Here is a 141,209-nt window from a genome sequence, read left to right on the forward strand (position 1 = left end):
GTCTCAGTCTTAGCTGAGGATTTTGCTTTCTATTTCACAGGGGAAATTCTATTAATCAGAAAATATTCCACAAGCTTCCATTTATAAATACTCTGCCCTGAGCCATGGTCCCATCATGTGTATAGTTCCCATCATACTCTGTCTTCTCCTTCTGGCATCATCATTATTTCCAATCTACTGAATCATTCTCATCAACATAAAAATATGATAATATGTCTGCATTTAAGTAACTTCTCTTAACCCCACTCTGCTCTCCACCTACCACCCCATCATCAGTCCTAAAGCAAAACCCCTCAAAAAGTTGTCTGTACCCACTATCAGTGACTCTATTTGCTCTCTTCCATTACAGAAAAGGTACAAAAATAGTACAAAAAATACCCAAATATCAATCAAACAGATTTTACCATCTTTGCTTTATCATTCTCTTTCTCTCCTCCTGAACTCCTACAGAGTAAGTTGCAGACGTGAGTCCCTATATCCCTAAAAACCAATATGTATTTCCTAAAAGCAAGGATATTTTCTTGCAATAACCAAGATCGGGAATTTTTACACTGATACAATATTATAATCTGATATAGAGACCTTACTCAAATTTCACCGATTGTTCTACTACTATCCTTTAAAGGCAGTGAAGACCAATTTTTCCTGGTCCAGGATCTCACACTGTATTTATTCAGTTCTTATGTCTCTTTGGTCTTCTTCTTCTTTTAAAAAAATATATATTTTATTGATTTTTTTTAGAGAGAGAAAAGGAGAGGGATAGAGAGTTAGAAACATCAATGAGAGAGAAACATCAATCAGCTGCCCCCTGCACACCACTCACTGGGGATGTACCTGCAACCAAAGTACATGCCCTTGACTGGAATCGAACCTGGGACCCTTTAGTTGGAAGGCCGACGCTCTACCCTCGGAGCCAACAGGTTACAGCCTCTTTGGTCTCCTTAATCTAGACCAGCGTTTTTCAACCGCTGTTCCGCGGCACACACAGATGTTGCCTGGTGTGCCGTAGGTGCAGACAAGACAAGAATTTTATAATTTTTCACTATTTTGTTTACTTAATATTTCATAATAAAGTAATTATAAAATACTTTCTTTGTGTTTATTTGATTCCTATTCAAGAGAATTACTTTATATATAGTCAATATAGGCACAGAGTTAAATTTTTTAACATTTTCTAATGGTGGTGTGCCTCGTGATTTTTTTCATGAAACAAGTGTGCCTTTGCCCAAAAAAGGTTGAAAAACACTGATCTAGACTGCTCCTCCGTCATTCTTTGTCTTCCATGATCTCGACATTTTTGAAGAGTATAAGCTGGTTATTTTGTTAAATACCCTTCAATTTGGGTTCATGAATCAATTAAGCGTATCTGGCAGAAATACCACTGAAGGGATGCTGTGTCCTTCTCAGGAGGAACATGACGTCAATTTGCCCCATTAATGGTGATGCTCCCTTTGGCCAGTTGGTTGATGTATCTGTTGGGTTTCTTCACTATAAAGTTACCATTTTCCCTTTTATAATTAATAACTATCTTGTGATACCCTCTTTCTTCTCAAAGTTTAATCTTCTATTGATTGAAGTATCTATGAATGAGTCTCTTCTGAAACAATTATTACTATGGTGGCTGCCAAATGGTGATTTTCTAATTCTTACTCTTCTAGATTTATTAGATTACTTTCTGCTCTTAAAAAGAGATTTCCTTTTTCCTTTCCATCTTTCTGTATTCAAATCCTCTACTCTCTCTTAACCCCACTCCAATCAGGCTTTTGCTCTCACCATTCTCCTTAAACTCTTTCCTATCAAAGCAACAATGCTTTCCACTTTGATAATTCAGACTTTGATTCTCATCTTCTTTTTTATTTTTAATCCTCATCCGAGAATATTTTTCTATTGATTTTTAGAAAAAGTGGAAGAGAGAGGGAAAGACAGAGAGAAACACAGATTGATTGCTTCCTGCATGCACTCTATGGCCTGGGCTGTGGAGAAGCCTGCAACTGAGGTATGTGCCCTTGACTGGAATCAAACTTGGGATCCTTCCACCCGCAGGTCAATGCTCTACCCACTGAGTCAAACTAGCTGGGGCAAGATTCTCACATTCTTGACCTCTCAGCAGCATTTGACACAGATCACCACTTTGAGCTGTTTTCCTTACTGGTCCCTAGGACACACCTCTAGCTGCTCTTCCTTGGATTCCTTTGTTTCTTATCTCTTAATGATGGAGTCTCAGTCCTTGGTTCGATTCTCTTCTCTGTCTATGCTTACTCCCTTGGAGATCTTACCCAGTTGCATGGCTTTAAAACCATTTCTACAACGAGGACTCCTGTGTTAATCTACTTGGGCTGCCAGAGCAAGATATCACAGACTGGATGGCTTAAAAACAGAAATTTAGCCCGAGCCGGGTTGTTCAGAGATTAGGGCATCAGCCCAAGGACCGAAGGGTCACGGGTTTGATTCCTGTTCAAGGGCACGTACCTGTGTTGTAGGTTTGATCCCCATCCCCAATTGGATGGGGGGAGGACGGTGGGAGGCAACCAATTGATGTGTCTCACATTGATGTTTCTCTCTGTCTCCTCTCTCCCTTCCTCCACTTTCTCTGGGGGGGGGGGGATCAATAAAAATAATATCCTCACTCCTTGAGTGAAGAATAAAAATAGTAATAATAATAATAATAATAATAAAACAAAACGAAAAATAATACATTTTTTTAAATGCAGTAAAATTAGTCCAATGGCACTTCTGAGCCTCAGCCTCAAGAGAAGCCTTCAGCTTTTCTTCCCTTCCTTTGGAGGTCATCCTGTAAGGACGCCTGAGCTAGCTGCTGGAGAAGCCACATGAAGAACCAAGGCACTCCAGCCACAGACCAGTCAGTGGCCAGATCTCTGGATGAGGCCACAGAGGACCAGCCAGCCTGTCAACTTGCTGACCGAAAGGGCAGGAGTAAGCCCAGACAAGACCATGTGCAGCAGCAAAGAGCTATCCTAGTTGAGACATGTCCAAACTGCCAACCCATACAAATAAGCAAATAATGATTGTTGGCTTAAGCCACTCTCTTTTGGGATGACTTGTTAAGCAGATACATCTAGGTTCTCAGTGCAGTGACCCAGGTTGAAATGCAAGTTCCATCTCTGGCATGTGATCTTGGGCACGTCCTATAATCTCACCGAATCTGTTTCCTCATCTGTACAATGGGATACTTTTAGTTTCTACCTCCTCCAGCTGATGTGAGGATTAAATTTGGTGTATGGCATAGGGCAAGCACTGTCAACATCTTAACTGTGGTTGTTGCTATAGTTTGAAGGAAGTCTAGCTTGAGACTTGCTATGTAGGGGGTCAGAAAGAGTAAACGTGTAGGATAACTGAGCTTGTCTTTGGAGGCTCCATAACTAGTGGATATTGGAGATTGGGAGCTTCTTAGGACCAGAGACCTATATCAGGCTAGCCTGGGGGATGGCAGGGGTTGGGTCTCAACTGTGTCCTACACAGTACAAAGGGGCTGTGGTATGTGCCTGGTGAGCCCTATGCATGAGGTCACGGATGGAGGCTGGAATTGGGTGAAAGAATGAATAATGCTGTAGGAGGGGCTGAGATCATAGGAAAGGTGTGAGGGCTAAGTCTTATGAAATACCCGCACTCTGAGAAATTACTTTTTAAAAAAATATATATATACATTTTTATTGATTTCAGAGAGGAAGTGAGAGAGATAGAAATATCAATGATGAGAGAGAATCATTGATCAGCTGCCTCCTGTACAGCTCCCACTGGGGATCAAGCCTACAACACCGGCATGTGCCCTGACCTGGAACTGAACCGTGACACTCAACCACTGAGCCACATTGGCCGGGCTGAAATTACTTTTTTTATTCTTTTGTTTACTTGTGATTGTCTGTTTCTCACTTTTCAAGGTGTGCTCCATAAGGAACTGGTATCGGTCTTGCTCATGCACCTCACACAATATCTGGTTTATAGCAAGTGATTAATAACTATAAACTGAATAAATGTGAACAAAGGCGGGGGAAAAGGGAGCCATGAGAGCCAGAAAAACATGGTCCGAGAGCTAAGTGGAAGGCTATTCATTTCCTGAAAGAGGGCTTCACAGACACATTGGGATCATCTTCTCTAACTCCCTCAGTCCACAGGTGGGGAAGCAGAGGCCCAGAGAGGAGGGATGACCAGCCTGAGGACACCCAGGACTGCAGATCCCCACCTATGAGATCAAATGCCACAGACCTGCCTGGCAATGAGGCACAGAAAAGTCAAGGCCACCTCCCTGAGGCCATCACTCTAAGTCAGCCGCCGCCACCACCCCCATCCCATCCCATCCCATCCCATCCCATCCCACGGGGGAGAACATTGTCTCTTTGGGAGCAGAGGTGCCAGTAAGCTAAACAGAGAGCTGGAGTGGGCAGGCACTCTGGGATATCAGCGGGTCATACCAAAATAACCCGGCCTCCTCACCTTGTTCTGGCCCTCACACCTCTGCCCCTCAGAGGTGAGACAAATACAAACTACTCTGTAATACTTCCACACACCAGCTTTTAGCAGGGCCTGCAGGAGGCGGGGTGGTCATTAGACCCAGCCCTGTCCACTGGGGGCTCACAGTCTGATGACGGAGGAGGCAGGCGGGGCACCAGTCAGGCTGCTAAAGGATGGTGCCTAGGTCTTGGGGAGCTCAAGAGAGGGAAGATTCTCCGAGAAAAGGACCCCTGAATTATTTTAATACAGTCCAGGAGGTAACAGTAACCGAAGGAACTGCCAGTGTGAAGGGAGGGGGGCAAAACAGATAAGTTTCAAGAAAATTTGCAGTGGGAGGAAGCATCAGGAATTAGGGGGGCAATAAATGGAGGTAAAAAGGGGGTTGGATGGATTGTCCAAATGATGTAGGAACATGGATGTCAAGAGGAGAGATTTGCTATTTTGGGTGTACCAAGGAGAGCCTTGGGAGATTTTTTAACCCAGAAGACGCCAGGATCAGGTCTGCACCGCAGAAAGTGCCCTGTGGCTGCTTTGGGGTTGCCCGGACAAGAACAGGGGTGTGGGGTGGGGTTGGGGTGCAGACCGACCAGAGAAAACACTATTCTGGGTGGGCAGCTCCAGATAGGAGTCCTCTAGGAAGCAGGAATTAGGTCTCAGTCTATAGAAGGCTAGTATCGCCCCCTCCTCGACTCCGACGCCACACCACTCCCGGGGTCCAACTTTCGCTCGCCAGTTCCGGACTCCAAGTTTGAGCAGACAAAAATGTCTTACTGGAGCCCTAATCCTAGACGAGGGGTCCGGGCAGAAGACTTCAACTTCCGAAATGCTCCGCTCCTCGGCTCTGCAGGTCGCGCATGCTTCTTCCCCAGAAAGGCGGGGTCGGCTTGCAGATGGACGGGGCTTGTCCGCGGGGCAAGTGCGGGAAGCCTAGGGGCCGCCATCTTAGCTTGGGCCAAACCAATTGGATCCCTGAGGGGGGAGGTTCATGGTGTCCCTCTCGTCAGCTCTCAGAGGCACTGAATGAAAACGCGCTTAATTACCGCAAGTCTCTTCGTTATGCTTCACCTTGAGAACTTCTCACGTTTTGCACCCCAGCCCGGAAATGAACCCCGAGGGTACAATAGCACGTCCCAGCATGGCGGCGCTCGGCGCGGTTCCGCTGGGGGCGGGGCCTGCTAAAGTCCCGCCCCATCTCCTGGCAGAGAGGGTTTCCGCTTCCGGCAGTGGCGGGAGCAGCCTCGCTCTGGTCCCTGCGGCTGGCGGCCGAGCCGTGTGTGTCTCCTCCTCCGCCGCCGCCATATTGTCTGTGTGAGGAGCGGGGAGCGCGGCCGCGGGCGCTGCCGCTTCCACCACAGGTACAGGGGGAGCCGCCAGGCGAGGCCGTGGAGGGGGGGAGGGGGGCCCAGAATAGGGCAGCCGGGGCGCGGCCGCCCCTGGTGCTCCCAGCGGACTCCGGAGTGCCCTTCGCCTGCCCCTGCCCCCCCTACACACACACACACACCAGCCGCGGCGCCTGCAACCCACCGGGGAGGCCCGGGGCCACCCCCAACCCGGGGCGGGGGGCGGTGGGGGGTTGAGATGTGGGGAGCAGAGGCTGATGTGAAGGTGGGAGCTAGCTTCGGGAGTCCGCCTTATTCGGGGGAAGAGGACTTCCCTGAGGCGGGGACGAGGGGGTAACTTGGGAGGAGGGGGTCCCCCAGGGGGAAGGGAGCTGGAGGGGTGGGGCCGCAGGGGATGCTGGGGCCGGTGCCTCGGGGAGTGGTGCCTACTGGGAAGGGCGGGGTGAACCTCGGCGGAGCGGAGCGGAGCAGCTGGAGTTGGGGGGGCTGGGGGGCCGCCGCAGGGCCCCTGTGGGCGAGGCTGGGCTTCGCACCTGCAGGCTGGGCTGCAAGGTGGGGGACCCCCCGGGCGCGGTCGCCGGGGTAGAAAGACGGAGAGGACCACGAAGTGGGGCAGATCGGGTAGGAGCCGGAGTTAAAGGGGTGGTTGGGTGGAAGAGGAGACAGAAGTAGAGTGAAAGGCTGGCTGACTACACCTCTTAGTTTGTGACCTTTTGAAAGAGTAGGACTTTTATTTCGTCCCCGTCTCTCCGCCCGCCCCCCCCCCTTCTCTCCTCCCCCGGCGTTAGGACATTTTTAGCCGAGGCAGGTGATGGGTGGAGCTTCTGTAGTTTGTTTTTGGGAAGCAAAGTCAGGGTCAGAAGTTGGCTTCTTGGCTATCGCTATTGTGGGAAGGGAAGAGGTCTGAAAAGGAGGTGGCAGATTCATTCGAGAAGACTTGCTTACCTTTCAGCTGCTGAGTTGTGTGAGGAGGGTGTGTGGGAAGAGAGGAGGAGAGGGAGAGAAAGCTAGGAAGGGAAGATTCTTCTTCATAGCTGGGAAGAAGAATGTTCATTCTCTCCTCCCATCCAAGGGGTTGCCTGGGTGCCTGCATCCGTGGGACTGACTACTGGTTACAGTGCTGCCACCATTTGGTTTAGTCATGTGACCTAACCGTTGTAAACCTCGGCTTTTCTATCTTTAAATTGGGGTGATAATATTCGCTAGCTCTTAAGTTTATGGCGAAGAATAAATAAGGTAACTTGTGTCAAGTGCTTACCACAGTGCCAGTAAGTACCTGGTAGATCTTACTGTGACTATTATTATAAGGGACCGGCTGGTATATTTGGTTCCAAGTAAAATTTATAGTCAAGAATCTTAACAAGTAGGGAAGGCTTCAGAATAGTACCTTTAGTTGCTGCAGTGTTTTTGTTTCAATGTTTTGTTTCAATGTTTCTGGTTGTTAACTGGTCTTGTTGGACCTTGGGGATGAAAGATCAGGACCAATACTAGATCTCCTGCAGGTCACTTTAAAAAGTTCACCGGCAGCCCAGCCTGCGGAGCTCAGTGGTTGAGCGGCAAGCGGTGAACCAGGAGGTCACGGTTCGAGTCCCGGTCAGGGCACATGCCCGCGTGGGGCGCTCAATCCCAAGTTTGGGGCGTGCTTGAGGCAGCCGATCAGTGATTCTCTCATCATTCTATTTCTCCCTCTCCCTTCCTCTCTGAAATCAATAGTGTGTGTACATTTCTAAAGTTTACCTGCAGTTTACCACAGAAGTTTGTCCTTCTGTGACTTTGGAATAGAAGAATTTTCATTTCTGTTGGAGGAGGGTATATGACTTGAAAAAGGAACAAAAGAGTTGTAAGTGTCCTTAGATTGGTTTATTAACTGATTACAAAGTTAGGTCACCCTAGGGCAATGGTCGGCCAACTCATTAGTCAACAGAGCCAAATATCAACAGTACAACGATTGAAATTTCTTTTGAGAGCCAAATTTTTTTAACTTAAACTTCTAATGCCACTTCTTCAAACAAAATAGACTTGCCCAGGCCGCGGTATTTTGTGGAAGAGCCGCACTCAAGGGGCCAAAGAGCCGCATGTGGCTCTCGAGCCGCAGTTTGCCAACCACAGCCCTAGGGCACCGTATGCCTCGTTATGCCCTTTTGTACTGAATGCAGTAGAGAAGAGAAGCACACATTGCGGCGAGGGGAGGGGCACTATTATCTTCTGCATAATGGGTTCATTAATCCCCTTGTATTTGGGAGGAAACAAGTGGCACTTTCTTTTCCACGGTGTATTTTTAAGCTTTCCTGTCATCTAGCCACCCTCTTCAAGGTGAGGCTTTGAATTTACTGTTCTCTATCTCTGTCTCTGAACATACCCCTTTACATACTCCTTTGGTGTGGGGTGGGGCACCAGTCAGGCTGCTAAAGCCTTACATAGGGTTTGGGTTTGTAATAGACAGAATGACCCCTCCCCAAATAAGATGTTCATTCTCTAATCCCCAGAATTTTTACATATGTAATTAGGGTTAAAATAGATTGTCCTGGATTTTGAGGGTAAACCCAGTCTAAAAGCAGAAAACTTTCTGTAGCTGGGAGTTAAAAAAGAGATGGGTCAGAAGCAAAATCTCAATCATGAGACTTTGATCTCAGTCCTGAGAGGGACTCCATTCGCTGTTGCTAGAGGGAGCCACTGGTAACCAATGGGAAGGGGTGTGGGCGGCCTCTAGTAGCGAAGACCAGCGCTGGCTGGCAGCCAGCGAGGAAAAGGAAACCTCAGCTGTACAGCCACAAGGAACTGGATTTAACAGTTCTACGTGAGCTTTGAAATAGACTCTTCCCCAGAGTTTCTGCCAAGGAATACACCTTGATTTTGGCCTTGTGAGATCCAAACAGAAGACAGCCAAGTTCACTCAACTTCTGACTTACAGAAGCTGAGATAATAAATTTCTGTTGTTTTAAGCCACTATGTTTGTGGTAATTTGTTATGGCAATAATCGCACACTACTATAGATTTTGGTACCAGGAGTTGGGGGACTATTACCTAAAAATGTGAAAGGGGCAGTGGAGGCCAGAAATTTTTTTTCCTTTTATCTTTCTTTTTTTTCTTCTTTTCCTCTTTCTTTCTTTCTTTCTTTTCTTTCTTTCTTTCTTTCTTTCTTTCTTTCTTTCTTTCTTTCTTCCTTTCTTTCTTTCTTTCTTTCTTTCTAGAGGAAGGGAGAGGGAGAGATAGAAACATCAACGATCAGAGGGAATTATTGATTGGCTGCCTCTTGCATGCCCCCATTGGGATCGAACCCGCAACCCAGGCATGTGCCCTTGATCAGAATCGAATCCAGGACCCTTCAGTCTGCAGGCCGACGCTCTGTCCACTAAGCCACGCCAGCCAGGGCCAGAACATTTTTGAGGAAAATGATAGAAAAGACTTAGAAGAACAGATTGCTGCTAGAAATATGGATGTAATGCCTTTGTTAGTGAGGGCCCGGGTTGAAGTGGGATATGCATTAGTTGGAGACTGGAGGAAAAGTGATCCTTGTTACAAAGCGGCAAATATGCTTAAGAATTGTGTCCTGCGGTTATGTGGAAAAGACTCCTTAATGTGATAAACATGGATATTTGGTTGAGATTTCCACGGAAAAGTATTGAAAGTGTAGCCTGGTTTATTTGTGGATCTGAGTCTGACTAGTGGAGTGAACCTTTGTGAAATTCATGTAAAGCCTTCTAGATTCTTGAGGATGTATACTAGCAGAAACAGCTTGGCTTGAAAGAGAGAGAGTAGGAAATTAAAGAGGGCTGTGAACTCCCTAAATGCTACTAGCAGAAAGCAGGCTGGTAAAACTAATCAGGTAGAAATGTACTGGTTTTCATTTAAAAAAAAAAAACAAGGGTAGAACCAAGGGCTCAGAGAGCTGAATGCCACTGAGGATTTTTCTCTGGTTTGGAAATGGAATTAATGGAGTTAGCTCAGATTTTAAAACCAATGGATCTGTTTTATATTTTCCCTGTTCGGACTAGAATGTCTGTAACTGGTGCGCTTCCCCTAACCCCATTGCATGTTGGGAGCAAATAACTTTTTTTTAGGAATTGTACGCCAGGGATTGTAGTTAATGTATTATACCCAGAGCCTCATTATACCTAATGTAGATGAGTTTTGAGACTTCATGAGCTTTAGTTGTGAGGCAAGAGAGTGGGTGTAGTAGATAGATGACACTCTCCTACCCCAAGATGTTCGTAACCTCATCCCTGGAATCTGAATTACAGTCACATGTGGCAAAGGGACTTCGCAGATAGGAAATTATTCTATTGCAGATTATCCTGGTGTTTTGGGTGGGGATTATTTTCTAGAGAACAAAGGCAGCAATGATAATTCTGTAAAGTGATTTTGTCCTGGAAGACTTCACAAAATGATGGGTTGAGTTGAGCTTATTCCTTCCTTCCTTCCTTCCTTCCTTCCTTCCTTCCTTCCTTCCTTCCTTCTTCTTCCTCACCAGAGGTTATTTTTCCATTGATTTTTTTTTTTTTTTTTTTTTTTTTAGAGAGAGTAGGAAAGACAAAGAGAAATTTCAATGTGAGAGAAACACATCAATTGGTTGCTTCCTGCTTGTGCCTTGACCAGCGTCCAGGCCAGGGAGGAGTCTGCAATCAAGGTAGTTGTCCTTGACCAAAATCAAACCCAAGACCCTTTGGTCCTCAGGCCAATGGTCTATCCACTGAACCAAACCGGCTATGGCTTTATGCTTCTCTCTTAATGTTTAAGTGTCCTGTTACTGGCTTTATATGCAATTTGAAGGGACTACATGACCAGCTTGGTTAAATGTAGATTCTAGAACAGGCCATTTTAGTAAGATTTCTATAAATTTATGATTCTTCCATGTCTATAATAAACTTCTTGGGTAAAGGACACAATTTCTTCATTAATTTTTATTGGCTAAATAAAGCAATGAATTTATGTGACCACCTTTTAAATACTTAATTTCCTATTTTTTAGAGGAGATAGAAATGGGTGATAGTTTTTATGAATTGATAGCCACCTATACGTACAGTGGTCTGTCTGTTCTTTCACACCTCCCATCCCAATCCAAAGATGTTGTAAGGTCGTTTCTCCCTGTCGTTGTTATTTGAGGTGAAGAGTCAGATTTGAGGACTATACTTGCAGAATGAACTTCTAGCTTTTAGAAAAGTACTGTTTTTTGTTCCTCCAATAGTATCCTATTGATTAGATTCACAAAATGAACTAAGGGAGACTTCAGAGGATGGAGGAATTTTGTTTTCTTTTTCTTTTTCTTTTTTTTTTTTTTGAGTTAGTTACCTAATTACAGAGATGATTACAAAATCAGAACATTTCGTGGTATGAGTAACTTTTGAGATTATTTGTTGGACTTTTGACTTTAGAAGAAAAGAAATTGGGCCACATGAAGGTTAAATGGTTCAACCAAGTATCTTAGCCCTCGAGCTGGCCTAGGATCCTGGTCCAGGCAGTGGAGATTCGTGGCTTTTGAACACCACATCCTTGAATAATGTGGGGGTTTTTTGTTAGAAGTTTGATGAGATGCCATAGGAACTTAACTTTTTATATTGATTAGCCTGCGGTAAAATTGGTTTACTTATACTTATAGACAACATTAAGTCAAGACTTACTACCCTGTTTCCCCGAAAATAAGACAGTGTCTTATATTAATTTTTGCTCCCAAAGATGCGCTAGGTCTTATTTTCAGGGGATATCTTATTTTTCCATGAAGAAGAATACGGTACACATTTATTGTTAAATGAAAATAAAGGAAACTTATTACCTGTATACGGTACGGTAGTTGTCAACACAAACCAGACAAACTGTGAATCCTACAGTATCAAGAATTTACTCATTTATTCAGTGACAATCATGTCATCATCTTCTGGAACATCATAAAATCCAATTCCTGAATTTCCTGGTGAATGTCTTGTGACTCCATTTCTTTCAGAATCAGTGGACCAAATCTCTCATGTTTAGCCTAGGAGGCCTTATATTTCACTCAGAAGGAAACCTGTAAATAGGTCTTATTTTCGGAGGATGTCTTATTTTCAGGGAAACACGGTATATATCCCTGTGCACCCCTCTCTGCATTATCCTTTTTCTAGCTTTTACCTTGGAAAGGTTATTGTTGTACCTAAGTTTCCTTATGGGGTCATTGTGAGTATTGAGATTATGCATGTAATGCGCGCGCGTGCCTAAGCGACTGTTCAACCTGTAGCTATGACAACACTGACCACCAGGAGGTTGGATGCTCAACATACAGGTATGGAAATGTGGAACAGACTGATGAATCTCAGAGGGGAGGGTGGGAAGAGATTAATCAAAGATCTTATATGCATACTAGAGGCCTGGTGCTCTGATTTGTGCACTGGTGGGGTCTCTGCCTGGCCTGCGAGGCCTGTGGGGATGGGGCCGAATCTGTGCACCAGGCCTCCAACATCCCCCAAGGGGTTCCAGGTTGCGAGAGGGCTCAGGCCAGGCCGAGGGAGCCCACCGGTGCCTCTAGTTTAGCATAAACTAGATTGCACAATAAGTGTCCAAAAGATGTTAACTGTTGCAACATTTATGATTATTATTTTGACAACTATGTGACATTTGCATAAATTACAGTACAAGCTGTATAAGTTCAAAAACAGAACTGATATGATTTGGCATTGGATTAGGTAAGGGCCTAGAATTTTAAGGTAATAATGCTTATGATACTTGATTTAAAGTGACAAACTGAATTTGATCCTTGGTCTAACATAATTCATTGGGTGATCTGGACCAAGCTCATTTCACAAGAGTATTAGTGTGTTTATACCCCTAAATTACTTTGAACTCTTTAAGGTGGATAATTTAAAAAGTAGAGTATCATTTAATTGTTTCTTTACAGAAATCTAGGCCACCTGGCTTTTCAAATGAAGAAATTCCTCTAGGACAGTGGTCGGCAAACTCATTAATCAACAGAACTAAATATCAACAGTACAACGATTGAAATTTCTTTTGAGAGCCAAATTTTTTAAACTTAAACTTCTTCTTATTGCCACTTCTTCAAAATAGACTCACCCAAGCCGTGATATTTTGTTGAAGAGCCACACTCAAGGGGCCAAAAAGCCGCATGTGGCTCACGAGCCGCAGTTTGCCGACCATGGCTCTAGGATTATTAAGGAAATACTGTAATTGTAACAAAGCATATATTTACATTGGGTTATAAGCCATTGGCAGTTTTTCTTAACTATTTGGTGTTCTCCAGGGTAGAGAATCAGCAGACTTAGTTGTTGACCAAACTTTTCTAAAGTTTTAGGTAAATGAATTCACAGTGTCATGTTAGGAGTGGCATTTTGCTGGTTTCTACAAATTCTGTGTCTTAGACATAAGAAACTACTTAGCAGCAGTTACTATGGTTAGGCAAGCTTTTTTTTTTTTTTTTTTACATTAGCAATAAGTGTTTTCATGCATAGAAAATAATTGTGTTACCTGAAATGAGTGTTTTAGGGTTCAATACTAGTGTATACTTAGAAATACCTTTATATTGGCCATTGTTTTTCTTTTCACACTTTTTGATTTTGTGGATCTTTCTGACAGAATCTTAGCTGAAACATTTTAATCTGCTTGAAAAAGTAAACACTAGAAATTTTTCTGAATTTATTACTGATAGTAACAGGCATTTCTCGGTTTTAGTTATTTCATTAATGTTTTACAAAATTTATGAAAACAACTCTGTTAAAAATGAATAGTAAATTATTTTCCTAAAGAAATGAACCATAGCATATTATAAAGTACAAAATAGTTATTTTGGCCTATTGAATTTATAACCAGTCAAAAGATGTTACTCATTCAATAGACCCTCAGTGCCTACTACATTTCAGATACATGCTGTGCTAAGGATCTCTAGATTGTCTCTATCCTCAAGTTTACAACTGAGAACATTTTGTAATGATGCATATATCGTTTTACTATTTAGTAGCTTTCTGAGATGTTTTCTTATGAAAATTTCTATTGGCTTTCCTCAGACTTAGGGAAAATTCAACAGAATTTGAAACAGCTACAGAAATTTGGGGGTGGGGAGTTCAGACTTTCTCATTCTTTCACATTGATTGTGGGGGGCAGAGGGGGGGGCGACAGGATTGTTGGATGAGACAGACCAAGTCTGGGTACTGTTACTTAACATCTCTCAAGCCTAGATTTTTGTCTAAACCAGGGGTCGGCAACCTTTAAGACATAAAGAGCCACTTGGACCCGTTTTCGAAGGGAAAAAAAAACCTCGGAGCTGCAAAACCATTGCGACATAAGTGATACAGCTCCCCGCCCCGCCCTGCTATCTGCCCTGCTAGTGTCGGACCTGCTGGGGGCCGCAGCAAAGGTTCAAAAGAGCCGCAGGTTGCCGACCCCTGGTCTAAACAATTTAGGTAACTACCTTGAACAACTTAATTATTAACCTCTAAAGTGGGGGTTAGTAGTACTTGTGAGGACTAATAACTAAAGCAGCAGATAAATTTATCTCAGGGTTAAAGGAGATAATTTATGAAATTCTGGGCACCTGACTAATATCAGTTCTTTCCCTTTTCTATCAGTGATATCAATGTGTTTGTTGTCAGGGCTACAACTTTTTATTTTTATTTTCATTTTCTGCTGCCAGTAGTTCTTATTTATTAATGAGGCCTTTGACTTGTACTTCCTGTTTTGGTCTGGCCTGCTTAGTGGGTGAGGTACTAAATTGCTGCTGTTGATAAGTGGGTTGGTATGTAACTCAAGCTTGGTGTAGATGCCTGTTACTCATATACAGTGCAAATTGTGAGAGTGGTTCTTGAGTCTTCATGAATCTAGGATTCTCTTGCTTCTAGGTAGAGAAGTGAATTCCATCTCAGACTTGGGGGAAACTCAAAGTTTACTTACCGTATAGACCTGTGAACCTGGACTAGAGGTCTTATTTCTCAGTGTCCTTTGATTTATAGTTTGGGAATTACTTATGTCTTGTATGTTAGGGGTATGTTTGAAGAACTTTATCCTGCGTTGACATCTTCTGTATGCCCTGTTCTCTTAGGTAATGCGCTAATTTGCGTTGTATTCTTAAATAATACACTCCTTAGATAGAGAAGGGACCTGTCTTTATCAGTAGTTTAAAGCAGTTAATATGTTCTGTGTATTTATGACTATGTAGCATGAATATAAATAACCATCTGCCTTGCAATTTTTCTTCCTAAACAGAGGGTTTCAGATCTGGCCTCAGCCACTTAGTAGTCCTGTGACTTGGCAGGTTTAACCTCTGGACATGTTTATTTCTAAAATGGGAGTGTGCATCTCATACCAGGCCAGGCTATTAGAGGCATTTAAATGATAGCAATAATTATTACATATGTAAATGCTGTGTTATACTTTAAGTTACTCTAGGTCTCAAATGAAGTTTTCTTTTAGTTCCAGAAAGTTGTGGCCAGTGGAATAAAGTGTCAGTTGTGACTTTATTTTGTTTTTGTTGTCTGTATAAAATATATACAGTGATATCTTTGCCAACCATCCTATGTAATAAACTATATAATAAAAGCCTAATATGCAAATCAACCGAATGGTGGAATGGCTGGAGAGCGGAGGCCAGTGGCCTGTGAGTGGGTGGTGACAGGCCAGCCAAGGGAGGTGCCAGCAGGCAGAGGGAGGGGACAGCGATTGGGGGACAGGGCCAGCCTCTCACTGGCTGGCAGTATCTCCCAATCGGCCTGCAGGTAGCCTCCTGCAGAGGTGGGCCAGACTGTGGCTTAGGTCCGCTCCCCGCCGTCATTCACACATCCCTCAAGGGCTCCTGGTTTGCAAGGGCACAGGCCAGTTTGAGGGACACCCCCTCTTCTCCCCCCACCAAGTGCATGAAATATATGCAGGGGTACAGTCCCTAGGCCTGGCCTGTGATCAGGGCCATCTTCCCCGGCAGCTGGCCCTGCCCCTGCCCCTGCCCCTGCCCCTCACCACTACCCAGCCCTGTTCCCCGATGGCCATTGGGCAATTGGAGCCTGCTGGCCTGGGGAAAGGACTGAGGGGTGGGCAGTGCCTGTCCACTTGCTGGCCCCGCCCCCCGCCACGGGTTGTCCTCTGTGTGGGGGAGTGATTGGCATGGTAGGGCCTTGGCTTGGTGCCAGCAGAGTCCACCACTACATACCCCCGGTTCCTCAGTCGCCATCAGGCAATTGGAGCCTGCCCTCCAAGGGAAGGGACCATAGGTTGGCTGGTAGACCCCAATTGGGGGCTGCAGGCTGGGGGCAGCTCCTGCGTAGAGCGTTTGCCTCCTAGTGGTCAGTGTGCATCATAGGGTCCGGTCCTTCCAACATTGCATATTACCCTTTTATTATATAGGATTATATAGGACTAGAGGCCTGGTGCATAGATTCATGCACCGGTGTGGTGCCTCAACCTGGCCTGTGGGGATTGTGCCAAAACTAGCTCTCCAACATCCCCTGAGGGGTCCTGGATTGTGAGAGGGCGGTTCTTGGGTGACACACCCCGGAATCGGACTCCCACCTCTCTTGTTCCAGGTGTGTCACCTGAGAACTGCAGCTGCCAAGTCATCAAAGCTCGACAGCTCCTGTGTTGAGTGTCTGCCCCCCTGGTGGTCAGTGCGCATCATAGCTACTGGTCAGATGGTCTAACTTTTGGTTGGTCATATTTATATATATATATAAATATATATAAATTGGAGACATTACTGGACTTTAGACTTTTGTCAAGTGTTTGAGTTAGAACTATATTAATTCATATCAAACTGTTCTTGTTTTCTTATAATACTTCCCTTCATTGGAAGACTTTCCACTGTTGCTGTGTTATTTATGTTACATTGGCTCTTTGATCCTTTTCTGGTTTAAAGGTGGAGAAATAAAATTTACAGAGAGCTCGAATGTTATTTGTTTGGTTCATTTTATAGAAATGTGTTGAGTGTTTTGCTTCTTAAAATAAGAATGTTGTAAATTTTGTACATGAGAATAAAAACAGAATCCTCAGTGATATGTTAGGATTATAATGTCTTAAAAATCCTGCAATTTTACACAAGCAGTAAATTAATGAGTTACCAGGTCTTACTGTGAATGCTTATATTCTGAATTCAGCTCCTTAGTAGGACCAGAAGAAAAAACACACACCTATCCTCTGGCTTGGAACAGGTTGTTTCTCCGTGCATTTGGAGTCTTGAGATTTGAAGATCAGAGTGGGTTGGGGAACTGCCAAGGAGCTAATTGTTAACCATTTTTAACCTGTTTTCCCCTATTTAAAAAACAAAAACACCACTACTATTTATATTGCATTAGTTTGATAGATGAAAGAGAATGTTGGCCATGATTACCACCTTAAGTTGAGACAAGAAAAGAACCATTATAAAGTGGAGGAAAAAGATAACTTGATTTAATGTTAACATTCATTTTTTTAAAAATATATTTTATTGAATTTTTACAGAGAGGAAGGGAGAGAGTTAGAAACATCGATGAGAGAGAATCGTCGGTCAGCTGCCTCTTGCACACCCCCTATTGCGGATGTGCCCCCAACCAAGGTACATGACCTTGACATGAATCAAACTTGGGACCTTTCAATCCACAGGCCTACACTCTATCCACTGAGCCAAACCGGTCTCAGCTTAACATTCATTTTTACCACTAATTTATTTATTTTAAAATATATTTTATTGATTTTGTACAGAGAGGAAGGGAGAGAGATAGAGAGTTAGAAACATCGATAAGAGAGAATCATCGATCAGCTGCTTCTTGCACACCACCTACTGGGGATATGCCCGCAACCAAGGTACATGCCCTTGACCGGAATCGAACCCGGGACCTTTCAGTTCCCAAGCCGACGCTCTATCCATTGAGCCAAACTGGTTTCGGCTATTTTTACCACTAATTTATTCTTTTGGCTTATTCTTCCAAGCTAGAGATACAAGGTTTAGTTTGTGTTTGTTGTTTTTGTGGGGGTTTTTGTGCCAGTTACCTCCAAATATATGATCTCCCAGAAGAGATGGTTGCTCATTAGTGTCATATCTGGACTATACTTGAAATAAGGGGAGTTATGAAATAATTTTTTCAACCTGTGTGGGTAATTTTTTCAACTTGTGTGGTTTTGACTAGCCTGTGATCTCTCTAGGTGATTTAAAACGGAAGTTTTGAGCTAGTGTGCTATATCAGGAAGAATAACATGTGTGGAGATACTGGTCCTCTCAGTCTTCCGGCCATTTGTGCGGGATACAGGGCAAATATGTCAGTGATGTTAGGTCTGAAAGTTTTTTCATTTATCCCAGTGTGCCACACAAATATTATGTTCTCTTTTTATTTTGACTTTTAAAAGGCTGTAAGCACTAATTTAGAAAGTTCAGAAATGGTATTTTAACAGTTTTAAGATTCAAGAGGTCACTGACCAATCTTAAAATAATCGTGGCTTTTAAGTTCAAAAAAGACCATTTTAAAGTATCTCTCTGGCCCTCAAGAAATTCTCTTTCCACATATAATTCAAGGGATATACTTAAAAATGTAAGCCCTGGCTGGGTAGCTTGTTTAGTTAAAGCATCATCTGGATACTGAAAGGTTTCAGGTTCGATTCCCTGGTCAGAGCACATACATGAAGCAACCAATGAATGCATAAATAAGTGAAACAAATCAGTGTTTCTCTTTTTCTCTCATCAACTTAAAGAATGTAAGACACTAAATGGTTTAAGTTTGGACACTTACATCAAGTTCTTATTTTTTAAGCAGTAATGTAAAGCAAAAATTAAGTTTCCTTGTGTAAACCGATACCCTCACCTGATTGATTCTAATTGCCACTGTATCTTTTCTGAGGCTGACATTTTGTTACTCATTCATCAAGCTTGGGGCTCATGCTGGAACGTGAATTGAAGCCTAGGATACATTGTCATCTTCTCCGCCTTTAGGAAAGAATAGGGTATACTTAGTTTGAGAAATTTAATTGTTTAATATCGATATTTGTGTAAATTGTCAAGTTAATCTTTTTAAATAAATATTAAACTGTTAAAATGTACATTTCCTTTTGTCTAACTCAGTGATTCTTAAATCTTTTGTCATTTACTGATTTCTTCTGAGTTTGTAATAAAAGCTCTCAAGTTTTTCTTTTTTAAAAAAGTACGTGCACCTGCTTTTTTGTATATACTTTTCATTTTTTAATCCTCACCAGGGGGTATTTTTCCATTGATTTTTAGGGAGATTGGGAAAGACAGAAACATCGATGTGAGAGAAGCACATCGAATGGTAGCCCCCTGCTGCACAAGCCCCAACCAGGGCCCAGGCCACGGAGGAGCCTGCAACCAAGGTACAAGCCCTTGACCGGAATTGAACCTGGGATCCTTTGGTTCACAGGCCAATGCTCTATCCATTGAGCCAAACTGGCTAGGGCTTAGTATATACTTTTCAGGAGTTCATGGACCTCTGATTTCATTAATGAACTCGATTTTCAGTGTTATAATTTGTATTGTCCAAATAATAGTTTCCCCCCCCCCTTAATTTTTTAAATATTGCAACATTTGCTTGATTTATCACTTGTCACAGTGTTATTCTTTCAACAAGTATTTCTGGATCATCTACATGACAGTGGTAGAGACTCCTGGGGATACTGTTCTTGGAGCTTTGAGTAGCTAGATGGATGTGCAAACAGTACAATGGCAATGCTTAACGGGAGAGGTAAGCAGAGTGCTGTTAGAGTACAGAGTCTTGACCATTAGGATTTTTCTGTAAATCCGTGGTCAGTTCTGTATTTCTTAATTGACAAAAAGGCATATTATAAACTGATCCAAGATGTTTTTTTGAAGTTCTAATTTGACTAATAATGGAAACTAAATAAAAAAGCAAATAGTCTTAAATTGAGAACTTAAATGTGTTTGCCATTGCATATGATAATACTATATTCAGTATAGATCAGGGATTGCTAACTCATATAACCACAGGAGTTGGGCCAGTAAGCTAAGTTAACAGAGTTGTCCAGATTTACCTGTGTCATCTCCAGTGGATGGGGTTTAGAGCCCATTGCTGGGTACACACAGCTCAGTACAGCAGAGTGATTTTGTCAATGCAGGAATGCAGAATTATTACCACCAGACAAACCTACCCCTACCTTCTCTTTTTCTTTTGAGAAACTGGAGGTTAAATTATTTTTAGTATCAGCAACTAAGTCACGATTAAAAATAATTTATTACAAAATATTTTTTAAGTATATTTTTTTATTGGTTTTAGAGAGAAAGGGAGAGAGAGATAGAAGCATCAACAATGAGAGAATCATTGATCGGCTGCTCCTGCATGCCCACACTGGGGATTGAGCCTACAGTCCAAGCATATGTTCTGACTGGGAATTGAACTGTGATCTCCTGGTTCATAGGTCAACGCTCAGCCACAGACACACAGGCTGGGAGATTACCAAATGTTTTAGCACAAAATTTAACCTAATAACTGATCCTAATTCATAGGATTAGTGGTTGTTGGGATGTGAGGAATGACTGCTGTGTGGTATTGGGTTATTTGGGGGGTGATGGAAATGTTCTGGAAACAGATAGTGGTGATTGCACATTGTGAATATACTAAAACCACTGAATTGTACACTTTAAAATGATGGATTTTATGTTATGTGGATTTTACCTCAGTGTTTAAAATTGGAATAAAACATACTGTTGAACCAAATAGGACATAAATGTTTGCTGTAGAGCAAAATGAATAGACTATGAATCTAGACATAATACTTTTAAATCACCTCTCTGACATTGTAGCAATTATTCCGATTTGCCTTTTGTGAAATGGGAAGAATATTACCTAGGTCTTAGATTTGTTAGGTTTAAAAGTGATCAATATAAATCCCAAGAAGCAGGGACTGACTCATCATAAGCATTCACATACCTTTATATTGAGAAGCCAGCCAATGTTTGCTGCCCTTGGTTCCAGCCTACCTTTTGTTGGCAAGTCTAGGACAACACGCCCTTTTAATTATTGCTTATCAATCATCTGCAGAAGTATGGTTGTCTCTTTTGTAATCTACCTCTGGACAGTAAAGGAGGAAATAGAAGAAATATTTTGCAGTTTCTTCACTGTAATCAGATGGGTGAAATGACAGATCCAAGGTCATATTTGTTGTTAGTGGTTCCAAGGTTAATACCTTTCAGTAACAGTACTGAATTGTTTCTGTAGCTCTATCAAGGATTATTGGACACTGTGCTCATGGCATGGATATATCACACAGCCTTATAAAAGGACAAATGGAGCCATATGGCTCTAAAGAAGCATCTCGTACATATTAACTATTTTCACAGCTGCTTGGGAAGTGGTAGTATGACTTTTACCTCTGGTGTTAATTATGGATGTGAAAACATTTATATCTAAGACTGAAGAGCTAGTTATTAAAATAGTGTGATTGAAGAGCTAGTTATTAAAATAGTGTGTTATTGGCAAAAGAATAACAGATCAAAAGAACTGTAATTCTGCTTCTGTTATGAATCGTAATATAAATAGCTGTGTTTTCCGAAGGTCTTAGGCTCTGCAGTAGTAGCTCTGAACCTGTGGCCATGACCGCTAACAGGGCCCCTAGACCATTGGGAAACATAGACATTTACATCACATTACAATTCATTAGCAGCAAAATTACAGTTACGAAGTAGCAACGAAAATAATTTTATGGTTGGGGGTCACTCAACATGAGGAACTATATTAAAGGGTCGAGGCATTAGAAAGGTTGAGAGCCACGATGTAGATGTTTAGTTGAGGATTTCTTTTTACTTATCTTGTTTGTAATTTGTTGGTTTCTAAAATGTGACTGTATCTGGTTGCTCCTGGGAAAATCTCAACTGTTACTTATTTGAATATTGCTTTTGTCCTATCCTGTTTTCTCCTTTTCTTCTAGTACCAACTAAAAATATATCAAACCTTTCACTATATTATTTCTCTCATATTTTTTTTATAGTTTTGACTGCTACATTGTGGATAATTTCTCGCCTATATTTTAAAGAATCCTGTTCCCTACAAATATTCTGAAACATCTCTTATTCCTATAAGCATAATTGTTTCATAGTTTGAGTTTGATAAGATCAAAAGTCTCTGGCCTTTTCTGTTGTCTCTTTTTCTGTCAGTTTTTACTTTGGAGGTTTTCCTTTAGTGCCAAGTAGTTGTCTTTTATTATAACTGAATGTTGTGTTTGTTTCTTTTTCTTTTCTTTTTTTTTAATTCTCACCCGAGGATATTTTTTCATTGATTTCTTTCTTTTTTTCTTTATTAGAGAGAGTAGAGGGGAAGGGGAGGGAAACATCAATGTGAGAGAGACACATTGATTGATTGCCTCCTGCACAATCCCCAACCAGGGCCTGAGATGGAGTCTGCAACAGAGGTACAGCCCTTGACTAGAATCAAACCCAGGATGCTTCAGTCTGATGGCCAGTGCTCTATCCACTGAGCCAAACTGGATAGGACTTGGTGTTGTATTTGAAAAGTTATTTGTAAGAATCGTTTGAGGCTAAAATAAAGTTTCTCCAGTATTCTCTTCATTATTGAGGTGGGGAAAATTTTAATTGTGGCCTGTTCTTTAGTAGAAAAAGCTATAATATTAGAGGGAGAGAGAGCAAAGGGAGCAATTTCTCAAGAACCCTTGAGTTGATCTTTTAGTTCTCCCTATCGGTGCACCAGATAATCAGAAGTGTTTGAGACACCCTGCCTTTCAGAGGCGACTGCATTTTCTTTTTCTTTTTTAAAAATACATTTTCATTGATTTCAGAGAAGAAGGGAGAGGGAGAGAGATACAAACATCAATGATGAGAGAGAATCATTGATTTGGCCTCCTCCTGCCCACACACTGGGGATCAAGTCAATAACCCAGAAATATGCCCTGACTGGGAATTGAACCATGACTTCCTGGTTTGTTGGTTGATGCTCAACCACTGAGCAACACCAGCTGGGCATCATTTTATTTTATTTTTTAAAATAAATCAAGCCCAGCTGGCTACTGTAAAGTAACAAGGTAAATTAGACATGGATCTTGACTTCAGGGAGCTATGGATGTAATAGAAAAGTTAAGGTTTGAAGACTGCTGTATAAAGGGTTTAGAATGTGATAAGTTTTATATAGGCATGAAAAGAATTGAACCTTGGGAGGTAAGCCAACTTGGATTTGCATCCCAACTCCATTTTTACGGGATATTCTAGGTCAAGCTTCTGAGCTTACTCATCTGTAGTTTGGGGAAAGAAATGCCTTTCTCATGGAATTGCTGGTGAAGGTTAGATATTTAAAGCTAAGAAGCTTTTTCAGCTCCAGACTTGTAATATCTAAGTTCCAGTTCAGTGTCCTTTTTAACGTCTCAAAACCATTTTCACCTTAAGTCCAAAACTTGACTTCATGAGTTCACTTCCAGAGTGTTTTCTATTTTCATGAAACATCAGCAGTCTGTATATGTAGCTAGAAACTTAAAACTCACCTCCCACTCCTTACCCCATTATCCCAGAAGTGTTTTGTTGTTGTTATGTTAGTCAGTGAGGGAGGGAGAGAAAGAGAAGCATCGATGGGAGAAACATTGATCTGTTGCCTCCCATACACACCCTGAACCCACAACCTGGGTATGTGGCCTGATTGGAAATCAAACCCAGGATCCATTGGTGCACTAGACGATACTCCAACCAACTGAGTCATACCAGCCAGGGCCAGAGATACTGCTTTTACACCATACATTTTTGTACCTTGTTAGTCCACATATCTCCATTGGTCAAGCTTCCATTATTTCTCTCACAGAGGTGACTGTTAGCGCCTCCCTAAATCTAATCTCTGCCTGCCCCATACCTGAACAGAGCAAACTTTAAAAATGTACATGAATCACTTTTCTGCCTAAAATTGATGAATCTCTGTTATCTTTAGTCTGCAGATAAAGGCATATGTATCTCACCGTGTTCTGCCTTGCTCATTATATTCCCAAGGCCTACCATGGTACTTTTTCATAGTAAACTAGTAGCCCATTGCATGCAGTAGGCCACCTTCCGCTTCCACGGGACCTGGTGAGAAACGGCGCGCCACCGGGAGCCATGCTGCCTCCATGGGAGGTGGACCCACCGTCTCCTCCCCGGGCCTGCAAAAGCTGCGGGCCGGCCACCCTGTCCCCCAGATGCCCTCCGTCACCACGGCGATGAAGCAAGCACTCCACCAGGCCGCTCACACTGCCCGCTCTCAGCGGCAGCCCCCTCAGGACTGGGGGACTCACGCAAGGCTGAGGGGACTAGGCACCACCATCTTGTGGCTGTGGGCGCCGCCATCTTTGTGACAAAATGACAGTTAATTTGCATATTGCCCTTTTATTAGATAGGATATGATGCTCATATATTTAAGGGATGACCAAAGGAAGGAATATCTGAAAGGATCAAAGTAAAAATTGAGAAATTTATGCTATCCTTGTATTTTCTTCACGTTACGCTGTATGTGAATATACATACACATCTACAGCAATATGAACAAAATACTATTTGAATAAAATAATGTTTATCTTTGATGACTTTTCTTTCCTGTCTTTTCACATCTCCACTCTATCTCCATCTCATTATTTTCCTTCTCTGCACCATTTTATTTATCTAAAGTTGCTAAGTTTAAGAACCCTTTTATCTTCTCCCCACATATTTAATGAAGGCCAACCATTGAAATTCATGTGACTTTTTTTTTTTTTAATTTATTGATTTTTTACAAAGAGGAAGAGAGAGGAATAGAGAGTTAGAAACATCGATCAGCTGCCTCTAAACACACACCACACACACACACACTGGGGATGTTCCCGCAACCAAGGTGCATGCCCTTGACCGGAATCGAACCTGGGACCCTTCATTCCGCAGGCTGACACTCTATCCACTGAGCCAAACCGGTTTCAGCGTGAGTGACTTTTATATATATATATTTTATTGATTTTGTACAGAGAGGAAGGAAGAGGGATAGAGAGCTAGAAACATCGATGAGAGAGAAACATCGACCAGCTGCCTCTTGCACACCCCCTACTGGGGATGTGCCCAAAACCGAAATACATGCCCTTGACCGGAATTGAACCAGGGACCTTTCAGTCCGCAGGCTGACGCTCTATCCACTGAGCAAAACCCGTTTCGGTGTGAGTGACTCTTATAAGCAAAGTATTTGGTATGCATGACAGTAAAGTGAAGTTTTTTTGGAGGTGCTGTAAAAGTTAGTTGCCCTCCCATTGGAGAGTCAAATCCACTAGTTCATAAATTAGGTTCCAGCTAATAATGAGGCACAAAGCTGCAAGTCAAACAAGTTTCCTTAGTGAATAGTCTTTTTTTTTTTTTTTTTTAATGTATTTTTATTGATTTTTTTACAGAAAGGAAGGGAGAGGGATAGAGAGCTAGAAACATCGATGAGAGAGAAACACCGACCAGCTGCCTCTTGCACACCCCCTACCAGGGATGTGCCCGCAACCAACGTACATGCCCCTGACCGGAATCGAACCTGGGACCTCTCAGTCCGCAGACCGACGCTCTACCACTGAGCCAAACCGTTTTCGGCACCTTAATGAATAGTCTTGCTCTGCTCATCATAGAGAATACCAAGGCTTTAAGAGAGCAGCAGAGGACTGGGTGGTTGTGATACATAGGCTAGTAAATGGGAGTTGGGGGATATTTTCCACATGAGTCGGGTGGTTTCTGAAAGGGAGAAATGAAGTCTCATTTTGTAATGTCACATTCATCCATGAGTTGGCCCTGAGAAGCTGAGGATTAACCACAGCTTCTATAATTTTTGTCAAGAAATGAAAACTGTAGCCTTTTATTATTATTATTATTATTTTTATCATTATCATTATTATTTTAGAGGGAAACATTGATTCGTTGCCTCAGGTATCTCTAACCTCTTGGTGTACGGGCTAGCGCTCTAAAATGATTAAGCCAGGGAGAAAACTAGCTTTTTAAAGATAGGTTTCTTATTAGTTTTCACTGAGGAACTATGGCATAGTAATAATTTAATAATCATTTACATGTGTTTGTGTTCCTGAGCCCTTTCTGGGAGCTATCTCATTTGATCTTCTCTTCAGTCAGCAGTGCAGTTAGGCAGGTTTTGTAAGTGATGAGCCAACTCTGGAAGGAGCCCAGTAACCAATTAGGGATTTGAAACCAGGACCACTGTTTCATCACCCTATTGCATCTAATCCCTGTTACTAAATTTGTGTTAATTTTACGAACTTCTTAAGCTGAGAGCAGAAGTTAAGGCTTTGTGATCCACAGGCTTATAAAGGAATATGGAGACTGAAGAGAAAGATTGTTTTTATCAGAGAAGATGCTACGAATTTAATAGTTTAGTATAATTTTATTAAAAGTCATAGTACCTGGGGACATTATTTCTGTTGGTTTCGGCTATTGTCTATACTGTTTTAGCTGTTGGCAGATGTGCACACATTCACACCTTTACCCATTTTCCTAGTGTCTCACTGTCATCCATGCAGTCGTCTAGCCACACAAAAAAGCCAGCACTCCCACAGCACAAAGGACCTTGTTTCTTGGGAAGAACAAAAGTTACAATAAAAGTGTCAGCTTTCTGTTTTGTTTTGTTTTTCCTAGTATGGAGGATGTGTGTGTTTTTTACACTTAACCAATATTAGGTAAAGATAGATTACTATAATGTGGTTGTTTTATAAAACCAAAGAAATAAATACTTGGAAATAATTTTTAAAACTGTTTGGTTCACTTTTTAATAATTATTTGAACATTTTGTTTTTTCCTGGCCATTTAAGTTTATATTTGTGGGGCTCCAGAATATCGCTGGTTGTTTGTCACATTTTCCAGTTCAGCATTAATCCCCATCCCAGTCTCTTGCTCATCCTCTGAAAGCTGTAAGCCGTTAAACCATGTGCACAAGGAGACATCGTTTCTGGTTTATCTTCTTTGTGTATGCTCGCTAAACTCCAGCTTAAAATACAACATTGGAAAATCATAGTTGCCATAAATGGGTCTCTTAGAGCTCTCAAATAGGTACAATTGTAAACAGTTGGCATTCATTAACTTATTGAATCCTCACCACAAACCTATGATGTAATTACAGTGACCCCTATTTTACAGTCTGGTTAAATGTCAGACTGTTCTTTGGCAAGTCACTTAACCTTACTTTACTTCAATTTCCTCATCTGTAAAATGGGGGTGATAACTTTTTCACCATTTGTGTGGTGAGGATTAAATGAAATCCACATAAAACACATAGTGAATGCTTGCAGAGTTAGCTGTTGTTATCTAATTAGTTTATATGATTAATGGCAGAGAAATCGCTGTCACAAGAATCTAAAGTTTGGTTTCTGGTCCTCGCTCAGCTATTAAATAGCTACGGGGTTATAGGTCAATTTTCCTCTTTCTGGGCCACAGTTTTCTTATACAAATTTTATTTTAACCTTTTTAAAAATATATATTTTATTGATTTTTTTTACAGAAAGGAAGAGAGAGGGATAGAGAGCTAGAAACATCAATGAGAGAAAAACATCGATCAGCTGCCTCCTGCACACCCCTCACTGGGGATGTGCCCGCAACCAAGGTACATGCCTTTGATCGGAATTGAACCTGGCACCCTTGAGTCCATAGGCCAACACTATCCACTGAGCCAAACTGGTTAGGGCTAAATGCATTTTTAATTAAATTCAGAGTAACAGGAATCAGCATGATACAAGAATCTCAGAAAAATCAGGGAAGACATCATAAAGGGGACTTAGTTTATCAATTTGTCTGTATTTCTAAAATTTCACAGATTTTTCTATCAAATTTTGCATTAGTTCGTCCAATATATGTTAATGTTTTCTATCAGTTTTTATTAAGCTTGCACCTGTATTAAATAAATAAAAGAAATATTACTGATTTTATTTTTAAATTTAATGAAATAAAGTATATATTTCAAATGGTGATCAAGGATATACTGATTATTACATAAGGTTCACCAAATGATTTGGATTAATATAAAATAGCATTGAACTTTGGTGTGTGAGAACAGTCTATTTCCTTCCTTGTTTCATCGAATGTTAGAGTCAGACTAGCGGTTTATTTTGGCTTTGTCACCACTCCAAAGCCTTTTAGCATCCCTGCTTGAGCTGTATAAAGCTGCTGAAAGTACTGTTCTTGCCAACATTTTCTGTAGAATGTATAAATGGTAGTGATGCTGATGGGTCTGTCCTCAATTCCATGTTTCCCTTCCAGGCTATCCAAACTTCAGCTGAGATAATAAACTACTTTGCAGAATAGGATTAGGGCTGATACAGGTTTTTTGTTTTTTGGGGGTTTTTTTGTTCTGTGTGAAGGGAAACACGGTGGCACAGTTGGGATATGTTCACTGGTTTAACAGGTAGGAGAGCCAGAACTATAAGGCCATGGTTGTGAGGTGATTTCTATTCCTGTGTGCTTCTAAAAAGTAATTCCTTGGCCCTTGTGCGTTTTGTCTCTGCAGTTTGAAGAAAACAGTTCTGAAACAAAGCCTTGCCCCACCTCACAGCTGCCTCTGAACACAGTGACTGCCAGCTCTCCAAACATCAAGTTCAGCTTTGTCCACCAACCTGTCTGATATGTCGGGACCCGTGCCAAGCAGGGCCAGAGTTTACACAGATGTTAATACACACAGACCTCGAGAGTACTGGGATTACGAGTCACATGTGGTGGAATGGGGGTAACTGTTTCCTTTTACTTCACTGTATTCACCCAAAGGGCTGGCTTATGAATTTGTAGAGTAATTTATGTCAGACAACCTCTCTGACTGAGATTTGTAAAACCTCAAGATTGAAGGCTGATTTGTGTTTTCTTCTGCAATGAAGAACTGAGATATTGCTTTGACAAATGAACAATTTTGATGAGCTTATCATTGAAGAATCATTTCAGTGTTATTCTTTGATTTATATATTCTGTATACAAAGCTGATGAAGAGTTACCTATCAACTTGCCTCAGCTAAGGGCTTTATGGTTAGATGAGAATTAAAACTTGAGAGATTTTAAAAACACTATAAACTCTTACATAAAGTGTTTTTGAGGTCAGAAAATGTCCCATGATAATTCTGAAGAATGAAACAGTTCTCCAGAAAGGTGTTCTCTTTCTAATGAGAAGCAAAATTAAACCCTTAAACACTTGCCCTTATCATAAGACTAGACATGGGTAACATGGAATTCAGCCCAAATTCCACCTTGAACAGTTGCACTCTGCTGAAACAGCAGTATTTGCTCTCCTAATTCTCTGTGCAATCTCATTGGGATGTTTGCATTTCTTGTCCCAACATGGTATGTATTTAATTCATCAGGTCATACTTTTGTGGTAAGCTTTTTGACATTCAAATGCAAAAGAAAACTTTGAAAACTCATAAAGCTACAGCTTCTATATGCTATATTTTATAATATACCTCTCCACGTGTGGATAAATATAGACTCCAGAAATTGTGAGCATATTGAATCATGATTGGGTTGTGAATCTTAACAGTTAAGTCATTGCCTCTGCACATGGAGACATGGTGTACTTTTAAGATACACTGTCAAGAAGCAGTGGTACAATACCAGTAAATGTTATAATCTATAATAATAAAAGAGTAATATGCTGATTAGACTGGATGTCCTTCCTGATAAAGCCGGGACTGGAGGAAAGCCAACCTGGGTCCCCGGTGCCCGCCTGTGGCTGGAAGAGGGAAACCTGGGTCCCAGGTGCCAGAGGGAAGCTGGTGCCAGCAGCTGGGCAAAGGAAGGCCTACTCTTGCATGAATTTTCATACATCAGGCCTCTAGTTATTGATAATCTAACAGTTCTCCTTATATCAGGCTTTGGGTTCTAGGGATGCCTCTCCATTTTACAGAAATTCAACTACTCTGTTCAAATTTAGTGCTCTGCATTTAGTTCTGCTAAAATAGCACTATTGAGTTTTTGGCATGGTCCTGTTCGCATGCTTGCTTTTATTTCCTATTAAGGGCCCAGTGCACGAATTCGTGCACTTGAAAGGAACTGTGGCCCACGAGACTGCAGTAGGCCCAGGGGCAGATCAAGCAGCTGCCCTGATCGCCCCTCATGAGCAGGGGTAGGTGGAGAAGCCTTCAGGGGCAGTCAGGGCTGGCAGCCACCGCTCACACCAGCTGACTGCGCCGAGCAATTGGGGCCAGTGCCAGGCCCCAGCACCAGGTGCGAGCTCTGGGAGCAAAGAATTTTTAGGAACCACCAGAGGCTTGCCCCAATGACAGTGACTGGCACCCCACCTTGGTCTGGCACCCCCACTCACCTGCTCCACCATCCCGCCATGGCTAAGGCCCACCATGTTCCATGCTCTGCCACCTGCTGCCCACACCTGCCATGTTCTGCTCATGCTCCCCTGGTGGTCAGCACACATCATAGTGACCAGATGTTTGGTTGTTCCACCATTTGGTTAATTTGCATATTAGCCTTTTATTGTATAGGCTACCTTCCTACAGGAGGGGATCTCAACCAGAACTAAGAGCACCCTTTCCCTCCACCTGCCATGATTATTATGTTCTTCATTGTTCTTACTACCTTTTGCCTTTTCTGTTTATTCACTTTCTTTTTAGTTGCTTGAGGAAAATTAATGGCTGATTTGTTACATGTTAGATTCTTAGTGTCTCCAGCAGGAATAAATAGAATTTAGATGTTACTAAAAGGACTATGCCATTCTTTAGTGCAAAGTGTTCTAAATTATAAGCAGGAGCAGAGAGAAAATGTTAGCGTTTTTGTTGTTTTATCTATGATATTTTTAGTGATCAGGAAATAAATATGGGTAAAATAAAGGAAGAGACTCCCTAACTATGGTTCATGATCTATAATATAGTTGCAAAACTCCTTTATGTGGACTATCAAGGCTTGCCTAGGAGAACAAGTGGGAGGTCAAGGTTATATACCTACAAAGAAGACTATTCAAAATAGGTTGCTCCCAAAATGTGGCTGAATTGACATATTCTTGTAATGTGTATTTATTTCCTGCTAAGTGCCAACAGTGGGCCAGGCACTAGGAGACAGGAATATATAAAAAATTATCCTCCAAGGGAAAGCTGCTTGTTGTAGGTCAAGCATGTATAATGAATCCTAATACAAGCTATCTATGTGTCATATGCCAATATACAATAGATGTAAACCATTTCAGATTTGAAAGAATAATTGAGCCAAAACCGGTTTGGCTTAATGGATAGAGCATCGGTCTGTGGACTGAAAGGTCCCAGGTTCGATTCCGGTCAAGGGCATGTACCTTGGTTGCGGGCACATCCCCAGTAGGGGGTGTGCAAGAGGCAGCTGATCGATGTTTCTCTCTCATCAATATTTTAGCTCTCTATCCCTCTTCCTTCCTCTCTGTGAAAGATCAATAATATATATATTTTATATATATATATATATATATATATTTTTTTTTTTTTTTTTTTTTTTTTAAAGAATAATTGAAAGGATTTGGAATGCGCCCATTTTTAATTGACCCAATTAAAATAAGTAAACTGATTTGGAAATTATTTGAAATTAGAGGCCTGATGCACGAAATTTGTACAAAGGGCTCAGACCTCACAGCAGTCCCAGCTGCCTCCTTGGGAGTCCCCTACTCACCCCACCCCCCAAACTGGCCATTCCCAAAAGTCATTCCACCATCCGGTCTAATTAGCGTATTAACTATCATATAGGATTATTATATAGGATACCTCATATTTCTTTTACTGGTAATAAATTTTATAAATTGAATTAGTGCTTCGTAACTTGAACTTTTTAAATCATTGTGATTTTGACTCTTTTTTTTTTTTTTTTTTTTTTTTTTTTTTTTTTTTTTTTTTTTACAGAAATCAAGATGACTACCAGCTGGTTCGAAAATTAGGCCGGGGTAAATATAGTGAAGTATTTGAAGCCATCAACATCACAAATAATGAAAAAGTTGTTGTTAAAATTCTCAAGGTGAGTAACAAAAAGAGAGAGATTGTAATTTCAGAGGTTTTTGGAAGTTAGATTTGTTTTAAGTAATAGTGATGCCTTTTTTAAAGTAGCATTTGAAAGGGCGTTTGGAGTACTTTAACACCTTTATTTTGTCATCTGAAATCAATAGAGATTATCTTAATTTGACAGATCAGGAAACTAAAGCAAGAGAAGTGATTGGCTCTAGTCATACAGCTATATTGTTGCAGAGGAATGGAGTAAAGGTTCAGTCCTCTCTTTAAGCCTAATACTGATTTAATTTCCTCTGTTTTTAATTATATTTCATGCTTTTGTTTTCAATAAATTGTTACCTCTACAGTGTAGGGATGAGGAGTCACAAATGCAGGCCTTTAGAGGTCAGATAGATGACATGCAGCTAGTCTGATGTAAATGCCCATGATTAGAGGAGGTGAGTGATGGGTGCTGTAGTAGTGCAAGACCAGCATTGCTTGATACTCCTTTGCAGAAAGAAACTATAAAGATTTATGTATGTATATGAATTATCCTGGTTTTTAAATGTTGGCTCCATTTTTAAAAAAAACAACAACACTGTAAAGATTGTGATTGAGCATATGTAGGTGAATCCTGGAAATCTGTGTATTAAAAAAATTCAGGTAATGGATCATTAAAGTTTAATAGCCACTGATCTTGTTAATGAAGACATTATATATGCTTAAAATAATTTCTCAGAATTGTATGCAGTATGTCAGTAATCTGAGGTGACTGACACCCTGGGAAAGAGCTGCAGGTCCAGTATAGCAGGCACAGGTCACATGTGTCTATTGAGCATTTTAAGTATGGCTGGTCTGAACTGAAATATGCTATAAGGATAAAATATACTAGATCTCAAAGGCTTAGTAAAATAAATATATCTATACTGCCCATTAGTAAATTTTTATATTGATTTACATGTTAAAAAATTTTTTTGAATATGTTTTGTTAAATAAAATGTTTTATTAAAATTAATTTTGTCTATTTTTTAAATGTTTTTATTGCTTTTTAGAGAGAGAAAGGAAGGGAGAGGGAAAGAAACATTGATGAGAGAGAAACGTCATCAATCCTGCACACTTCGCCCCCACACACATACACAAGGGGTTGAGCCCGTAACCTGGACATGTGCTCTGACCTGGAATCAACCCGGTGGCTTCTTGGTTCCTGGTTCAGTGCTCAACCGCTGAGCTACATTGGCTGGGCTGTTTATCTTTTTTTAACATGGGCACTAGAACATTGAGAATATATATGTCGCTTGCATTATATTTCTTTTGGACCAGCACTGTTTCAGACTATTTAGGAGGAAGGCTTTGTGGAGATGGTACAATTGGACCAAAGCCCTCCTCAGAAAAATGAAGAAGGTTTCTGTCGCAGAGCAGATGTGGAAATGATGAGTGAGGACAAAAGAATATGGAAGTATGTTAAGGGACTCTGCAGAGTGGTCTTTTTAGAATAGAGAGATGAGTTCATTTATAGGAATACTGGTCATAAAGCTAGCTGGGTACTGTGTCCCAGTAATATTCAGAGATCTCATATATTTTCCTTGATTCTTATAACAATCTTATGAGATAAGTACTCTTGTTGATCATTTTTCCCAAATGGAGGCTTAGAGAGGTCATGTAACTTACCCATAGGCATACGGCCAGCAGGTCATGAAAGTAGGATTCACATTAGGGATTTTTTTTACTCCAAGGCCCACATTTAACCCACAAGTTTATGCTGCACAAAGATGGTTTGGCTGTCCTTGATGTTGGTCCTGTTCACCTAACCTCTGTTGGGTGTTTATTTATACACTTACAGGAAGGAATAGAAAAAGTCTGTTTCATTCTAATTTGTAAAAAGATTTTTCAAGATTACCATTTATAATATTAGTATTACCATTTATAATCCTAGTTTGTATTGTTGTAAAGAGTTAACATTTTAAGACTAATGATTGGAATTAAATGCTAATTCTGCAGAGGTCTAATCTTTGGAATGAAAATCTTTTTCAACATTTGCTAAGTAACCTACAGAGTGCTTGGCATAGGGCTAGGAGGAGGATTCAGAGATGAATCTGACACATTTCCTTCTTTCAAGGAGCTCATAATTATGTATGTATTACATTATCTGTTGAAATATCCTGAAATACTTTATTTCACTGATGTTCGTACTTTTACTCTTTCAGCCAGTAAAGAAGAAGAAAATTAAGCGTGAAATAAAGATTTTGGAGAATTTGCGAGGCGGTCCCAACATCATCACACTGGCAGACATTGTAAAAGACCCTGTGGTAAGTATAGTGTGTGCTGGCAAGGCCCACCAGGGCTGAGGTGGTGTTTGACTCAGAGCACAGCTGGCCTCTCTCTGTTGCCCCCTCTACTGTTAAGTCCTGCTTTAAAAGTGCTTAATCAGTTATAGCATTTAACTAGTTTGGGTCTTTCTTTTAAAGAGACCTCCACCCACAGACTATTTCTTATTCTTCTAGGATAAGAGACTGATAGCACTGGAAACTGAAATGTGTTAATCCATTTTGCAAACTCAGGTCCGATGCCGATGGGCGATGGGCGCATTGTCGGGCTGCCTAGAGCCTGGTGAGACTTCAGCTCCATGTCTTCTGTTTGAAATCCATCCCAAAAATGACCTAAGTGTGGTGATCAGAGTGGGAGGGCTTATAGCAATAGAGGGATTCGTGTTACTGAGGCGAGGACTGCCAAATTCACCACGTAGCATCCGCAAACATGGTGCTCATTAAAGCTGCCAGGGCTTTTGCTAATGTGTGTTTTCTGTTTCTTTTCCCTAGTCACGAACTCCCGCCTTGGTTTTTGAACATGTAAACAACACAGACTTCAAGGTATAATATATAATCAATCATTTCAAGATGTTGGGTTTTCAGACCACATAGAAAGCCTTTTAGGGATATTAGTATTAGAAGAACTTCCAACTTGCTTAAAAGAGCTTTTCATCTTCACAGTGTTAAATTATAAGATAGAAATACTGCTGTACAAACTGCCACTGTCCACATCTTGGTAGTTTGCACTTTTATTTGTTGTGTGCTCTCTCTAATAGCCAAATACATTTACTTCTCACCACCTTTACCATTCACTTAACAGTTTCCCCTGATGTCACATGTAATGAAAGCAATAACACATGTTCAGTCAAGATCTGTCCATGGGCATTTTACTTTAAAATGGCAGTGTTCAAGGAGGAATATATTGTGTATGAAAAGCAAAGTCTTCTTATACCTTAGGATTCCTCTGGGTTAGGGTGGTGTAAATTCTGCTACAACACATACCTCTACAACTGATCTCTGACTTTCTGCCCATCCAGCAGCCTACTTCAAACAATTCTCAATTCTAGCACAAAAGAAAAATATGGACACTCCTGGGTTTCAAGTTGTAAGGGTATTTGACTTTCCTTTAAACCAATTCAGTATGAAGAATTTTAGATATCAATAAATGGATGAATTCTTTTGCTGAAATAAGAAAAAAAAAGAACTGTTTTAGAATCAGAGCAATAACTTCAAAGAAAATGTCAGATGACATCACTAACAATTTAATGGCATGCATGTGTTGTTTTTTGTTTTTTTAAAGACCATAACTCTTTGGAAGCTGGAAAGAATACATAACAGTTGTTCAAAGTTTATTTCAAATTGGGAGAGGAATAATTCTGTTAAATTGGCTTGACAGATATGGCAGTGAGCCATCTGCACACTCTCTGGTGATCTGCAGATGAGGTAGTTTCCTACTAAGGAGGCTGTGTATTTGCCAAAATGCCTTTTATGAGAAAGTCTGGAAGTAAATGAAAAGCAATCTTGATTGCAAATGTATATCAATGCATATTGCTTAGATAAATGGTATATTCCCAACAGTGGATTTTAGCTTCAGAAATACAAGTTAAGTAATTCTTGACTTTTGCATATATAAAGATTCAGTGTATCTCTTTATATATATTTTATTGATTTTTCACAGAGGAAGAGAGAGGGATAGAGAGTTAGAAACATCTATGAGAGAGAATCATCGATCAGCTGCCTCTTACACACCCCCTACTGGAGATGTGCCTGCAACCAAGGTACATGCCTTTGATCGGAATCGAACCCAGGACTTTTCAGTCCGCAGGGCGACGCCCTATCCACTTAGCCAAACCGGTCCCGGCTTAATGTATCTCTTTAAAGGGAATGTTATGTTGAAGATTAGAAACTGGTGTAGATATAGATCTTGGGATGATGACAAATGAGCCAAGTCTTGGTTTGAATTACTACAAATAAGGATGAGAAATTGCCTTTCGTCAGCAGTATTTCATGGCTCAAATGTTGCATTTGTCTTTAACAGCAATTATACCAGACGTTAACAGACTATGATATTCGGTTTTACATGTATGAGATTCTGAAGGTAAGGGAACTTTGAATACTAAATACCATTAGATTGATCTTACCTTTGTTAAATAACTCAAATGACTATAGAAAAGTTAGTGAATTAACTTTTTAAAATATGTTGAAAGAAGGGGCCTTTTCATGTAAGTTTTTAATAAGTTTATAGCATCAGAGCTCTTCTGTTAATGTAAAGGTATGGAATAATGTCTAGTATGAATATAATTTAGAATGATTTGGAAAGGGTATTTAGAAGAGAGCTGGGGCCCCATAAATGTTTATAATCTCCATCTTGCTCCTACGAAAGTTAAGTTAAATTGTTCAAACTTGTAAATATATCCAGATGTGTTGGCTTCTGGTATACTTTATTTCACTTAAAATTGAACAAGTAAAACAAGAAACTTCCTCAGCTGTCAAAGGGTCATTGTCCTAAAATAATATAAATCACTGCTTAGAGATTGATGATTTAGAGTGGACTTTGACTTCTAAAGTGAGATCATCACCTAATTATCTTCCTCCTAGTAGTCACAAGATCAACTTTATATATGAGAAAATTGCTAAGAGTTAGCTAAAGTTTCTTATTAAATGAGGGTTGATGTAAAGCCTGTATTCGAACCTTAGAAGTACCGTGAAGAGACTATGCCAGTAGAGATATTTGATCTTCCCATTGGCTCATGCAATCTTATGGCAAGCAGGACTTCATAAAGTTAAGGATCTGCTTGTCTAGTTCTAGAAACCATAGGAACTCAAGTTCCCCTTTAAAAAGGACAAGAATTTGGCCAATGACATCAGCTGATCTAAAAGCTAGGATTAGCAAATCCCAAAGATTGTACCACTCAGTTCACCTGAGTTTGAGTTTGGACATGGTTTTCAAATTGGATTTTATGTCATAAATCAGGAGTTGGCAAACATCTTTATAGGAATAAACAGTAAAAATGTTGGCCTTGTGGTCCATAGGGTCTTTCTCAAGCTACTTAGCTATGTTGTATGATGAAAGCAGCTACAGATAACATGCAAATATGTGTGGCTGTGTTCCAATAAAATAAACATTCACAAAAACAGGCATCAGGCAATATATGGGCCATGGACCTCTACTGTGAACACTTAGCTGATAAAGAATTATTGTTCTTTGAAGAACACTTTGTAGTACAGACCACTTTTCTTCTTTTGAGAGGCTATGCTTATGAAAATAAACCAGCCTTTTTATAAGGGATAGAAATTGGAAGTGATGCAATTGGTGTCACTTTGGTCTTTTTTAACAGAAAGGATGTCGTAATAACTGTGTAAGAACAGGACTTGAAGTTCAGAGGCCATGAGTTTGACTTTAGGATCTTGAGCAAGTCTGCAAAATAGCTGTCAGAGTGATTGTCCTAACCCTGACTCCCAGGGTTATTGTGAGACTAGAAAGAAAACTATAGAGGAAAAAGTAAAAAGTTTTAACTAGAAAAATCACTCTTATGCAAGCTAACCTTTTTTTTTTTTTTCCCTGTTTCTCTTACAGGCCCTGGATTATTGTCATAGCATGGGAATTATGCACAGAGATGTGAAGCCCCATAATGTCATGATTGATCATGAGCACAGAAAGGTAATGTGATAGACTAATAAATCTTTTCCTGCCTGATAGAGTGAACAGCCCATTTTCAACACTTTATCCCTAGCATCTATTACAGTTCCTGGTACCTATGAGGCACTTGACACATATTTGGTGAATGAATAAATTAACTAATCAGAATATTTAAACCATTATTCAAATTTCTAATAATACTATCAAGGACGCCCTGGCCAATGTGGTCCTGTCGATAGAGCGTCAACCCCTGCACTGACGGGTCACAGGTTCAATTCCTGGTCAAGGGCACATATCTGGGTTGCAGGTTCCATTCCTGACCCCAGTCTGGGAGCGTGCGGGAGGCAATCAATTGATGTGTCTCACATTGATGTTTCTCTCTCTCTCCTACTCCCTCCCTTCCCCTTCCACTCTCTAAAAAAAAAAAAATCAATGAAAAAAATATACTCGGGTGAGGATTGACAGCAACAAAAAGAATCTGTCAAGAAGGAAATATTAGAAAAGTGGGAAAATCAGTTTTGGGCATGGAATCTGGCTTTTGGTTTTATTTATTGAATACCTAGTATCTGGGAAACTCCTTTCTTGTTTGCCTCCTCTTTCTTTTTTTTTCTTTTTTTTTTTTTAAATAAGGCACCCTTGTTTTTTTTTGTTTGTTTGTTTGTTTAATATATTTTATTGGTTTTGTACAGAGAGGAAGGGAGAGAGATAGAAAGCTAGAAACATCGATGAGAGAGAGTCAGCGATCAGCTGCCTCTTGCACACCCCCCACTGGGGATAGGCCCGCAACCAAGGTACATGCCCTTGATCGGAATCGAACCCGGGACCTTTCAGTCCCCAAGCCGACGCTCTATCCATTGAGCCAAACCGGTCTCGGCTGCCTCCTTTTTCTTACCTGTACAACAGGTATAATAATATTTGCTCTGCATGCCACTAGGTTATTGTGAGAATTAAGTGTGCACAGTTGTGAAATGGGTGAAATATTTAACAAGTACAAGTGCTATTAATGAGAGTTCTACTGAACACATACTTCGTAATATTTCAGTTTTGTAAGATCACCAAGCATACCTTTTATAGGTAGTGATGACTGTTGTAGACTGGAGATGAGGAGGATTTGTTCATTCAAATAAATTTTTTTTTAGACACACACTATGCATGGTATTGTTCTAGAAGCAGGGGATATATGCTTGAAGCAGATAGTAAAAAATTCTTGTCCATAGGGAGCTTGCCTTTGGTGGGTATGCTCGTAGGGCAGAAAGTTAAAAGTGATGTGAAGAAAAATAAGTCAGGAATAGGGAAAAGCGGGGAATGTTGCTGTTTTAAACAGGGGTAAAGGGAAGATTTCATTGGGAAGATGACATATTTAGAGAACACTTTATCCTCTTAAAATGAGTAATGCTTGCCCTAACCAGTTTGGCTCAGTGGATAGAGCGTCGGCCTGCAGACTCAAGGGTCCCAGGTTCAATTCTGGTCAGGGGCCATCTACCTTGGTTGTGGGCACATCCCCAGTAGGGGGTGTGCAAGAGGCAGCTGATTGATGTTTCTCTCTCATCGATGTTTCTAACTCTCTATCCCTCCCCCTTTCTCTTTGAAAAAAAAGTCAATAAATATATATTTATTATTATTATTATTATTTTTTTAATATATTTTATTGATTTTTTTTAACAGTTGGCAATGGCTGGGCTACAGGGTATAAGTTGGAAATACTGATATGCTGTGTGTGAAGCCAGGGGGCCAGAAATACTCATCTGGGAATACTTGTTGCTAAAAAATGGAAACTCAGGGATGGCTCTGAAGCACTTTCTTTAAGGGGTTGGAGAAAAGAAAGACTAAAAAAATTACCGTATTTTTCGGACCATAAGACGCACCAGTTTTTAGAGAAGGGAAATGAAGAAAAAAAGATTCTGAAACAAATAGTGTCCTAAAATATTTTATGTGCATTAAAACCCAACATCACAGTCATAAACACATGTAATCAACCCTGTAAAGTAAACAGCAGCATTTAGAACCATTTTAGAGCTGGGCAAACACACAGAGACCACACAGAGCCGGGCAAGTAAAAAAACTTTTTTTTTTTACAGTATATGTGTAGGCTATATTTGGACCATAAGACCCAGGGACTTTTTCCCCCCACTTCTGGGGGGGAAAAAGTGCGTCTTATGGTCCGAAAAATACGGTATACTTTTATACCTTTTGTTATAATCCCCTTTGTTCACCAAAACAATGAAGACACTAAACCTAGTTAACATGACAGATTAGACACACCCTAGTACCCACAATTCAAATCATGCTTATGTTTTACACAGTGGGCAAATAAGGTTGCCTCTTGACTATACTAGTACTTTTTCCACTTTCAGGATACATTTTAGTAAGGGCCATTTTGTGCGGCTTTGCTCTTCATTCACTCAACAAATACTTTTTGTTTTTCTTCTGTGTACTAGGCATTATGTTGAATTTAAAAGGTGAATAAAACAGTCCCTACCTTCAAAGAGTTTACAGTCCATTTTGAAGGGGAAAAAAGATAGGAAACAAATATACAGTAAAGAATTGTGGGTTCACCCTGGCTGAGTAGTTAAGAGCATCAACTTCATTGTTTGCGGTTCTGGGAGGGGCTAAAGGCAATGGTTGGTCCTACTTGATAATTAGAAAAGACTTCAGTGAGGACCTAATTTAACTATCTCAAAAGATGAGATGTTCACCAATAGGAGTCTAGGAAAAGTCTAGACAATCTATTCAGCTGAGCAGTAGAAGAAATTTGCAAAAGCACAAAATGAAATTATCTTTCAGCAGGTTTCCCTAGAGCACAAGAATTAAGTCATGAGAACTCGATATGTCAAGCTAAACAGGGTTTTCCAAAAAGTTTAATTTTCATCTTAAATACAGGGGTTGGCAAAACTAGGTTTACAGAGTTGTTGGTATGTGAAATACAGTTTATTCCTGTATTAGTATTTATTTTTGTATTATATTTTTTCATATGAAAACTGTAAATTTACTTCTGTCCCCTCCCTGAATAACAGGTAGTCCTGAAGGGGTTTTAATTTAAAGTGACATGGCTGGTATCCTCCTATATAATAAAAGGCTAATAGCAAATCTACCAAACAGCAGAACGACCCATCGCTATGATGCTCACTGACTACCAGGGGACAGACATTCAATGCAGAAGCTGGCCTCTGATGGTCAATGCACTCCCACGGGGGAAGTGCAACTCAGCCAGAAGCCGGACTTAATGGCTGGCAAGCGCAGCAGTAGTGACAGGATTCTCTCCCACCTCCGCGGCAGCACTAAGGATGTCCCACTGGTGTCAGTCGGACATCCCCCGAGGGCTCCCAGACCGCAAGAGGGTGCAGGCCGCGTTGAGGGACAACCCTACCTCCCCACCCCCCTGCCAAGTGCATGAATTTCATGTGCAGGACTTTTAGTCCTATATAATAAAGATAAAATATGCAGATTGACCATCACTCCATCACAAATATGGCAGCACCCACAGAGGAGGGGGAGGTTACGTAACACAAGATGACTGCAGACGCTGAATTCCCATAAAGAGCCTTAACGAGCAATCAGCAGGAACCTAAGGCTATGCCTCCACCCCAGTTCCAGGCCAGGGGACCTCAGGCCGTACCCCCAGCCCAACAGGACTTGACGGGGCACCTCAAGGTGCACCACCCCCATGCTGGGCTGGGGACCTCAGGCTGCTCCCTTTGCCCTAGGCCAGGAGGCCTCAGGCCACGCCCCATGCCCAGTGGGGCTTGACGAAGGGCCACAAGGCGTGCCCCACACCCGGCAGGGCTTGACAGGGGACCTCAGGTCACACCCCCTTGCTTGACGGGGCATGACAAGGTTGGGACCAGCCAGGTGTGGATCTAGCCCAATGGGGGGTCCGGCTGAGTCTGAGTCTCAGACGATTTTGAAGTGCACATGGGTGGGCAGGACTTAACTCTGGGTCCCATGGTGCACCCGACTCTGACAGGAGGAAGATTTTCGTATACATTTTACTAATTTTCTTTCATTTCTTACACTTCTATTATAGCGAAAGGGCAAATACAATATTAAAATATTTCCTCTAATTAATCCCTTTTAATGTGCACAAATTTTGTGCACCGGGTCACTAGTCTATATATATAAAAGCCTAACCGACTGTTATGATGGAACAGCAGGTCACAGTGACGTGCACTGACCACCAGGGAGCAGATGCTCAACAGCAGGAGCTGCCCCAGGCCCACAGGCCCTGGCCTGGGATGGGGAACCAGGAGTGGGTGGTGGGGGATGCGTCCCCTTTTCCAGGGGAGCTGAATGCCTGCTCCCTCCTTTGGGATGGGTGGCGATGACAAATGTCTTAAAGAGCCCGGATGTGGAGGGCTGTGCCCTCTCACTGGCTACCTGAGGGCAGGGTTGACGGAGATGGAGATGCGGTGAGAATGTGGGGTGTACGCTAAGCTTGCTTGAACTCCCCTTGCTAACCTCCTCCGAGACGCCAGGGCTCTCACACTCAGGTGCCTGGCAACCCAGGTGCTGCCCAGGACCCAAAAGTCAGCTGGGACCTGCCCTTCTGCCAGACACTCGTGCTTCGATATCCAGCCAGGCCTGGGTACTGCACCTGGGCATGGATGTCTTGCACCGGACCTCTAGTTTTTAAAAGAGTACCTTAAAGACAATGTATGGTGTAGCTTGGAAGATAAAATTGCTTATGATTTATTCTCTTTTTTTCTTTCAGCTACGGCTAATAGACTGGGGTTTAGCTGAGTTTTACCATCCTGGCCAAGAATATAATGTCCGAGTTGCTTCTCGATACTTCAAAGGTCCTGAACTACTTGTAGACTATCAGGTGAGAAGAGAAAGGCAAATAAAATTTCTGTCCTAGCTCTGGCCAGTGTCGCTCAGTGATTAGAGTGTCGGCCCCAAGCCAAAGGGGGGTTGCAGGTTTAATCCCTAGCCCAGGTCAAGGCATGTGCAGTAGGCAACTAATCAGTGTGTGTGTCTCTTTTTTTTCCACCCCATCCCCCTTCTACTCTCTCTAAATGGAAAAAATATCCTCAAGTGAGGGTTAACAAACAAAAAAGTTTCTGTTCTATGCTTATTTTGTACATAATTTGCAAAAAATCTCATTTTGAGTAGGTTACTTCTACATGTGCATGGCTAACCCTTTATATAAATTTAAAATATGAATCAGCTCAATTCATCTACTGTAACTTATGTTTTTATTATCATAATGTTAGTAGAATATGAATTGATCTGCATTTGATCCTAACTGAAGAAAAAGTACATCAAAGATAACCTTTTCTATTTAGAAACTACGGAGCTTAGGTTTAATGAACCTGAGGACTAAACTAAATTATGCTCTCAAAATTTTTATAAATTGTATCTATATATATAAAAAGCCAGCAATTGGAATGCCAGAATGACTGGAACCACTGATAGCTATGATGCCCCCTGCGGCTGGCCAACTGGCCTGATTGGGGCGGGACTGGTTGGCCAACCACCCAAGGCCTCTCCCCTTAGCCAGCCAGACCCCATCTGAGTACAAATTCGTGCACCAGGCCTCTAGTAACTTCCTTTTACTAAAAAAGCCCTCTTCTCACAGAAATAAAATCCTTAGGTATATCTTTCATGCCCATTCCTCCCAGCTGTTATCAGATACCTTAAAAAGTTCAGACTGACCTAGAAATTATTTTTCTGGGATCTTGAGGATATAACCCTAAGCTCGAACATTTTATGCATAAAAATATTCTTTCTTTTAAAAAATTTCTGCTTTTTTGAGAGAGAAATAGTGATTTTTGTTCCACTTATTTATGCACTCAGTGATTGATTCTTATATGTGCCCTGACTGGGGATTGAACCCACAACCTTGGCATATCAGGACAATGATATAACCAACTGAGCAACCTGACCAGGGCCCAAAATATTCTTTATGATATTATTTATAATTATTGTATTAAACAAAACCACTATCCTATTATAGGGAAATTAAAGATTAAATTCTGAAATATTTGTTCAGTAAAATAATGTTACACATTAAAAGGTTTCCAGAGGCTAACAACTTGAGATGTTTTTATGTGAGTGAAAAAGGTAATTCAAAATAGTATGTAGATGGTTTTACAATAAAATGGTGGAAATGCATAGAAGAAAAAACTGAAAAATATATGAAGATGTTATTGGTGTTTAGACATTTTAGTGGAGTGATTTTTTTTTTTTTTAAGTAGTAATTTTTTATTTGGAAAGTACAAGATAATTTATTGTCATTTCATTTATAACTGACTTTTTTTTTTTAACTTCAATGCAGATGTATGATTATAGTTTGGATATGTGGAGCTTGGGCTGTATGCTGGCAAGTATGATTTTTCGGAAGGAGCCATTTTTTCATGGACATGACAATTATGATCAGGTGATACATGTTCTCAATAGGCAACTTACTGGGCTAACGTAGATAATGATGAGATCTGGCTACTTAGTAGAAACTGTAGTGGATTTTGCTAAAATATAGATGCCCATCCCAATCATTTAGAGTGAGACCCTAGAATAATTTTCAATTCCTGGCTTATTCAGTTAGCCCAACATTGATCCTTTTATTGGTATTTTGAGAGCTACCGTATAGCCTTTTGAAATCACTGAGTTTTTCCCCTAGTCTTTTGATTTGTTTGCTTGTTTCATTGTAAATTACACATGTAAAATAAGACATTACCTTAGAATCCTTTAATGTGAGTTTTCACTAAAATTGGGAATATTTTCTTCAACGTGTTGGTTTACATATGGTATTTCTATGATCCTTTTGTCTCTTTATATGGATTGAGTTGGTGTATGTCAGTAGAAATATAGATGATGTTTTTTATACTAGCTCCACTTCCCCTTGAAGATCAATTAAAATCAGCAAGACTTTATGAAGCACCATGCAGGGTTGGAGAAGACTTTTTTTTTTTTTTTTTTAAGTTTAGTCTAGCCCTGGCCTGAGTGGTTGAGCGTCCATCCAGGCACTAAGAAGTCACTGGTTCAATTTCCGGTCAGGGCACATTCTGGATTTGGGGCTCGATCCAAAACCAGGGGGCATTTTTAAAAGTACTAAGAAAAAAGATTAGTCCAGCCTCTCAAACAGTTCATAGTTTAGTACGGGAATGAAATATACAAGGAAATAAGTTACAGTTGTAAATGTCGGAATAGAAACGTAGACAAGGTACAAAAGGTAGTTGTGGGAGTGAGTGGTCTGAGTGTACAAAGGGAGTTTGCCAAAGGAAGTGACACCCTTGGCTGGGTTGTGAGGGTACAAACATAAGACTTCATCTGGGAGACATTTCAAGGGGAAGGAACCAGGTTATATCATTGTTTTTTCCTTTTTTACACCATCACGTTGAGTTCTGATTTAGAGAATTTTGTGTGGAAATTATTCCTGTGGTACATAGAAATCTGAAGTAAATTTGAGTGTATATTCATACCTGTAGCGCCGATGATCCCTTTGCTGTTAATCCAGTCACGGCTGTTTATTGATTTAATTTTGTAACATGGTTGTTGTGTGGGTTTTTGTCTTTCTTCAATCCTAGTTGGTGAGGATAGCCAAGGTTCTGGGGACAGAAGATTTATATGACTATATTGACAAATACAACATTGAATTAGATCCACGTTTCAATGATATTTTGGGCAGGTGAGTCAAAACAAAATCTATGCATCTGTGCATTAATCACTTTAAGACATACTGTAAATTGACACTTTGGATCCTCAAAAAATAGTTATGACCCTGGCCATTGTGGCTCAGTTGGTTTGATGTCATCATGTGCACTGAAAGGTTGCCAGTTTGATTACTGGTCAGGGCACATACCAGATTGCAGGCTTGATTCCCTGGGGGAGTGCAGGAGGCAGCTGATCAATGTTTTGTTCTCACATTGATGTTTCTCTCCCTCTCACTTCCTCTCTCTGAAAACCAATAAAATATATTTCTTTAAGACTATTTTAAAAAATAGTTACATCCTCTTTGCCAGCCCTGCTGAAGCATCACTAGTCCTGTACTGCAGGATGCTGCTTGGGTCATCCTGTGATAAAATCACTGGATTGAATGCCATTTTCCCAAGTTCACTGAAAAGATGGTGTGGAGATTATTGTATTAATGAAATATAGATTCTAATAGAAGGTTTGCAGTTGACTTAGCTTCTCCAAATGACAAAGCCCTTTAAGAGAAATAAATAGTAATAGGAAATATATGTTTCAAGACCGATATGCAGACAGACAATGAACAGACTCTGAAAATAGTGGCTAGGCGCAATACTAATTCATTCACCACTTACCAGGAGGTGGACTTTCCTGATGCAAAGGCTTTGCTGGCCAAGTGGTAGAGATGCCAGGAATGTGTGAGGGGATGGGAAAGAGGCCTGGTTAGACTAGCCATCTGACCCCCCTTGCTGTGCAGAAGTATTCAGTATTGTAAAGGAACATGAATTATTGTTTGTAAAATTGTGAGCACCCAGATTCTCCTCTGTGCAACACTGCTGTTTTCAGTCTCTCCAGTTAGCTTGGTTGTCTCCCTAGTGACAGAGTGCTATAAAACTGCTCTCTTGAGTTTTGATTTCTTTTTGCTAGTTGCTGGGCTCCTAGTCACTAAGGAAAATTTAGGAGGGAAATAAATGTTGGGTTTCTCTACCCCTTGTTTCATTTCTCATTTCCCCTTTTGGCTCTGCAGACACTCACGTAAGCGATGGGAACGCTTTGTCCACAGTGAAAACCAGCACCTTGTCAGCCCTGAGGCCTTGGATTTCCTGGACAAGCTGCTGCGATACGACCACCAGTCGCGGCTCACCGCAAGAGAAGCCATGGAACACCCCTATTTCTGTGAGTCCAACTGTTCAATCCAGAGAGCCTGGGTAGGCCTGCCCAGCAGACTGTACAAGACAAGGGAAAATACATGTGAAGAAAACTGTAGGTCCACGGCCCCACCAGAAGAGAGTTGGAATCCCAGCTCTGCTTATCTTGTGGCAAAGTTATTCAGCCACAGTGAGCCTTGGTTTCTTCAAATGAGGACAGTGATGGCAACTGTCTTACAGAATTGTTGGGAGGATTCTTATCTAATAGTACTTAATACATGATTGTTCCTAAACAAACTACTTTTCTTACTGTGTGAGTGATACTTATCAGGGGTTAGCTAGTATGGAGTGGTTGGATTATAATGAACTAGAGGCCCGGTATACGGATTCGGGCACTGAAGGTGGAGGATCCCTCTGCCTGGCATGTGGGGATTGGGCCAAAACCAACTTTCCAACATCCCCGAAGGGGTCCCAGATTGCAAAAGGACAGTTCTCTGGAGAAACACCCCACAATCAGGCTCCCTCCTCAGGTGCATCACCCTAGACCTGCAACTGCCAAGTCACTACAGTTCAGCAGCTCCTGCATGAGTGTCTGCCCCCTGGTGGTCAGAGCACTGGTTGGACGGTCAGATGGTCGCTTAGGCTTTTATATAGAGAGTAGTAGCCCATCACGCAATATCGTGCAGTTGCTGCCCACCACTTCTGCGGGAGCTGGTGGGAACGCAGTGCACCGCCAGGCACCACACTGCTTCCGTGGGATGCGGTCCCCCCATCTCCTCTCCCAGCCTCCGCTCAGCTGCAGAGACTGCAAGCCAGCTCCCCTGCCCCCCAGAGGCCCTCTGTAGGGCTGGGGCAGAATGCTTGCCTTGTTGCCATGGTGACAAAGCAAGCATTCTGCCAGGCCACTCATGCTGCCCGCTCTCAGCAGCTGCCCCCCAGCAGGATTGGGGGACTCAGGGGCTGAGAGGACTAGGTGCCGCCATCTTTGTGATGGAGTGATGGTTAATTTGCATATTTTATTTGATAGGATAGTCCCATATCTGTCCTGTGTCTGGTTATAATTTATTGGAGAGCCAAGGAAGCTAGAAAATCTTAACTGTATGAACACCTTGACTTAGGTTTGTGTTATACCTAACGGTGCTGTCCTGGGTGAAAATGTCTATTAGACCCACTCCATCTTCACAGTGATGTTAGCTTCAACATTGGATTATTTCTTGGAGTGTTAGAGTGGTTTCGTAGTGAACTGATTATGTGTTTGCCCAGTCTCCTATATCTGAAGCAGACTGGCCTGAAGTCTATGGTAATAGCACTAACTTGCACAACCTATAACTTTGGCCTATTTGACACCATGCTTAACCAGTTGAGTTGTGGACTGCAATAAGATCATTTCATTCTGATACTATATCTCTCTCTAGGTCAGGTTAGATTATTTTGTCTCATTAAACCCTAACAGGATCAGTTTTGTGTAAATTAGATCTACCATGGATAATTACTCATCTTCCTACCATTTACAATAGTTTTAGAGGTTGCCTTTACTAGTTGGACAAGAAAGATAATTCTATTTTCTATTGTCTAATTTATGGTGAAGACAAGGCAGATGCCACCTTAAGTTCTTCTGGGAAGTATATGGAATATAAGATTGAAAGCATGAGTGTGACTGCTTTAAGATCATTAGTTTAATTGTTAAGCATAACAGAACTTAACATATTTGTGTTTTCCTAGATACTGTTGTGAAGGATCAGGCTCGAATGGGCTCAGCTAGCATGCCAGGAGGCAGTACACCTGTCAGCACCGCCAATATGATAACAGGTCAGTTCATCAGTGAATTTCTGTTCTTTTTCTTTAAGCGGTAGAAGTTGATTATTCTTCCCTGTTTGTGTTTTTGCGGCCTGATTTGCTCCCTATTGTGAACCTCCTCTTCTCTCTGTTATGATTACCTTGTTAATAATTGATATACTAACCTGTGCAGCTCTCTCCACTAGCCTTCAGGATGCTTTTGACATCTGATATACTTCAGTGACACTACTTTGAGTAGGCTATCAACAGGCTCTTCTAGGCCAGAATCCCCAAAATGTCTCAGAGGGACATGAATGTCCCAACAAGCCATGAAAAATAAAAGTGATCTTTAATTTCACAGTTTAGAGTGACAGTAGTTGACATGGTCCTCAGAAACAAGATTAAGAAATTGGGGAGAGAAGAGGTGGGGTTTGCACGTGGGGTATATATTAGTAAAAGAATGGTTCTTTGATCCCCCCCCCCCAAAGCAATTACAGTGTATCTAATAAATTGTAAATATATGAAATTATTTTTCCTTACTGTTGAATCACTACGATTTAGAGCAAATTTTTGTACAGAGTACACAATTATTCTAAAGAGATTCTAGGCCCATATTGTGAGAATTATACCAGATCCACGTGGGTACACTTGTAGTGAGGGCCTTTACTCAGACACCCTCAGAGAATTACTGATAATGAGCTAGCTGCCTTCTAGACGTTATTCCCTGGGACTGTTGGCTGTGTGCAAAATGATGCATGTCCAAGGTGGTAGCCTTATTTGTAACAGCAGGATATTTAACAGTAATAGGGAACTGTTAAATGAATTATGGGACATCCATTCAATGGAATGCTATGCAGCCAGAGAAAAGAATGAATGTTTCGTGTTCTTTTCTAGCTCCAACTCCAGGATAATGTGAAAATAAAATAAGCAAGATGCAGAGCCATGTCCAAGACCAGGAGTGGGCAAAAGTATATAATCACATTTCTATATATGGTATCCATATGAATATTCTGATAAAATTGTATTCATGTATATGCATAAAATATTTCTGGAAGGATATACCCTAGAAATTGTGCCATGGTGACAGGGCAGTGGAGATTTATTAACTATATATTTTGAACTTTCTCAAATACTGTTTTGGCTTAGAGGTGGGAAGTGCTCCTTTAAGTAATTTTGAATTTTTAGCTGCAGTGTGATATAAACACATGAGTTTTTACTCTAGCCCTCTGCTGTTCAGTATGGTGGTGACTAGCAACATGTGGCTATCTAAATTAAGCAAATTTAATAAATGTTTTGTTTTGGGTTTTTGTTTTGTTTTGTTTTTTAATATATTTTATTGACTTCACAGAGAGGAAGGGAGAGGGATAAAGAGTTTCAAGTGCTCAGTAGCTACATGTGGTTAGTGGCCACTAGGTTAGCACAGATTATAGAACAGGAAATCTGATTGCACAGTGCCGCCCTAGATAGGCCTGGGTTGGAATCCAAGGATAATTGCCAACTTTACTAGCTGTTTACTTTTGGTCAAACTGCTTAAACTCTCCAAGCATGGATTTCTTTGTCTCCTAAATTAATTATAACTTGCCATTTTAATTTGTGAGGATTTAATTTGAAATTAGTTTAATTTGTAAAAATCTGGCAAAGGATATGCCTGTAATGAAGAGAATTTTTGTGTGCGTGGAATATATTGAACAACATAAACTGATGAACAGAAATAGATGCAGAGACATAGAAGCATCGAACAGACCAAGAGAATTGATCTGTGTGTGTCACTTTTGAGGTAGGAGCTATGGAAAACTGGTGACTAATATTTCCATGGTCGGTCTCTCTCGCTTACCCTCGTCTGTTTTCTTTCAGGGATTTCTTCAGTGCCAACCCCTTCACCCCTCGGACCTCTGGCGGGCTCACCAGTGATTGCTGCTGCCAACCCCCTGGGGATGCCTGTTCCGGCCGCCGCTGGCGCTCAGCAGTGATGGCCTCTTCTGCCTCCTGATGCCTGAGCAGAGGTGGGGGAGTCCGCTCTCCTCGATGCAGCTTGCGCCTGGTGGGGAGGGGTGAAATAACTTAAGGAGCACCGTGTCTGACCCGTTGCTTGTGGATTTATAGTAGTTCAGTCATAAAAAAAGAATTATAATAGGCTGATTTTCTTTTTATTTTTCTTTCTTTTTTTTCTTTTTTTTTAACTCGAACTTTTCATAACTCAGGGGAATCCCTGAAAAATTACCTGCAAGTGGAATATTTCACGGACAAATTTTTTTCTCCCCTTCCAAATTCAGTTCCTCATCACTAAAGAACAAAGATAAACCAGCCTCAATTCCTGCTGCTGCATTTGGGTGGAGATTTCTTCCCATGCCGACCATTGCTCAACCACCATCTCACACTTTGGGGCCAGGGGCTTGTATCTCATGCTCTTTTCCAGAGATTACAAAAATGTAGCTTCTTCAAGGGAGGTGGGAAGGAAGGAGGGAGGACCCAACCTCTAAAAGCAGTGTCCTGCTCGTCATTTACATCACTTTATTCCAAAAGTGCTTCAGTGGGGTTATCCTGGTGAATCTAGTGGAAATATGTCTTAATTATAGTTACATTGAGATGCTGAAAAAATCTACCCAAAGTGCTGACAGGTCATGAAAATCTATGTTCACTCTGAATCATGTCTTACTGACCTGACCCTAAATCCAGCTCACTTGTAAGTTTAGTTTCAAACTTTAATAACTTTCCCTCTCTGGCTCCTTACCTTGGTCCTCTTTCCTCTCGTATCCCAAAATACTCTATAGCTGGAAGGAGACTTGGCCATTTTGAATTTAGTTAGCTACTGGGTATAATTTATTGCTTTTTACAAAAGAAAAAAACATTGTCTGTATAGGTTTCATGTTAACAACGCTTTAAGAGCTAATGGGAGATGTGGCCACAGTTTCATTTTAAGTTTTCCGCCTTCTTTCCCTCCTACCTTCCCCTTTCCTCACATGCCATTCAGTGAGAAGGCCTGCCCTCAGTCTTGTAACTGTATCTGAGAGGGAGGAGCAGAGCCGCCGTCTCCAGTGAAGCTGAAATGGTAGACCTGTAATTGTGGGAAAACTAAACTCTCTGTTACAGCCCTGCCGCCCCTGCTGTGTGTGTATATATAATACTTTGTCCTTCATATGTGAAAGATCCAGTGTTGGAGTTCTTTGGTGTAAATAAAGGTTTGGTTTTATTTATCGAGGTTAGATTTAAGTTCCCTGTGTAAAGGTCTCGCTGGGTGGGTGTCTCAACGTTCACATCTGAGGGGCCTGCAGCCCTGTGCCGTGGAGGCCTCCTACGGCCGCCATTTTTATACCCCCCTCATCTGGCCCATGGTCCTGGGCAGGGCAGGGAGGCCTTAAAAAGCACCACAAGCCAAAGCGTCTCTGGGGATTAAGGATCCTTTGCCATAAAATTCATTTTGTGTCTCAGCAGTGCAGGGATTGGGGATGGAAAAGTCGCCAGTTTTGTGTGTTTGTGTGTATGTAAAGTGGATTTTCCACTGTAATTCAACCACCTAAGTTTATCAGGTGCTTCACTGAGGAAGCCTAGTTTTTTAAGCACAATAGCAAAACCATCAGCTCTGTATTTTCTCCTGTTAATTTAATTACAGTAGCTGCTTGTGGGGACTAGGGAAAATTCTTCCAACATATTTTAAGGCCTAAAATCTTAGTTCCCCATTCTCCTACCTTTATAGATTCATAAGCCTTTCTCATCTGGGCGTCATAGATAAATGTAATTATTTGAGGAGTTGAATCTAATGAACTTATCTAACTTTGTAACCCAAATTGGCTCTAGTAACTTACTTTATCAAGGTGATGGCTTTAGTGAGTATAATGATGAACTTTAGAGAAAGCTAAAGCCTCCTTTTATAATGCTTCTCAACCATAGGGAGAACATTCTGTGTGGCAGGTGGTTTTCTTTCTTGTTGCCACTTACAGTGGATATTTATTGTTCTTGACCCTTTTATGCCCTAGAATGCTGTGTGGGTTACCATGTTGAATCTGTGCAGAAGCTAAAAGCACCGGATGTGCCAGAGATGCAATTTGTGATTACGTTTGCACTGGATTGTGATTTGAACAGGACACGATGACTAATGAATTCTTTCTTTTTAGGTGGGGAGGAGGGTTGTTGTAAATCAAGACTTCACGTTCTACCCTTGTAGCTCAGAGAATCTAGGCGTAGCAGAGGCTGATGTGAGGAGCTGCAGACAGCTGAACCTCCTAACACGCATCAGACCTTGCAAGAAACTGAAGGTAAATGCAGAGGACTCTGAAATGCCACCCAAGAGCCTTTTAAAAGAAATAAACTTTTTTAAATGTTAATTAAGGAGTCACTGCAAAAGCATGGAAAAAAAAAGATCCAATTGGGTGGGTGGGGGGCAAGGGTTTACAGAGTAACAACTTCTTTGTTGTAAATTACCTCATCTGTATACCTTGTATTGGGACACTTTATTTCTCAGCACTACCTGTGTCTGCATTGATCAGATTGCAGGAGATGGAATGCCAATATAAGACAGTTGTGTTGGCAATTACTCTGAAAGGTTTTTTAGTATTTTTAAATTTTGTTTGAAGTGGGCTCCCTTTCTATCTCCCCCCTTCCCCCCCCCTTTTTTTTTTAAGTTGGAAGTCAGAAGTTTCCCCTCTCCCCTTGATTTATTGGTTGTAATTGTATTGTAATTGGTATAACTAAAACATTAACTGTGCTGGGAAGAAGTTGTGCCATGAAGGTCTTTAAATTTTTTTTTAATAAAAACATTTAAACAAATGAAATGTCCCAACAGCCTGAACAGTATGCTTCTCCATCCGACACCGTATGTGATAGATGGCTTAGTTCTCACATACTTTAAATTTAATATTGAGTTTATAGGGATGTGAAGAGGGATGATTTAAGATTGGTTGAGGAGCTCTAAAGTCTGAGAGTTTTTGGCGTTGAGATACAGTGAAAGAGCATGATGTTGCTAAACAGGACTGGTTTCATTCCTGCCCTTGTCACATACTTGGCTACTTGGCAAATGGCAAATTAACTTCTGAATCTGTTTCATCATCTATAAAATGGAGCCACTGCTTCCTTGGAATTGAATCAGTGTAAATGTCAAGTATTATGCACCTATTAAGCCCTTGGTAAACCTAGTTTCCTTGTCCCCCTATTATGGAGGGTTAGTTCTTGGTCTAATTTCACTATACAATCTCCTCTGGATCTCTCCAGACCTCTGTGTGTGTTCAATCAGGAGGAGATTATGTGAGTTGTCTTCTGAGCTCCTTTTCAACTCTGACATTGGTTTGAATGGTTCTTAAGTGAAAAGGTCTATAGGGACAGCTTATTCAAAGCAGAAAAGACCAGTGTTCAATGAATGGCAATAAGCCCTATGGAAGGTGATAACCCCAGTCCCGGAGACAATTTGGCAAAGGCCCAGTGCTTGGAATGAAGGTGTGCTGGTGAGCTTATGGGAACATACTTGGCAGCTCCCATCAAAACTATCAAGAGGGCTGGTAAAAGAGATGAAACTGGGTTTTACTTGCTTATCAATGCCAAATAAGTAAATTCTATAAAAGTATATACTTGAATTTCCTTTTATTTCTCATTTAGTTTTTAAAAATTAGTTTCCATTAAATCTTCACTGCATACTATCTTATGGCATCTACATCTTATCAATTTTTGGAGTTAAGTGTGGTTTAGATAAAGGAGTCATTGTGTAATATCTTGAAACTGAAATGTCTAACATGAACTTTAATTTCTAACATTCCCATTTTATACATGATAAATATAGGAAGATTAAATTGTTAGAGTGGGCCTGTTAGAGACAGGAATATATTTTGTAAAATTAGATTTTCAGGGTATGGCTAATTATTATAACCTTAAAGTAATACAGAAAATTTGAGATTGGTTGACATACTTGGGAATGTTAATTTCCTCCTCTAAATTTCATATTGTTTCACCTATTGTCAAGTGTGGTTATAATTAATACTGACTGTTTGAACATCTCTTAAAAAATCTAGTTTTGTCATAACTGCCTAAAGATTCCCACCAGCAGATTCTCTACTAAGATTAAAGTTGGGTTTGAGTAGTTGTTTAACCTTTTGCACTCCGCTGTCCCCTCTCAGGGGACATCGGAATTCTAGCATATCACTCGGATGTCCCCTCTCAGGGGACATTGCAGTTTATTAGTGATTATGGGGAATTGAGTTATTTCAACGCACGTTTCCGCCGCAGAGTAGCGTCGAGTAGCTGGTAGCCAATATCCAGAATGGTTCAGAGTGCAAAGGGTTAATTATTAGTCTTTATCTGCCTCCCTACTGGTAATTCCTCCTCCCTGTGCCTCAGCTGTAGGGACTGTATAGCCTGTAATTTGTGACATGCCTGCTAGAAAGGCTGTCTTCCAGGGCCTTTTCCTCCGGACCTAAAGGAAAAAGTTAGCCAAAGGCTTTGAAGTAAAGTAGCCCCTAGTTCCCTTCTCAAAATGGGTCTGAAAACCTTGGTGTCAGCTGATGCCCACCCTACAGAAAATGTCTGCTCCTCCCTGCCTTCGCTACCGCTATCCCATTGCCCTTTTTCTTAACACCTGGATTTTTTTTAACCTCACCCACGGATACCATCAGTTGTGAAGTAAATTATGGGAGGCCCAACTGGTGCCAGGGATTGAGCCTGCAACCCAGATACATGCCCTTGACCAAGACCCTTTGGTATGTGCGTCAATGCCCTAACCACTGTCAAACCAGCCAGGACAACACCTGCACTTTTATGGTATTATTTTGTTGATCTATTTATTGTTTCTCTCCCCACCTGCATATAAACTCCCTGGTGATCTTGTATGTCTTACTAATCTGTGCTTAATTATAAAAACTTTTTTTCTTTAAAGTGGGCCACTATCCCTCAATATTGAAGATGATTGACTGGAGTAGCACAAGAACAATGCTTAGCACCACACCAGATTCATAATAGATGCTCAATAAATGGTAATTTCATTCTCTGTTCCTATCTCCACCTTACCCTTCCCCACCACACAAAAAGTTAATAGAAGTTCTGTTGCATAAAGAGCATCTCAAGGTCAGTAGAAACTTGACCTGAGGCTTGCAACTGTAATTATAAGCCACAAACCCCAGGCTGAATTAACATAAGAAAAGGTTGGTTTAATGAGTGGTTGGTGAAATTATATGTGACTGGAGGCTAAACAATGATCCTGACCAGATTATGTACAGAAAATGATGCCACATCTAAAGGGATGCTATACTTTTATAGGTAAAATGGCTGTAAAGTGTCTAGAAAGAAAAAATATGCATACGTTAAACATAACAGGTTCTCAACAGATGCAGGTCAAGGGTCTAATTTGAATTGCCTTGTACTCACCCTCTATGATTTCCCTCTAAGATTCTATCACTCTGTCTCCTGAATTTTTAATTTTTCTACTAAAAGCCAAATAATCTTGCACTGGTTTTGCCTCTCTGTGGCTATATTCACCAAGGATTCTTGCTGGCCTTACTGTAAAAAGCTCTCCCCAGCTACCTCCATACGGGAGTTTATAGGAATGCCAGTCTGTTTATGGAAGAAGTTCCTAAGGCAATTGGGTATTTCTGAATCAGCTTCATTCTTACATCACCTGCTTTGGCAGTGTTTTCTTGGCTCCTCTAAAAAGGAAAAGCAACAGTAGCTAGTAAGTGATTCAGAGTCAAACATTTGTAGGCTTACCTAGGAAGGCAGGACCTTGCTTTTGTGTATTGAGCAGTTCTATGAAGGAATCCAGATAGCCACATCTCATGTATACCTCATTCTGTTCCTCATTCACCCCCTCAGCTTCTTCTCAACCCCAGAGTTCCTTACATACTCCCCTGTAAGATGCCTTTCAACAGACATTTGTTGTCCATGAGACTCAATCCTAAAGGGACAAGTGTTCTTTTCAAATACAAAAGCAGGAAATGAAATTGTGTGTAAGGAATCATTTTATTTGTGTGTTTAAAAAAAAAAAAAAAAAGTTCCCCAGGGGGGAATATCAGATTGCCCAGTCAAAATGGCAGTCAGCGAACTCCTGCTCCAGATACATGAGGGTGCTGACTAAAATAACAGTTTACTTCCAAATCAATAGCCAATTTCAAGGAAAAATGGAAATTCCTAGTTGGCAGAAACAAATTCAGAATTCATCCTGAAGGTAAGTGGATGTTGAAGTCACAGTGGCCCCTAAGACACCAGGCTTGCAAACAGATGAGGCTTAGCAGATAGGGTTAGAATGCCCCCAGGGAGATAGAAGACAACCTCTGGGTCTTTCTAGGAGGAAACTGAAACAATCACTGGCGCTTTGAAAGGGCTGTTTTAGAAGAAAGGACTAGAAGAAAACAAAATATTAACTAGTTGCCTTGGGGTTGAGGTTAAGATAGATAGATGTCACAGAAAAACTCGGTAGAAAGAAAGGAGTCTTGAGCTCCTGGGGAAGGGAAAATAGTCAAGGAGCCCTTCCTCGAGGGGCTGCTGGAGCTGGCTATAGCATCGATCTGCCAAGGCCAGCACCTGAGATTCGAGCCCAGTTCTCTTAGTTCTGCTTCCTGGAATGCTTTTGCATACCTGTGCTGCCAGGAATCCCTGTTCAAATTTCTACCCAGCCAATGTAGATAAACTTTTTTCTTTCTCTTGCTTTTGTTCTCCGGTCAAAAGCAAGAGAAAAATTTTATTCTCACACGAATTTCTAGGTCAGCTGATCTAGGTTCAACTGATATATACACAAGGCTCAGCCAAGCAGCTCTACTTCAGGTTGAGGACTAGCTGGGCTGAGCAACTATATTGATTGGATTTGGGTTTGTTCCATGTGGGGGGCAGCTCCTTCTGGGTCCCATGCTGAAGTTGCATCAGCTACCCAAGGCATACTCTTCTTCTTGTTTTTTTAATCCTCACCCAAGGTTATGTTTTTACTGATCCTTAGAGAAAGAGGAAGGGGGAGAAAGAGAAATATTGATCATTTGCCTTCCCTACAGAACCCAACTGGGGATCAAACCTGCAGCCTTTTGATGTAAAGGATGATCCTCCAACTGAGCCACCCTAAGGCTGCGCTTGTGGATTGCTGGAGCACAAGAGGCCAAGTAAAATCACATGGGCAAAGAAATATTTGGAGGAATAAATGTTGGGAATTTTCCAAAATTGACAGACACTACACCATAGATCCAAAACACTCAACACCAAGCAGAATAAATTTATATACACAAGGCATATCATGTTCAAAATGCTTACACAGAAAATCTTAACCCAGGAATAAAGTGGCATATACATAGGATTCTTAAGAATTACAGACACCATTCAAGCTAGAAGACAATGGAATGGCTTTAGTGTTGAAAGAAAAAAAGAAAACCCAGAATCGTATGCCCAATACAAATAACTTTCAAAAAAGGAAAAATGCCTTTCTCAGATAAAAGCTGAAGAAATACATTGCCAGAAGACCTATAAGAAATACTAAAGGAAATTTTCCAGGCATAAGGAATATGATACCAGACAAATTTAGATCTATACAATAAAATTAAGAATACTGAAAGTGGGCCCTAGCCAGTTTGGCTCAGTGGATAGAGCATTGGCCTACAGACCAAAGGGTCCTGGGTTCGATTCCAGTCAAGGGCATGTACCTTGGTTGCAGGCTCCACCCCAGTCCAGTCCCTGATTAGGGCTCATGCAGGAGGCAACCAATGATGTGGTTCTCTCTACATTGATGTTCCTGTCTTTCCCTCTTTTCACTCTCCCTAAAAATGTTCTCAGGTGAGAATTAAAAAAAGAATACTGGGAGTGGAATAAATGAAAAAATTTAATTACCTTTATTGAAGTCTAAAGTATGAAGTCTGCAAACTCTGTAAAGGAGCAGATAAGTATTTTAGGTTTTGCAGTTGATGATTTCTACTGCAACCATCTACTGTTGTAGCATAAATAAAAACAGTCTTAGGCAATAAGCAAATGAGCATGGCTGTTTCAATAAAACTTTTTGAACTGAGATTTAAATTTCATATTTTACGTGCCACTAATCTTGATTTTTTTTTTTTTTTTTTTTTTTTTCCTCTCTCCATTTAAAATTGTTAAAGGCCATAGAATGTCAAGTAGCGGGCTGGTTTTGGTTTGTGAATGGACCATCCTTTGCTAACCCCTGGTCTAAAGCAAAAATATTAGCAATGAATTGTGTCTTTATAACATATGAATAAACGAATTGTAAAATCATACGATGAAATGTTGAGCAATAAAAAAATAAACTTGATACATGCAGCAACATGGATTAGTCTTAAAATAATTTTGTTGACTGAAGCCATACCAAAAAGACTACATTCTGTATGATTCCATCCATTTAAAATTCTAGAAAATGCAAACTATAGCCACAAAATAGAGTTAAATGGTTGTCTGCAAGTGTGGGGTGGGGCAAGCAATGGGAAGAGATGGGGGAAAGAAGGGATTTTAGATGAAAATAGAAGTATGATAACAAGAATAGGAGGAAGGAAATGGGAATTTACTGTTGTAAGGTCTTTACATGAAGCAGGATATTATTTGAAGGCAAACTGAAACCGATTAATTAAAGATGTGTGTTATAAATCCTAGGGCAATCATTAAAATCTTTCACCTTTTCCCACTCAGCTCCAGGGTTTTGGACAAGGCTCCATCCCTGGCTCAATGGTAGAGCATGAAATTCAGCCCTAACCAATGGGCACATGGTGACTACAGTGACTGGTTCAGTCTAGGCAGGTGACAGTAAGACAAACACTCTTCTTGGAAATGCTGAGACTAAGAATTTTTTTAAGGTATTCACAGTCTGGTGTAGAACATATGGTGAGACCAGGCTGCCAGGGTCATATTAAGACCCCGAAGGCCTATGTGGGGTTGTAATTCAGTCAACGTGAAGAGGTGGGCAGCTGAGAGGTGGAGACAGGGAATGCAGAAGGGCAAGAACTTCAGTCATGTGAGCCAATAAATACGCCTGAGCTTTTCTTTGTTTGTTTTTAAAATATTTTATTGATTTTTTTACAGAGAGAAAGGGAGAGGGATAGAAAGCTAGAAACAAAGGAGGAGAGAGAAACATCTATCAGCTGCCTCCTACACACCTACTATTGGGGATGTGCCTGCAAGGTAAATGCCTTTGACCAGAATTGATCCTGGGACCTTTCAGTCCGCAGGCTGATGCTCTATCCACTGAGCCAAACCAGTGAGGGCACCTGAGCTTTTTTGAGGGTGAGATTTTTCAGTTGCTTGTTGTGTAACAAAATACCACAAATTTAATTATCTTAGTTTTTGCAGTGCAGGTATCCAAGTGTGGGTTAGAGAGGTCCTTTACTCAGGTCTCACCAAGCTTACTGTTGGCCACATTTAGTTCTTTTAGTATAAGACTGTGGCCCTCCACTCCAGAAGTTGCCTGCTATACCCTGTTTGGCCTTCTCCACAACATGGGAGTTCATTTCTTAAAAAGCAACAGGAGAATCATGGCTTTGAATTTCTCCTTCAGAGAAGGCCTCCAGCTTCTTTTAAGTGAATCATCTGATTAGGTCTACCCAGGTCAAACTCCCTTTTTAGGGATCCTGGTTTTATTTGCAAATCTCTTCATCTTTGCCTTACAGCATCACATAATCACAAGAGTAAAATCCCATCATATTCAAAAGTGCTGCCCACACTCAAGGGGAAGAGGATCTAGCCTAGCATGGGTTTGGTGTTCCATAAGCAGTTGTAGGGATAAGTGATCCTTGTATTGGAAATGAAGATTAAAATAGGTGACATCAAAGACACGTTCACTGCTAAACATTTAATTCTACCCTGCTGACTTCATCCAGTCCAAACTTCCGAGAGATCCTGCCTGACTTGCTCCAGCACACGTCTACCCTCACTAGTGTCAAAGTCCACTTTCTCTTTCGTACTGTGCTATAAGAACACTAAAGCACACGTTCTAGACTGATTTGCTTTCTCTTAGCTTCATGATAGTACCTGTGCTATTTTCTCAGCTAAAATGATCTTCCCTGACCAACTGACTGACTGCTCCCACCCCTCTATAAAAGTTTGGAAATTTTCCTTCATTACCCCTCTGTGTGGTTTGGGCTTCTACAACCTCTTAAGCTTCTTCCCCCCTTTCTAGAACTTTTCAGCTCTTATATTTGAAAAGTCCATCTCCCTAACAGCCTGAGCTATCCAGGAAGGTAGAGAAGAAAGCTTATGTTGGTCCTAGCACTGGGCTGGACTGGTTAAGGTCCATGAATATTTGTTGAACAAACAAATGGGTTCAGTAATCTACATGTTTGTGATTTGGGATTTTCCAAGATACATGTACTTCTTGATGTGCTTGGCAGACCAGCCCAGCCCAGCAAGCTCTGGCTTACCTATAAGCTCCAAGCTCAGGTAACAAGGCAATAGACATGACCATTACCATGCTTGAGTAAGCTCATTTCCATTGATCCAGGAAGGCTTTTTTTTTCATTCCCAAGTCCCTCGGCCAGTGTTGCTCAGTGTTTGAGCATTGACTCGTGAACCAGGAGGTCACTGTTCTATTCCCAGTCAGGGCATATGCTCCAGATTGCGGGCTCAATCCACGATAGGTGGCGTACAGGAAGCAACCGGCCAATGATTTCTCATTGGTGTTTCTCTTCCTCTCTCTGAAATCATTTTCTAAAGAATACATTTTAAATAAATGGTAATTCATTATTTTAAACAATTCTCATTTGCCACCTAGATCTCCTTTCAAAGAGAGCATTAAGAATTATGAGGCAAAATGACTGATGATGCTGACATAGAGTTCCATGGTAATGAACTGTAATTGCTGCACACAACTTGGTTATCAGCCTGGGACAGGAATTGGTTATCTCCATTCATCTTGCTAAGCACCAGGGAGTTGCATGACCCTCTTTTTTTTTTTTTTTGCCCCTGAGAGCCAGTCACTTGTTTTACAGAGAATGAGAGCTAGCCCAAGCCTCACAACAATATACTGCTTAGCCCTAAAATTGTGATGATGGGGAGGAGAGCAGGTCCTTGTCCCATCATTACTATAGGCAAGAATCCACCAGCCAGCACAGTAACAAGGAAATAAGTACCCCAATTGCTTGAGTATATTACTCCCAAATTGGAAAGACAATTCTTTAGGACAATAAGCATCTTTTAACCTCAACTACAATTTAGAATCGCGACTAGACATGTTTTAGACTCACAGTACTATCAATAATATTTTTGCATTAAGCAATCCCAAAACATCAATATTAAAGTCTTAAATATTATAATATTGAAGATAATTTTGGAAATTCTAAGATTCTTGTACTGATTACAAACATGTATTTGAATAATAGATTTGACTTGTGATTTTAAGTGAAAGTCTTATTAAATTTGTATTGACACATTAAAAAGAACTCAAGACATGTCCATCTTGAATGCGTGGCCAGTTCTGTACAATTCCAAGGGGGACACTGGTCACATAATCGTCTGTGTGGAAGGCGCCTCTTGGCGTTGTGCAGAGAACAGCCTGCGGAATCACATAAAAGGGTTCTGATAAAAGCCTGAAGTCGCCAAGTATGAGGGCTGGAGTACGTGGGTAGGTGAGACAAGAGGTAAAATCCTTGTACGCAAAAACACGAGCTTTTAATTGTGAAGCAGTTACTATATGCTTGGTAGTAGTCTAAGCACTTTCCCGATAACTCTGAGCTCAGTACTCTCATTAGTATCAGTACCACTTTACAAATAAGAAAAGCAAAATACGTGACAAAACCTGGTCCGGAACGCGTTTGCTCAAGAGCGCCGCGCTCTATAGACTCCTGGAGGAACTCGTTCGGGGCGCCCGCTGCGCTTTCCCTCTGTTCAGGGCGCCTGCGCGCCTGCCCGGAGCCGACGCTCGTTCTCGCGTAGCGAGCGGTCACGTGCCGGGACGTGGGCGGGGCCCGTGCGCAGCTGCCTAGGCGCCTGCGCTCAGCGGGCTACGGAGCCGGGCCTGCCGGGAAGTGCGGGCGCGTTTTCCCTCGGCTCCGCCACCAGCCGGGGCTCGGGCCCGCGCCCGGGCCCCCGGGACATGGCCTCCCCCAGGGCGCAGGGCGACGATCCCACCTCCAGTCACTGGGACGACGACGGCGCGGAGACGGCAGGTACGGAAGCCGGCCGGGGCGTCGAGGGGTGGCCTGCGAGGACGGCCCGAGGGACAGGGGCGACCCTAGGAGACGGGGACAGCTGTCGGCGGAGCGGGTCCCGGCGCCAGCGGCGCTGGACGGGCCACCTGGGTGCGCCGAGGGCCGAGGGCCGGGGCGGCGGGAGAGGAAAAGGCCGAAGGGAAAGAGAGCCTTAGGTTAGGGGGTCCACGGATGCGGAGACCGGAGGAGCCGTGGTGGCAGAACCGAATCCCCAGTGGGAAGGACGCGGGGACTCGGCTCGGCGGCGTCTGAACGGGAGAACTGGGTCTGAAAACGGGGGCTCAGCCTCACCCGGCCCGAGACTGTCCGGCCACGTCCACAGACTCCTGCCGCCTCCCTAGTTGTAAGGCAGGTTTCCAGACTTCATCGATCGCCGTCTTGACTTCCGTGGTGTGAGTGAACACACATTTCTCACACATTTCTTTGAATTGCCATAGCATCCAGTCCTTTGAAAGTGCACCGTCCAGGGGTTCTTAGTGCTCTCACAGGGCGGTGCAATCATCGCCACTGTTTAATTCCAGAACACGAATATTCCAAAAAGAAAGCCCATGATGGACTGACTTCCCATTCCCCAATCTCCCTCCACGGTTCCTGGCGGACAACTAATCTAGTTTATGTCTCAATCCCGTCCCACCTGTGTTCATGTTATTTAATTGTGTAAAAAGCTGTTTCCTATTTTTATACTGTTTCATCCTAAGCAGTTATTCCTGTGAAATCATGATTTCATTGTGCATTGTTTTCAAATGTGTTTTACATAGTAAGATATGACTGCTAAAAGTATTCATGTTTATTCTGTACCAAGTAAAATAATCTCTTTTTTCCTCCGGGGAAGATAATTAGCTTTCCCACTTCTTCATCCTCTAATGGGTGGTGTCCATACTAGAACCAGTTGACACATTCAGCCCACGTATTATGATGAAGCACCTGGTATCCACATCTTGTTTCTCTGCACTCGTTTTCTGTTATCCCCCTTTTCTCCTGCTCTCGTCCTGGATGGAAGTGGAACTCGCTCATCATATTACTTCCCTGGGCCCTTTGGCCTTGTAACCCTTTGATGGTGAATGACATCCGTCTTCATGGCATCATAGTCCGTGCCCCAAGTGGTACAGGTCTTGTGATCTCTTGTCGTGCAATTGTTTTGAGACTCTACCTCCCAGTTTCCTTCATTTTATTTCTCTGGATGAATGGGAGGAACTTAGAAATCAGAGTGTTTTTATTTTGTTTTGTTTTGTGGTTTTTTCCCCTGTTCGTTTTCGTTGTGGTTTTAATCATATTGGAGAATTGACAGTTATTAACACCGGAAGCTCTCCTTTGTAGAGGTCATGGTTTATGCTCTAAAATATTTTTCTGCATTGTTGAGGTAAAGCAGTCTTTCTTAATGCACACTTGTTTTTATGTTTCAGTAATGAATCTCTGCTAACTCTGGTACTGTTCGTTGAAACTAAATAGGACCTCCAAAAACAATACTATGTTTTATTTAGTTTTTAATAGGAACCTTACTCAGAAAAAGGTGAGGTTTTCTTCTCCCACTGTCTTTCTCCACTACAGATATGAAGTTCAAGCATAAAATTTTAAGTTTTCTTTTTTTTTGTTTTTAATTAATTTCAGAGAGGAAAGGAGAAGGGAGAGAGATAGAAACATCAATGATGAGAATCATTGATCAGCTGGCCTCCTGCACGCCCCCTACTGGGGATCAACCTGTGCCCTTGACTGGAATCGAACCTGGGACCTTTCAGTTCGCAGGCTGACGCTCTATCCACTGAGCCAAATGGGCTGAGGCTTAAGTTAATTTTCAATATCAACATCAAGAGTTCAAAGAGTGGGGTAGGGCAATATCTGCCTGAGGGGATGGATCTCTCCCTCTCTCTCTGATTAGTTCCTTCATTGTTTGATTAAGGCTAACGTTGCTTTGTTTGAGTTTAACTTCTATTTAAAGACTGCAAAGATTTCTTGATGTGCAAGCTTAAACCAAGGAAGTATGGAATTTTGTACTTAAACCAATTAAGTATGGAGACCTTTTACCTGATATAGCCATTAATGTGTATTTTGCTGATATGGAAAAACTTTTAGAGGAAACAGCTAGTGTTCATCTTTAGTCCTTTTCCTTTCCCTGTATATCCAGTTCCCAAGCCAGGTGTTTTTGGAGATAACCTGTTTCTGAGGAGGCAGAAATCTTCACCTGGGCTCTGTAGCCAGAGTTGGGAAATATTTGAAACAATAACGGGCTCATCCATCTTTTATCTGAACTGTTAAGAACTGCTGCTTCAGTGCCCTTATTAAAATGATTGTTTTAATGGAGAGTAGGCCAAGTATTATAGTAGTGCCTCTATCATTTTTTCCTGTATTGAATTAATTGCTTTTCAGGCATCAAGGATTTATTTATAGCAGTGTCTTATATTTTGCAGCCAATTGGAGGATAATCATTTCATTCTGTCATGGTTATCATAGCCAAGATCTCTCACTGTAAAGGAATTTGGAAAGTCTCAACTTTGGAATATGTAATACATCTCTCTTATAAGGGGGGCAAAAAGGAATTGGAAAAGAAAGGACTCGGGGAATTGGGATTACATATATACTACTTCCTAATGAAATGTGGACTTTTATACCAAGCCTAATATTAGCATTCTGGAGTCAGGAAGTGTGTGTCCCACCCCAAAATCCATATATAAAATTTATCTCAAAGTTAGATAGTAGGCATTAACTTTTATATTTTCCTGTACATCTCAAGAATAGTTCTATAATTTTTCTCTGAGATGAAGAGGATACGTGTAAATTACTTTCAATTGAGACTCTGCTGATCTTTTTTCCCCCTCTTTGTGTAATCTAGCAGTTGACCTTATCATTCTATAATTTATACATTTCTAGCTTACTTGAATTTTCTGTTTTCTCTTCCCTTTTTATGTCACAATGGAAGTTTATATATTAAGTGTAATAAATGTGGGGTGGGGACACACTGAGGAGTGCCTTCTTTATCTGCCATTAATACTTGATCACTCAACTGTGGGATTGAGGAAGGTGATATTGGGGCCTGAATAGACCTCACATTTGAGCAGCATCCAACTCTGAGAAGTACCAGTAGCTTTAAAAAAAGGCCAAAGAATCTGCATCTCGACAGTCATATGCTACATAACAGTGTCGGTCAGTGATGGACTGCATTTACAAAGCTATACCATGTAGTCTAGGTGCATAGTGGGCTATACCATCTAGGTCTGTGTAAGTGCACTCTGATGCTCACACAACGAAATTGCCTAACAATGCATTTCTCAGAACGTATCCTTGTTAATTAGCACATGACTGTGTTTAGAGTTGTGCAGTAAGCATATAACACTGTTTGCAATCAGGGCAAAATTATGTCATTTATTATAGGCCAGTGTTTCCAAAGGAACAATTGCTAAGCTAGCTTTTTATTCTATTCTGTATATACTTACTGTGTTCCCACAGAACACCAGAAACCAGAAGGTAGTGGTAAATTTTGTAATGCAGGATTAAAAATAGAATTGGAACTGTGTTAAGAGAACTAAGTACAAGAGCTATGGTTTGGGTTTAGAAATAGTAAAAATTGGCAGATTACTTACCCAAACCTAATAGAAATCCAGATGATTGCAAACAGTGTGATTTCCTTCAAGATCCAAGCAAGGCTTTTCCTTTCCCCCAGATTGCTGAATGAATAGCTTCCTTGGAAGGAGGGGCAGGGTGAATATATGTATAAACAAATGAAGGAAATTTTTCCACACTCTTAGTAAGTAGGTTAACAAGATTTCAAAAGTCAGCTTATCTCAAATAGTATTCATATTACCATTTAATTGTTCTTAATTTATGATGTGTAGAAAATACAAGGAAACTCTAAGTAAAAAAAACAAAAACAAAAAAAACCTTATAGGCTATCTGGTACTTTATATTCTTTGTTGGAAATTAATTCAATTCTTGCTCATATTTTAAATAAAAAGTCTTCTCGCCCTAGCTGATTTGGCTCAGTGGGTAGAGTGTTGGTCTGCGGACTCATGGGTCTCATGTTCGATTCCAGTCAGGGATACATGCCTGGGTTATGGGCTCAATCCTTATCGAGGGGGATGCAGGAGGCAGCTGGTCAGTGATTCTCTCTCATCATTGATGTTTCTGTTTCTCCCTCTCTCTTCCTCTCTGAAATCAATTTAAAAAAATATTTTTTTTAAAGTCTTCTCTGTGTCTTATCTGTGATCCCTCTTTGGAAACATAACAGCCTTCTCTTCCAAAGGATGGCCCCTCGACCCTGTCTTTCCCAAGTGTGGGATAAATCAGCCCACACTAAGTCCTTCAAGCCCATGTCCTCTTCTTTTACCTAACACTTCAGCCTCATAGAAGTCTCTCTCTGTTTTCTGGACATGATATGTCTTTCATGTAACAAGGTCTTTGCACACACTCCTCTCCCTGGAGTGCTCTCCCTTCAGCCACTCTTCCATGTGCACTTTTCTTTAAGAAGATACCACATATGTTCTTGGCAAAGCTTTCCTGATTGCATGAGAAGTAGTTATTCTTTCCTCAGGAGTTTCATAATTCTGTTATATCATGTATAATTGTTTGTACCCTCCCTACTGTGAACCTCTCCAGTGCTGGGAAGGAGTCAAATTAATATTTTTATGCTAGTACAGTGCTTTCTATAAATAGATGTTCATTAAATGATAGGCTGATAAATGTATGTACTAATGGGCAAGTGGATAGATGGACAGATGGACAGATACACTCAAGCCAAGAGCATGAAGCACCTTGTAAATAAACATTTAACTAGTTAGGTGAATGCTGAGAGAGGAAATTGGGACTTAATTTTTATGATTTCTAGATAGAGTAACCATTTAATTTAGCATTCAAGCTGGGGCATTTTTGAAAGTACAGATAGCAGGAGGGATTTGCTACGAACAATTATGCCAGAATTATAGGCGTGAGCCAGGAATCTCTCAAACTTGAAAGAGGTGATCACTTTACTAGGTTACCAGGGAAAAGAACATTCTAGACAGCAGAACAGGTTTACCTAGGTGAAAAGTGACCTGTGTCATTTTCCTGTCTGCACCTCCAATTGCATGTGACTCTAAAGCAGTTAATTTATGTCACAGCTCTCCTAAGTAAGTAACATGACCACTAGGTACCAACTTTCATTTGTGTTAATAATGTGCAGTTTTGTCATGGAAACAATATGTAGACTGTTGCCTCAGATTAGAAAATTATTGAGGAAGACTGCTTGCTTAGAAAGTGACCCCTTCTGAACCTAATCTCTCTTCCGTTAATCTTCTCTAAAGCCTAACTTACTTTCTAGTGTTTATCTTCCCCTTCTATTACTCCAGTGCCTTACATCTAATGTATGCTACATACGTATTTTCAATGATCTGTTTACTATTAAAGGAAAGGCCCTTGTGTTTCCTGTCTCCAAGCTTTTTTCTGCTCTCTGCCTCTCTTCCAGCCTCTTGAAATCCTCCTTTTCCTGTTGTTTTTTTTTTTTTAACATACTAACTTTATTATTATTTTTTTTTTAAGTCCTCACCTGAAAACATGCTTTTATTGGTTTTAGGAAGAGAGGAAGGGAGAGAGAAAGAGAGAGCAACATCAATCTGCTGCCTCCCCCAGGCGCCTGACTGAGGATAAAACTCGCAACCTGACAGATTACTTACCCAATCATGGGGGTGTGGCCAGTGATATGTGACCTAACCAGAAGTTGAACCTATAACATTTCGGTGTGTAGGATGATAAACAACTGAGCTGCCTGGCCAGGGCCCTCCTTTTCCTTTGTAAATTATACTCTTTGCTAATGCTTTCTATACTCTTTGCTAATGCTTTCTCAGTTTAGTCTGACTCGCAACATTCTCTGAGCTCTTAGTGTCTGCACATTCCTTTTTTTTTTTTTTTTTTTTTGCAGTTATAGTGTACTTCTTTGTGGCATCTCTTTTATGATGTCTGTTTAACTTTTGTTGTGTTTGCTGTTCTTAAAATTAGACATTCTGCCTGAAAACTCTAAGAGCCTGTTATTCCATTATTTTAAATAGAATAATAAGATAAACATCAACCACAAATTCTCTACCAATTTCCTAAAAAGATAAACACAGTAAAATGCCTAAGTATAAATAACAAACTATCACATAAGGATGTAAGATGCTTAAAACATAACTTCCTGATCACATTAATTTATAGTTGTTTTGGGGGGAGAGAGGTAATGGGGGGGGTTACAACAGTTGTTTTGTGTGTAGTGTCCTGCCTCTCTTACCACCCACATTGGAGACCCAAGTATACCCAAGTACATTCTGACTTTGAAAATATTTCTATGATTTTGATATTTTATCAGTAACTGGGAACTTTTGTGGTTTTGTTTTAAAATGTATTATTGAATTTTGGTGGCATGTATATACATTTTTCCTCTATAAACAACAGGAAAAATATTAAGAGATATATATTAAGAAAGAACAGGCATTCATTTAGGAAAACATTAACAGTAACAGATATGACTGAATTTACTGAGCATTTATTATAATTTCTTGCTGATTACTTATATGGCATATCTCCTTGGTGTTTTGTACATAATGTGCTAATTAAATATCTGTAGGTTGGCTTTAAATGTACCTCCCTATACCTCAGACCAAATAAGGAGATTGAGCCCTAAATAGAAAATGTACACATGCTGAGTATGTGCCTGATGCCCCTCCAACCCCTGGGTGTTGTCTGTCTGTTTGTTTTGCAGGCTTTAACGCCAAAAGGAAAAAGAAAGTAGCCAAGATATACCAGGCTCTAAACAGCGATCCCACTGACGTGGCTGCCCTTAGACGCATGGCCATTAGTGAAGGAGGGCTCCTAACGGATGAGGTGAGACGGAAAGTGTGGCCCAAGCTCCTCAATGTCAACACCAATGACCCACCTCCTGTATCAGGTAAGATGGGGAGTACAGGGAGAGGAGCTTATTTAGGAGGCAAGGAGAACAGAGTTTCAGAATCTTTGATTTTTATGCCAATGTCAAACCAAGAGTAGATGAGTAAATCTAACGCATTTGAGGATATGATTGGTCCAACTCTGAAAATAAGGCCAAACTAATAAGTAGAATTTTATTCAGAAATGGAATGAGCTTTTATTGGCTAGGTAGAGAAGTTTATTAAAAATGTATATTCCGACCCGGCCCGTGTGGTTCAGTAATCCCCCAAGAACCAGGAGATCAGACTCGATTCCTGGGCAGGGCATATGCCCAAGTTTTGGGCTCAATCCCCAGTAGGGGTGGGGCAGGAAGCAGGCAGTCAATGATTCTCTCTCGTTTATATTTCTGTCCCTCTCTTCTCCCTTTCTCTCTCTGAAATCAATTAAAACATCCCTAGCCGGTTTGGTTCAGTGTATAGAGCATTAGCCTGTGGACCAAGGGTCCCGGGTTCAATTCTGACCAAGGCCTGTACTTACTTTGGTTACAGTCTCCTCCCTGGCCTGCTCCCTAGTTGGGGCTTGTGCGGGAGGCACCCAGTTGATATGTTTTTCTCACATTTATGTTTCTCTCTGTCTTTCCCTTTCTCTCCCACTCTTCCTAAAAATCAATGGAAAAATTCCTCGGGTGAGGTTTAATAACAACAACAAAAATAATGTATTTTTTCAAAAATACATATTCCAGTCCATATTCACTTAAAGATTGGTTGTAGGAATCTGTATTTTAATAAGCACTTCACCTAATTCTGATGTAGATGAGCTACATTTTGAGAAGCAGGCTATGGGGAGAAATAATATTAAAAAAAAAAAAAAAAAAAAAAGCCGAAACCGGTTTGGCTCAATGTATAGAGCGTTGGCCTGTGGACTAAAGGGTCCCAGGTTTGATTCTGGTCAAGGGTATGTACCTTGATTGCAGACAGGCACATTCCCAGTGTGGGGTGTGCAGGAAGTAGCTGATCGATGTTTCTCTCATCAGTGTTTCTGGCTCTCTATCCCTTTCCCTTCCTCTCTATGAAAAATCAATAAAATATATTTTAAAAATAAATTTAAAAAACAAACACAAAAGCCCTAGCAGCTTTTGCTCAGTGGATAGAGTGTCGGCCTATAGAGTAAAGGCTCCCAGGTTCCATTCCGGTCAAGGGCACATGCCCAGGTTGTCGACTTGATCCCCAGTAGGGGGTGTGCAGGAGACAGTCATTCAATGATTCTCTCTCATCATTGATGTTTCTATCTCTCACTCTCCCTTCCTCTCTGAAATCAATAAAAATACTTTTTTTTTAAAAAAAATTTTTATTGGGAAATACTGTGCTCCTTTTGGATTCTGAAATTCTGTAGTTCTGTGAAAAGCTATAACTTTAATCTGCAAGGCCTGTGTGGTAAAAGGAATTCCTTGGAATATAGTGTAGATTACAGATAGAAGTACTACAGAACAATGAACACATTTTTTTAAAAAATATATTTTTATTGATTTTTTACAGAGAGGAAGGGAGAGAGAGAGAGCTAGAAATGTCGATGAGAGAGAAACATTGACCAGCTGCCTCCTGCCCACCCCCCACCGGGGATGTGCCCACAACCAATGTACATGCCCTTGACCGGAATCGAACCCGGGACCTTTCAGTCCGCAGACCGACGCTCCACCACTGAGCCAAACCGGCTTCGGCACAATGAACACATTTTGTCATTCATTCAACAAACACTTATTGCTTTATTGCTATGTATGGCAAAAGTCTGGCTCTTGGGGATTCTTTCACTCATTCGGAAGACATTAGTTGTGCTCCTGTTGTGTGCCAGATACTAGAGATAATTAAGACAGCCTCTGCCAGTAAAAGTTCACAGTGCAAGTAGGTGTAAAGTTGCCACTTGTTTAATATTTGAAGCTGGCTCCTTGGAGCTGCCTTTTGTTGGGAGGAAAAGGCATTAGCATGTTCACACTCTGAATCCTGAGATGGTATTCTTCTATCAGATTCCAGATTTCCCTATCTTTATAAGGTGAAGTTTGTGGGGAAGTTTTGCCCAGGCTCCTCTGTTACCTTTTGATATCGGTTTGTGAAGGAAATGTAGGCTTGTTACACAACGCTCAGTTTGGGTTGGGGGAAATGTACACTTGTTATAGATGTATATATAACAGCTAGAGACTGCCTCCTTGCATTCACACTGTATTGGGCTTATCACCTGAACAGAGATAAAATGTCCTGTTTGCAGTGTGTTAGCTTTACAATTTCTGGGTCAACACATGTTAGGTTCTCCTTTGTATGAGTTTATTTTAATGCTCCTTTCCTAACAGCTCAGTGCTTCCTAGACTTTACATATGTTAGAGTTTTTTTAGTGGTCTATGGTTTCCACATTTATTATCTTATTTGATCCTTACAGTAACCTGAGAGGTATATTATAGATGGGAACAATGCCATTTTTATTGATGTGGACTTTGAAATTCAGAGCAGTTCCCCAGTGATGCCACAGGAAGCCTCTGGCCTATTTGATCCTTACAATAACCTGAAAGGTACATTGTGGAAGGGAATATTGCCATTTATAGATGTGGACTTTAAACTTCAGCGACAACACAGGAGGCCCCTGGCCTCCCGTCTTCTCTGCAGCTTTTCGACCTAACTCGATTACCTCCTGGACAATGCGATCCTTCCTCTTAGATCATCAAGACTGCATGTTTGCAACTAAACTTAGGATTTCTCTCCAATCGTATTTTGAGTCATGTCCTCCTGGCCTTGGTGTAATACCACAATACTTTGTTCCTGATCTGGCTTCCCAGACATTCCTACAATGACATGTTCCTCTTCCTCCACTAGGGGAAAACCTTCGACAGATGAGCAAGGACTACCAACAAGTGCTGCTGGATGTCAGGCGGTCCTTACGGCGGTTCCCTCCTGGTGAGAAGCTCTCTCCGTCTGTCTTGTTACATGAAGGTTTCTGTCCCAGGCGCACTTACTTTCTTGTGTTGACGCTTGCCAGTCCTAGGGAGTTTCCATCCCAGCACACAGTATGACTTAATATCTGTTCCCATTCTGCTGAGTCATTCTTTAATTTACTCCATCACACTCAGACCCCCACTGAAACCCTGAGCCAAAAGTAATTTCTCTTGACCTAGAAGTGAATGAGAGAAGTTTCTTCCCCCCTTTCAGAGCCACAGAAGAGACTTCATAGAGATTGCTAGAGCCATGAGTCTGCTTTAAAGAGCAGGTTGGTTTGAAAGGGGGCATTAACAAGAACTTTTTTCTTTCTTTTCTTTTTCAAATTTTTACTGATTTCAGAGAGGAAGGAGAGAGAGAAACATCAATGATGAGAGAGAATCATTGATTGGCTGCCTTCTGCACACCCCCTACTAGGGATCGAGCCTGCAAATTGAGCATGTGCCCTGACCAGGAATCAGACCGTGACCTCCTGCTTCATAGGTCGATGTTCAACCACTGAGCCACATTGGCCAGACTAACAAGAACTTTTAACATCTCCTTTGATTAGATTTATGAATAGTGATATCTTGCATATATATGTATTGAGTTCCTTGGACCAGAAGGGAGGCCATTCTCGGCATGTTTAAAGAGTTTATTCCTAAAATTGCCTCTCCATTCCAGGAAGAATGAAGGCAATTGGGCAACAAACCTCATGTTTATGATCTGTTTCTCTTCTTTTGGCAACTCCACATTTAGGTTCATGAAGAGAGGAGAATTGCTAACAGAAAATCAGTTTCCATGGCAAACCAGTGTGTCCCAAGAAATGTTAAGGGGTTGGGGATGCAGCAGAGGAGGCGCAATAGCCTGGGTGGAGGCTTAGCATGGTCCTAGAGATGTGGCAAGGCCGGTGTCTACCGTGCAGCCTGGGAGGTAGAGCTGTGCGAGCTACGGCTCTGGCCCATGTTGGGGCAGACCCGCTGTGCACCATCATGTTGGGGGATTTGGGGAGTGTGGCAAGACGGCGCTCCTTTGGGTGTGTGCCAAGGACACCTCCCCTGGGAGTTACGTCCCACCATGTTTGGGAACTACACTGTGAGCTTTACGGCAGACAAGTGCGCATTGAGCTCAACTTGTGGGATACTTCAGGTTCCTCTTCCTGTGATATCGTCCGGCCTGTGGCCTCTCCTAATTCAGACGTGTGCTCATCTGCTTCAGCAGCCAAGAAGAAACACTGAACAGTGTCCTTAAGAAGTGACAGGGAGACTCAGGAATTTTGCCCCAATGCCAAGGTTGTGCTGGTTGGCTGTAAGCCGGACGTGTGGACTGACCTGGCCACATTGGGAAAAGCTGTCCAAACACCTTTGTTGCGCATGAGCAGGGCGCTGTGCTTGCCAAGCAGGTGGGGACCGTGTCCTACATTGAGTGCTCTTCCCGTCCTCTGAGCACAATGTCAGGGATGTCTTCATGTGACCAGAGTGGCCTCATTTGGCAGTGCCCATAGGTAGCTGCTGTAAGGACTCACACCTGGGACTGCAGCAATCTGCTCAGCCATCTGGCAGAAAGGCCAGACTGTGGGAACAGGAACAAAGGCGAGATACACAAGAATCCAGCCAAGCATTGCAACCTCATGTGAAGGGCCAGGGAGGAATAGAGTGTCAGGAGGGGCGGTGAAGGGCACAATTGTTCTTCTGCTCGCACCTTGTCTTCCTGACCTCCTGACAGGGCAGGCTGAATGAGCAATTCTCTTAGGCAAGGAACCCAGAGGCAGGAAGGGGTGCCACCATTCCCCATATCTTCATCCCCCTCCTCTCCACACACTGTTCCATGCTTCCATGTGTCTGGATCCACTCCGCTCATCAGTTTATTTTTTTAATTAGATTCCACATATGAGTAAGATCATGTAATACATGTCTTTGACTTATTTCACTTAGATGATACTCTCCAGGTCCCTTTATGCTGTCTCAAAGGATAAGAGATTCCTTTTTACTGCTGCATGGTATTCATGGTATAAATGTACCACAGCTTTTTTATCCACTCATCTGCTGATGGACACTTGGGCTGTTTCCAGACCTTAGCTATTATAAATTGTGCTGTTATGAACATAGGGGTATATCCCTTCTTTCTGATGGTATTTCAGATTTCTTAGAATATATTCCTTGAAGTGAGATCACTGGATGAATTGGCAGATCCATATTGAATTTTTTGAGGAAACTTCATACTGTTTTTCCATAATGGCTGCACTAGTCTTCATTTCCACTAGCAGTGCACTAGGTTTCCCTTTGCTCCACATCCTTGCCAACACTTGTCATTTATTGATTTGTTGATGGTAGCTATTCTGACAGGTGTGAAGTGATGACTCATTGTTGTTTACATTTGCATCTCTGATGATCAGTGACTTTGAGCATTTTTTCATATAGTTCTTAGCCATCTGTATGTCCACTTTGGAAAAGTACCTATTTAGGTCCTTTGCCCATTTTTCAATTGGATTGTTTGTCTTCCCTTCATTAAGTTGTATGGGTTTCTTATATGTTTTGGATATTAACCCTTTATCAGATGCATCATTGCCAAATATATTCTCCCATACAGTGGGCTCACACACACTAAGTTTCTTTCTGAATTATTTAAGAATAAATTACAGCCCTAACCAGTTTAGCTCAGTGGATAGAGCATCAGCCTGTGGACTGAAAAGTCCCAGGTTTGATTCCGGTCCAGGGCATGTACCTTGGTGGCGGGCACATACCCAGTAGGGAGTGTGCAGGAGGCAGCTGATCGATGTTTCTCTCTCATCGATGTTTCTAACTCTCTATCCCTCTCCCTTCCTCTCTCTAAAAAAAAAAAAAAGCATATATATTAAAAAAAAAAAAAAAAAAGAAAGAAATTATTTCAGGGTGTATAACATGGTGTCCCTTTGTTCCTAAATATTTCAGGGTGTAGTTCCTAAAAAACAAGGCACATATATAATCACAGTACATTTATCAAAATCAGTAACAACATTAAAAAATACTGTCTAATCTACAGATTTGATTCAAATTTCATCATTTATATCATATATGTCCTTCATAGGAAAACAAATTCATTCATTTCCCATTCAGGCATCATATCTCTTTAGCCTTATTTAACCTGAAATAGTTTATATTTTACTAGAGGCCCAGTGCATGCGATTCATGCCGGCTGGGCACCAGGCCAGTTATTTTATAAAATTTCCCTTAATTTGAGCTTGGTATTTCCTCAATGTTTAGGTTGATACATTCTTTCATGTGTGTGTTTTCTTTGTTGTTGGTTTGTTTGTGTGTGTTTTTAAATTCTCACCAGACGATTTAAAATCAATTTTTCCGTTGATTTTTAGAGAGAAAGTGTAAGGGAGGCAGGAGAGGGAGAGAGAAACAGAGAAGGAAAAAGGAATGGGGAAGGAAAAGAGGGGAAGAGGGAGGGACAGATGTGAGAGACACATGGACTGGTTGCCTCCAACCAAAGTACATGACCTTGACCCAGAATCTAACCTGAGACCCTTCAGTCTGAGGGCTGATGCTCTAAGTACTGAGCAACTGGCCAGGGCGGTGTATACATTCCTGATAGGAACACCACAGGAGTGATGCTGAGTTCTTTTCAGTACATCAGGGGGAACATGCTGTCAGAGTCACACTTCTGGCCTGTGAACAGTGGGGACTTAGTTAAGAAGGCGGCTGGGCTCCCAGTGTAAGGTTGCTAGTTGGTGGCTCTTTTTTGTATGTCACATATTTCCTATATGTGTGTGGATCTAGAGATGTGTTACTAAGATGCAACTTTTCTTAAATACTTTCTCTGAAAATCCATTCCTGTCCATATTCCTAATCTCTGTTGCTAGGCTACTTGCCATACTTATGTGCATCTCTCCTCCCCACGCAGGCATGCCAAAGGAACAGAGAGAAGGGCTCCAGGAAGAACTGATTGACATCATCCTCCTCGTCCTGGAGCGCAACCCGCAGCTGCATTACTACCAGGGCTACCACGACATTGTGGTCACATTTCTGCTGGTGGTCGGGGAGAGGCTGGCAACAGCCCTGGTAGAAAAAGTATCTACCCACCACCTCAGGTACCGGCACAGAGGGGCACAGAAGGCTGGGCATCACTCCCCAAACCCCCTGCGGTAACTCCGCGGGCCATCTTCTAATCACTGTTTTCAATGGTGTTAGCTCCGTTCCATTCTCACCCTTATCTAAGTGTTTGGTCTGATCATACTCATTGAATTGTCTCCCTCTAGGGATTTCATGGATCCAACAATGGACAACACCAAACATATATTAAACTATCTAATGCCCATCATTGACCAGGTGAATCCAGAACTCCATGACTTCATGCAGAGGTATATATGTGTCTATATTTATATGTACACATACACACACACACACACACACACACACACACACACCTTCAACCTTCTCTACCTTTGTTTCTTCCTCACAAGTCTAGCTCCATCATTATCGTACTAGAGGCCCAGTGCACAGATTCGTGTATCAATGGGGTCCCTCAGCCTGGCCTGCGCCCTCTCACAATCCATGACCTCAAGGGATGTGAGACTGCCGGTTTTGGCTCTGTGGGAATCAGGCCAAAACTGGCAATCCAACATCCCCCTAGGGATATAGTAGTGTATGAAGCCGCAGGCGGCTAGGGAGGAACCCAAGCCCAGGCTGGGTGCCATGCCACTCCCGCTCATCCCAGCCCTGCTGAGCCTATTGCCACAGCTGTGCTTGGACAGCTAAGCAGCACTCCTGCTGTGGGGACGCACTGACCACCAGGGGAAAACTCCTGCGTTGAGCATCTGCCTCCTGGTGGTCAGTGTGCATCAGAGCAACTGGTCAACCAGTCATACAGTCACTTAGGCTTTTATATATATAGATAGATATTGATATGTAGATACGGATCTTCTGAGTTTTCTTTTGTTTAAAATATATTTTTAGCCGAAACTGGTTTGGCTCAGTGGATAGAGCGTCAGCCTGCGGACTGAAAAGTTCCTGGGTTCGATTCCGGTCAAGGGCATGTACCTTGGTTGCAGGCACATCCCCAATAGGGGGTGTGCAAGAGGCAGCTGATCGGTGATTCTCTCTCATCGATGTTTCTAACTCTCTATCCCTCTCTCTTCCTCTCTGTAAAAAATCAATAAAATATATTTTTTTAAAATAATTATATGTGTGTGTGTGTGTGTGTGTGTGTGTGTGTAATTAGTTTTAGAGAGAAAGGGAGAGGGAGAGAGATAGAAACATCAATGATGAGAGAGAATTGAGCCCGCAACCTAGACGTGTGCCCTGACCAGGAATCGAACATAACCTCCCAGTTCATAGGCTGACACTCAACCACTGAATCATGCTGGCCAGGCCTGAATTAACCAGCGATCTGGATAATTCAGTTCTGTACACAGACTTAGAGCACATGTTGAGTGCTCTGCTCTTTTGGGGATATATGAGAAGTGACAACTCATTCTCTTGAGGAGTTTACATCTAGAGGGAATAGTTGGACAAGTTAAGTATGCCAACATAGACTTTGAGGTCACTGCCACAAGAGACCTGTAGGATCCAGGGGTAAGAAAGACATGGCCATCTGTGGATGGTAATATTTACCAAGTACCAAGGAGAAGAAATATTTCTTTGCAAATTTCATATGACTTATATTTCTCTTCTGTTTAGTTGGAAATTTGTCCTTGGCCAATGTCTGACTTTTTAAAATTTTTATTGATTGATTAATTGATTTTTAGAAAGGGAGAGGAACATCGCTTTGTCGTTCCACTTAATTTATGCATTCATTGGTTGATTTTTGTATGTGTCATTATTGGGGATTGAACCTGCAGCCTCGGTGTATCAAGACAATGCTCTAACCAACTGAGCAAACCGGCCAGGACCTTTTCCTTTCAAATGATAGCTATGTCTTAATATGTTTCAGTCACCTCATGTTAACTAAAAAATAAACAAAGTTGTTTTAATATGTACTTGTGCCCCCCAAAAGAGCATGACTTTCTCAGAAGGAAAATTATGGTATAGTTTTCTCTAAATAGGTACTTTTTGTTCCTGTAGTAGACATTTGTTGGTCATTAGAGCACCTAGTGAAATAAGGCAATCAGGGACCTATTGTAGTGTTAATATCATGATGGGGGGTACAACTTAGAAACTTCGTGTTTTTTAGGGAGAAAATGCTGAATTTCTCATAAAGTATATTTCCCAAATGCTTCCTTCTAACAGCACTGGAGACACAGAGAGCCCAGAAAAGGGGAAAGAGTCACTCAGCAGGGAGCCTAACGTTTGTTTCTTTGTTCCTAGTGCTGAGGTCGGGACCATCTTTGCCCTCAGCTGGCTCATCACCTGGTTTGGGCACGTCCTGTCTGACTTCAGACACGTGGTGCGGTTATACGACTTCTTCCTGGCCTGCCACCCTCTGATGCCCATTTACTTTGCAGCTGTGGTAGGTACAGGCCACAAGCCAGCAGCTAGGTTCACATCACCCAACCCAGCCTGATCATTTCCCCTAAAGGGAAACCAGGCGGTTATGGGAAGATGCTGAAGACAGCATTTCCTAGGCTGGTGTGCCTGGACACCATTTGTGCAGTGGTAATGGGGAATGTCAGGGGGGGCAGAAATGTTCTGTGGAACACTAAGGTTGGGAAAAGTTGGTTAAATGAAGATAAACAGATTTGTTTACTACATGACTAGAGGCCTGATACACAAAATTCGTGCAAGGGGCTCGGCCCTCGCAGCCCCAGCTTCGTCCAGAAGGTTGTCCGGCTGTTCGGTCTAATTAACATGTTAGCTCTTTATTATATAGGATTCTTTTGAACGTTTAAAGTATTTCCCTACACTTGAATTCTGTGTTCTTGTTGTCATCTTCTGGAATGAGTGCAAATTGCCAACTTTGGGTCTAAGGAAAGATGGGGTGTGGTATTATGATAGAAAGTTGAGATGGTTTGGGGGTGCTCCAGTTATTAGAGGGCCTGAATCATTGGGGTGGGGTGGGTGGAGGTGAAGGTGTGGGCTTACAGGCACTCTCCATTGTTCTTTAATGAGAACAAGACCATTCTTTCTACGGTTTTGAACCATTATTTTCTGTGCTGGAGCTCCAGGAATCTTCCAGGAATCCCTCTCCTCTTCTTCCTCCTAAAAGAATCTCCGTTATTTAATTGGTCAGTCTTTCACATCTTAGGGTAGAAGTTTGCCTCCCACAGGAAGACCCAGCCCAGTAGGAAAAGCACTCAGATGTGTACATTATTATGTCGTAGATGGATACAAGCGTTTGCTGAACATTTTGAGTGAGCCCTGTCACCAGTTTTTTTTGTGTGTGTGTGTTTTTTTTAAAATATATTTTATTGATTTTGTACAGAGAGGAAGGGAGAGAGATAGAGAGTTAGAAACATCGATGAGAGATAGTCATCGATCAGCTGCCTCTTGCACACCCCCTACTGGGGATGTGCCTGCAACTAAGGTACATGCCCTTGACCGGAATCGAACTCGGGACCCTTCAGTCCCCAAGCCGACGCTCTATCCATTGAGCCAAACCGGTTTCGGTCCTGTCACTAGTTTAAATTCATCTCTAGGGAGAGTGAAATGCACATGACAAGACTTCGTACGTTCTGGTCCCTGATGTGAGGCTTTGCTTTTCACAGATCGTGTTGTATCGAGAAGAGGAAGTCCTGGATTGTGACTGTGACATGGCCTCCGTTCACCACCTGTTGTCGCAGATCCCTCAGGACCTGCCCTATGAGATGCTGATTAGTAGAGCCGGAGACCTTTTCGTTCAGTTTCCCCCATCTAGACTTGCTTGGGAAGCAGCTGCCCAACAGCAAGCCAACAAGTGAGTGGACGCAAGCCACTGGTTGGGGGTGGGAGGTGTTTGTTAGTGAGCAGAAGTGATGGAAGGTGGTGCCTGGTCAGGAGAGGGCTGGGGGATGTTTCCAGAGTTCTAAGCTTGTGCCTGCAGAATCCCTACTTTAGTCTTGATGGGTCTTCATCAAGAAGAGTTTCTGAGCAGTAGATGGCTCTGCCTTCAGCCTATGTAATCTAGTTTTTCTTTCCTGCCTTCTCTGTTTCTTTCATATTCTTCCTTTTCTCCAGAACGGCAGCCTCTACTTTCAAAGACTTTGAGCTGGCATCCACCCAGCAGAGGCCTGACATGGTGCTGCGGCAGCGGTTTCGGGGACTTCTTCGGACTGAGAATCGAGCAAAAGACGTCCTGACCAAACCAAGGACCAACCGCTTTGTGAAGCTGGCGGTGATGGGGCTGACCGTGGCGCTTGGAGCCGCCGCCCTGGCGATGATGAAAAGTGCCCTGGAGTGGGCCCCCAAGTTTCAGCTGCAGCTGTTCCCCTAAATGCCAGAGGCGATTCTTTCTCCGGCATGGCGTTAAGGTCTCGCCCTTCCATGGAAGGATGGGGAGGGGTGGGATGTCCTTTATTAAAAGGGTTTCTGTCAAGGGTTTTGTATTCCTACCACCCTTCCCTGCCACTCCATGGTCTGCCTTTGCTTCAGAGGCCAGCAGCAGAGCCTGTGTGACTGGGCACGTGGGGCCTGGGCCTAGGACTCTCCTCGCTCTCAGTGGGCTCTGAGTGTGCTCTCCACTGCCTCCTCTTGTGGTGGAGGAAGCGGGGGTTTTAGCTCCCAGCTGTCTTCGGAACCTGCTGGGCCTGGTCACTGGGACCTCTTGGCCGCTGCCCAGTAGTAAGCAAGCTGGACCTTTGAAAGCCCTCCCCACAGCTCCTCCTGTTCTGTCTGCTTTGGCCAAAGAAGTCCTATGGTAGAATGAAGGCACGGGCAGAGGAGGTAGCCCAGGAACAAGATTGGCCCTTGTGAAGAGCAGCTCTGTTAGCTGGTCAGAAAGCAGAGAGGCAGTTGGGAACTGGGTTACTGGATAACTCCTACTGGTTTTCAGTCTAGAAATCACAGTATTTCCAGACAGACAGGAAGGAATGTTAAGTTATAAGGCCCACATAGACTGGTTTTGCCTACCATTTTTCCTTTTTTAAATCCTCACCCGAGGATATCTTTCCATTGATTTTTAGCGAGAGTGGTAGAGAGGGAAAGACAGAGAAATATCAATGTGAGAGAAATACATTGCTTGGTTGCCTCCTGCACGTACCCTGACCAGGGCCCAGGCTGGGGAGAAGTCTGCAACCAACGTACATGCCCTTGGTCAAAATCAAACCCGGGACCCTTTGGTCTGCAAGCTGACGCTCTATCCACTGAGCCAAACCAGTTAGGGCAGAGCTTTTTTATTTTTAATCCTCACTCTGAGGATATGTTCCTTGACTCTAGGGAGAGAGAGTGAAACATCGATGTGAGGGAAATATTGATAGGTTGCTTCCCTCACCCACCTTGATTGGGTATCAAACCCCCAACCTAGGTATGTGCCCTGACCGGGAATCGAACCTGTAACCCCTTTGGTGCACGGAATGATGCTCTAACCAACTGAGCCTGACTTAGCTCTCCCCTCGCCCCCGTTTTTTTGTTTTGTTTTTTTTTTTGCTACCTATTTGCTTTTTAAAAGATACTTTTATGACTATTTTTTGAATTATGCAACACCCAATATATAAAGCACCCTCGCTTTAAAAATAATAGTTCCTTCTGGAAGAAAATAGTTCTCATTGGAAGGATGATCTTCGAAGACCGTGAGGGTTCCTTTTTACCCAATTGTTTAACATTTCACATTAGCCAGAGCTGCTGTTTGTAACAGCCCATTCTCCCAAAGTGCCCTCCTTGTGTCTCCCTTTCCTGTTTTCCTCAGATCACCTGTCTGTCCCAGATGGCGCCCCCTCACTACCTTGGCTCGTTTGGGAATTTGATTTATCTCCTTAGCTGCGGTCTCCTTCCTGGTTGGAAGTGTCAGGGGAGACTCAGTTCCCAGAAAGGGAGGCCTGCAGCCTGAAGAGCGGCCGGAGCCAGAACAGGCCGCTCCTCACTGTAGCCGAGGGAACAGCCACGGGACAGCTTTTCCTGTGAGCCACGCCAGCTTTGTTTCAGAGAGCTCTGGCTTGGAAAAAAGTGCCTTTTGCTTTAAAGAACTGGGGTGTGTAGTCTGAAGCAGCCATGTACTTGTATTTTCATGGTCTCTCTCCAGCACTGTTCTGTGTTGACAGGTGTTTTCATGTGAACGTGCCAGAAGCACTCTAGCTCCTCTGCTCAGACCTCCCCTCCTTCCCGTGTGCCCCTGTGTGCGAGTGGAGGGCATGCAGCAGGCCAGGCCGCTGGCCTGCCAGAGACGGTCCGAGAGGCGGCTCTCCTGTTACACTCAGCACTTTAGAACCAAAAAGCTCAGTGATGGGTCGTTCTCCACAGCAGGAGTCCCTCCTGGGGTGAGTGTGGTGTGGGGGGGTTAACCCAGAGAGTGGAAGATCTGTCAAGACAAAGGAAATTCTTTCAGGATCCAGAGGGGATGACGTGACAGATTCTCCCAGTCTTCTCCCTCAGCAAGTTTGTCCTCTTGTTACAAATGGACGGCGGCAGCAGCACCTCCTGCCACAAGCACTCGAGCCGTCTGCAGGACTGCAGACACTGATGGGGGAGAGGAAAGGAGGCGCATGTGGTCAGGGTCCCAAGGCCACAGCTCTTTGGAACCCAGGAAGCGAATGGCATTTGCTTCAGCTGTGGCCTAAGAAGGAACAAGTTCATTTGTGAGATAAGCTTTGCTGACATCAGGATTCACCTTGTTGATGAGAAGAAACCATTATCATTTTACCTTCAGGTGGTTACTATTCTGTAAAGAATGTGTGTAAATATTTTGTACAGAGCCATGTATGAAATACACAGCCATATGTGGTTACTAATGTCTGTCATTCTGTGCTGTCTGCCACTTAGTAGGACTAGACTCTGGTCTTAGACAAATGGCCTTGGCGCTTGCTGCCTTCCACCCTGGCCTGGGACTGCTCTGTCTGGACTCCTGGTCAGCCTGGAGTTGCCTGGAGAGCTGGGATGATATCTGCAAGTCCTGTTTCTGTTTCACCTGCAGTAAGTGTGATCTACACAGGCTGGCTGCCGCCAGGTGCCACTGGTTAGTTAAGCAGCAAAAGTGGTGTGGGGTGCTAGTCTGGGCGATCCTGACTATTTTTCACACTAATCTGGGGGTGCCCCTTGTTCCAAAGGCTGACATTCTGTTTGGAACCTAAGCAGAGCCTCGTGAACGTAACTTTGCCTCCACGTGTCGTTTCTGTCCCAGAGGAGCTGTGGTGCTTTTTCTTGCCAAGCTTTTCTAACATGACATCCCAGCAGTTGGGTATTGGGAGCCAGAACAGTTGCCACGTGCCTGTTGCCGCCATCCTGTGGATGGGCCGATCACGGGGGCAAGAATCCATGTTGTCTGGGATATTTATTTCCCTGTCCCAGAGGGGTGAGGGGAGAGGGCCCAAGGCTGAACGGCATCACAGCCCCCTGACCTCGTCCCACCACTGTAGCCAGCTGCCCTTGCTGCCCTCTGACCTGATACTTAGAATGTGGAGCTGGGACACGGGCCAGGACACTGCTGGCCTCTGGAGCTCACACCGTGGTTGCATTGAAGGAACAATTTGGGTGGCAGATTCACTGGCAGTTTCATGGGAATTGATTAGTGTAAGAGTAGAATTTGAAAATTGGGACATTGAAGGAAAGGTGTACGTTGCATGAGAAATATTTGTGTTTTTTGTACTATTTCCCTAAAAATCTTGGAATTTACTGATAGGAGTAGATGGCTTACAGTGAGACTGCTAAATGGCCTCAAAATGGTGAGGCAGGTCCCCAGAAAGGCCCAAGTGATTGGAGAGTGGGGGCTTTTGGTTCCATCCCCTGACCTTCTAGGAGAGGGATGGCTGGAGATTGAACTCCACAACCTTGATTCAGATGCTGACAGCTTCTGGGTTGGTGAACTCATTGAAATGCTGGGAGGGAAGTGCACCCAGAGGACTGGGAGGTCTGCACCCTCTCCCCATACCTGGCTCTACTCACTTCTCTCATTTCTGAGCCGTTTCTGAGTGATATTCCTTATTAAAAATTGGTAACCATAGTGTTTTCCTGAGTTCTAGCAAATTATTAAATCTGGGGGAGTTGTAGGGACCCCTGAATTTGAAGGTGGCCAGGAAGAAGTGTGGGTAGCCGGGGCACCCTTTGCGGTTGGCATCTGAAGTGGGCAGTCTTGTGGGACAGCCCTTTAATTTGTGGGATCTGATGTTAACTCCAGGTGGTGTCAGGATTGAATTGTTGGACACCCAGTTGGTGCTGGAGGATTGGAGAAGTGCGAGGCTGAGGGAAAAGAAGTACAAAAGTACCAGCTGACTAAAGTGTGGGTATTCTGTAGACAGCAAGCCCAGGAGGACCTGGGTTGGGGTGTGGAGATGGAGAGGGCAATGGCAATGGAAGGTACTTAGGGTTCAGGTCTGGGACAACTTTGAGCTGTGGAGGAGAGTGGGACTCCAGGCTATTTGGGAGTGAGGCTGGGCCCAATACTGGGTCCCGAGAGAGAATTATTGGAAGCAATAATTATCGGCAAGTGTGTTACTTCATGGCAGTTTGATCTGTTGCATGTTCAACATCTGAGACTCGTCCTATATAATAAAAGGCTAATATGCAAATTGACCAAACAGCAGAACCACTGGTCGCTATGACATGCACTGACCACCTGTGGGCAGATGCTCAAAGCAGGAGCTGCCCCCTGGTGGTCAGTGCACTCCCACAGGGGGAGCACCACTCAGCCAGAAGCCCTGAGCTGGGCTCATGGCTGGAGAGTGCAGCATCAGTGGCCCGAGCCTCTCCCGCCTCTGTGGCAGCCCTAAGGATATCCAACTGCCGACTTAGGCCGCTCCCCACATGCTGGACATCCCATGGGGGCTCCTGGACTGTGAGAGGGCACAGTCTGGGCTGAGGGGCCCCTTCCCCCGAGTGTACAAATTTTGTGCATTGGGCTTCTAGTTGTCAATAACAGTAAGACGGATAGTCCCATCTCTCATGGATGTTTGGGAAAATGCTTTACAAACTGTGAGGTCATGCCAGAGTTTTGATTCCATTTTGGTAAACAGTTATTACCAAATGCCTTTAGCCAGCCCTGGGCTTGGGACCCATGTTCATTCAGAGATTAAGTGGTGATTAAGGAGAATAGGCCAAAGGCTTTTGCCAAATCCAACCAAGAGATGTTAGGCCTGAGGCTCGGCCTGACTTTGTCCTTTCCCTGCCCTGCTGTCCTTCGTGTTTTCTGTGGCTCCTGCTGCCTTTTTCTGTCTTCACAAAGGCCCTCTACTTGCTAGCAGTATTCTTCCCAGACTTACAAATGGTTGGAATTTGTCCAGGAACCTTTGTGAGCCAGCAAGGCTGTGGGCTTGCCTCCTGCTTCCTGCTTTTGAGCGAGTGGCTTTCATGCCAGCCCAACGCTAGGGGAAGACTTGTGGCTGTGGGCACGTCTTCCATCCCTGTCCATAGCGGCGGTGGCGCTTTATCTGAGCAGTGGGCTTCCGCTTGCCTTTCCTGTCCGGGGACAGAGATTATGGCGCACAAGTATGTTGGGACCTGCTGCTTCCTCAGGTAGGTGGTTTGAGTCCAAAGCTGTGGGGCTTGGTTTCAAGTCTGCTCTGGCCAGTGGGCGATGGATTCTCAAGAGCTGGGGCCCAGGCCTGAGGTGGCCCCTGGGGGGAGGGTGGCACTTCCCCTTGACCCTGAAAGAGAGCACTTACGAGCCTCACCCCCTGGCACACTGAGCGTGGCACTGGAGGCAGAACCCTGGGGCTGCCCTGACCCCCATTTTGGCTGCAGCAGACTCGCTCCCTGTGCGTGCTGGCATGGATGGAGTGGGCCGAGGGAGCAACTAGCCATCGAAGCCCCTCTGCCTGTCTTGTCCTCATTTTGACGCAGCCACAGGTAAACACTTCAACACCTCGTAGCCTTATGGAGCAGAAAGGCAGGCATTGGAAAGACCTGTCAGCAGTCTGCTTCCTCTGAACCAAGAGAACTCTGCTTTTCTCTTGTGCCCCAGCCCCCAAGGCAGAGTTGGAGAACGTCCAGCCCTCAAGTCATTTGGTCTGGCCCTGCCACGGCATTAGGGGTGAGTTAATTAAATGTTTGACCAAATACAGCAGGCTAATTTTTCAAAAACATATTTTTTATTGACTTCAGAGGAAGGAAGAGGAAGAGAGAGAAATATCATTGATAAGAGAATTATCAATTGGCTGTCTTCTGCACACCTCCCCATCCCCCACTCCCACCAGGTATTGAGCCTGCCACCCAGGCATATGCCCTGACCAGGAATCAAGCAGCGACCTCTTTAAGTTTCTAATTTTGTATGGCCCATAAATTACCTTATATCCAAAGGGCCCTTGCCAAAAAAAAAAAAAAAAAAGGTTCCCGGTCCCTGCCCAAGGGACACCAAGATGGACCCCGGAAGGAGGGGGGAGGAAGGAGGTGGTAAGAGAGCGCTCTGCCCTGATCTGGGCCCCATCTTTCTCCTGTGGACCAGGTCTCAACTGCTGTCCTCCAGGTCAGTGGCTCTGCCTGTCTCGCTCAGGGTGGGAGGCTGCCCGAGCGTGCCCGGAGCTACCACAGCTGCTCTGAGCCAGCGCTGGCCAAGCAGGAAGGCATTCATGTTCTCCGATAGCTCTGCTCACAGCGCCTGTGGTCCAACTCCAGGCTTGGCCTCCAAGGACAGGTGGCATTGCGCTTCCAGGGGTTAGAATAAGTTCACTGCCCCAAAACCACAGGCCCCAACTTCTGGAGCCTGGAGTGCAGGCCTCGCACAGCAGAGACGCCCTGCCTCTCTGATGATGCCCCATGGCTCAGCGCAGACATGGTGGCCATCCAACACCAGGCCTCACGGGAGGGGAGTGGGTCCAAGAATGCGGTAAAACTTAGAGAAGGAACACCCAGAGCTCTATTAATCCCTGACCAACACAGAGGAGTGATAAATATTGCTGAACCAATGCTGTGCCCTTTTTTACCTGAGACACTAAAGTTAGGATGGGCAGCCTCACCCGCAGCAGTTTTACCTGATCTGACGTCTGTCCCCCGACCCTGGATGCCCACTCGTGGCAGAGGGAGCAGCAAGCCTTTCCTGCCGGCCTGTTCCTGCTGCCTTGGCCCCTCTGCCCCTCAAGCCCACACGGACCTGCAGAACCTGCTCTGTGGCCTCAACACACTGCAGACTTCCCCTGTACACGCCGACATCCTACCCGCTCAAGCTGGGCACGGGGATGCCAAGCAGCTCACACATACTCGTCCTGCTGCTTTCTGCAGAGTCCCAGCCCTTGTCCCTCTCACTCAGACATCTCTCACCCCTCCCTGGAAACCGCCTTAATTACAATAACTGCACAAGCAGCAGAGGGGGATGTGGAAGCGGGGCCAGATGAGCTGTGCTTTGGTAACTGTTAGGCCTCCCTCCTGGCTCCAGACAGGATCAGTGGCAGTCCTCAGGCCCCAGGCCTCCCGCAGCAAAGCCAGAGAAGTCGGCCCAGGAAGCCGATGGGCAGTGGCGGGCTGAGTGCGTGGTATTCGGGAGGCAGGTGGTCGGTGGGTGGGGATGTATGGACACACAGGGCTCTCGGAGGCTCTATCCAGCAGGCCGATGGCAGGGCTGTTTAAGGCGGGGCCAGGCAGAGGTGGGAGCCACAGAGGATAGATGAGCAGTCTGGCCAGCAAGCCCCAGGGGAAGGGCAGAGGCGGCCGTGGACAAGAGGCAGCCCTTGCAACACCCACACAAACAAGGCCGCGTGCAGCTCCGAGGCTGTGGCTCTGCTGGGTCCCTGTCCCCGCCAAGCACACAGGCATCTCCCCGGCCAGAATTGAGAGCCGAAGCACCTGCCCTGTCCCCCAGCAGCTGTGGGCGTGGGGCTGGGTCAGCGTGGGGACTGGGCCGTCTGCAGCTCAGTGACAGTTCTGACAGCTGGGGTGGCAAGGAATCCCGTTCAAACGGCACCGGCAGCCCCCGCTGGTGTCTCCAGGGCCCTGCGGAAGGGGGGGGAGGGGGGGGGGAGGTCAGGGCAGGGTATTCCATCACCAAAAGCTGCAGGCCCTGCTTCTAAACGGGCCCTCGGCCTCGGCAGCCTGGCGGAGGCCATCACGAAGGCCTTTCTGGGCACCAATTACATGGCCTCAATCTGCCTCACCCGAGACCCAGAGCAGGGAAGGAGCTGATGGTCTCTGCATATTCTGGAAGGTCGGGACACGGCAGCAAGAGAAGGGCTGCTTCCTCCACCTCCACTGTCTCAAAGCCTGTCTGTAACCATGACCCCCAATTCCAGGAACACACCCCTAACTTGATAGCTACCACATATGAAGCGCTCGCAATATGATAAGCATCGTGCTACACCCGTTTCTTGCCCTTTTTCATTTGATTCTGACAATAAGCCTAAGTAAGACAGGCCCAGCTATCACCTCCATTTTCCAGATGAAAAAACTGAGGCCCAGAGAAGGCAGTAACAGCCTAACCCACCCAGCCCACTGTGCCAGAGCCACGGACCCACGCCACCTGACTCCACACTGAGCCCTTGGTCTCTGTCCTCGGGTGAGGGCTGCGACTTTTTCTGGGAAGAGCCGGACGGAGATTCCAGCTTTGCAGCCACGCAGTCTGCCTTTGGAGCACAAAAGCCGCCAGACTCCACGTAAAAGAATAAGCAGGACTCTGCTCCCTTCAAACTTCACTTATGGACCCAAAAAATCGGATTTCATGTGATTTTCCCATCACAAAATACTCTCGATATTTTTTAACCATTTAAAAAGTAAAAAAGAGCCAAAACCGGTTTGGCTCAGTGGATAGAGCATCAGTCTGCGGACTAAAAGGTCCCAGGTTTGATTCCAATCAAGGGCATGTACATTGGTTGCAAGAGGCAGCTGGTCGATGTTTCTCTCTCATCGATGTTTCTAGCTTTCTATCCCTCTCCCTTCCTCTCTGTAAAAAAATCAATAAAATATATATATATTTTTTAAATAAAATATATTAAAAATAAATAAAAAGTAAAAAATATTCTTACTTCACTGGCTGTACAAATACAGGCGGGGACTGGATTGGGCTGTCGTTTTCCGATCTCCACTCCTGGACAAGGCCCACGAGGGTCCCCTCCCCACCCCTGCTGAGCCCCTGCTCCCTAAGGACTCACCCCCGGGCCCCAGCGCGGGCCCTTGGTGACCCAGCAGATCTCGGTTTGGCAGACGGTGCAGCGGATCCAGTCACAGCCATCCTTCTTCTGCACCACGATCTGGCACTGCGGGCAGTGCATGGCCTCGCCCTGCTGCAGCATGGACTGGGCAGAGCACGGGCTGCCGTTGGGCCGGGCGGGGGCAGCGCCCGGCCTCACTCCCTCCCCGCGGCCCTCCCGAGGACGACGGAGGAAAACCGCGACTCCGCTGGAGGGGAATCCCTCTCCGAGGCTCCCTGCCTGCGGTCTCCTCCCTCCACCCAGACATGTGTCCTGCTGCTGGCACCTGAGCACCCATCCCGAGCCCCAGCTCTGGCCGGAAGTGATGCCAGCAGGGGGGAAGAACCTCCAGGGCCCATAAACACAGCCCTTCCAGCTCCCAGAACTCCAACCCCCAGGTCCTCAGCCCTTCCCAGCCTCACCCTCAGCATCTCCGTCGTCTGCCGGGCGGCCTGGTCGTTCTGAGCCCGCAGAGCCAGGTCGTCCTGGTACTCCCTGCAGTTCATCTGCTCGTGGATGGCCTGAGGGAGCGGGGAGCTCGAGCTGAGGAGGCCCCCATTAGGAACTGGGGGGGGGGGGGGGGGGGACGGAGCAGGCACCCACACAAGTACATAATGCCTCTAGGTGTGCCACTGACCGGGCCTCACGTTATAAACCGTACACGCACTTTACAGAACACACGGAGGCCGGGAGGGGAAGCCAGGGTCGGCATGTGTGATAGTATTTACCTGTTTATTCTAAGCCCTGATGGGCACAGAGACCCTCAACCACTCTCCCCAGGCCGGGGCCCTTTGTGCCTAGCTAGACGGAGACTGAGCCGGCGTAAGGTGACGAGGCTCAGACCCGTCTCCTTTCACTGGCCTCTGTAACCATCAACTGTTGAGATGACAGGGGCAGGGGCAGGTTAGGGTCAAGGCTCAGTGTGGGGTTAAGGTTCAGTCCAGGGCCAGGGCTCCGTCTAGGATGAGGTTCCATCTGGGATGGAACTTAGGGTCAGGGCTCGGGTGCCCATCAGGGACATGCAGCTCTAAGTCACGCCAACCAGGCCCTGCACGGAACAAGCACGGAGGGGCGTGAGCTTCTGGCGGGACGGGGTTCCTGGCGCGCGGGTCCCATCCCACCTTGCAGAGCAGGCAGTTGACGCGGAAACACACGGGGCAGGTGAACTCGTTGACGTCGTCCTCGAAGAAGCACCAGCCCTTGCAGTCCGGGGTCTTGCAGTGGTAGCTGAAGGCACTGCGGTTCTCGGCGATGGAGACGCCCAGGTCCAGAAACCGCTGGTATTCCTCGGGGGTCAGCAGCTGCCAAGACCACAGCCTCAGTCCCTGGGGCTCAGAACACCGGCTAGCGGCCCTCCCTCCACCAAACATGCTCCTGGAAGCCCCAATCCATAAAGCCCGCCCGGCCCCAGGCTCGTTTCTTCTCCTCAGTATTTAAAAACTCCATTCAAGCGTGGATGAGCGTTCTGGAGAGGCATGGGGGTGATGGCTGCACAACAGTGAACACACTTAACGCCACAGAACTGTGCGTTTAAAGGCGGGTACGATGGTAAATTTTATATACACTTTACCACGATAAAAGAAGAAACATATGGACAAAAATAATAACAAGCAATTCTGGGGAATATTGCATTTCACTCTGAGAAAGCAATGTGGCAGTACCTTTCAACCACCCAAACTTTCTGATCTTTTGGGACTCGCTCCACTTCTAGAGGTTTATCCAAAGCAAGTAATATTAAGGAGAAAGATACCAGCAAAATGTTCCTAGAAGCATTACTTATGAACTGAGATGTTGGAATTATTAAGAGGTATAAACAGGATCTGTACCATAGAGACAATAACCTTTAGTAAGACTTTGTAGCAAAATATTGATAGCAAAGGCTGTGCTAGCCAGTTTTACTGAGGTCAGAGCGCTGGCCCACAGACTGAAGGGTCTCGGGTTCGATTCCGGCCAAGGGCACGTACATCAGTTACAGGTGCTGGTCCGGGCAGGGGCAGGAGGCAAACAGTTGATATGTCTCTTTCACATCAATGTTTCTCTTTGTCTCTCCCCCTCCCTTCTACTCTCTCTAAAAATCAATGGAAAAGATATGCTCAAGTGAGGATTAACCAAAAAATAAATAAAATAAGAAAATAGCAAAGGCTGTCATATCTATGCTGATTATAACCAGTAAAAATCATGCCCGGCCAGCATGGCTCAGTGGTTCAGCATTAACCCAGGGTTGCAGGCTCAATCCCCAGTAGGGGGCATGCAGGAGGCAGCCCGTCAATGATTCTCTCTCATCATTGATGTTTCTCTCTCTCCCTCTCCCTCTCTGAAGTCAATAAAAAAATTTTTAAAAATAAATAAATCATGCCTACATTCTATATCTTCATTGGGGTGGTGGTTACAAGAGACATTTGTCAAAACTCACCCAATAGTACCCTTACAATGAGTGTGTTTTATTGTATGCATAGTATACCTTAATGAAGCTGATTTAAAAAGGAAAGATATCATGTCTGCCCAGAGACACCGAAGTTAACAGGAGAAAAACGCAATCGGGGATCTGCTGGGATGGTGGGTCACGGGGACTTTTCTTTCCTTCCTGTCCTAGTTCTTTGTGGTTTAGACGTGTTTTTTGTAAAACCAATCTGCACTGCGTTACTCTGCTGATCCCCGTCCCTTCTACTCGCTGCCACCCTGGATCACTGTGAGGCTCATCAACTCCCAGGGGCTCCAGGCAAGCATGGCCCCGTGCCCCTGGCCTGGAGGACTGGCGGGGAGCACCTCTGGGCAACGACCATGGGCACCGGTCACAGGGACTGACCCTCCAGGCCCAGGGAGGAGGCCTCAGCAAGCTTCCCGAGCCCCCTCCGGAGACCCCAGAGGAGATAAAACGGGGCTGCTCTTGGGGTTAACTGCGGAAGTCCTCAAGTCCTACCCCTGTCGGCCCGCTTTCCCTTGAGGCAGAACTCCTTGGGCTCCACGGAGGCCTGGTGAAGTCAGGGTTCTCAGAAGCGGGGCCACAGGAGGTGGGAGTGAGGGGGAGAAGCAGGGTCAGGTGTGTGTGCCTGTGGGGTCCCCCTTTGGACCTCAGCCACCTTGACCAGGCCTCATGTTTTTGAATGGGTATCTGAAGATGCCCAGTTCTGGGAGGGCCACTGCCCAGCAGTTTAAAAACCATAAATCAAACCCAACAGTCCATTTTACAGATGGGAAAATGGAGGCCCAGAGGGAGATCAACAGCAGTCAGGGAGAGAACAGCAATAGCGAGCGTGCACGTGCACACACACACACATTCACACACAGAGACAGCACTATGACAGATGGCACACACACAGGTGCAAAACAGCACTATGATAGATGGCACACACACAGATAGCACTGTGATAGGTTGCTCACACACGTGCACACACAGCACTGTGACATGCACACAGACAGCACTGTGATAGGTTGCACACATACAGGTACAAACACAGGGGCACACAGACACACTGTGACAGATGCTGGAGGAATGGCCCCAATCTGTTCCTGTCTCCCTGACTCCATGCTCATGGTGGTGCCTTCTGCACAGAAGCTGGGCTTGAGCCAGTGGAGCAGCAGCAAGTGTGAAAGGAGCAGAGACGTGAAAAGCCCTCCTGCCCTGGGCCCCCCTCTGGCTGCCCTGGGCCCCCCCCCCTCTGGCTGCCCCGGGAACTCTGAGGCCCAGCAGTGAGCAGCCTGGCCAGCCTGCAGGCAGACGGAGACCAAAGTGGGAGAGGCCCGCCATCCCAGCCGTCGCAGAGAAGCCATCAGAAGCCAGCCCAGGGCAGCTGACCACCAGCTAAGCCCACATGAGGTCAGCGAGGCCCAACCAGGACAGGAGAACCGTCCCGATAAGCCACCGAAAGTACTAAGTGGCAGGTTCGTGGGCTAAATAAACGGTGGCTGTTTGAAGCCACTAAGTCTGAATGGCCTCTTACAACACGAGGCAACTGTAAGCACTTACCATGTGTCAAACGCTACTCTCCATTCCTTACACCAATCCTTCCCAACTTTGAAACAGAAAACAGCGCTACCTTTGCCCTTCATGGAGGAGCACACTGAGACTCACAGAGTCTGAGGATCTGACTGGAGGTCACCAGGCCCACTACCTGCTTGGCTGTCCTTCCTTCATAAGGGGGTTTCTTAACTAGCTACCTCCCCCAATTCCTGTCCTGTTGACTGCTTGCGCCCTCAGCACCCCACAGAGGAGGCTCTTGATAAAGGTCTGCTGCCCCGAGAGACCGGCACCTGAGCCAGTTCCCACCGCCAGCTCAGGGCCCAGCTTCCTGGGACGAGATGCGCTCCGCCCGCCCCAGGCTTACCGCCCGGATCTCCCTCTCCAGCAGCTTGCCCGAGCACGAGTAGGTGTCGTCAATGAAGGGGCAGGCGACCTCTGCCTCCTGGCTGTTGCGGATGGTGCCCTGCAGACACTCCCTGGGAGAGGGGGGAGTGGAGGGGAGGGTCATCTGCAGCCCACCCACCGGGACTCCACCTCGCAGGCTGAGCCTGTCCCAGGTGGTTCCTCCTCAATGTCTCCCCTCCGTCCCACCAACCTCACCATGGCCTCAACTCCTGCCCACCCCACCGCTCCGGCCCAGCTCTCCGTCCCCTCACCTGGAAGACAGCGGCAGCCCCCTCCTGGGCTCCCCGTGTCCCCCACACCCCTCCCCAGCGGCTCCCATCCCGTCCTGCTCAGGCTCAGAACAACCCAAACTCCTAACTGCGCTCATAAGCACCCCATGACTTGCCCTCCCGAACACCTCCGTCCACCCGTCCGCTCCAGGCACATACCCACACCGGCGCCACCTCCAGGGCTCCCGGCCCCCTGCTGGGGCAGGGCCCTGCTATAATCCGGGGTGCTTGGCATGCCACCATTACAGTTAATCTGTGATTATGGAATGAGCCCAGAGGGCAGTAATTGAACTTTTTGATCCCTCCTGGATGCCCAGGCCTAGCAGGCTCAGGGGCTGCTCACCAGACACCAGGGCGTGTTCTCCGCAGCCCAGGACGGAGCGGCCGGGAGAGGAGGACCCGGGAGGGGGCAGACTGCCCACCAGCCAGGTGGCCAGGGCTAGGGCCTCAGCGCCCTGCAGGGGCCTGGGCCGGAGCAGTGAGCGGCACAGGCTCTGAGCCAGAATGCCTGAGCTGTACGGCACTGAGCAAGCTGCTGGCCTCTCTGCGCCCTGAGAAATGGGGAGATGATGCCCGGCAGGACTTTGTGGGTGAGGTCCACAAATGCAGTGTGAGGTCCAGTGAGATGTGAGAGCACACGGCCCACCCCCTCCCGCCTGGCTAACTGTGGCCGGGACCCTGCTGCATGGCGGGGGGCGGGGGGGGGGGGCCGCACCTGCAGAAGGCATGCAGACACTCCCGCAGCACCACGGCCTCGCCGGGCGCCAGCACCGAGTAGCACACGGGGCACTCGGCGGGCTCGGTGTTCAGCACCAGGCTCCTCTGGTCCAGCTGGACGTGCTGCAGGTAGTTCCCCTCCTGCTGCTGCTGCTTCCGCTGGGCACACGGGGCGGGGCCACGGGCGGGTCAGACCAGGAAGGGGGCAGGACAAGGGGTCCCGGTCAGACCCCAGAGCGGGGACAAGGCTGGGAGAGGCAGGGTTCCCAGGGAGGGTGGTGGTGGCTGGGCAGTGGGCATGAGTGAGAGCTGCTGGGCACGGGGAAGGCCGGAGCAGGGCAGGCAGAGCAGCCAGGGCAGGAGGAAGGCAGGCAGGGCAAGCTGGGGCTGCAATCAGGAGTCAAGCCAAGCCCGGGAGTGATGGCGGGAAGGACAGGCCACGGTCTGAGGAGGCAATCAGAGGCACCAGGGCTCACATTTCTGCCAAGCTCAGCAGGCGGGGCCAAGGGCTGGAGGTGGGGTGCGGTCAAGGTCACAGAGTAGTCAGGGGTGTGGGAAGGGGAGGCGATGCTACGGAGCAGAGCAAGGCGGAGAGGGGAGGAGTCCGGCCAAGGCTGTAGGGGGACCAGGGGTGAGGTCACGGCTGGGTGGTAAGGGCAGCCCTGGGTCCAAAAGAACGAGGCGGAGGATGGGGCGTCCGGTCAGAATGGGGACATCGGGGTCAGGTGTGTGAGCAGCACTGACAGACGGGACTCCGAGAGGGACGGGCCAGAGCGGGGCCAGCCTCCCAGGGCGCGGTGAGGGGCTGGGTCCGGAGGTCGCAGGAAGTCAGGGGTGGGATTCAGCCAGAGAGGCAGGGTGACAGGAATAGGAGGACCCAAGGCGAGGTCACAGGTGGACGAGGGGGCGGCAGAGGGACACGGTCAGGGTCTCAGCCAGGATGTTGGAATCCCCACCAGGCACACCTGTATGCACAACTGGAGTGTATGTCTTAGCGGGGGGAGGGGTGGGGGGGAGCACAAGCCCCGGGGGCCAGGAGACGAGAGCCTGGCCGGGGCCACAGCCAGGGAGCAGGGCCTGGGCCGCAGGAGAGGGAGGGTCAGTCGAGCGGGGCCAGTGCCTGCGGTCCGTCCAGGAGGACCGGCAGCGATGGGGAGGGGCAGGGTGCGGAGGGCCGGTCAGCAGGTGCCCGCCGGACACCCGGCCCACCTGCTGGTACTGGCGCAGCGCCTCCTCCTCGCCGGCCAGGCGCGCGCGCTCCTCCGCGTCCGGCTGGTACGTGGCGGGCACCTGGTAGGTCTCGGGCCGCGCCCGGCAGCACATCTCGCAGCCGGGCCGCGTGGGCTTGTTGATGAAGGTGCAGCCAGGGCACTGCCAGCCCACCTGGGGACAGAGGGCGTGAGCTCGGCGCGCCGAGGCCAGGCAGGGGGAGGCAGGGACCAGGGGCGCTTACCGGTGGGGGCTCGGGAATGGGGTCAGGCCCCTGACCGGGCTCCTGGGGGGCCCCCGGCTTCGGAGGTGCCGGCTCCTGTGGGCCCCTGGGCTGCAGCGTGAGGTCCTTAAAGCCCAGATCTAGGAGAGAGGGGTAGAAGTTGGTGCATCCCTGCAACCTCTCCCTCCTCTCCCACTTCATCCACAGCCCGTGGCCAGCCAGGACCCACCCCTGCACCCCACGCCCTCCTATCCTCTCCCTCCTCCCTGGAGGAGTCTCCTGCCAGGCAGACCCAGACCTGGCTGGGTGTCCTGGTGCCCAGAGGTCAGAGTCCCTCCTCCACCCACGAGGGCCCCCGTGTCCTGGGGCTTACAATCCTGCCTAACAGTGGCCCCTTGTGCTCCTGCAGGGAGGCACCCCGAAGGACAAACGGCTCCGAGCTGGACCCGTCAAAATACTGACTGATCCATTCATGAGACACTGGACGGAAAAAAAACTAGACTCAGCACATCAGTATCAGGAGGGTCCAGGGAAGCCTGAAGGGACGGAGAGGACAGCTGAATGCCAGGGCTTCGATATAAAGGACATCTATTCTCATAAAAGGGCATATGCTAACTAAGCCACGTCTTCCGGATGTCATTCCAGACATCCTGCCGGACAAAGCCAGGGCTCCGGGCAGCCAGCCTGACCGAAAGCCCAGGGGCGCTGCCCCCTGCAGCCCCATGGCCTCTGGCAGGCCCTGCCCCTCGGGGCGGACCTCACCCTCCAGCATCCGCAGCTGGCGCTGGCGCTGCAGCTCCTGGGGGTTGAGGGAGGTGTTGCGGGCCGACAGCAGGTAGAGGTAGGCGCTGTGGCCGTCCCGCCGCACGCCGTGCGAGTGCAGCGTCTCCTGGTCCCGGGCCAGCCGCTGCCCGAGCACCCACTGCTGCAGGGCCGGCGGGAAGCCGTAGTCCAGGAACACCTGCAGGGGCGGAGCGGGGAGAGGGAAGGGAGAGTCAGAGCAAAACGGAAGCCTCCGCCCTGGTGTCGCCCTCCGGTCTCCTCACTCACCATGTCCTTGAGAGAAGCCACGGTCATGTCAGGCCGCACTGTGAGCCAGACGGGGACAGTGTGCATCTGAGGGTCCTCCACGCTCACCCACAGCCTGCAGGGGAGGGCTGGGGGTAACAGGGGCTCGGGCGGCAGGTCCCACCTCGGCGGCCAGCTATTCCCATGGACGCGTGTGTACACTGTGCGTGACATGAAAACACACACACACACACACACACACACACACCACCCCCCGTCTGTGTCAGGGGCCTCGCCAGGACTCTTGTTCAGCTCCCGTGCTTCCTTTATCAGAGCCACTGCTCAGGCCCCTCCAGTGGCTCCACGCTGCTCCTAGAAGCAGCACACTCACTGCACCCCCACCGGCCTCTGTGACTGCCCTCACCTCTCCAACCTCTTCTGTCCTTCTCCCTCGCTCCCCAACAAACCCACCCACAGTTACTTACCACATGCCAAGACTCTGCAAAGCGCTCGACATGCATTAAGTCACTTAATCCCCTCAAACACCCCTGAGGCAGGTACTGTCGTTATCCCTAATTTACAGATACAAGCACAAGCCCAGTCCTAGCCGGTGTGGCTCAGTGGAGAGTGCGTCCTAACAACCCCATGAGATAGCTACTATCATCGCCCCGTTTCCTAAATGGAAAACAAACAATGAAAGCTCTGAGAGGTGAAATGATCGGCCCCAGATTTCTCCGTTGATCAGTGACAGAGTTGGAGTCTGAAGCTAGGTCTCCTGACACCCCGGACGGAACCTTCCATGAAGAATGACTTAACTATTCCAATGGGGTGGAGAGTCCTGAATTATTTTTTAATTGATTTTTTACAGAAAGGAAGTGAGAGAGAGCTAGAAACGTCAATGAGAGAGAAACACAGACCAGCTGCCTCTTGCACACCCCCTACCGGGGATGTGCCCGCAAGCAAGGTACATGCCCCCGACCGGAATGGAACCCGGGACCCTTCAGTCCGCAGACCGATGCTCTATCCACTGAGCCAAACCGGTTTCAGCGAGTCCTGAATTTTCACTGGGTGGTGAAGATTCCACGTAGTTTGAGGTTACCCTCTTTGACCCATTCCATCAGGCTATGAGAAGGAATCCCGACACCCAGTGGGTCACCAAACCGTCCACAGCACAGGGAGACGTGAGCACGGAGAAGGCGCAGGCTCTCCGCGCCACGTTACCGCTGATGTGAGCAACGTGTGAAAGTCCTCACCTGGTAAACAACTTAGGAGTCATGTCTGCGTGAAAGTGCCCTTTCATTTGCTGAAACTAGTTGCCTGATGAACGCACTGTCAAATAACGGATGTTAGAGTGCAATAATGTTTGAAGACTATTTACGTGATGGATGGTGGATCTCCTTTCTCAGAAGGTAAAAGCTTTTGTCTTTGCTTTGTCTATTGGGGGGTTTCTATGTCAGTGTTTAAGATGCTGTTGGTAGCCCAGTTGGCATAGCCCAGTGGTTGAGCACTGACCCATGGCACAGGAGCTCACGGTCCAGTTCCTGGTCAGGGCCCATGCCCGGGCTGTGGGCTCGGTCCCCAGGAGGATGTGTGCAGGAGGCAGCCAATCCATGTCATCTGTCATCATCGATGTTTCTCTCTCTCCCTTTCTCTTGCTCTCTGAAATCAATAAAAATATATTTAAAAAATAAAAACAAAATGCAGTTTGATATAACAGGTATAAAGTAAATTCTGTGGAAGAGGGAAAAAACTAACTGTTCGATTGGCAAGAATATATTACGGCCCACTAGGGTGCAGCGAGCCCTATGCCCCTGGCCTGCCGTGCCCTCCTCACCTGATGTCCTGTGTTGGGGCGCTCTCAGGCTTCAGTTGCACTCTCAGGGGTACCCGTTGCTCTGCCAGCCAGGTGGCACACTCCATCGCCACCCGCTCGTCCCCACCTGCCACTGCTCGGCTGAGTCTCAGGGCCACCTCCTCGGCTAAAATTCAATACAGTGGAAGCCAGTTAGCACATTTTTCAGGATCTGGGATGAGGGAATGAGAAGAAGGTGATCCTTTTACATGCTGCTTCCTCTGTCATCCCGGTGAACTCCTACATATCCTTCAGCACCCAGCTTAAAAATCCCCTTCTTGCCTGGCCAGAATGGCTCAGTGGTTGAGTGTCAACCTCTGAACCATGAAGTCAGGGTTCGATTTCCAGTCAGAGCACTGAGGACATGCAGGAGTCAGCCAATAAATAATTATCTTTCATCATTGATGTTTCTATCTCTCCCTCTCCCTTCCTCTCTCTGAAATCAATTACAAAATATTTTTTTTTTTAAAAAAAACTTTTCCTGGGAAGTCTTCTCTGATACTCCCCAGTCTCCTCCCTGCTTATTTGGTTCTATTTTTCCTTCATACTCCCAGGTCCCCCATACTTCCATTCATTTATCTGACAAGCACTTATTGAGCTCCTACTGTGTGCCAGCCACTGTCCCAGAAACTGGGATTCAGCCAGTGAATTAGCTAAACATAGTCCCTCTCTTCATATACGTTTCACCCTGGTCATTACACAGACAAGTTTAATAACGGGGGGAAATCAGATTGTGATCCATGCTTGCAAGGAAATAAACAGGGTGAGATTAGAGAAGGCCTCTGGGAGGAGGTGACACTGAAGCTGAGACCTGAAAGAGGAGCTGGATATTTCAAGACCCAGTTGGGGAAGAGTGTCCCAGGTAGAGAGAAAGGTAAGGGCCAGGGTCTTGAGCAAGAAAAGGTTGGATTAGATCAGAAAGAAGCGGGTTCGGGTGTGTGTGTGTGTGTGTGTGTGTGTGTGTGTGTGTGTGTGTGTGTGGAGGGGGCGCTCCAGCAGAATGAGCAGGAGAGTGGATGGAGGAAGGCTGTGAGGTCAGCAAAGGCAGCAGCAGGGCCCTGTGGGCGATCCAGGGCCCCAGGCTTCGTTCCAAGAACACGGGGGCGCCCAGGGGGATTGAGCAGGTGGTGCAGGAAGAGGCGAGGCGAGCACCCTTGGTGTTCAGGTCGGCGAGGTCTGCCTCGCCCCAGGAGGTGTGCTTGTCCTCTGGGCGCTCCATCGGCTGTGCGCTGGCGCAGAGGCCCCGCGTAAATGAATGGCCCGCTCCCCCGGAAGTAGCCGGCCCCAGGGAGGAAGTGAAGGGCAGTGGGCAGTGCCCTCTCCTGGCCTTTCTGGGCAGGGGAGGATGGTCCGGGCACCCCCCCCCGGAGCTCCCCAGGCTGTGCCCACCTCTCTTGGTCTTCTCGTCCATCGGGCGCGGCTGCTCCCATCACCCCCGGCGGGGCCGCGGCTCGGGGAAGGGCTGGCCCGGGTCCCCGGGGAGCGGGCCCGTGGCCTCCGGCGCGGCCCGAGCCCGCGGTGCGCCTCGCGGTCCCCGCCGGCCGGCGCGGGGCATCACACTCCCGCGCCGGGGACGGGGCTGGGGCAGGGCCGGCCGGACCCCGCGCGGGAGGTGCGGGCAGGAAGCGCCGAGCCCGGCCGCAGAGGGCGACGGAGAAACCGGACCGCCCGGAGTGCGGGGCGAGCGCCCCCCGGCGCCCGGAGTTCCGCCAAACTCCCTGCCCTCGAGGAGGAGGAGGGGGAGGGGAGCGGTTTCGGCGGAAGAGAAAGTGAAAGTGGGGCCCCGGAAGTGGGACGGAGAGTGTCGCCAGATCCGGGGCACCGTACCGCGCCCGCCCGCCCTCGGCAGTCTCGGGGGACGCCGCCCGCACACCCGGGCGGACTCGGCCTCCCCACCCCGCCCTCTCCGGCAGCGCCGCTGGGGGCGGCGCGGGGGCGGGGCCTCGGGGAGGGGCGGGGGACCGCGGGGGCGGGGCCCCGGGGAGGGGAGGGGCCTCTGTGGGTGGGCGGGCCCTCTGGGAGGGCGGGGCTGGGGCGGGACGGGCCTCAGCTGGGGAGCCCCGGCACACACGCGGTCCTCCGCTTTGTCTGCCGAAGAGGAAACGGGAGTCGGTTCCAGCGCCGCCCAAGGCCGGAGCCGGAGCCCGCCCTGAGCCAGCCAGGCTCTGCCGCCTCTCGGCGTCACTCTCCCTTGTACTGGCCGCTAAGTTTGCATTTGCTCGCCACCCTGGGCATCCGCCAGACAGCCTGTGCCTTGATTTTCCTCCCACCCCTTATCCCATAGGAGGTCATCAGGTGACCTGTGGGCTCCACCTGCAGGAGAGACCCAGGTCTGTCACCTCTCACCTCCGCCCGCCCCGCTGTTCCTCCATTTCTTCTCTGGTGGGTTTTGCAACAACCTCTTCATGGGCTCCTGGCTTCTCTTTTTGGCCCCTAGTCCATCTCCCCCGCCCCCAGCTGTCAAGAGGGCCCTGTTAGAATGTAAATCAAGCCCTCACCGGCTTGGCTCAGTGGACAGCCCAGGGTCCCGGGTTCGATTCCAGTCAAGGGCATGTACCTTGGTTGCGGGCACATCCCCAGAAGGAGGTGTGCAGGAGGCAGCTGATCGATGTTTCTAACTCTCTGTAAAAAATCAATAAAATATATATATTTAAAAATAATGTAAATCAAATTATGTCACTCCTCAAAACTGTCCCAACAGTTCCCAGCTCACTAAAAATAAAAGCCTGTAAAGTGCTTCCTCTCCTTTGCCTTCTCCCACCTGGCTCACTGCATTCAAGCCCCACTGGCCTCTAGGTTCAGAGACAAGGCAGACTATACACCCCCCTCAGGGCCTTTGCACTTGCCACAACCCAAATATCTTCATGGCTTGCTCTCTCCCTTCATTTCAATCTTTACCCAAAAGTTTTCCCTGTCCACTCTACCTAAAATTCCATATACACACCTACATATAGCATCTCATAGCCTCTTTCCTGTCTTCATTTCCCCATACCCTCCAAAGCATGCATCACTATGTAACAGCATATTTTATTTATTTATCTTGTTTTTTGGCTGTTTCCTTCTTCTAGAAGGCAGAGACTTTTGTCTGCTTTGCTCACTACTGAGTTCCTGGTGCTTATGGATTATAGTATACTAGAGGCCTGGTGCATGAAAATTCATGCACTGGAGGGGGGCCCTCAGCCTGGCCTGCCCCCTCTCTCAGTCCAGGAGCACTCAGGGGCAGGAGGTGACCCAGCCATCAGGGGAAGGCGATGCCCCAATCACACCTCTGCTGCTGCCACTACCCGGCCGGCCCTGGTTCCCTGAGCCTTGGGCAGCGCTGGATGGCTGGGCAGCCACCATTCCAAGGCTTGCCTGCACATTGGGCATTGACTGGGCAGCTGCCATCTGAGGCTTACCTGCGCCTCAGGCTGGCCCTGGGGGGCTGGGGGACTGAGGGGACCAGGAGACTTCGGAGGCAGTCACACAGAGTAGCAGGACCCACCTGGGACAGGCCCGGCCATGCCACGTGCCTGCCACCCCAGTGGGACTGGGGGCCACCATCTTGTGGCTGTGGGTGCCACCATCTCTGAGGGTGTGGCAGTCAATTAGCATATTCCCTCTTTATTATATAGGATTAACTAGAGGCCGGTGAATGAATTCCTGGATGGGGTCCCTTGCCCTGTCCAGCTATCAGGGCCGATTGGGGAGATCAGGGCCAACTGGCCGTGGGGTCAGGGCAGTAGGGATGCTGGGAGGTTGGCTGGCCAGGGGAGGGGCTGCAGGAGGTTGGCTGTAGGAGCACCCTGACCACCAGGGGCAGCTCCTGCACTGAGCACCTGACCCCTACCGGTCAGTATGTGTTATAGTGACCAGTCATTCTGGTTGCTTAGGCTTTTATATAGATAGATAAATTGAATCATCACTTTCATCTGTGATCACTTTCCTTTTGCCTGAAATGTATCCTTTAAAAAAGAGGTTCTCAACTAGACTTTTGAGTCACCTGGGGAGCTTTAAAAAAAATTCTAAAACCCCACCACATCTCAGGTCAATTGACTCAGAAACCCTGGGCGTGAGCCCAGGTGTCAGGAGTTTTTACCAAAGTCACTGTCTGGTGTTCATAATGAGAAGCCAAGTTTAAGAACCACTGTTGAGGAGAGTCCTGGTGACAAACTTCCTTGTTTTTTGTTTGAAAGTGTTTATTTAGAACTCATTTTGTTGTTGTTGTTGTTAATTCTCACCTAAGGATGTATTTTCCATTGATTTTTTAGAGAGTGGGAAGGGGGCCAGAGACAAAGAGAGAGAAACATCAATGTGAGAGAGACACATGGATTGGTTGCATCCTGCACATGCCCCGACCATGACAGGGGACTGAACCTGCAACTGAGTTATGTGCCCTTGACCCTTCAGGCTGTGGGCCAATGCCCTAACCACTGAACAAGCCAGCTAGGGCTAGACCTCATTCTTGAGAGACATTTTCACTGGGTATAGAATTCCAGTAGCATTCCAACACCTTGAAGACAGCATTCCGTTGTCTTCTAGCTTCCATATTTGCTATTGAGACATTACCTGTTAGTCTGACTGCTGTGAGGTGTTTTTTGTTTGTTTGTTTGTTTAACAGTTTTATTGCTATGTAATTTATTTTATTTTGTTTTTCTTTTCTGCGATGTAATTTATATACCATAAGATCCACCTATCTAAAGTATACAATTTAATGGTTTCAAGTACATTTAAAAGTTGTGCGACCATCACCACAATCCAATTTTAGAACATTTTTATCACCCCTTAAAAAAAAAAAAATGGTACCCAATGGCAGACACTCCCCATCTGCCACCCTCCAACCCTCGGTACCAATCTACTTTTGGTCTCTATAGATTTTCCTATTATGGACATTTTACACTAATTAAATGTTACCTTATATGGTCCTTTGTGACTGCCCTTCTTTTGCATAGCATACTGTTTTGGGACGTTCATCCCTGTTGTGTGGCTGTTCTTGTGAAAATGATCTGGTTTTCCTTTCTGACTCCTTTAAGATTTTATCTTTGCTCTTTTTGTATTTTCACTATGAAGTGTCTATGTGTGAAAACTTGAATCTGTGATTGATGTCTGACGTCTATCTCAGCAATGTCCTTTTTAGCCACATCTAATCTTTTGGGTTTTTAATTTTAGTTATTGTGCCTTTTATTTTAGAGGATGTTAGGTTTTCAAATCTGTTATGTCACTTAATATAATCCCTGGTCATAGTATCAAGTCTGTTGTTTATTTAAGCCCTGTGAGTAAACATTTTTTTTTTTTAGTTAACATTTTTTGTTTTATAATTTGTGTATGATAGATATGCTGCCTGAGCGCTGGATGTCTGTTTCTGCTGGGTTTCACTCCCGTTGCCTTATTCCTCCTGCTGACCCTGCTGCCGTACGATGGCCATGTTCCCTGCAGCCCTGAGGTGACCTGCACAAATCTGTCTCAGCGGAGACGCGGTCTTTCAGGCGTTCTGGTCTCAGCCTTGGCCCTTCGAGGGCAGAGACCCTTCATCCCGGTGGGTGAACTACAGGCATTCGAGCCTGGGGTCAGTCCTCCGGTTCACTATCTGAGTGACTCCAGACAAGACAGCCCCCCTCTCTGGCCTCAGTTTTCCCCTCTGTACAATGGTGGTCATGATGGCCCCTCCCTCATAGGGTTGCTGTGAGGAGCTGTATCAGTTATTGGTTATTGATTGTAACAAATCATCCCCAAACTTAGCAGCTTAAAAACAACAGTTTCTATAAGCTAAGAATTTGGGAGCAGTCCTAACTGGTTTGACTCAGTGGATGGAGTGTCGACCTGCGGGCTCAAGGGTCCCAGGCTCAATTCCCATCAAGGGCATATACCTTGGTTGTGGGCACATCCCCAGTGGGGGGGGTGCAGGAGGCAGATAGATGTTTCTCTCTCATTGATGTTTCGAACTCTTTCTCCCTCTCCCTTCCTCTCTGTTAAAAAAAAAAAAATCAATAAATTATATGTTTTAAAATAAAATAAAATAAAAAAATTTGGGATCAGTTTCTGATGTCATTTGACTAACGGTCTCTCATGAAGTTGTAGTTAGGATTTCAGCTGGGGCCTCAGTCATCCGAAAGCTTGATGGGGCAGGAGGACGAACTTTCAGGAAAGCCCGCTCATATGCCTGGCTGGAGCTGGTTAGTGCAGGATGCTGTGTCCCTCACCACGTGTACCTCTCCATGGGTGACTTGCGTGTCCTAGTCCCATGGCAGCTGGCTTTCCCCAGAGCAGATGGTATAGGCATCAAGGCAGAAGCCACAGAATATTTTATGGCCTAACATGAAAAGTCATACTTCATCATGTTCACAGCCTCCTATTGGTTACACTGGTCAGCCCAGCTCAGGCTGGGAGGGAACTACACAAGGGCATGCACTCCAGGTCTCGAGGACCAAGAACAAGGCTGGCTACCACATGTCCAATGAGATAATGTATGTAAAACCGTGCCTGGCATGTATGTGCTCACAGTAAACATTAACCATTCCTAATGCGTGTGCTGGCTTTGATCTAGGCGTGTGGGATTCACACAGTAACCGCTTCCATTCCGTCATTCAGCAGACACTGAGCAGCTGTGTGTGTCAGGCACTGGTCTAGGAGCTGGGGGGACAATAGCAAACAAAATGTAGTATGAAACTAACACAAACAAACATCTAGAATGATCTGCCAGGTGGGGCTAAGTGTTATGGAGAACCACAAAGGCAGGGAAGCGGGGAGAGGATGGTGAGAGGATGGGGGCTGTAGGTCTCTCCCCATAAAGCTGATACAACAGTCGTGGTGGCTTTTGGGGAGCAGCTACAGTGTTTGCACAGGTTCAAGCCTCGGACTGATGAGAGGGCACAGTCCTCTCATGGCCACGTGCAAGTCCCAGCTTGGGGGGCAGAGCCCTCCCAGCACAATTATAGCCAACAGCTATAGTTGTAAGCTTGAACCTATGGTCCGAACACGTGGTCCCACGTACCTGAGTGATGTGGGCTTGATAGAGTTCAGGTGCATGAAATTGAGTGGGATCAAAACTCAGGAGAATGTTGTAAACATCTTGGCCATGCCCTTACTTTGCCTCGTGGAATCTGGCTGTAAAATAAAGACATGGCTTGTAGTCCGTGTGCTGTCTCTCCATTAGAGGACAGCATCCCACTGAGAACCCAGCTTTCATTCTCTTGTCTGTCTTTTCTCAATCCTTCACTGCCCCCACTTGGGCTCACCGAACCTGGCTGAGCTGGCACTGCACATAAGGAACCCTGGGGCTGAGCATGCCATGGCCGGGCTGGCTCGCCACAGTGGCTCAGAGTTTGACCTCTGATTAAGCCCCCCACACACACCTGTGACCCCATCCTAGCCTCACAGGCAGGTAGAATTAATACCCATTTTACATCTGAGCTGGAGTCAAACGCAAAACTAAGCTTAGAGCACTAGTTAAGTATACAAATTTACCTATATGTTCCCAAAAATTCCAGTTTAGCACTTCTTAGTTGGGATTCAGGAATTTGTAGTTTAACAACTCCACCAGGTGATACTCATCATGAGAGAAGTTTGGGAAACACTGAAGAAGGAGCCATAACCAGTTTAGCTCAGTGGATAGAGCATTAGCCTGTGGACTGAAAGGTCCCAGGTTCGATTCCGGGCAAGGGCATGGACCTTGGTTTCGGGCATATGCAAGAGGCAGCTGATTGGTGTTTCTGTCCCATCAATGCTTCTCTCTATCCTTCTCCCTTCCTCTCTGTAAAAAATCAATAAAATACATATTTTTTTAAAAAGAGCTGAAATGAGCTGAGTCCCTAAGTCATCAGGATTTCTCCCAATACAGAGGCTCTCCAACTAGAATGCTCAGCCACCGCGAAGAGGCTTGTTAGGAGGCAGACAACCCCTCCCGCACACCCACATCTGCATTTTTTTCAATTTTTAAAAATGTATATTTATTTCAGAGAGGAAGGGAGAGAGAAAAAAACAACAACAAAAAAAAAAACATCAATGATGAGAGAGAATCATTGATCAGCTGTCTCCTGCTCACCCTGCACTGGGAATGATTGAGCCCCAAACCTGAGCATGTGCCCTGACTGGGAATTGAACCTTGACCTCCTAATTCATAATAGGACGACTCTCAACCATTGAGCCACACCATCCCAGCAAGTATCTGCGTTTTTAATGAGGGCTGCGGTGGCGCAGGGGCGGGCAGGCCTGCTCTGACAAGTGCCAGAAGAGGCTCCAGGTCCAGCCACACGGAGAGGAAGGGAACAGACTGAGGCCCGGACACACCACGCAGCTTGACTCCAGGCACCAAGTTCTCCAGTGCGACAGCGGCCAGCGCCACCCCCCTTCCTCAGGGCACAGATGTCTCTCGTGTGACAGCAGGGACAACAGGGCGAAGAGGCAGAGAGGCCCGAGCCTTCCTGCATCAGCCAGCCCTGAAACCACCCCCTGTGGACTTCGTGTGGGAAACACATTTCCTTCTCTTTAAGCTACTTTGACTCAGGGTTTCAGGTACTTGCAGCCAACGCTGACCCCCGGTGAGACCCACAGCCTCCAGAAGAACGGGAGGGAGGGCGGAGGACTCGCCGTGGAGCTGGTTTGGGAAAAGTGAGGAGAGGCCAGAAGAACAGCCTGGGAGAGATGAACGTATTCCATAGCTCCTTTATTAGGCACAAGGTAAAAATATATACTCAGAGCATCCCAAACCTATATAAACCTATGCTGATGTGAGGTTCGGGACCCCAAAAGTCCCCAGAACTGGACTTAGGCCTTTCCAGGAGGCCAGGGGCAGACCCCACCTAATCCCGTCCCAACTCCAGGCAGCAGCTCAGGTCACGGGCTGCTGAGACGGGCAGGCCCGGACCCTCATTCCAAACCACTCCTTGAGCTGGATGAGGACCCGCCTCACGGTTTGGACTCTCGGTCTTCCCGCCCAGATCCGTGGCTCCGGCCTGGACAGAGGCTCCTCTGGCCCAGAGGACACAGAGTTCGCAGCGGGGCCTGGGCTCCGGGCCGAGGCGCAGGGAAGGGGCCTGAGGCTTTGGCACGGGCGCTGCCCTTTCTCTCTGAGGCGCAGCATACGAAGGCCGCGGGTGGGCCTGGAAGGGACTGTCCATGACGGCAGTGCCGCCTGCACTGCCTGCGCCCCGCCCAGGGCAGACGCCGGCCCGTGGGCTGGAGGAGGACGGACAGCCCCGCGGGCAGGAGTGCTGTCTCGTGTCCACAGCTGTGTCCTCAGCACCTGGGGCAAGGCACACAGCGAGCTCCCCACAAAGACGTGTGGAATGCACCAGCCCGTGTGCACAGGCGTGCGAGCCACACGGGCGTGCCTACAGCACACGTCAGCGCACGCCCCCTCTTTTCTCCCTCCCAGAAGGCACGTAGGGTTTATCTCAGTTCAGAGAGGCAGGAGGGAGCTCGGGGACGCCCCAGACTCAACCCACAGTTCACAGCTGAGCGTCGGGTGGGTGGTCCTAGCCATACAGGCCCTCTTCCCTTTCTCCCTCCTCTGCCTCAGCGTCCTCCAGCCCCGGCGCTTCGGGGACCACCTGGTCAGCCTCCCAGAGGGGGGCTCGGGGTGGGCCTGGAGGGGCCAGGGTCCCTCGCAGCCAGGGGTGCAGCAGGATCGCCGAGGCCGGGAGACGCTCCGCCGGCTCGCGGCGGAGCAGGCAGCGGAGCAGGCAGCGGGCCGGGGCGGAGAGGCCCCGGGGCAGGGCGTAGGTCCCCCTGCGGATCTTGCGGAACAGCAGGGCGGGCTCCGAGTCCTGGAAGGGGTAGCGGCCGGCCAGCATGGCGAAGAGCGCCACGCCCAGGCTCCAGACGTCCGCCGCCTTGCCCGAGTAGGAGGCGCGGGAGCTGAGGATCTCGGGTCCCACGTAGGCCGGGCACGCGTGCTTGTCCCACAGCGAGTCGTCCGGCCCCGTCAGCACGCAGGCGTCCTCCAGGTTCTCCAGCGCCAGCTGGGTCCTGTGCAGGGACGGGGCAGCGGTCAGCTCCTGCTGGGAGGCCCACCCCCCACCCCGCCGCCTGTCTCCCTGCTGGTCACCAGCTTCCCCAGGGCCTGGCAGACACCAGAGAGTCCTGCTGGCTGGGTCCCTGAGCTCACTGTGCTGATGAGGAGGCCCAGAGAGGGTAAGCCATTGCTCGGGGTCACAGAGCAATTGGATTTGAAACTGGGACTCTGAGAGGAACACATTTCCCAGCAGTCTCTGCGGGAGAGGGCGGAGGGCATTGAGCTTCTCGTAAAACAGAGGCACACTTAGGGTCCAGGCAGGTAATAAAATGAGGAAACGGGAAGTGGGCCTGGGCCAACCATCTCAGCACAAGCCCTGCCCAGAAAAGGTGACATTACAGTCAGTATGTACAAACTGTCCGCCGGGTGCCTGGCCCTGAGCTGAGCTGGGTCCCTGACGCACCTTATTCCAACCCCACACCCCCTGTGAGAAAGACACCATTTCTCACCACAGGCGCGGGGCTGGGACGCGAACCCCGCTCTCGTGCACCACAGTCAGCGCTAGGAACTGCGCACACACTCCCCAAGGGGGCCCCACGTTCTCATTTTTCTCCAAGAGAGGCCAGAAATCATATTTCAACAAAAAAGTCCCGTTTTTTTAAAAATGTTGGCAACCTATTTCAATTGAAAACAAGTGAACAAAAAAATATGTGTGTGGCCCACCATTTGCAACTACCGCTTTAAACAACTGCCCCTCCTGCTGAGACTGGTTTGGCTCAATGGATAGAGCACATGTGTCAAACACAAGGCCCACGGGCCAAATCCAGCCCGCCAGGCCTTGCAATGTGGCCCGCACCGCGCTGTCATCACTGCACTCCGCTGTCAGTTTATGACATTGTCAGTTTATGACTGTTCAGTAAACCATTCGGCCCGCGATTTAGGCTGGATTTTAGATTTTGGCCCCTTGTCTGATTGAGTTCGACACCCCTAGGATAGAGCGTTGGCCTGTGGACTGAAAGGTCCCGGGTTCGATTCCAGTCAAGGGCATGTACCTTGGTTGTGGGCATATCCCCAGTAGGGGGTGTGCAGGAGGCAGCTGATCGATGACTCTCTCTCTCATCCATGTTTCTAACTCTCTATCTCTCTCCCTTCCTCTCTGTACAAAATCAATAAAATATATTTTTTAATAAATAAATAAATAAATAAAACAGCTGCCCCTCCAACCCTCTCTAAAAACTGATGGAAAAACACGCTCCGGCGAGGAGTAGCCACAAAGGCAGTGCGTGCTCCACCCCGAGCGGCATCCACCAGGACTGGGCCCACCTCCTCCCCGGAGCCGGGCCGTGGGGCTGGTCCGTGGGGCCCCTCCGCCTCCCTGAGCTCGGTCTCCCCAGCAGGGCCCCCTCGGGCGGCCTCTCGGGTCACACTCACCTCTCGCGGTCGGTGAAGACGAAGCGCCGCAGCTTGAGATCCCGCAGGACCAGGCCGTGCCGGTGGCAGTGCGCCACGGCGGCCGCCATCTGGCCGAAGAGCGCGGCGGCCTGGGGCTCGGGCAGGCGGCGGCGGCGCACCAGGCCGTGCAGGTGGCCGCGGGGCCGCGGGAAGAAGGCGTAGAGGCGGCGGGCGCCCGCCAGCACCGCCGCGGGCCGCGCCACGTGCGGGTGCGGGGGCAGCCGCGCGTAGGGCGCCAGCACCTTGGGGCCCTCGCAGGCCGGGTACACCTGTGGGCGGAGCATGGCGTGAGCACCGGGGGCCGCACCGAGCCCGGGCGGACCTCGGAGACTGTCCGCTGTCCCCGTCCCCTCTCTGCCGGCTCCAGGGCACGTAGGATCACCTGGCATAAAGGATACCTAGTCCCTTGTTTGCTGCCCAAGTCCCTCACAGAACCCCAGCCGGAGGAAACATCAGCAGATCTTTGTTTCTTTTCTTTTTTAAATATATTATTGATTTTTTTTTTTTTTTTTACAGAGAGGAAGAGAGAGGGATAGTCAGAAACATCCATGAGAGAGAATCTTCGATCAGCCGCCTCCTGCACACCCCCCACTGGGGATGTGCCCGCAACCAAGGTACATGCCCTTGACCATAATCGAACCCGGGACCTTTCAGTCCCCAGGCCGACGTTCTACCCACTGAGCCAAACCGGTTTCGGCAGAACTTTGCTTCTTAGCCCCAGCATGACGCTCGCAGGGGCTCACAGGTTTGTTCCATTAATGAATTAAGCTGAAACGGGTTTGGCTCAGTGGATAGATCCGATAGAGAAACGACCTACGGACTGAAAGGTCCCAGGTTCGATTCTGGTCAAGGGCATGTACCTTGGTCGCGGGCACATCCCCAGTAGGTACATGTGCCCGCAACCAGAGGCAGCTGATCGATGATTCTCTCTCATCGATGTGTCTAACTCTCTATCCCTCTCTCTTCCTCTCTGTAAAAAAAATCAATTAATGAATTCGGCGACAATCTACAAAGGCAGGTTGTTGCTCTTTCTGCACACCCTGACCAAAAGACCCCAGGCATGTGGAAATGACAGGATACAGCCAATGACAGGCCAGCCCCCGCAGCTCGTGCTTCTCAATGCTCCTAAACAATCGGGCCGCAGGAAAGCCTGCGGCTCTGGTTCCAGCTCACTTTGGTCATTCCCTTTCAGGGAGGACTTCCTCCCCGGGGGGAACAGGAAGGAACCCTGGTGCTGCCGGAAGGGGACCCAGCGTTGGGGGGGCCCTTAGAGTATCTGGGGCAGAGTACCGGGGAGCTGCATCAGACAGCTCGGAGCCCCGATAAAGCTGATGGCCGGGCCACTTGTCCAGATCCGTCTCCCTGTCCACCGCACCCCCATCTGCAGGAGCTGGAGCCAGCTGCTGCTGCTCCCCGGGGGAGCCTTAGGTCCTTTTGCTTCTTGTTCATCCCCAAGGGGACCCAAACCCCCTTCTCCCCCTCCCTCGTTAGTACGCTCCCGGGTCTCCCCTACCGCCCACGCTTCTGTCCACTGGGAGCAGATCTGCTCTGCTTGTGTCTGAACCACGTGTCCCAGCACGGGCCCCGTGGCTCTGGGCTCAGCCGGCCGGGGCCCACTCTCAGCTCTGACCCCGCCTGGCTCTGTGATGGGGCAAGGAACCGCATCTTTTTGAGCCCCGGTGTCCTTTACTTATAAACGGGCCCGATAACAGTAACCACCTCAGATCGTGTGATGATGAGAAGAGATTATTGCTCACACTGAGCAAGCAGCACAGGACCTGGTGCACAGCAAACACCCGTGTAATACCTTCTCATCTCTGTGTGGGTGTGGCCTGCCAATGTCCTGTGTGGGCCTGACCCTCATGGGGCCTTGGTCCTGCCTGGTTCCCTTATTTTGGCCTAGAACCCTGCACCTTGCCCTAGGAAGCCAGGCCCAATGTTATGTGGATTCATGCATGACCCTTCTCCTCTCCGGCCTCAGTCTGTACTTGTAAAATGGCCGTTGGTTAGGTCTCCAGGATCCCAGTAGTTCTGATGCCTACTCTATCTCATCCTTCTCTCTCTCTCTCTCTCTCTCTCTCTCTCTCTCTCTCTCTCTCTCTCTCCTCTCTTTAAATATATATTTTATTGATTTTTTTTTTACACAGAGGAAGGGAGAGGGACAGAAAGTCAGAAACATCGATCAGCTGCCTCCTGCACACCCCCTACCGGGGATGTGCCCGCAACCAAAGTACATGCCCCTGACTGGAATCGAACCTGGGACCTTTCAGTCCGCAGGCCGACACTCTACCCACTGAGCCAACCGGTTTTGGCATATCTCATCCTTGTCTTGTGCCAATGTCTTCCGTGGCTTCCCACAGGAGGTCCTCTCTAGTGGTCATGCCCAGTGGCTGTCAGCCCCTCTCCTGCCCCGGACTGCACACCCTCTCCCGCGGCCGTTGTGAAGTCCTGTGAATGCCCTGAGGCGCCCTGCTCTCTCCCCTCCAGGCCTCTCTGCACAGCCGTTCCCGCCTGGGCCTCCCTCTTCCCGCTTCTCCCCTGCTAGCTCCTGTCTTTTCTGACACCCCTTTCAGTACCTTAGAGGCTCTTCCCCTCTGCTCTCCTGGTCCCTAAGCTCCACCCCTGCAACCTGTATCCATCATGGGGACCTAAGCTATGAATTCCCAGGGCTGGCACCATCTGGTTTACCTCTCTGGTCACAGTCCAGCCTGGGGCTTGACAGAGAGTTGGGGGCTCACTGGCTGCCTTCCCAGTAAACACAGGACTAAGTGAATAGGAGGGTTCCTCAGGCCTGACAACCCTCCGCAGCCTGGCTCTTTCCAGCCCCGGTGATGCCGGAGGAGGGCCCCTGGGGGCATTACCTGGCAGGTGTATTCGGTGCCTGTGGGGCAGTGCAGGGCCCGGTAGGCCCGGCCGCCCTCCTCGGGTTCCAGGAGGACATAGGGCCCCAGCCGGGAGGGAGTGGTCACAGCAGGGGCACGGGCTGGCGCAGGGGGTGGGCTCAGGGGCAGAGGGCAGAGGGGCAGCCTGGGCTGGGGTCCACTTCGAGCTTGTTTCCGGGGGGGACCCTGAGCGTCCAGGTCATCGTCCAACTTCAGCTGCTTCTTCCTGGAGGGAGGGCCCGTCGGAGCTGCCAGGGGAGTGGCTGGCATCTAGAAAGAAGGAGAGAAAGGCACCAAAGTGAGGCTGTCTGGGGCTCCTGTCCTCCCTGCTGATGGGAGGGCACGCTGGCACAGCTCACACAGAGGGTGGCCTGGCAGTGAGCACCACACCGACAACGGCATGCACTCTTGACTGGGTGCCTCACTTCTGGGATTTATCCTCCAATTAAAATACCCCCAAATTAACCCTCGCTGGTTTGGCTCAGTGGATAGAGCGTTGGCCTGCAGACTGAAGGGTCCCGGGTTCAATCCCAGTCAAGGGGACATGCCTGGGTTCCGGGCTCGATCCCGAGTATGGAACGTGCAGGAGGCAACTGATCAATGATTCTCTCTCATTATTGATGTTTCTATCTTTCTCACTCTCTCTCTTCCTCTCTGAAGTCAATAAAAATATTTTTATTTATTTATTTATTTATTTATTTATTTATTTATTTATTTATTTTAATATATTTTATTGATTTTGTACAGAGAGGAAGGGAGAGAGATAGAGAGTTAGAAACATCGATGAGAGAGAGTCATTGATCAGCTGCCTCTTGCACACCCCCTACTGGGCATATGCCCACAACCAAGGTACATGCCCTTGACCGGAATCGAACCTGGGACCCTTCAGTCCCCAAGCCGACGCTCTATCCATTGAGCCAAACTGGTCTCGGCTAAAAATATTTTTAAATACCCCAAAATTAAATATGTAAACTAATCAGAGCCTTGTGTCTAAGAGCAAACGGCAGAAAACACCCCATATGTCCAGTAGTAGGGGGCTGGCTAAAGCATCAGGCGATAGCCAGAGTGCAATACCATGCAGTTCTGACAAAGGACCCGGAGGCTCTCTCCACACCAATGTGATGATACAATGTGATGATACAAGGAGGCTATTCCTGTAGCCCATGTGACAGAAACAACGGAATGTCCATCATTAGGGGACTGGTTCCATAAATTACATTTCATCCATACGCAGAGCAATTGTACCCGTTTGAAAGACTGAGGCAACTCTTTATTGCTAATTGAAAAGGTCTCCTGAGTGAATTATTAAGTGAAAACCAAAAGTAAAGTGGAAAGGTGGATTTGGTAGTTATTGAGAGGAAGAAAGAGAGACTTTGCTTGGTATCTATTGAGTATTATAGGGTAGGGAGCTGGTACCTATGAAAGGGAGAAAGGGGTGGGAGGCAAGGGGAAGGAGGGAGGGAGGGTGATGAACGAATGAGGTAGGTCCGTATGACTGTGTCCTCTGTAATGGATATATTGTCAAGTGAACAGAGCGAGCGGCCGAACAACACACCGCAGGGGTCTTCAAACTATGGCCCGCGGGCCACATGCAGCCCCCAGGGGAGTCTGATCCTGCCCGCCAGGTTTTTTGGGCAGTGAGCGCAGCCAAGGTGTTACAGTAGGGATTAGTAGTTCATATAGTCCGGCCCTCCAGCTCTCTGAGGGACCGTGATCTGGCCCCCACTTTAAAAAGTTTGAGGACCCCTGCCCAAGAGGATCTCGTGTATGTAAAAGCCCAGCAGCGTACACTGCCCCGTCTCTCCCTATCTGCACAGCGATCGCTGTGGAAAAGCACGGGAAAAAGTCTGGAAGGACCCAGGTGTAACTGGCTGCACAGCAGCTCCGGGCCTCCTGGGAAACTTCTAGAAGAGGAAGGGATTTGGCCAGGAGGCAAGTGAACTTTTTGTTTCAATGTTTTATTTTATTTTATTATTTTTTTAAATATATTTTATTGATTTTGTACAGAGAGGAAGGAAGAGAGATAGAGAGTTAGAAACATCGATGAGAGAGAATCATCGATCAGCTGCCTCTTGCACACCCCCTACTGGGGATATGCCCGCAACCAAGGTACATGCCCTTGACCGGAATCGAACCCGGGACCTTTCAGTTCCCAAGCCGACGCTCTATCCATTGAGCCAAACCGGTTTCGGCTGTTTCAATATTTTAAAATAAAGATTGTACATTCATTTATTGCTTGAGTGTTTCAAAACAGATGAGTGGATTTCTTTTATTTTCAGTTGTGAACTTGACGGCTGCCTGTGGCCTGAGAGCTGCCAGAGTGAGAGTCCACACACGGAATCAGCGGCTGCCAGCTCTGGCTTTCCCTCGGGAAGAAGCGAGGCAGGCCGGGAGGGCTCTCCCAGGCCCCAAGCGTCCCTTCCTTCAAAGGTGGAGGAAGTCACCAGCCTTGCAGCTGCGTGTCCGTGTGCGGTGGGTGAGGCACAGCCAATGGCATGTCAGGCAGAAGCTTCTCTCTAGAACCCATCCGCCCACCCATTCAGAGTCCAGCGGTGGGACAAGGAGGCCCAGGTGTAGGGTGTCAGAGGGAGAGACTTGGGCCTCATTAAAGACCTTCCCAACAATTTGAGGCGTGATTCATGGGGGAACATCACTCAGAGTCAATTCTCAGATTGACACTCACCCTAGAGCCGTGGTCGGCAAGCTCATTAGGCAACAGAGCCAAATATCAACAGTACAACTACTGAAATTTCTTTTGAGAGCCAATTTTTTTAATAATATATTTTATTGATTTTTTACAGAGAGGAAGGGAGAGAGATAGAGAGCTAGAAACGTCGATGAGAGAGAGAGATACATCGACCAGCTGCCACTTGCACACCCCCCACCGGGGATGTGCCCGCAACCAATGTACATGCCCCTGACAGGAATCAAACCTGGGACCTTTCAGTCCGCAGACCGACGCTCTACCACTGAGCCAAACTGGTTTCGGCGAGAGCCAAATTTTTTAAACTTAAACTTCTTCTAACGCCACTTCTTCAAAATAGACTTGCCCAGGCCATGGTATTTTATGGAAGAGCCACACTCAAGGGGTCAAAGAGCCCCATGTGGCTCGCGAGCCACAGTTTGCCAACCACTACCCTAGGGCATGGGCTGCCTTGGGAGACAGTGACCGCCCCCCCCCCCCACTTGAGTAAAAGGCCATAATCCTGTGTCGGTAAGAATGCAATTGGGGGTTGCATTTGTCAAATATCCCGACTGGGTAGCCCTGGGCAAGGACTTCAACCTTCCTGCCCCTCAGCTGCCTCACAGGCTACAAATCTCAGGATTTTTGTGGGAAGAAATTAAAATACAAATAGGGTAGTATGGCCCTGTTACATGATAGGTATCAGGAAATAGTCACTACTGTATTATTATTACTATTACTATTATTCCACAGATGAAGTTGGCTTAAGTGCTACCCCTGGGAGCCTCAGAAATCTCCCCAGGGATAGGCTAGGATGACACTCCTTACCTCCCAGGTTTTTCTGAGCCAAGCAAGGTGACCCCTGGCTGTGTGGACGCTTGTGCCTGGGACGCAGGGACAGCTGGAGGGTTCTCCTGTGGTTGTTCACCTTAGTATTGTATCCTATCCATGCCTCAGAGCCCACTGGGGCCGTATCTGAGTCTATAGATGAACAAGGGAATTGGCAGGCAACACGGAGGGACCTCCACTGTAGGTTGGGGCAGCGCCTGATCCCTGACACCCCAGGGTGGGGGACGAGGGCAGGTCATACTAACACACACTTACACAGCAGGGCAGACAGGTGTGCACACGCCCCTCAAAAACATACTTCCTCCGAGCCAGCAGCCCAGACCCACATCCACAGCAGAGAGGGCACACACGTCATTAGGTGGCACACACGTCTCCCTCCGTGGGCAAGCGTGCACGTGTACACACACACACACACACACACACACACCCAGAGCTTTCCCACCTATTGCAGTGATACTAAGGTGACCAGGCGTCCCGATTTTCTAAGAAAAAATCGGGACTGTCCCGCCAAAAGCGGGACGCCGGTCACCTCTGATACCAGCAAGCCACACAGCCTGACATCCCCGCCCCCGGGTCTGGCTGGGGCAGTCGCGGCCTCGCCCAGCCTCCCGCGGCCCGGCTCCTCGGTGGGAGCGGGAGCGGGGGGCCGGGGTCCCAGGACAGAGTTCAGCAGAAAGTCCTGGAGGATGAGGCTGGGCCCGGGGTTGGGGGAAAGGGTGCCCCCCTCCCAGCCTGTGGGTACCATGCCCTCCCCTGCAGGAGCAAAACACGCGCGAGCCCAGCGCAACGTGCGAGCCCACAGCCGCGCCTCTGGGTGCGCACCGCGGCGGGCGCCCCGCACTCACCGGGCCCCACGGCCCCGCCCCCGAGGCGCCCGGCCCTGCCCCGCCGTGTCTCCCCCCCAGCCCCCCCCCACACACACACCGCACAGCCAGCACCGGCCACCCCCACCCCACCCCGCACAGCCCACACCGGCCACCGGGAGCTTGGCCTCCCCGCAGCTCGCACCGTCCATGGAGACACATCCCCGAGACACATCCACCGGACCCCACAGACACCCCCACAGCGACCCAGACCCTGCACTCAGTCCCCCAGCCCCCGGTGCCCCACAGTCCTTCCACACGACCCTCCCGCCCCACCTCCCCCCAGCACGAACATAGCCCTCTGGGGGCGCCACCCGACAGCTCCGCACCCGGCGCCCTCCGCCCCGGACACAGGGGCCACCCCCGGCCACCCCGAGCCCCGCGGGGCCGCGTCACCGGAGACCCCCACCTCCGACGGCGGTTTGTTAAAAGGCGTGTGTGTGAGAGAGTGTGTGTGTGAGTGTGTGTGTGAGTGTGTGTGTGTGTGTGTGTGAGTGTGTATGTGAGTGTGTGTGTGTGAGTGTGTGTGAGTGTGTGTGAGTGTGTGTGAGTGTGTGTGAGTGTGTATGTGAGTGTGTGTGTGTATGTGAGTGTGTGTGTGTGTGTGTGAGTGTGTGTGAGTGTGTGTGAGTGTGTGTGTGTGTGTGTGTGTATGTGAGTGTGTGTGAGTGTGAGTGTGTGTGTGTGTGTGTGTGTGTGTGTGTCCTGGGAGCTCCAGGGGCCCCTCCATCAGGTGGCCCTCCACCTGCCCGCCCTGGCCCTCCGCCGGTACCTCTCCTCGTGCAGCGCAGCAGCCCGAGCTCAGCGTCTCGGAGCTCCGGGGTCCGTGAGGGCTCCGGCCTCGACCACCCACGACCTCAGGGTGCGGAGCCGCCGCGCTTCCCACGCAGGTGTCCGGGGTCACGGGCGCCGGGCTCGGCCCGGCCGGGGTGATGCAAACCTGAGCCAACCCGCCGCCTGATGCGCTCGGGGCCGGGATTGCACCATCCGCCCCGCCCCGCCCCTCGGGGCCAGGCCGAGCGCGCCCCGCCCCGCCACACCTCCCGGCCGGCACCCCGCCTCCGGGCCCTCCCTTCCCTTCCCTTCCCTTCCCTTCCCTTCCCTTCCCTTCCCTTCCCTTCCCTTCCCTTCCCTTCCCTTCCCTTCCCTTCCCTTCCCTTCCCTTCCCTTCCCTTCCCTTCCCTTCCCTTCCCTTCCCTTCCCTTCCCTTCCCTTCCCTTCCCTTCCCTTCCCTTCCCTTCCCTTCCCTTCCCTTCCCTTCCCTTCCCTTCCCTTCCCTTCCCTTCCCTTCCCTTCCCTTCCCTTCCCTTCCCTTCCCTTCCCTTCCCTTCCCTTCCCTTCCCTTCCCTTCCCTTCCCTTCCCTTCCCTTCCCTTCCCTTCCCTTCCCTTCCCTTCCCTTCCCTTCCCTTCCCTTCCCTTCCCTTCCCTTCCCTTCCCTTCCCTTCCCTTCCCTTCCCTTCCCTTCCCTTCCCTTCCCTTCCCTTCCCTTCCCTTCCCGCCCCGCGCCCCAAGTCTGAGTGTAGACACCCGCCACGAGTTCTCCCTGTCATCCCGGAAAATTCAATTTTGCTTTTCCGAGCCTCAGTTTCTGTGAAATGGGGGGGAAAATGTCTTTTCTCCCCAGGCTGGTGCTGAGGAGAAAGAGGGCAAATCCTGACAGTGTTCGGGGCTCCCCGTTTAGGAGGCAGCTTCCCACCGTCGCCTGTTAGACCTTCAGAGACCCCGTGGCCGCAGGAGGCTCCGGGATTCCCGTCCTAATACGGTGGTAAGATGCAGCTCAAGGCTCAGCTGTGGAAGAGCAGCCCAGGAACCTGCAAAAAACACACTTACCGGAGCTGATTCGGGTTCAAAGGGGCCAGTGCAGTGCCCTGCGGAGGCCTGATGCTGGGCGGCTGTCACAGCATCCATTTGCTAAGAGCAGTGCAGCCCAGTGGTTAAGAGCAAGCACCCTAAAGCCAGCCTGCCTAAGAGTGCACCTCCCCTCTGCCCAGGCCCCCTGTGCTGCGTCAGGAAAGCTCTTTAAAACCCTGCTTCAGTCTTTTTTTTTTTTTTTTTTGGGGGGGGGGGGGTGGCTCAGTAGCTTGGGCGGGCCCGTGCATTTTAAGATTACCGGCTAGATTCCCAATCTGGGCACTGGCCTAGCTGCACGCTCCATCGCCCGTAGGGGGCGTGCCGGAGGCAGCCAATTCCTGTTTCTCTCCTCTCTCTCTGTTTCAGTTTCCTTTTCTTGTAAATAGCACAGCACTCACTTCATGGGATTGTTGCTTGAATTAAATGAATACATGTAAAATGCTTAGAACAGTGGTTGGTACATTGTAGGTGCTCGTTAGAAAGATATTGATAGATGCTTAATGGAAAGAGTGGACACAGTGGAGGCTCAGAGAGGAGAAGGCACCTTTAAGAGGATTGCACCTCAGGCCTGGCAGGCCCACTGGCACTCGCTGTGTGGGGAAGCATTCCTGTGTAACGCGCCCCGCCCCCCGTGGAAATCCTGGCTGGGTCTTGATGTGGAATACACCAGTGTCAGAATATAACTCCTCAGGCAGAGGTGCAGGTGAGGCGAGGGAGTCCCTGGTTCCAGAACCCCGGGGGCGGCTCACCTGTGTCTCAGAGCTTTCAGGGCACAGCAGGCGAGTCGGGGATCCCATTTAACCCTGGAGACTCCGCTGCCTGGGAGTGAATTCATTTTCTACTCCAGGACACTCAGACTCGGGTTGGAAGGACCCAGAGCTACAAGGGACAAAGAAAGGGGTTGTTTGTCTTCTGAGCACATCTATGAAGCCAGCACTCTGCTGGATTTATTCACACATTCCGAACTTTGTTTCCTGCTGGGTCATGTTCTGAATGCCGGGGGCTTATCGGTGACAAGACTGACCTATCCCTGGCCTCACAGATTCTATAAATTAGTGGAGAGACAGACCATTATCAAGAAAATATACTAAAAGCCTAATATGCTAAATGTCTGGTCAACCAGTCAGCCTTTCGATCAATCAAAGCATAATATGCTAATGGTAGGCTAAGGCTGCTCAACTGCTCGCTATGACGTGCACTGACCACCAGGGGGCAGATGCTCCAACTAGTAGGTTAGCTTGCTGCTGGAGTCTGGCCAATTGGGACTGAGCAAGACAGGCCAGACATGCCCTGGAGCCCTCCCTCTCTCCCTCCCCAGCTGGCCAACCTCCCATGTCCGTCCTCAGCCCGGATTGTGCACCAGAGGGGTCCTTCAGCCTGGCCTGCACCCTCTCACAACCCGGGACCCCTCAGGGGATGTGGGAGATCTGGTTTCTGCCTGATCCTGCAGGCCAGGCTGAGGAGCCCCACTGGTGCACAGGTTTGTGTACCAGGCCTCTAGCCTATATAATAAAACCCTAAGCAACCATTACATCAGAACAACTGGAACAACCGGTCGCTATGATGCACACTGGCCACCAGGGGGCAGACGCTTAACATAGGAGCTGTCCCCTGGTGGCCAGTGCACTCCCACAGGGGGAGCACCACTCAGCCAGAAGGTGGCGTCACAGCTGGTGAGTGCAGCTGCCAGGGCGTCGGGAGCCTCTCTCTCCGCACTCTGCAGCAGCAGGCTCGGTGGGCTTGGTCGTGCTCCAAGAGAAGGTGTGTGGGGGTCTGAGGAGTGCTAAGACAGGAGCCACGCCTGCTCCCTTCCATCCTACTCAGGTATTGCTAGTGACTGCTGTATACCCGAAACCCCATGCCTGGTGTCCTTACACTTTCAGCTTTTTTTTTTTTTTTTAATATATTTTATTGATTTTTTTACAGAGAGGAAGGGAGAGAGATAGGGAGCTAGAAACATCGATGAGAGAGAAACATCGACCAGCTACCTCTTGCACACCCCCTACCAGGGATATGTCCACAACCAAGGCACATGCCCTTGACCGGAATCGAACCTGGGACCTTTCAGTCCGCAGACCGACGCTCTATCCACTGAGCCAAACCGGTTTCGGCTACACTTTCATCTTAATCAATTCTCCCCACTAAAGCGTGGGAAGAGTTCTAGTTAGATTTTAGGTCTGGCTGAAGCCAATAACCCTGAGAGATCAGGGGCAAATCATCTCTACTTTTGGGGCCTTCGTTTTCTTATCTGTAAAACAGGAATAGGGAGTTGGATTGGTCAGTGGTAAGCACTTGGTATATGGGTTTGGGCCAATGGGCTTGGGAAAGATGGCGGGTGATTCAAGAGTTGCAGCGTTAGCCTCCTCTTGGGGAGCCCTTCATAAGAGATCGGGCACCACCCCTTCTCTGGGGCCTCCCAGGGGCTGTGTAGAAATCCTTCATCATCTGAGCCAGGCTCATGCTGGGAGGGACAGGCAGGCCAGAGCCCGGCAGCGGTAGCCGCAGCCCTGCTGAGGGACCTCGCTCAGTCTGCCCCGGAAGCCCGGGTTTGCTTTGCAAAGAATGTTATTCTTCTGCCGGTGCATCGAGCAGGGCCCATGTGGGTGCTTCCCTCACATCGTCTCACCGCATCCTCCAATCTCCCCACCGAACTGCTGTTTTCATCCCTGAGGAAGATGAGGAAACGGGGGCTCCCAGAGGTGGCATCACTGCTCTGAGGAGGGAGGGGGCAGTGGGTTAGGAGCCAGCTGGTCTGGCTCAGAGCCTGGTGGGCCTTGGGCCACTGCTTTCTGCCACCTCCTTGGCCTGCACTACGTGTATGACACTGAACAAGTCACTCAGCTACCCTGGGACCCAGAGCCTACGTCTCTAAAACGGAGCTGATAATGGCACCCTCCTGCTGGGGTGATTGAGCTGCTCCTTGTTATTGGTAACTGCTATTGGATTAAACAGAAGTTAAATGCGTTAATACAGGCAAAGTGCTTAGGAAAGTTCCAGGCACTTGGTAAGCACTTGATGATAAGCGACTAATCTCATTTCCGGAGCCCAGGCTGCCATCTCTCCCTCGCCCCCCGCCCCCGCTCCGGGTGCCCGGAGAATAGGGACACATTTCCTGGCACCACCCTGAGGCAGGCTGGGTCCGGGCCTTCCTCTGCTCTCTCACGTAATCCTGACCACAACCCTATGAACCAAGAATGAATCGATGCCTTTTTACAAGTAAAAAAAACAGGGACCACAGAGAGAGCCAGGAGGATCTGACCCGGGTCCAGGTAGCCCCAGAGCCCACGTCAGTCTGTTACCTCAGAAGCCTCCATGCGATCCATTGAAAGTCCCTGGGGGGTCCCATGCCCTCTTCAAGGGTGAGAGGTCCTCTCCCTAACTGCACAAGGGAGAAAAGTTGGTGTCTGGTTCTGACCTTGCCCTGACAGGGGGGTGACCTTGGACAGCCACTCGTCCCGGCCTGGCCTCCGCCGCACAGGTACTGCGCTGTGTGTCAGGGGTGGGGCTCTCCAAACTTCCAGGGGTCCTGCTTCTCTGGTTGCCTTCCAGCAGGGGGAGGAGGGAGCCGCTGACCCACCCCCTCCCATTACTGGCTTTGCTGATGAATTGCTGTCATCTGACCCCTTCCCGCCTGCCCGCCTGCCTCCTGGGTCCTGAAGGCTAGGAGGCTAGGGAAGGAGAGGAATTCTGTAGATTCAATCCAGGCCAAAACCCAGCCCTTCCCTGTCTAAGAAGAGACTGCTGGTCGGGCAGGGAGCGGGAGGGGTGTCGAGGTGTGCAGTCAGCAGCCAGTTGCATCAGAAACCTTGCGCAAGGCGCCCCGAGGGGCCAGAGCGAGGACTGTCAGGCCTCGTAGGGAACACAGCCCAGGCCGGGTCCTCAGGGAGCGGCGGGGAGGGCAGGGGGTGAAGGGACGGGTTTGGGGCAGGTGCTGCTCGTCTGCCCCAGGCGGAACTTTAGGCAGAAAGGTGCTCCTGGGGGAATCCCGAGCCACTCCACAGGCTCAGTCCCGCCCGGAGACCGAGGACACCCAGCCGGAGCCCTGGACACTGACTGAGCCTCCTTCCCTGACTTTGAACTCTGACTTGAAACCGTGGACGTAGCCCGGTCACTGAGTCCTGACCACCGCGCCTTGCCATGGCGAAGTCCCGGCCCTCTGCCCAACTGGGCGCTGACTTGGTCCCTGACCGGGCACACGCCTCGTCCCAGGCTGACCCCTGACGCAAAGTCCAGTTCCAGCTCCCGAGCTGTAAGCCTGCAGACACTTAGCTCTGACTCAGTGATTTCCAGCTGGTGTGCTGCATTTCGGGAATGTTTAAACCAGCAAAGCCTGACTGTTTGTCTAGTCACGGGCACTGCCCTCTTTTCTCTCAGATTGTCAAATAAAAAATTACAATAGCTGTCCAGTGTGAATGAAACAAAACTATTCTTTTTTCTTTTCTTTTCTTTTTTTTTTTTCTTCTTTTTGGTCAGCATGGCAAAAAATATTTATATTTTTTGATGTGGAGCAGAATTTCAGTAATTATATGTGCCATGTGATGAAAAAGATTGAAAATCACAGCTCTAACTCATGAACCAGGACCCCAGTCCCCAGATAAACCCCAGTTCTAGCCTCAGGCCTGGCCAGGGACACTCTGGAGAATCGGGAGAGCTGTGCCTAGGCACCGGCAGCCAGAGCTAGGCACCTGCCGGCCTCCCTTCTGGCCCTTCCCCCACGCCCAGGCTGAGGGCAGCTCAGGGGCTGGGTGGAACTGGGGCCCATGGAGCTGTCCTCTGGCCAGCCCCACACTGGCTCAGCAGGGAGCTGGGTGTGGAGGCAGGGCAGTGCTGAGTCAGGGCAGTGCTGAGTCAGGGCAGTGCTGGCAGTGCTGAGTCAGGGCAGTGCTGAGTCAGGGCTCCCAGGGAGGCCAGACTCTCTGAGGTTCAAGCTGGAGGCGGGGCTTGGGGAGGGCCTGGATCTGCCAATGGATGCTGCGTGTGGCCGGTAAGACCATTAAGGTAAAAAAGTCTCGCCCAGATTCTATCCACCCCCATCTACCCATTTATTACACATTTTCCATCACTCATCCATATGATTGTCTCTCAGAGTATCTTGTCCTTTTCCTTCATAGCTTATATGATCATTAAGAATTAGATATTTAGCCGAAAGAATTCTCCCCTGGATGGTCATTAATATGCTCTTTATTTTAGGGTAGGAGGGAAAAGAGGGGATGTTTAGTCCATGCACACTGACGTTGGCTAACTTTCTGAATATGTTGAAAAAATTGGAGGGATGGTTTAAAATCACAGAAGTAGCCAGAACCGGCTTGGCTCAGTGGATAGAGTGTCGGCCTGCAGACTGAAGGGTCCCAGGTTCGATTCCGGTCAAGGGCATGTACCTTGGTTGCGGGCACATCCCCAGTAGAGGGTGTGCAAGAGGCAGCTGATCGATGATTCTCTCTCATCGATGTTTCTAACTCTGTATCCCTCTCTCTTCCTCTCTGTAAAAAAAACAATAAAATATATATTTTTAAAAAGAATTAGTTATTTAATGGCATGTAATTTTTATATATTAATAACATGTAATTACATTATGTATATCCCACTAAATTGTAAACTCCCTTAGGATAGGCACCTGCTGGTTTGGCTCATCAGTGTATCTCCAGTGCCTAGTATAGGCTTGGGCATGGTAAGCGCTAAGTGTTAGCTAAATGGATTCAATCCCTCCACCTATTTACTCATCCCTCATCCACCATAACCCATTCCCCATCATCTATCCATTCAACTGTCTCCTACTATCTCTCCATTCTGGAGCGACTAAATATTTTTAGCACCAATCAAACCATTTATACTTCATTCATCCACTCAACAAATATTTATTCCTATTACTTGCCAGGCACTGTTCTAAAGGCTGGGGATACAACATTGAAAATATAATAACAAACAAAAATGGGGCTCCCCCTCCCCACCTCAGTAAATAGAAAATAATAAACACTTAGATGATGGGGCACGTTAGTAAAGGGTGACAGAGGAGTGGGTAAAGCAGATCCGGAGGGGAGGTGGAAGGAGGCAGTGGCTAGTGAGTTCCAGGGGTTACCACGGGACTCTCTGGGGGGGCCGAATGCCCAGGCAGGAGCAATGGCTTATCAGAGGCCAGGGGGAGCTAGACTGGTGTGCTGGCCAAGGAGGCCAGTGTGGCTGGAGTGGAGCAAGTCAGGGAGGGGGTAGTAGCTGAGGTGGGGGGGGGGGGGAATCAGGGCGGGACCAGACCAGCTGGAGCTTTGGAGGTTTTTGAAAAGATTCTGGGAAGAAGGGAGCAGAGGTTGCAATACTTTTGAGAAAAATGCAGTGGCTTAGAGCAGGGCAGTGGCCGTACAGGTGTGACTGGGTTCTGGGTACAGTGAAAAGGTGGAAGTAGCAGGATCGCTGATGCTTCAGACGTGGAGTGTGAGGAAACGGGAGGTGTCAGGGACCCTCTGAGGTGTCTTGGCCTGAACAGTGGCAAGTAGGTAGCAACCATCAGATGAGATGAGCAGGTGTTTTGGGGGAGACCAGAGGTTCAGCTTTGGGAGTTTTGCGTTTGAAGTGTCTCTTAGGCATGCTAGAGGAGATGCTGGGTGGGCAGGTGGATGTGTGTGCTGGAGTTCAGGGGAGAGGTGTGGGCTGAAATATAGAACTGGAGAGCACCAGGGACTGAGTCCGGGACCACTCTAGCAGGAAGGGTTGGGAGAAACAAAGTTAAGGTACAGCCTAAACCGGTTTGGCTCAGTGGATAGAGCATCGGCCTGCGGACTGGAGGGTCCTGGGTTCGACTTCGGCATGTACCTTGGTTGCAGGCACATCCCCAGTGGGGGGTGGAGGGGGAGTGTGTGCAGGAGGCAGCTGATTGATGCTTCTCTCACATCGATGTTTCTAACTCTCTATCTCTCTCCCTTCCTCTCTGTAAAAAATCAATAAAAAATATATTAAAAAAAAAAACAACAACAACAAAAAAAAAACAGCCGAAACCGGTTGGGCTCAATGGATAGAGCCTCGGCTTGGGGACTGAAGGGTCCCGGGTTTGATTCCGGTCAAGGGCATGTACCTTGGTTGCAGGCATATCTCCAGTAGGGGGTGTACAAGAGGCAGCTGATCGGTGATTCTCTCTCATCGATGTTTTTAACTCTCTATCTCTCTCCCTTCCTCTCTGTACAAAATCAATAAAATATATTTAAAAATAAAAAACAAAAACAAAGTTGAGGTAGAACAGCCAGGAGAGTATGAAGGCCTGGATGCCAAGTGCACAGGGAAGGTAGAACAGTCAAAGCTGTTCACCCCTTTGGAAGATGAAGACTGAAAGTTGAGCATTGGATTGAGAAACGGGGTGACCTTGACAAGAGCAGTTTCAGTGAGGGTGGGGTGGGCAGGTGGAAGTGTGATTGGAATGAATTTAAGAGAGAAGAATGAAAGGCAGTGAGTACAGACCATTTTGCAGAGACCTTTGCTGCAAAGGGGAGCAAAATAAATGGGTGTGAGCTGTGGGCAGGGCTGTAGGATCAAATGAAGGCTGTAGTCTTAAGATCCATCCATCAGCCATTCATTCACGAATCCATTCATCCACCATCTGTCTGTCCATCCCCCATTCACCCTGCAGCTACCTGACTGTCCATTCCTTCTCTGTCAGCTAAGAAGTCTGCCCTGAACTCCTGCAGAGTACCACCTCGTGCTAACCAGAGAAAGGCAGACAGGTTTTTTTCTCTTCCAGGACATTCTGCCCAAGGGGACAGGGTGTGTGTAAAAATACAGTACTTTCCAGAGGACACATTTTAAAATATCTTTACTTATTTATATTTTGGCTCAAAACTCCAAAGGTCTAGAACTAGAAAGGTCTCCTCGCATCCCTGTCTCTAGCCCCCTAGTTCCTCCTTCCGGGGGTAACCAATTATCTTGTGTTATCTTCAGGACATTAAGTTGTGACTATTTTTTCCCCCATTTTATTTTATTTTTTTAATTTTAAATAAATATAAGTTGTGACTATTTACCTTCCCCTTGTACACAGAGGAGAGCACACCCAGTCCTTCAGTTTGTCTTAGGAATTGCTCCAAATCAGTTCAGAAAGACCTTCCTAACTTTTTATAGCTTTGTAGTATTCCATTGTAGGGATGTACTGGTTTATTGAAACCATTCCGTGTCAATGAACATCTCATTATTTCCAGTCTTTTGCTATAACAAGCAATGGAACAATGCTGCAGTGTTCAGACATGGAGAGTAGAGAGAAACTGAGCTGATTTCCTAGAAGCAGGATTACTAAATCAACAGTTTGTGCGTTTTCACTTTCGAATGACTCTCCCATCCAGATGAAGCCGCACCTCCACCTGCCGGCAGAGCGTGAGCGACACACCCGGCAGAAGCCTGTGTGACGAAGGTGCCTGAGCTTTACCGATTCGATTTGGAAAAACAAAGGTGTCTTCATGCAGCGCTTATTCATCTCTCTTGTTCTGATGTGAATCTTCTCACGTTTTACAGCTGCAGAGGCAGAGCAGGAAGAGGAAGTTTCGAGGTCAGCGCCCCCAGGCCACCGTGGTGGGCAGTGAGCTCCCGCCCTGTCTTGGGAGGTGACTCAGCAGAGCTTAAAGGAGGCCCAGGGTTGCCTGGCAGGGCCTGTGCGGCTCCCTCTGCCGCCTCTGTCCTTGGCCTGCCCTCTCCTCCCAGGTGTGCCTCTGAGCTGTCATCTCCTCCCATGTCCGCAGCGCCACGGGCCACTCCAGATCCCACCCCCGTGCTCAAGACGCCATCTCCCCCTTCCTGACATTGAAAGCTCCCTGGGCCCAGAGCTTCTGGGAGGCTGAGCTAAGGAGACATCCACCCCTCCTACGTGGCCTCTGAAGACCCCAGGGGAAATGTTAGAACCTTAGGTTGTCTCTGCTGGTCTGGCACTCAGTGATGGTCAAGCCCACGCCCCCTCATCATGGGTCAGCATGCAGAGTGTGTGTGTGCTGATGGGTATATACGGGTGTGTGCTGCTCAGGCGTGTGTCTCTGTGGCAGCCTCAAGTAAAGGAAAGGGGGGAAAAAAAGCCTGGTTCTGGCAGTGCAAGCTGGACTTGAACCCCGGCTTAGCCTCTCATCAGCGCTATGACATTGGGCCAGTCACTCACCCTCAATGAGCATCAGTTCTCTCCTCTATAAAGCTGGAACGATAGCCCTGGCCATCATTGCCAAGTGGTTAGAGCGTCTGCCCACACACCAAAGGGTCTCGTGTTTGATTCCCGGTCAAGGGCACGTATGAAGTACCTGGGTTGCAGGCTCATCCCCAGCCCCAGTGGGTTCTCTGGGACCTTGCGTTCGGGAGGCAACCAATCAATGTGTCTCTCTCACATTGATGTTTCTCTCTCTCTCTTTCTCTCCCCTTCCCTCTTTCTGTCCTGCACTCTCTAAGAAGCAATGGAAAATATCCTATCCTCAGGTGAGGATTTAAAAAAGTTGGAATGATAGTCCAGGAGCTGACTCCTGCCAGCCTCGCTGAGCCATCGCCTTCCACAGTCCCCGCATCCCTCCTTCCAGCCACGCTCCCTTTTCTCCGGAGCTTGAACAACACAAATCCTTCCGGCCCCTGCGCCGCCGCCGTGGCCCTTGCTGTTCCATTTGCCTGGAATTTTCCCTACAACCCAGGCTCTGCCGCCTCTTCTTTCAGGTCTCAGGTCAAATGCACCTCCTCCGAGAGACCCTCCCTGGCCCCTGCGGCCTGCCTCCCATCCATCACTGTCTTGTTTTATCTACAGCATTTTTCAATGTTTGAAATTATCTCGTATATGTACGAAATGGCTGTTGTCTGTCCCTTTTGCCCTTGCTAGGAAGTCAGAACCCTGAGGGCGGGCTTGCTGTATCCCTGTGTCTAGCACAGAGCCTGGCACCTACTAAGTGTTCGATTAATTGTTGAATGAATGAGTGAATGAATGAATGAGTGAAAGGTGCTCAGCACAATGCTTGACATGTAATAAAGCTCAAAATTGCTGCTGATCGCCGAAACTGGTTTGGCTCAGTGGATAGAGCGTCGGTCTGCGGACTGAAAGGTCCCGGGTTCGATTCCGGTCAAGGGCATGTACCTTGGTTGCGGGCACATCCCCGGTGGGGGTTGTGCAGGAGGCAGCTGGTCGAGGTATCTCTCTCATCGATGTTTCTAGCTCTCTATCCCTCTCCCTTCCTCTCTGTGAAAAATCAATAAAATATATTTTTTTGAAATTGCTGCTGATTATTATTACCTAAGGGCTAGCGGCTACCACTGTTTAAGAGGAACCGCTTTGCTCAGCAATTCTTACCGCAAGCACTTAGGTGAGTGCTGTGTGGTGAAGTGTCGTGGGAGAAACGGGGTCATGAAGTCCAGTGGGTTGTTGAGGAACAGACCACGTAACTGGGAAGATGAGGCCCCTGGGAAAACAATGATGATGCCTTGAGATCGTGATGCCTTGAGTTACTCTCACAACAGGACTGGAGTGGCTGTTATCATGCATTTCATTCTGAAGATCAGAGCTTGGGGCTCAGAGAGGCTGAGAGGCCGAAGGTCACCCAGCTGCTCCGTGTGTCTGCAGCGCACTTAGAGAACCCGTGCCCAGAGTGAGGACGCAGTGGCCCCGGTGTCACTCGCACATTCGTCTGGGCCTCCCTATGGCACTTTGGCTGCTTGGCACGCACAGCACGTGCCCGGGCCCCACACACCTGGGCACCGGGGAGGTGGCCATGGGCTGCCCGCTTTCCTCCCAGGTCTGGGCTCCGGGGGAGAAGTCCATGCAGAGGGGCACCGGGCTGTGTCTGCTGGGAGGTCGTTACCACTGGGGGCAAAGCCTCTGGGCCTCTCTGGGCCTCTGCTGAGGTCCAAGTTCTGGGCCAAGGAGGCCTTTGTCCTGTGGTGGGAAGAGCAGCTTTGGCACAGGGCAGGAATGGGGCAGGTAGTGTGCTCACCGTGGGTGTGGGGTAGAGACACATTGGCAGACATCAGGCTGTTTGAGCACATATGTGCGCTCGCACACACACACCTCTTGTTGCACCCTCTTGTTCCCCCAGACATGCTGGTGACTGCTCACACTGGCTGAGTCACGTTGCACCCGGTCTGGCTGCCATCACTTGAACTCTCAGTTTCGCAAAAGCAGGGCCGTGTCCACCCTGCTCGCCGAGCTTCCGCGGAGCCCAGACGGGTGGCTGAGAGCAGGCACCCAGGATTTATAGAGAAGATAACTGCAGGCCCCTCTGTCCATCATTATCACCCTTCCTCCACTCGTTCTCTCGCTCACCGAGGGCCTCCAGATCAGCACCAGGTGATGTCCGTCCTGCTCCCTCCCTCTCCGCTCTCCCCAGCAGGCCTGTGCTGAGCGCCCCATTACATGCCAAGCCTTGGCAGCTCTTGCCATGCCAAACCCGGTTCCTGGATCCTGCCAAGTGCACACCCCCGTGGACATCCTGTTTCCCTCCCTCCTCCTCCCTGCTCTGACCACACGCAATCCTGTGAGTTCGTCCATCACCGGGCTCCCGGTGGCCTGGCGCCCAGGGCTTGGCTTTGAGTCATGTGCTCCGGGATTTGGCGGGGCCGGGACAGGAAGTTCACAGCCCTCGGTGACACCAACCCAGGCTGACTTGGAGGGAGGCCAGAGTCACTGGTTTCATCACCACACACCCACGGAGCACACCTGAGGGTGTGGCCTGGAAGAGGATGTGATGTGTCCAAGGTTACAGGGAATGTCAACGGCACTGTGGGAATCCAACCGAGGCCACATCTGTTCATTCATGAGCACAACTGCACAGCCTCGGAGACAGGCTGCACGTCCAAACACCGCAGGGCCAGGGTTTGAAGCCCACCTATCTACCCACTGTGCGACCTTTGGCAAGCCCCTTCACTTCTCTGAGCCTTATCGTTGCTTATTTGCATGTAGTAGATGCTCAGTAGATGTAGCTGCTGAAAAAAATCAATAGCAGAGTAAGTGCAAGTACACAGTTATCGGTATGTCTGCAGACATACATCATCATGATGTACATGCCTGTTGGTGCACACCTATGCATGTGACATGCTTATCCAAGGGCTTGTAGAAGGCCCACCAATTTGCATATGGATGCATGTGTCTGTGAGGTCACTTGGGCTGATGATTTTTAAAAAAATATATTTTATTGATATTTTACAGAGAGGAAGGGAGAGAGATAGAGAGCTATTGTAGAAACATCGATGAGAGAGAAACATCAACCAGCTGCCTCTTGCACACCCCCTACCGGGGATGTGCCCGCAACCAACGTACATGTCCTTGACCGGAATCGAACCTGGGACCTTTCAGTCCGCAGACCGACGCTCTACCGCTGAGCCAAACCGGTTTCGGCTGGGCTGATTATTTTTTTTGCGACAATGCACTCTAGTGGGGTGGTTTTCCAGAGGCTTTTCTGTGCTCTTGTCATGGGCAGGATTTGGTGTTGATCTGGGTAGACACGCATATGCTTGCCTGTGTCTGTGTGACACTGTGTGAGGGGTAATGGGTATGACCCCCATCCCTTATCGTTGGTAGAATCCGTGGGGATGCTGTCACCTCTCTGTGGATGGATGCCAGGGGGGTGGAGCTTTCTGAACCTGGATTGTTTGGACTCAAATCTCACCTGTGTAACCTTTGACAAGATGCTTAAACATCCTGTGCTCACTCTCCCACTCTGTGCTTGGAGATAACGATGACCACCTATGGTGGTCTGATGACTAACAGAATTAGTGGTGTGAAGTACTGACTACCTAGCCCAGCACAGACAAGTGCTATACCTCTGCGTCTGTCCTCTGTGATCTATAAGTTGCTTTCTATTACCGCTCTCTCTCTCTATTAGATCTCTGTTGCCTCTCTACTGGACTGTCCTTTCCACCAGACTGGGAGTCCCTGGAGGCCAGGGCCATGTCTAAGTCATCCCCAGTTACAACCTGTGCATTGCCTGCTAGTTCTGACCCTCAGGCTCCTTCATAACAATAGCTGGCATTTATAGTGCTCTTCTGTGTGCCAGGCACTGTGCTAAGCTCATTAGATCTTCAATAATCTGAAGACATTGGCATCTTTTTGGCCCTATTTTAGAGAAAAAGTAACTGAGGCTCAGAGAGGTTAAAAAATTGCCCAGGCTCACACAGTGGCTCGAACCTGGCAGACTGCCTCACTCTCGGCCTGATCTCTGATCTCGGCCTAAGATTTGAGATGAAGAGATTAGGACATGAAGGTTGCATCTTCCTCTTAGACTCCTCTCTCTCTCTCTCTCTCTCTCTCTCTCTCTCTCTCTCTCTCTCTCTCTCTCTCTCTCTCTCTCCCACATCTCACTAACACCTGCCCCCTGTGAATATCCCCGTGTTTCTCTTTCTCACCGTGGGGCATCTCAGCTCCCTGCCCAGGCACAGCATCCCCAGAGGCCAGGCAATGCTCCAGATCATTCCTTCTTTGGTCCAGTTGGGGGTGAGGTGGAGGGGCTCCTCTGAGGCTGGTCAGCAGGGAGGAGGGAGGAAATGCAAGACTTAGCAGGAGCGAGGGGCAGCCTCCGGGGAGTGTGGGGTTGGGTGCTCAGGTTCTGGCATAAAAATGGAGCAGAAGGTGCCTCCCTCACACCTCAGAGAAGGGAGGGATTGCAGGATGGAGGGAAAAGAGCTTCCCTCTGAGGTCCAGGAAGCTGTCAACCTGCTGAGCTGCCACTGTTTTGAAGGACACCAGAATGTGCCCGGAGGCAGCTATGAGCTGTGTCAATTTAGTCCCCCCATGTGCCCCTGGATCTCCAGGAACCACCAAGGCCCAAGGTCTTGTGTATTCTGCCCTTGGTGGGTGGAGCGCCTTATAGATGTCCATTAGGTCAAGTTGGGTGATGGTGTTGTTCAAATCGTCCCTAACCTGACTTTCTGTCTATTTGTTTCATCGTTTATTAGGGAAGTATTGAAATCTGTTCCACGGCCTGGAAACTCGAGGAAGTTGACTGGGACAGCTGTAGAATTGAGGAAAATGTATTCTCGTTCATTCAGTTCCTGGCCCAGTCTTTGGTTCTCTCAAATGGGAGAATAAACCTGGTTCCTATTACTCCGTCTTGGCCAGAACAACTATATTATTTTTAACTTTTTTGGAGGAATAAATTTAGGTTTATAGAAGAGTGACTAAGACAGTACTGACAGTTTCTAGATGCCCTTCAGCCATGTCTCCTTGCCTTTCCTTATCTTTCATGCAACAATTATTACTGTGGCATGCAATTTTTAAAAATTTCTCTCAATCCTGGTACATCTACACAATGGAATACTATGCTGCCATAAAAAAGAAGGAATTCTCATCATTTGCAGCAACCTGGATAGAACTAGAGAACATCATGCTGAGTGAAATAAGCCTGTCAATGAAAGAGAAATACCACATGGCCTCACTCATTTATGGATATTAAAAAACATTATAAACTGACAAACCAAAAGATAGATATAGAGACAGTAAAGCAACAAGTAGACTGTAAAATTACAGCGGGGAGAGTAGGGAGATCTGGGGGAGATAAGAGATCAACCAAAGGACTTGTATACATGCATATAAGTACAAGCAATGGACACAAAACTCTGGGGAGGGAGGGTATGTATGGGGGGGCAATGTTAAAATATGTACATAGATAATAATTTAAAAAAAAAATTTTAAAAAGAAAAAAATTTCTCTCAATCCTTCTGTGTCTATTAGTTGAAATTCTTCTATAAGAAAGATAAATCCCTTCTCCCCACCTATTAAATGCATTCAATCAAATACATTCTTTTTTAATTTAAAGAAATATATTTTAGAATGAAATATACTCCCATAGTTCAAAATTTTAAATGGGCGCAAGTCTCCCTCCCCCACTCTTGTCCCCTCCCCAGAGACAACCAAAGGCAATAGAGATTTCACACGTGTACAAGCGAGGTCCATAAATCTTCTTTGTACACAAATGGCTTAGAAGCTTTCTAAAAGAGGCTGCACCTCGCACCCTCTCACCTAGCACTGTCACTTCCAGAGCATGTAGCCCAGTCCACAGGGAGCTTTCTCATCCTTTTACAGAGTGGTCCAGAGTGTAACCGCACCAGGATGCATTACTTAGCCCTCTATCAGCGAACATCTAGGTTGTTTCCGAATGTTTTCTGCTAGAAACAATGCTGCCGTGTCCAACATGTGGAATGGAACCTATATTCAGGCCCGCGTGAGAGAGAGGGGTCAAAGGGTTGTGTGTTTCCCATTTTGATGGTGCCACCCTGCCTCAGGCTACACCAGCTTGCAGCCTGCTTCCTAAGTAGGGGATGCTGTACAAAGCTCCTCTGTGGCTTACAACATACGAAGTGGCCGAAACCGCTTTGGCTCCGTGGTAGAGGGTCGGTCTGCGGACTGAAAGGTCCTAGGTTCGATTCTGGTCAAGGGCATGTACATTGGTTGCGGGCACATCCCCGGTAGGGGGTGTGCAGGAGGCAGCTGGTCAATGTTTCTCTCTCATCGACGTTTCTAGCTTTCTATCTCTCTCCCTTCCTCTCTGTAAAAAAACAATAAAATATATTTTTTTAAAAACGAAACATACGATGTGGCTTAAAACAACAAAAATTATTCTCTCACAGTTCTGGAAGCTAGACGTCTGGAAAATGTTGGCTTTTACCCTGAGTGAGGTGGGAGCCATGGGTGGGTCCTGGGCCAAAGAGGGACAGGACCCAAGCTATGTGGTAACGGGATTTACCTGGCTCCTCTGAGAAGATTAGACTTGGGGGATGGAGAAGCGGGACCTGGGGAGACCAGGGAGAAGCTGTACAATAACCCAGAGGAGAAGCGATGGTGGCTCAGGCCAGGGAGCTCGCTGTGAGGTTGCATACAGGATGTATTTCCAAGGCTGAGCTGACAGGACTTGCTGATGGATTGGATGCAGGCCGTGAGGAAAGGGAGGAGTCAAAGATGACTCCAGGGTTTTGGCTGGAGCTGCCGTTCTCTAAGGTGTGGGCAGCACACCGGGTTTATTAAGCACTGAGAGCAGCTAACCCACAATGGCTGGAAGAAATCCCATCCCTACACTGTGCTTGGCCTCCTTTCCTCTCAGGGATGGGGTAGTAGGTTTTAAGATGGCTGAGAAATTTGCTTCCCACCCAGCAAGCATTTAAAATCTCCCCAGGAAACCTAAGCAAGTGGCTTCACTTCTCTGACCATGAGTTACCTCGTCTGTAACATGGAGATAATAATCTCCTTTCTCGTGAGAAGCAAATGAGAAATAAAGGACGTAAGTGCCCAGCACACAAGACAGTCTCTTTCCTCCCTCCCCCACACCCCAGTGGTCAGGAAGAGAAGCAAAATCAGTATTACCCCCAGCTGTTTGTTGAATAGGAAGGTGGGATGGAAGAGGTGCAGAATGGGGAGACCATCTGGGCACAAGAGCAGGAGGGCCTGCCTGGTGGGGGAGGACTGGGGATTCCACCCCTACACACACTCACTCAAGGTGGCCTCAAGGCTGGTGGTGACAGGGAGCTCAGAGGGTAGTGATGGGGCCCACCGAGGTCTCTTTCCAGCTGTTTTGGAGCTCCCCCTGGTGGCAGAGGACGGAGATGATGCATCACAAGTAGGTGATGGTTTGGGGGGGTACTTTTTTGTTTAATGTCTATCTCTTTTTTTCTTCTTTTTTAAAAGTATATATATATTTAGCCGAAACCGGTTTGGCTCAGTGGTAGAGCGTTGGTCTGTGGACTGAAAGGTCCCGGGTTAGATTCCGGTCAGGGGCATGTACGTTGGTTGCAGGCACATCCCCTCTAGGGGGTGTGCAAGAGGCAGCTGGTCGATGTTTCTCTCTCATCGTCGTTTCTAGCTCTCTATCTCTCTCCTTTCCTCTCTGTAAAAATCAATAAAATATATTAAAAAATAAAAAGATTGTTTTTCTGCACAATTAAGATAGTAAACTTTAAAAAAATAATAATAAAATAAAAGGATATATATTTAAAGATGACTCACATTTTATTTTTTTAATATATTTTATTGATTTTTTTACAGAGAGCCAGAAACATCAATGAGAGAAACATCGACCAGCCGCCTCCTGCACACCCCCCACGGGGGACATGCCCACAACCAAGGTACATGCCCTTGACCGGAATCGAACCCGGGACCCTTCAGTCCACAGGCTGACGCTCTATCCACTGAGCCAAACCGGTTTCAGCTTAAAGTATATTTTTATTGATTTCAGAGAGGACGGGAGAGAGAGTGAGAAACATCAATGATGAGAGAGAATTATTGATCAGCTGCCTCCTGTACGCTCCCTACTAGGGATGGAGCCTACAACCTGAGCACTTGACTGGAATCAAACCGGGGCCCTTCAGTCCGCAGGCTAATGCTCTATCCACTGAGCCAAACCAGCAAAGCTGTGTGTGGGACTTGAGGAACAGAGACATCCTAGTCCTCCTGTCCCCTGGCCCTTCGGGGCCATTTAAGTGTGTGTTCGGAGTATTTTCTTAGCCACCTGGGATGTCAGGCTTCCAGCTTGTCTCTCTGGGCCGAACCCGCCCCCAACCCCTGGGGGTCCCAGGAAGGCCAGGAGGACCCAGGGCCCTGGCACAGCCAGAGAACAAGAGCTGGCCCGGGGGAGGCAGCTCCCTCCGCTGTGCACTGGAGCTAGTGATGGCCCAGGGTGGGGTGGACAGGGAGGAAGGCTCTGATGCCAAAATGCATGAAGAAAACAGGAAGTAACTGTTTTTGCGCCATTCTGGACAGGAAGTCCAACGAGCATCTTTTTTTAAAAAGTTTTTTTTAAAATATATTTTATTGATTTTCCATAGAGAGGAAGGAAGAGGGATAGAGAGCTAGACATGTCGATGAGAGAGAAACATCAACCAGCTGCCTCCTGCACACCCCCTGCTGGGGATGTGCCCACAACCAACGTACATGCCCTGGACCAGAATCGAACCTGGGACCTTTCAGTCTGCAGACGGACACTCTATCCACTGAGCCAAACCGGTTTCATCCTGAGGCATCCTGTGCAGCTGAGAGAGGCGGGTCAGTGGGTGAGGATGACACCCCCTTTTGCCTAGAGAGGGTAATGCTTACAGCCGGGGAGAATAGGAAAATCATGGAACTCGAGAATCTGGCCCAAACTCCTTTCCTTCAGAGGCAGGAACGGGTGGTCTGAACAGGTAAGGGGCGTGGCCACAGAGAGAAGAAAGTGGGACAGGCGGAGGGAGATGCCTTGGAGGGAAGGAGGGGTGGCGGGAGTTCTGAGTAGAAGGCTGGCATCTTGGGCGAGTTGGGCCCTGCCCCCTGGGAATGGGCATGCAAACGGGAGCTCCCGACTTGCTGAGCCGAAGCCGAGCCTTTTGGAGGCTTAGACAGAGGGTCCCTGCGCACAGGGAGATGTTCAGGAGACGGTGGGGTGTGGTGAAGAGGAGGAGGGGTCCTGTCTCTGGGTCTGGCGCCTCCTCCAGCCCCGTGGGCAGCTCAAGAGCTCCACTTGGGCTGGGTGGCCTGTACGGAGGGCTGCCTGAAGGCCCTGGGGGGCGGCGAGAACCAAGGGTGGCCGTCGGCATCGCAGAGGATGGGGGAGAGCTGCTGCCGCTCTGACTCGTCCCCGGAGACCTCCGCGTGGCTGTCCGCCTCGGTCTCCAAAGGCTCCGCCTCGGTGTGCCGGCTCAGCCAGCCGCTCATGGCCGAGAACAGGCAGATGGCCAGCAGGAGCGCGGCTGCCGTGCAGAGTGCGGTGCCCGCCAGGCGGCAGGTGCCCAGAGCCCGGTTGTAGTCCGCCGCCCACTGGTCCAGCACCAGGAGCTCGCCCTCTCCGATGCCCTCCAGCTTGGGGGCCACGGTATAGCCAGTGGCCAGGGCCGCCACGCCCATCACCAGAAGCAGGATCCCCAAGAACAGGCAGAACTGGAGAGAGGCAGACAGATCGGGAGGCAGTCAGCGCCCGTCCTTCCGTCGGGGGCCCTAGGCTAAGGAATCCCTAGGGTGCGTTGGATCCCAACTGGATGTAAAGGTAACCCCTTAACCCAACCTTACGAGATGGGAGTCACAGAGCACACCCGCTGGGACCTAACACGGTCACGTTCTGTTTGGAACCTTGAGACCTTTGGATTCGCTTCCTTCCCAGCTCCCACCTGGCAGTGGGTTTCCCTTGCCAACCTGAGTCCCCCTCCATCATTCCTTGGGTCTTATCCCCATCTACCCTCTATCTCTATCTCTCTGGCTGGTTAGCTCCTACACATCCCTCAGATATCATCTCAAACCTCACCTCCTCCGGGAAGCCTTCCAGGACACCTCCGAACTGGGCCAAGTCACCTAACTCTACCCTCTGCAAACGCTCTGCCCATTCGTTCTCCAGTGATCTCACCCCGGTGCACACTAGGATATGTGCTTCGGTTACCATGTAAGTGATGCCGGCCTGCCCCATCACCCTGAGAGCTATGAGAGCCAAGAGAGCAGACTGTGTCCGTTTTGGCTCCCGAGGTGTCTTCCATGCCAAGCACAGCACTGGTATAGAGTCATAGCCGAGTGAATATTTGCAGAATAACTAAATCAGGGGTCCTCAAACTTTTTAAAGTGGGGGCCAGATCACGGTTCCTCAGAGAGCTGGAGGGCCGGACTATATGAACTACTAATTCCTACTGTAACACCTCGGCTGCGCTCACTGCCCAAAAAACCTGGCGGGCCGGATCAGACTCCTCTGCGGGCCGCATGTGGCCCGCGGGCCGTAGTTTGAAGACCCCTGAACTAAATGAACCACAGTTAGGAGCGCCTCAAGGCCAGGAACCACGTCTTCTTCAGTTCTGTGTCCCCAAGAGCCTAGCACACTGCCCGGCAATTAGAAGATGCTTTTTAAAAAATGTAAAAAGGGACTGACTTTCCTGGAACTCTTCCTTGGTCACCACGGGTGCTGAGAGCACGTCTTCTCCCAGCATCCTCTGTTCCCCCCCCCTGAGGCTGTGATTCACTGGGTGCAGATGGGCCCCTCCCCTCCCCGCTAGAGTAAAGCCTTTTAAAAGCAGAGGGGAGGGACTCTCTGCCTCGGCCTTCCTACAGTGGTGATTAAAGAGCTATGTCCGCTCTCAGAACTCTGCTCACTGCCACCTCCATACTGTTACCCACACAGGGCGCCCTGCCTGACCACCTACCTGGCTGATATGGATATCAACTGTTTCTCTCACCTCTTCCACTGCCCTGGAAACAGTATCCCCACTACATCGCTGGGAAGCACAGTAATATTTCAGTGGGCTGGACCCCATCCCTGCCAGTCAGCATGAACGATCCCCCTGGCTGCAGTGATTAGTTCAGGCCTGGGCGAGTGACCCGGTCTGAGCCAATGCAATACTCGCCAGGACTTCGAGAAATAAAAGCATTGTTTCTGCCCTGACCGGTTCGGCTCGGTGGATAGAGCGTCGGCCTGCAGACTCGAGGGTCCCAGGTTCGATTCCAGTCAAGGGCATGTGCCTTGGTTGCGGGCACATCCCCAGTGGGGAGTGTGCGGGAGGCAGCTGATCAATGATTCTCTCTCATCGATGTTTCTAACTCTCTATCCCTCTCCCTTCCTCTCTGTAAAAAAAAAAAAAAAACAACCACCACAGTGAAATATATATTTTTTAAAAAGCATTGTTTCTTTTCTGGAGGAAATACCAGAGGAAATTCTGATTTCCCTTGGGTGGTGTGGAGCAGAAGATTGAGGGGCAGCACAGTAGCAGCCATTGGGGAGCATGTGGGCAGAACCTGAAGCTGGGGTGGGGGGTGCCATGGAAGCCTGAAGACTAAGAGAAGTCTTGAGTCCCTCGGTGGGATGGTTTGGACTGCTGGATCGAACTTTGCCTGAAGGCGCACAACCTCTGATTTCTTCTAGAACATAAGCAGCATTTTCCCTGTATAGATCAAACCCATCCGAGCTGGGCTTTCTATGGCTTGACCGTGCGAGACCTTCAGCTGCTACCCCACCCCTTTTCTTCCTATCCGCTGAGTCCCTCTTTTCCCGGAAGCCACAGGAAATCACCAGAGATGCTCCTCCTTCGGCCTTACCTTCCAGCACACTAAGGGCCAGAGTCGACCGGGACACAGAATAGAAGGCCCCTCGGGGTCGTCTCGGAGGGCGGCCCCTGCACAGTCCTCGGAGAAGAGGTGCAAGTAGGAGCGGACCCCATACCACTTGCCGCCTTCCACACTGGGGCCTGGGCCGCAGCCGCAGGGCCGGCCACGGCTCGGCATCCTGGCGTCCTGTAGGATAGGCAGGGCTCAGGGACAGAGGGCGGGACCGGCGGGAGCTGCTGTGGTGACCCTCCCAGGCTCCTGGATCTTTGTGTCCCACCCACTCCTCCCCTTGAAGACCCCCCACACTCACAGATACCCCACCCTGGCTTTCTGGATCCCTGGCCTGGTTTCCCTGGCGTCCGGTGCATGAGCCAGTGCACTGGAGGGGTTAGCCCGGAGCCTGGCAATTGGAGGTGCCGATAAAGGTGTGCGTTCAGCCGGGACCGGTTTGGCTCAGTGGATAGAGCGTCGGCTTGCAGACTGAGGGGTCCTGGGTTCAATTCCGGTCAATGGCATGTACCTTGATTGTGAACATGTCCCCGGTGGGGGGTGTGCAGGAGGCGGCTGGTCGATGTTTCTTTCTCATCGACGTTTCTAACTCTCTGTCCCTCTCAATTCCTCTCTGTGTAAAATCAATAAGATATATTGAAAAATGAAAAATAAGGTGTGCGTTTGCTCTGGAGGCCACGCGTGGCTGGGCTGTGGGTTCTGGAGCCTCACTGTCTGGGCTGGAATCCCTGACCCAGCACTTCCTGGCTGTGTGACCGCAGACAAGTTGCTTGCACTTTTCTAAGCCTACGTTTCCTCGCCTGTAAGACAGGGCTAATGGCTACACCTGCTGTGTGCAGTTCTTGTGTCTTCTGGTAGCTGTTGTGCTTATTATCACTGTAATTTTTTAAATTATTATTTTTTTGCCCAGAACTTTTTGCGCTCCATATCTGGAGTGAGAAGTCCTCATCCCCATCTTCTCTCAAAATCGCCCCCCTTGTAGGGT

At 47.2% G+C, this 141,209-nt stretch overlaps 5 protein-coding genes, 1 long non-coding RNA gene and 1 pseudogene across 10 annotated transcripts in view; 4 read left to right on the plus strand and 3 right to left on the minus strand.

Moving 5' to 3' along the window:
- Positions 1-5,670: 5,670 nt before the first annotated feature.
- On the plus strand, positions 5,671-58,322 carry CSNK2A1 (casein kinase 2 alpha 1). 4 transcript variants are annotated; one of them, XM_084887928.1, is made up of 14 exons: positions 5,677-5,825; positions 28,175-28,390; positions 31,521-31,632; positions 33,806-33,907; positions 34,418-34,468; positions 35,946-36,005; positions 37,485-37,568; positions 42,256-42,366; positions 43,822-43,923; positions 45,071-45,171; positions 46,201-46,349; positions 48,044-48,130; positions 49,952-50,100; positions 54,954-58,322. In XM_084887928.1, the coding sequence occupies exons 2-13, from the start codon at positions 28,290-28,292 to the stop codon at positions 50,065-50,067; spliced, it is 1,176 nt and encodes a 391-aa protein (XP_084744054.1). In that variant the 5' UTR covers positions 5,677-5,825; positions 28,175-28,289; the 3' UTR covers positions 50,068-50,100; positions 54,954-58,322. The 4 variants fall into 4 exon arrangements, with proteins under 4 accessions (XP_084744052.1, XP_084744054.1, XP_084744055.1 ...); XM_084887929.1 differs by lacking the exon at positions 54,954-58,322 and adding an exon at positions 52,210-52,866; XM_084887927.1 differs by lacking the exon at positions 54,954-58,322 and adding an exon at positions 18,958-19,067 and having other exon boundaries at positions 5,684-5,825; positions 49,952-52,866.
- A 3,621-nt stretch (positions 58,323-61,943) lies between these two features.
- Positions 61,944-82,791, plus strand: TBC1D20 (TBC1 domain family member 20). Its single transcript, XM_084887925.1, has 8 exons — positions 61,944-62,148; positions 68,891-69,076; positions 71,913-71,993; positions 75,900-76,086; positions 76,255-76,356; positions 78,302-78,443; positions 79,639-79,826; positions 80,087-82,791. Exons 1-8 carry the CDS (start codon positions 62,076-62,078, stop codon positions 80,340-80,342), a joined length of 1,215 nt encoding a protein of 404 aa, XP_084744051.1. The 5' UTR covers positions 61,944-62,075; the 3' UTR covers positions 80,343-82,791.
- Positions 72,701-75,369, plus strand: LOC311624701 (rho-related GTP-binding protein RhoN-like; annotated as a pseudogene). Its single transcript has 2 exons — positions 72,701-72,706; positions 72,949-75,369. The product of its transcript is annotated as a rho-related GTP-binding protein RhoN-like (transcript).
- A 3,269-nt stretch (positions 82,792-86,060) lies between the features above and the next one.
- RBCK1 (RANBP2-type and C3HC4-type zinc finger containing 1) lies at positions 86,061-100,666 on the minus strand. The gene is made up of 12 exons (XM_084887905.1): positions 100,140-100,666; positions 98,733-98,877; positions 96,941-97,034; positions 96,653-96,851; positions 95,912-96,030; positions 95,668-95,841; positions 94,457-94,617; positions 93,432-93,543; positions 90,228-90,407; positions 89,529-89,627; positions 89,068-89,211; positions 86,061-87,916 (listed from the first exon to the last, which is right to left on the minus strand). The coding sequence occupies exons 1-12, from the start codon at positions 100,159-100,161 to the stop codon at positions 87,836-87,838; spliced, it is 1,530 nt and encodes a 509-aa protein (XP_084744031.1). The 5' UTR covers positions 100,162-100,666; the 3' UTR covers positions 86,061-87,835.
- A 6,710-nt stretch (positions 100,667-107,376) lies between these two features.
- Positions 107,377-118,406, minus strand: TRIB3 (tribbles pseudokinase 3). The gene is made up of 4 exons (XM_084887931.1): positions 118,183-118,406; positions 112,995-113,285; positions 110,113-110,402; positions 107,377-108,695 (listed from the first exon to the last, which is right to left on the minus strand). Exons 2-4 carry the CDS (start codon positions 113,283-113,285, stop codon positions 108,203-108,205), a joined length of 1,074 nt encoding a protein of 357 aa, XP_084744057.1. The 5' UTR covers positions 118,183-118,406; the 3' UTR covers positions 107,377-108,202.
- LOC311624563 lies at positions 113,634-114,976 on the plus strand. Its single transcript, XR_014795340.1, has 2 exons — positions 113,634-114,577; positions 114,773-114,976. It is a non-coding gene; the product is annotated as an uncharacterized lncRNA (long non-coding RNA).
- A 17,964-nt stretch (positions 118,407-136,370) lies between the features above and the next one.
- Positions 136,371-141,209, minus strand: part of NRSN2 (neurensin 2) — a 6,956-nt gene continuing 2,117 nt past the window's right edge. Inside the window, exons 2-3 of the mRNA XM_084887951.1 lie at positions 140,207-140,401; positions 136,371-138,076 (exon numbers count right to left, since the gene is read on the minus strand). Coding sequence (XP_084744077.1) covers positions 137,648-138,076; positions 140,207-140,392 — 615 coding nt within the window. The 5' untranslated portion in view covers positions 140,393-140,401 and the 3' untranslated portion in view covers positions 136,371-137,647. The remainder of the gene's footprint in view (positions 138,077-140,206; positions 140,402-141,209) is intronic.

Source organism: Pipistrellus hanaki (assembly GCF_964339955.1).
Source record: "Pipistrellus hanaki genome assembly, chromosome: 6".
NCBI lineage: Eukaryota > Metazoa > Chordata > Mammalia > Chiroptera > Vespertilionidae > Pipistrellus > Pipistrellus hanaki.

Excerpts from the sequence above, each read along its gene's own strand:
- CSNK2A1 (XM_084887926.1), top strand. The coding sequence starts at position 28,290 with ATGTCGGGACCCGTGCCAAGCAGGGCCAGAGTTTACACAGATGTTAAT. Across the intron at positions 37,569-42,255 it reads TTGATCATGAGCACAGAAAG|CTACGGCTAATAGACTGGGG; the intron begins GTAATGTGATAG and ends TTTTTCTTTCAG. Across the intron at positions 43,924-45,070 it reads GACATGACAATTATGATCAG|TTGGTGAGGATAGCCAAGGT; the intron begins GTGATACATGTT and ends CTTCAATCCTAG.
- TBC1D20 (XM_084887925.1), top strand. The coding sequence starts at position 62,076 with ATGGCCTCCCCCAGGGCGCAGGGCGACGATCCCACCTCCAGTCACTGG. Across the intron at positions 62,149-68,890 it reads CGACGGCGCGGAGACGGCAG|GCTTTAACGCCAAAAGGAAA; the intron begins GTACGGAAGCCG and ends TTTGTTTTGCAG. Across the intron at positions 76,357-78,301 it reads CTCCATGACTTCATGCAGAG|TGCTGAGGTCGGGACCATCT; the intron begins GTATATATGTGT and ends CTTTGTTCCTAG.
- RBCK1 (XM_084887905.1), bottom strand. The coding sequence starts at position 100,161 with ATGGACGAGAAGACCAAGAGAG. Across the intron at positions 96,852-96,940 it reads TGGCTTCTCTCAAGGACATG|GTGTTCCTGGACTACGGCTT; the intron begins GTGAGTGAGGAG and ends CCGCCCCTGCAG. Across the intron at positions 89,628-90,227 it reads TCAACTGCCTGCTCTGCAAG|GCCATCCACGAGCAGATGAA; the intron begins GTGGGATGGGAC and ends CCGCTCCCTCAG.
- TRIB3 (XM_084887931.1), bottom strand. The coding sequence starts at position 113,285 with ATGCCAGCCACTCCCCTGGCAGCTCCGACGGGCCCTCCCTCCAGGAAG. Across the intron at positions 110,403-112,994 it reads GCACCGAATACACCTGCCAG|GTGTACCCGGCCTGCGAGGG; the intron begins GTAATGCCCCCA and ends CTCCGCCCACAG. Across the intron at positions 108,696-110,112 it reads GTCTTCACCGACCGCGAGAG|GACCCAGCTGGCGCTGGAGA; the intron begins GTGAGTGTGACC and ends GTCCCTGCACAG.